Here is a 142,527-nt window from a genome sequence, read left to right on the forward strand (position 1 = left end):
CTACATGAGTCGAATCAAAGCCTAGGCTATTAGCCTACACGTTAAGATGACCTATTGATCACGGTCAAGTATGTTCATGTAGACTCGTTGCAGCATAAAACGGTGTTCTTTGTGTCTTCAAAAGACAAAGACAGGTGTTAGGAGAACGTAAGGGTGCAGCTGGGAGGGCGTGAGCTGCGGAAAGACGTCACATATAAAGTTCACAGGGGGCGTTGCTTCGCTTATGTATTGGCCAAAAATGGGAGTGGGCGTGTCTGAAACTCCCTAATATAAATATATATATCCCCCCCTCCCTCCCTCCTGTAAGATATTTCGAAGGAGTATTCAAGACACCTGTCAAGAAGGACCTGGAGTGTAGCCCGTACGTTGGTCGCCCTGCTTCGATATAACTCAAAGCATGGAATAAATAAGTATTTTTTGCATCGATACAGCCCGGACGAATCAAGCCTGATTGCGCGTTTAAAAACCAAACCATTGCGCATTTAAATCTTCCATCTCTCCAGCACCAGTTGTGTTGTTTAGAACTTTGATATACCGCCTGTGACTGTTTATATTGTGTGTTTTTTTCCCCCATAGACGGTTTAGTTTTTCCATTCGGACGCAGCCGGACAAATGCTTTTCCATCAATTTGTTAACGGAGGTCTGGAGACAATGCATCCCACTATTCAGAATGACACTACTTTCACTAAGATTTTTGTCGGTGGTTTACCTTATCATACCAACAATGCATCCCTTCGAAAATACTTCGAGACGTTCGGGGATATTGACGAGGCCGTTGTGATAACGGACAGACAAACCGGGAAATCCCGAGGATACGGCTTTGTAAGTGAATCCTACTTCATCTAACACGCTGTGCAATACCCCCTTCCAAATCCTCCATAACCTTCCTTTGGCGGGACACGACGCATGTCAGGCTGACTGTCTGCTGTTATTTTCTGCCCGTGTTCTTTGTTTAGAAACCATTTCATTTGACTGTAAATGAAACGTATTGTAGGCTACAGGAAGTGGACTACTGTAACGTGTGAGAAATTGTGTGAGTAGTGCGCTACAGAGCGCGTTCTAAAGTGTCAGTTATTGAGCGCACAATATTTTGTTCCCCTTGGTGTCAAACTCAGTGGTATCATGTAGCTTCACTGATATTTATTTTGATTACACTTTATATTACAAAAGGCTTATAACAAAGTTACTACATTGTAACCAATGATGAAAGTGCCTTGTGACAGATAAGAAGGACCCAGATTAGATTTTCTATCACAGGATACTTTCACAAACTGTTCCCCTGTTCCCACCTCGAATTAGGCCATTGTAATGCTTACCCAACCACCTTGAATTGAGAACATATTGAAAGTGAGGCTAAAGTTTCAGTTGTGTTTTACTGGGTAGGTTGGGCCCACTGCACGTTTCCCACACCCAACTGTAAAACCATTACGTTTCCTTTACATTTTCTGTATGGATCTGTACATGTGCTGCTGACATTCCCTTATGTATTGGGCTGAAGGTGCTTGTGTAATCTGCAAAGCAAAGAGCACTGGTTCTTAACTTGGTGTTGCACACTTTGTTTCGGCCAACAAGGATGTGCAGTGTTTGTGGCGTTGCAGTCACATGTTTTATCATGAGTAGATTATCTCTTACAAAGTGTAACATCAATTATCTCAGAGTCCTGAATAACAACCCGCTCCCTCTCCAATCACACACACACACACACTTCCTCTCATACACAGACAAATACACACACACACACAATGATGAACAACATCAAATATATGTGTATAATGTGAACGTGATGGTTTTATTTGCTCTGAAATATATCACACTAATTTGCACGCAAGTTTATTTACACAGTTCAGAACAGTGTTTTTAACCGTGTGTAAAAGATAGTTGTAGTACGAATAGTAGGGGAAGATAAGTAAACAGAAAAATATTGGTTGTATTTACAATGTTGTTTGTGTTCCACTGATTACCCTGTTTTCATCGCAACGGGTCACATGTTGCTGCTATGATTGCACATTGCAATTGCGGTATTTCACCTAACAGATAAGGGAGTTTATCAATGTTTGATTTGTTTTCAAATTCTTTGTGGGTCTGTGTGATCTGTGGGGAATATGTGTCTCTAATATGGGCCTACCTTTGGTAGGAGTTAAGGAAGTGCAGCTCAGTTTCCACCTCACCTCATTTTGTGGCAGTGGGCACATAGGCAGACCTGGCTCTCGAGAGAAGAAAGGCTATGGCAGCCTCTCTCAATAGCAAGGTTATACTCACTATGCTTTTTTACATTTTGGGTCAGTCACAGTGGTCAGGTTTTCTGCTACTGTGTATTCTCTGTTTAGGGTCAGATAGCATCCAGTTTGGTATGTTTTTTTTAGTTGATTCTTTCCAGTGTGTCAAATAGTAATCTTTTTGTTTTCTCATAATTTGGTTGGGTCGAATTGTGTTGCTGTCCTTGGCTTCTGTGGAATCTGTTTGAGTTTATGAATAGAGCCCCAGTGTAATGTATACGCTGGGAGTCGGAAAGCAAGTTCAGGGAGTGAATCATTTAATAAATAAACAAACATGGACAAAACAAGAAACAGGAGTAGCATGCAGACATGAAACAACGGAATAGAAACAATAACTCCTAGTGAAAGAACCAAAGGGAGTGACATGTATAGGGAGGTAATCAGGCCGGTGATTGAATCCAGGTGAGTCTGGTGATGCGCTTAATGATGGTGACAGGTGTGCGTAATAATGAGCAGCCTGGTGACCTTAAGCGCCGGAGAGGGAATATACGGGACAGTACCCCCTCCCTAACACGTGGCTCCAACCGCAGGACGCCGACCAGAGGGACGGTCCCAAGGACCAGTCTCTTCTGCTGAGACGCGGGAGCCGGCTGAGGCGCGGGAGCCTGACGAGCCGACCGGGCCATTGGAGCCTGACGAAGCAGCCGAGGCATTGCAGCCTGCCGAGCCAACCAAGTCTTGCGAACCTGATGAGCCAGCTGAGGCATGGGAGCCTGACAAGCTAGCTGAGGCTTCCTCGGTAGATTCGGCAACGGATGCTTGACTGGACAACCGGGTCTTGTTACTTGACGAACCTGCTCAGGCATGGAAGCCTGGCGAGCCAGCTGAGGCATCCCCGGTTGCGGCACCCAGACCCGACGTCACCTAGACTCACAAAAAAACTCCCTGATGCTCCGCTTTGGTGAGGCGTTATTCTGTAACGGACCCCAAACCTCACAACAATGGAGAGCAATGGGTTCTATAACTGATTTCAAGTATTTTTAAACAGATCCTAATGCTTGGGATGTCGAGTTTTATGTTCCTTTTGATGGCATAGAAAGCCCTTCTTGCCTTGTCTCTTAGATCGTTCACAGCCTTGTGATTTAGGCCGAGGTAGGTATAATTCTTTGTGTGCTCTGGGGCAACGGTGTCTAGATAGAATTTGTATTTGTTGTGCTGGCAACTGGACCTTTTTTTGGAATGCCATCATTTTTGTCTTACTGATTTACCGTCATGGCCCAAGTCAACCAATCTGTGCAGAAGATATCGGTGCTGTTGTAGGCCCTCCTTGGTTTGGGACAGAACCACCAGATCATCAGCAAACAGTAGACATTTGACTTCAGAGTCTAGTAGGGTGTGGCCGGGTGCTGCAGACTGTTCTAGTGCCCTCACCAATTCATTGATATAAGACTCTGGCCAGTTTATTAGGTAAACCCATCTAGTACCGGGTTGGACCCTTAACAGACAGAATTATTTGGGGCTTGGTGTTCAATCTTGCTCAATTGGTATCATGGGGCATCACTTGTGCCAGGAAAACATTCCCCACACCAGTCACCACTGCCACAAGCATGCACCATTGACACCAGGCAGGAAAGGTCCATGGACTCCTGCTGCTTATGCCAAATCCTGACTCAGCCGTCAGCATGACGCAACAGGAACTGGGATTCGTTTTTCTACTTCTCAATGGTCCAGTGTTGGTGATTGTGTGCCCACCAGAGCCCCTTCTTGTTTTTAGCTGATAGTAGTGGAACCCGGTGTGGTCGCTTGCTGCAATAGCCCATCCTTGACAAGGATCCACGCGTTGTGTTCTCCGAGATGCCGTTCTGCACACCACAGTTGTACTGCGCCGTTATTTTTCTGTATGTGGCCCGCCTTTTAGCTTGCAAGAATCTTACCATTCTCCTTCGACCTCTATCAACGTGCTGTTTTCACCCACAGGACTGCCGCTGACGGGATGTTTTTTGTTTGTCGTTCCATTCTCGGTAAACCCTAGACACCGTCGTGCGTGAAAAGCCCAGGTAGACAGCTGTTTCTGAGATACTGGATCTGGCGCACCTGGCACTGACGATCATGTCACGCTCAAAGATGCATTGGTCACTAGTTTTGCCCATTCCTAACGTTCAATCGTACGTACACTAACTGAATGCCTCATTGCCTGCCTGCTTTATATTCTGTAGCTATTTGTGTTGTTTGTTTAATGTGTTCCAATTTCCCCAGAAGTGATTTGGTTCTATACATTCACATTGAGCTGTTTTCTGACATGCTGTTCCTTCTTTTTTCTTAGCGTATTTTTGTTCTGTCTTAGTGAAAATGTAGATTCTGGTTTTCTGGGTCTGTTAGTTTTTGGTTGGATAGGTATCTTAATTCTGGATTTGCATTCTTCATCAAATCATTTCTCATTGTTAGTTTTCTTAGGTTTTTTCACTGGACTTTTTAGAATTTGATATGTTAGCTAATACTGTAGGTCAAATATACTGTTCTGTGTCTATTCCCTGTTTCACACCTGGTAGTTTGGTGGATGTGAATACCAGCTCTCTGTAACCTATAGGGCAACCAGTGGGTCCGTCTCCTCTATACCATATTTTTTGCAGTGTGACAATGTCTGTATTTCTGATTTCTTTGGTGAGGTCTGGGTTCCTTCTCTTTAGGCCAAAAGCCTACTCATGGGGTTGCTCGTCTGTGGGGCGTGTGGACCTACTCACTTTGGGTGGAGGAGTCGTCACCAACAGAGCTTCTCCTGCTGTGCTCTCTCTTTGATTCTGTGAAAGTCCTGTCGGAAGTGTTTGATGTTGCCCTGCATGGCCACTGTTCCAGGCTGTCTCAGTTTCAGGGTCCTCCTTTTTCACTATTCAGATTTTCCACCCTCTGCCTCTGATAGAGGGGTAGTGTGCTTATGTTCCCAGTCTTGTAATCGTCCACAAATAGGGTCTCTGGATTGTCCCTGAGGAGCTTCTGTTTGTACTGTTTTTCGTGCAGTCTCTCTCCCTTTGTTCCCCTCCTACTCCCTTTCTCTCTCTCCCCCTCCCCATTTATAGCTCAATGCTCTCTTTCCCTCCCTCCCTCCCTCCCTCCCTCTCTGGGGTAGGCTGTGTGTTGTGTGTTAGCAGAAGGTAATCCCCTGGTCACAGAGGTGTGACGTGTTGGCGCTCTGAGATAAGGCTGCAGTTTCTTTTTGACTTCCTTCCACACAGACAGACACCACCCCCCTTTGTCAAGCTGTGTGTGGTTATGAGAAAAGGGGGGGGAAGAGTGTCAGCGAGAGAGATGGATAAAAAGACAAGAGAGAGATGAGGGGAGCTGAGTTAAAGCAATGCATATTTTCCCTACATGCCTGTTCATACTCATGTTGATGAGTTTAGCAAGCCAACCAGTGCGCGTTCTGTCTCTGGCCCAGGCCGGACAGTCTTCCCGTTTTCAACCCTGACTTACCATAGCAGTCTAATTCCCCCGGCAGCCTTCAGAAACACAGCAATCAACCCGTCCAGAGCACAGACAATGTTCGCATAGGACTCCAGAGTATGACGCTTTGAAATAAAAGCAGAAAAAGAACGCAGTCCCATTAGTGCCCTGTACTGTTACTAATTTCATGTTTCGGTTCACTTCGCCTCATTTATTAGCAGAGTTTGGGACTACTCTTACTGTAATGCCTTAATCTATACTGTAACAGATGCAGTCACAGCTGTGTGTGTGTGTGTGTGTGAGAGAGAGAGAGAGAGAGAGAGAGAGACAATGAATGTGTGTTTCAATGTACCATGTTACTGATTGCTCTTATTTAGCATCCCCTTGTTAGTAAAATAATGATAGAATTGAAAGATACCCTTCCCCCCTCCCTGCACACAAAGACGCCCACCATTCCCTGTGATAGGTCAGGATGCCGGTGCCCCCTAACCTGAGAGACTTACTCCCCCACAGCAGCAGACGGCTCAGCCCTGAAATCCTCTGTTTCATACTTTACCATCACACACTATGTTATAACCACACAGGATCTTACTATCTACTAGAGCTCAAAGAGTACAGTATGAACACTGATACGCTTTACTGGGATTACAGGGATTTATTGGTGAGATACAAGTTACCGGATTGATCACTTCCTGACACCCAAACCTGTGTGTTCTTTCCTCTTCCTGTCAGGTGACTATGATGGACAGAGGGGCAGCAGAGCGGGCATGTAAAGACCCCAACCCCATCATCGACGGTAGGAAGGCTAACATCAACCTGGCCTACCTGGGAGCCAAGCCACGCAGCCCACAGACAGGTGTTACACACACACACACACACACACACACTCTTTCTCTCATACACAGACATACAGGTGAGCGCAGCAGATGACACACTCTGTTGGCTACTATTATAGCTACATTCCTCTAGATTATATGGTACACAGACAACACACTTGGTGACACACACAGCTTCTCCCTGAGGGGGCCGTGTAGTCAGGCCCGTACAGTGTTAAGGCCCGTACAGTGTTACTAGCCTACCACCAGCCTGTTAACCACCAGCCTACCACCAGCCTACCACCAGCCTGTTATCCACCAGCCTACCACCAGCCTGTTAACCACCAGCCTACCACCAGCCTGTTAACCACCAGCCTACCACCAGCCTGTTAACCACCAGCCTACCACCAGCCTGTTAACCACCAGCCTACCACCAGCCTGTTAACCACCAGCCTACCACCAGCCTGTTAACCACCAGTCTACCACCAGCCTGTTAACCACCAGTCTACCACCAACCTGTTAACCACCAGTCTACCACCAACCTGTTTTCCACCAACCTGTTTTCCACCAACCTGTTTTCCACCAACCTGTTTTCCACCAACCTGTTAACCACCAGTTAGCCACCAGCCTGTTAACCACGCAGCCCACAGCCTGTTAACCACCAGCCTGTTAAGCACCAGCCTGTTTATATTTCATTTGCTGTATTGGACATGTTAATAACCTCTTAAGGTATAGGGGGCAGCATTTTCACTTTTGGATAAATAGCATGCCCAATTTCAACTTCCTGCTACTCATGCCAGGAATATAAGATATGCATATTATTAGTAGATGTGGATAGAAAAAACTCTGAAGTTTCTAAAACTGTTTGAATCATGTCTGAGTATAACAGAACTTATGTAGCAGGCAAAACCCAGAGGACTAACTGTTCAAAAATTATTATGTTTTGCCTCTGACTGTTCCCTGACTTGTCTTTGCCAAGGGACATTTCATTGGAACCTGTTTTCAGTTCCTACCACTTCCACTGGATGTCACCAGTCTTTGTAATTTGGTTGAGGTTATTCATTTGTGCAATGAAGAAGAAGCACATCCTGGACCAACGTTACACTATTGAGAGTTACGCAAGACGTAAAAAGGAGCATGGTTTGTTTACTTGCTGTATTGAACACAGATAGCCCCGTCGACAATTTGATCGATTATTAACTTTTTAAAATACCTGAAGTTGTATTACAAAAGTAGTTTGAAATATTTTGGCAAAGTTTATAGGCAACTTTTGAAATGTTTTGTAGTGACGTTGCGTTTTTTGGCAGCTGTTTTTTTCTGGATCAAACGCGTCAAATAAATGTACATTTGGATATATATGGACGGAATTAATCGAACAAAAGGACCAATTGTGACGTTTATGGGACATATTGGAGTGCCAACAAAAGAGGCTTGTCAAAGGTAATGCATGTTTTATATTTTATTTCATTGTTTTGTGTAGCGCCTGCAGGGTTGAAATATGCTACCCTCTTTGTTGACATTGTGCTATCATCAGATAATAGCTTCTTATGCTTTTGCCGAAAAGTTTTTTTAAATCTGACATGTTGGCTGGAGTGTAGCTTTAATTGAGTATCTATCTTACATGTGTGATTTAATGAATGTTTGATTTTATATCATTATTTGAATTTGCCGCGCTGCATTTTTCCTGTTTTTTTCCCCAAGTGGGACGCATGCGTCCCCTATACCATAGGAAGTTAATGTGTGAAAGTTACATATTTCTAAAAAATATTATTGAATTTCGCGCGCTTCCTTTTCAGCGGAATGTTGTCCTGTGGTTCCGCTAGCGGAATGCCTACCCTAGAAAGGTTAATGCAACCGCTGTGTCAGATTTCAAAAAGCCACAAAAACCATACAACCATTTTCCAACCAAGAGAGGTGTCACAAAAGTCAGAAATAGCGTTAAAATTAATCACTTACCTTTGATCTTCATCTGGTGGCACTCCCAGGTCTCCATGTTTAGACAATAAATGTTCTTTTTGTTCGATAATGTCCCTCTTTATGTCCAAAAACCTTGTTTCGTTGGTGCGTTAGTTCAGAAATCCAAAGGCACAATGCGCGCTCTCAACATCAAGACGAAAAGTCAAAAAAGTACAATAAAGGTTAGTAGAAACATGTCAAACGATGTTTAAAATCAAGCCTCAGGTTGTTTTTGTCATAAATAATCAATAATATTTCAACCGGACAAAAGCTTCGTCAATAGAAAAGGAGAAACAAGAAAGGCGCGTTCCCGATCACGCCGCAGGACTCATGGCTGGAAATTTCCACTGTCCACTCATTGAAAGTGCTGGATCTCCCTCATTTTTCAGAGTAAAAGCCTGAAACAATGCCTAAAGACTGGGCACATGTAGAGGAAGCCATAGATATCGTGAACTGGGTCCTAAGTCTTTGTATGGTGGATAGGCTTTCAATGGAAAAACAGCCTTTCAAAATAATAGTACTTCCTGGTTGGTTGGTTTTCGCCTGCCATATAATTTCTGTTATACTCACAGACCTTATTTTAACAGTTTTGGAAACTTTAGTGTTTTCTATCCAAATGTATATGCATATCCTAGCTTCAGGGCCTGAGTAGCAGGCAGTTTAATTTGGGCACGCTTTTCATCCAAAATTCCGAATGCTGCCACCTACCCTAGAGAAGTTAACCACCAGCCTGTTGATCACCAGCCTGTTACCTACCAGCCTGTTACCTACCAGCCTGTTACCTACCAGCCTGTTACCTACCAGCCTGTTAACCACCAGCCTGTTAACCACCAACCTGTTACCTACCAGCTTGTTAACCACCAGCTTGTTAACCACCAGCTTGTTAACCACCAGCCTGTTAACCACCAGCTTGTTAACCACCAGCTTGTTAACCACCAGCTTGTTAACCACCAGCCTGTTGATCACCAGGCTGTTAACCACCAGCTTGTTAACCACCAGCTTGTTAACCACCAGCCTGTTAACCACCAGCTTGTTAACCACCAGCCTGTTAACCACCAGCCTGTTAACCACCAGCCTGTTAACCACCAGCCTGTTAACCACCAGCCTGTTAACCACCAGCCTGTTAACCACCAGCCTGTTAACCACCAGCCTGTTAACCACCAGCCTGTTAACCACCAGTCTGTTAACCACCAGGCTGTTAACCACCAGCCTACCAACCACCAGCCTGTTAATCACCAGCCTGTTAACCACCAGCCTCTTTTTCCCATTGACTCCACACACTCACTCTCCTCTCAGCCTGTGGAGAAAATACAGGGATGAAATCTAGTACACCACTATATAGATGACAGGATGTCATTTTTAGATGTAGCATATGTGTGAATGACGCACAGCAGTATACTGTACCTCTGTTGGGGTGTTGTTGCTATGTTACACTCCAAACATGCAGTTGATGAGATGTCAGAGCATGGTATTTTGGTATTTTGTGTGAGATGAGAGAGTCTGTGTGTGGGTGTGTGTGGTGGTGGGGGTGATCATGAGAGGGGGGAGAAATAACAGCAGATCTGACTCTTCCTTGTCCTGTGTGACTCAACTCACCCAGGGAGTCATGATAAACAAAACATTACCATGGGGGGGGTTAAAGGCACATGAAGAGTTTGTGAGAGACAAAAAGGAGTTTGAAGGTAGTGAGATATTGAGAGGGAGGGAGAGTGCAATACAAGGAAGGAAGGAAGGAGAGATGAGTCTCCTATCTTCACATTCATGGTGAACTCAGGAGTCAACGAGGTCAGAGCTGTGTGTGTGTGTGGTTTCTCGTCAGTGTCCCCGTAGATTCTCGGTTTCGCTTATTTAAACAGTGCCAGAGTCTGTTCAGCTCACCAAGGGAGAGAAAGACGGAGGGACAGAGAGATGAAAAGTAAATGAGTGGTAGGATCTCTTCCTCCAGGCACCCTGTCCCTTATGCAAGCTCTGTATGTCTGTCTGTCTTGGTCTGATTTCCGTCTTGTCCTCTCAGATGATGTCCCTCACTGCTGTTTTTATATAGTATCTGATGGTCTCTGACCCTGCTGGGTTCTCTCTGCCACACAGGTTTCTCCATCGGTGTGCAGCAGGTCCATCCCGCCCTGATCCAGAGGCAGTATGGGTAAGAAGGAACCACTCTCCCCGTCTCTTTCGGCCTCTTCCCCTGATCTCTTCCTTTCATCTTTTCCTCTTGCCAATCTGTCTGTCTAGTTGTGTGTTCGGCACATGTTGTAACTGACAGTCCCAGTGGTCTCATAGAGTCTGAGAATGACCCCTCAGCCAGCTGTGCTACCATCAGTTACAAGAGAACACAACTCAGTGAGAATATCCAGACACTGACTTGCTTCACTTAACTGGCGGGCCTGCTGCTGTTTCCTAACATGGATACATTTGGACATGGGGATATTCTTAGCCTGCTTATGGCTCTCCCTCCCCCTCTATCTTTCTTTCCTTCATCTCGCTCTCCCTCTATCTTTCCTGCATCTCTCTTGCTCTCTCTCTCTCTTTCCTCCCCCTCTGTATCTTTCCTTCTCTCTCTCTCTCTCTTTTCCCAACCCTCTATCTTTCCTTCTCTCTCTTTCTTTCCTCCCCCTCTGTATCTTTCCTTCTCTCTCTCTCTCTCTTTCCTTCTCTTTCCTCCCCCTCTGTATCTCCTCTCTCTCTTTCCTTAACCCTCTGTATCTCTCCTTCATCTCGCTCTCCCTCTATCTTTCCTGCATCTCTACTTCTCTCTCTCTCTTTCCTTCTCTCTCTCTCTTTCCTCCCCCCTCTATCTTTCCTTCTCTCTCTCTCCCCTCCCCCTCTGTATCTTTCCTTCTCTCTCCCCACTCTCCTTTCCTCCCCTTCTCTGTATCTTTCCTGCTCTCTCTCTCTCTTTCCTTCTCTCTCTCTCCTTTCCCCCCTCTGTATCTTTCCTTCTCTCTCTCTCTCTCTTTCCTCCCCACTCTGTATCTGTCCTTCTTTCTCTCTCTCTCTCTTTCCTCCCCACTCTGTATCTGTCCTTCATCTCTCTCGCTCTCTTTCTCCTCACTTATTTCTCTCTCTCTCTCCCCCCTCTATCTTTCCTTCATCTCACTCTCTCTCAGCCATGGTTGACCTACACAGGTCGATGAGCTACTAGTCAAACCATTACAACACCTCCTTACACACACACTTCCAGGCTGAGTAGAGAAGTGAGGGGTTGGCCTGTGAGTCAGGGTGTGATAGATGGGTGAACAGTCTCAGTGGCATGGGATGTGCGTGTGCTTGTTTGTGTGTCTGTGGGAAAGAGCACTGTTGACACTTAAAACAGTTTCAGTCAACTCACTCATACTGGTAAGTGGCAGGCTAGTTCTGAATATTCGGTACCAAAGTTATTACTGTGATCTACAATGAGTGGAAAAAACATTAGGAGCACTTTACTAATGTTTTGTTGCACACCCTTTTGCCCTCAGAACAGCCTGAATTCATCGGGGCATGGACTCTACAAGGTGTCGAAAGCGTTCCACAGGGATGTTGGCCCATGTTGACTCCAATGCTTCCTTACACTTCTGTCAAGTTGGCTGGTGTCCTTTGAGTGGTCGACCATTCTTCATACACATGGAAAACTGTTGAGTGTGAAAAACTCAGCAGCGTTGCAGTTCTTGGCACAAACCGGTGCGCCTGGCACCTACTACCATACCCCTTTCAAAGGCACTTACATCTTTTGTCTTGCTTAAAAATCCCTCTTTAACTTGCCTCCTCCCCTTCGTCTACACTGATTGAATTGGATTTAACAGGTGACATCAATAAGGGATCATAGCTTTCACCTGGTCAGTCGATGTCATGGAAAGAGCTTTTGTGCATGTTTTGTACACTCCGTGTACTCACAACTAACTTCGTTTGACCCAGAAATAAAACATCTCGCTGGCATTTGTTTGGTCAGAAGGGAGACGACCAGAGCTGTCCATGGTTTCTGATGAGTGCTCTACTATATTAGGCTAAATGATCCTTTCCTATTCTGTGAGGCCAGTCTGATTGGGGTGTGTGTTCTGTGGGAGCAGGGATTGTGATAGGCCCTTCAAACCCCCATGGCTCGCAGGGCTATTAATATTGCAGCCGCTGGCTTTCAATTATTGAATGATATATTGAGTGGTAAGGGAATTGAGGCTGACCCAAATGAGCCTGTGAATGAATTATGGTGGGCTGATTGAATGTCTCCTTCAGAGAACCAATGGACAATTAAAGCACAAGTGCACCCTCTGTTCTACTGGGTTTGATCATGATAAAGTCGCTGTCTGTCTGCCACAACAATGAAAAGGACTTCCTTTTTTCTTAATCTTTTGCGGAAGTCACTTGGTATGGGGTGGATTGATCTATCTTCATGAAGTCTTGACTACTCTGTCAAAACACACATGGACCCCCCCAAACAACCCACCCAAACTCAGCATTTTGGCAGTAAGTAAGCACCATTGTCTCAGAGCTAATAGAGTCGGGCTCCTTCTGTGGGGAGCTCCGCCTCTACTCTCTGGTCCGGGGTTCAAATATTTCTGTCTGTCTGTCCTGTCTGTCTGAGCTTATGTCCCCAGCCTTGGTCTGTCTGTCTGTCTGTATGTCTGTCTGAGCTTATGTCCCCAGCCTTGGTCTGTCTGTCTGTCTGAGCTTATGTCCCCAGCCTTGGTCTGTCTGTCTGTATGTCTGTCTGAGCTTATGTCCCCAGCCTTGGTCTGTCTGTCTGCCTGAGCTTATGTCTCCAGCCTTGGTCTGTCTGTCTGTCTGAGCTTATGTCCCCAGCCTTGGTCTGTCTGTCTGTCTGAGCTTATGTCACCAGCCTTGGTCTGTCTGTCTGTCTGTCTGTCTGTCTGCTTATTTCCCCTGCCTTGGTCTGTCTGTCTGTCTGTCTGTCTGTCTGTCTGTCTGTCTGTCTGTCTGTCTGTCTGTCTGAGCTTATGTCCCCAGCCTTGGTCTGTCTGTCTGTCTGAGCTTATGTCCCCAGCCTTGGTCTGTCTGTCTGTCTGAGCTTATGTCCCCAGCCTTGGTCTGTCTGTTTGTCTGAGCTTATGTCCCCAGCCTTGGTCTGTCTGTCTGTCTGAGCTTATGTCCCCAGCCTTGGTCTGTCTGTTTGTCTGAGCTTGTCCCCAGCCTGTCCCCAGCCTTGGTCTGTCTGTCTGTCTGAGCTTATGTCCCCAGCCTTGGTCTGTCTGTCTGTCTGAGCTTATGTCCCCAGCCTTGGTCTGTCTGTCTGTCTGTCTGAGCTTATGTCCCCAGCCTTGGTCTGTCTGTCTGTCTGTCTGTCTGTCTGTCTGAGCTTATGTCCCCAGCCTCGGTCTGTCTGTCTGTCTGTCTGTCTGTCTGAGCTTATGTCCCCAGCCTTGGTCTGTCTGAGCTTATGTCCCCAGCCTTGGTTTGTCTGTCTGTCTGTCTGAGCTTATGTCCCTAGCCTTGGTCTGTCTGAGCTTATGTCCCCAGCCTTGGTCTGTCTGTCTGTCTGTCTGAGCTTATGTCCCTAGCCTTGGTCTGTCTGTCTGTCTGTCTGTCTGTCTGTCTGTCTGTCTGTCTGTCTGTCTGAGCTTATGTCCCCAGCCTTGGTCTGTCTGTCTGTCTGTCTGTCTGTCTGTCTGTCTGTCTGTCTGAGCTTATGTCCCCAGCCTTGGTCTGTCTGTCTGTCTGTCTGAGCTTATGTCCCCAGCCTTGGTCTGTCTGTCTGTCTGTCTGTCTGAGCTTATGTCCCCAGCCTTGGTCTGTCTGTCTGTCTGTCTGTCTGAGCTTATGTCCCCAGCCTTGGTCTGTCTGTCTGTCTGTCTGTCTGTCTGAGCTTATGTCCCCAGCCTTGGTCTGTCTGTCTGTCTGTCTGTCTGTCTGTCTGTCTGTCTGTCTGTCTGTCTGTCTGTCTGTCTGTCTGTCTGTCTGTCTGTCTGTCTGTCTGTCTGTCTGTCTGTCTGTCTGTCTGTCTGTCTGTTTGAGCTTATATCCCCAGCCTTGGTCTGTCTGTCTGTCTGTCCGTCCGTCCTTCCTTCCGTCCGTCCGTCCGTCCGTCCGTCCAGGGCAAATAACAAAGATGAACAGAGCTTATGTCCCCAGCCTTGGTGTATTTACATGAATGTTTAAGAGGAGGGGGGACTCATGACTAATGGTAGGAGTGGCTGTGAAGAGGTGTGTGTGAATGCAAGTGTGGGGGGTGTCAGAATGTGGTCCAGTGGCTGCCTGTAGGACCCAGAGTTGGCAAGGCAGCTGCTGAGGCACCATCTGGTCCAGCTAGCTGGCAGGGCAGACGCCAGGCAGGGCGCTGACAGAGAAGTGAGATTTGGCACTTTATTCAAATTCTGTTCTTTTTTTGAAGGAGGAGAGGAAGGAGGAGGCCGGGCGGGTGGGGTGTGTTTCCTGTTGAAACACAGAGACAGGGTGGGGTTTGAGGGGAGGAGTGGGGGATTATAGGGCTCAGTCACTGCAAACACACATCTGGGAAGGCAGGCAGGATTTGAGGGCTGGTGTGTGTGTGTCCATGTGTGAAGTTGTGTTGTCCTTTGCTGAAGTGGCAGTGTTACGGTGTCAGCACGCTTCAGTTCAGCTGGCAGCTAGCCAAAGTCGACTAGGCGAACCGAACGAGTGTGCCCGCATACTCCCTTAAAATGCATTCGCTTGAAAAATGAGAAAAAGCAGAAATAGTGCTGTTTGTCCGCTTCGAGACAATGGAGCAGTATGCACTTCCTCAAAATAGCCAGAATGAATCTAAGATAACTCAAGACATCTGTCATTAATTTTGACCTTTTTGCAGAAGAGATCTTAGTCACACAATTTGACATCTAATGTTTGGTGAAGTATTACCCCCCCCTCAAGAAAATTACATCAGAACGAGTTGCCTGTCTTGTTGAACGACAGCAAAGTCTTCATGGAAGAATCCCTACTGTTAACCAATCACCGACGAAGGGGTGTAGACTTCGGCTACCGACTTTGGCTTGCCTCTAGAAAAAGTTTTGTGTGCCCGAACAACAGGAAAAACCCTCACCGAAGGTGATAATATATGCACAACACCTTCCGAACTGTCTCGGCTGGGAAGCATGCGGTCGCCTTTAGAATGGCTCAAACCGAGCCTCTCTTGTAAAACAGCATACCATCCAAACTGAGCCTCTCTTGTAAAACAGCATACCATCCAAACTGAGCCTCTCTTGTAAAACAGCATACCATCCAAACTGAGCCTCTCTTGTAAAACAGCATACCATCCAAACTGAGCCTCTCTCTCTCCCTTCCTCCCTCCTTTATTATTGGCAGTCTCCTCATTCCCCTACATTTCCCTCCTTTACGTTCTCTTTGTTGCCTGTATTCTACCCTCTATATCCTCTGGACATGGAGATAGTCTCGCCTCTCCCGAGTCGTTGTCCCCCCCGGTCTCTTCTCTCTACCTATTGAGCATTGGGGTGAAGTCCTTTTCCCTCAGGTGTTATTTTCTGCTTCCCAGGGACGTAATTAGACAAAGCTCTCCACTAAAATAGGCAATTATAAAAACCCAGTTGTTACAATCCCCCCGATGAAAGGGATTGACATTCAGAGACATTTGATCACGTGCCCATCTCACATTCTACGGTATTATTTTACAAGGATCCTGATCTACACATTGTGTGTGCTTGACGTAAATCTTTACATACAGTATTCGGGTAATACTATGCTAAAGCTAGCACTATTCGAAAGCTGAGTGTTCCATGCCATATGTCAGTCATTCACTGGGCATACTGGGTACTGTGTGTCCCCTGTAATTACAGTGGTGTGGTACATCATCTATAGATACTCTAGTGTACGTGCCTCTTTCTCCACGATGGCTGAGCCGTATGCATGTCCTCAGGCCTGTGTATACATTCCTAATGTATAACCGCATGCTGTACAATTGTATCTATAATGTTCTCTGTCTCTTCAGATTGGCCCAGCAGTATGTGTACCCCCAGGCCTTCCTCCAGCCCAGCCTGTTGCTCCAGTCCCACCTCAGCCCCTCTCAGGCCTTGCTCTCCTCCCCGTATCTGGACTATAGCTCAGCCTATGCCCCCTACACCTCCACCCCCTCCACTGGCCTGGAGCACTACCCCTACGCCCCCTCGCCCTCCGCTAGCTACCTCCGCTACAGCTACTCCCCCGCCACACCAGGCCCTACCATGTCTGCCCCCCACCCCTCCCACACCCATCCACCTCTCCCTCAACCCCCTCGCTGGCCTCTCTGCCCCCCCCGCAGCCTACCTCCAATATCCCCTCCACCACCCCGACCGTATGCAGTGAGGGGGGCCTGGGCTATGGAGGTGAGTGAGGGAAATCGGAGGGGGACACATGACAACAACGTATGCAGACTTGGAACAAAGAGGATTATTGCACTATGACCTGTGACATCATCAGGACGAGACTCCCGACAACCAAGGAGAGAGTGGGGTCAGAATCCAAAGGGCTTTGTGAAAACAAAGAAAAACAAAACACACTGAGATTTCTTCCTGTTTTTCTATTAGGGTTATTATCCATTATTTTTATCGTAGTTGTTACTATACTACTATTGCTGTTGTCGCCAATGTTTATATGAATGTTTGACGAGCACTCCTTGTGTCCGATGCCAAACGTGATGGAGTCAATGGAACATGAGAACACAAGAAGAGGAGAATTAATCATTCGAGAACCTACCACCTTCCACTCCTTACCCGCAGAGACCACCCACCCTTGTACACAAATAGCTAAGGCTTTTCTGAGCAGCCCTTTAATGCAGTGGATGGGGTTTGAAGGTTGGGCGAAGATGGGTTGGATAGCCATTATATTTCACCAGATTCTCTGCCTCACTCTTCCAGAAGTACTGCTGAACATTTCATTAGCGAGGTGAGACAGACGCAGGATGATAGAATTAGAATACTAGAATGGACATGAACCTTCTTATGATGGTCCAAAGGTCAGCCATGTTGGTCAGGGAGATGGTCAACCATGGTTTGCCAGTGCTGTGATAAGGTATTGTGTAAAGCAATGAATGTGAAGAATTTATCAGCACTGTGTTAGCTAGCTAGCCAGCCAGGTTTAGAGAAATGATTCTATAAATTTGTCAAATTAGCTGCAAATATGCCAACATTCCATTCAAAAAATTCTGTGAATTCACAGCCATACACTGGCACATATCAGTTAATGGGACTTAGACACATTGTAAATGCAACAAGTACTGATATTGAATCACATAATAGCTTTCTGTTTACATATATTTCAGAGGCTATTTTATCGCCCCTTCTAGTAATTTAGTAGGATTTACAGTACCTCCAGAAAGTACTCATACCCCTGCTCTTATTCCACATTTTGTTGTGTTACAGCCTGAATTAAAAAATGATTCAATATTTTTTCTTTCTCACCCATCTACACACAACTCCTCATAATGACAAAGTGAAAACATGTTTTTAGAAAGTTAAGCACATTTTTTGAAAAGAAAAGAAAATATCTAATTTACATAAGTATTCACATCCCTGAGTCAATACTTTGTAGAAACACCTTTGGCAGGGACTACAGCTGTGAGTCTTTCTGGGTAAGTCTCTAAGAGCTTTGTACACCTGGATTGGACAATATTTGACCATTTTATTATTTTCAAAAGTCTTCATGCTCTGTCAAATTGGTTGTTGATCATTGCTGGACATCCATTTTCAGGTCTTGCCATATCTTTTCAAGTAGATTGAAGTCAAAACTGTAACTCAGCCACTCAGGAACATTCGCTGTCTTTTTGGTTAGCAACTCCAGTTTAGATGTGGCCTTGTGTCTTAAGTTATTGTCCTGCTGAAAGGTGAATTAATCTCCCAATGTCTGGTGGAAAGCAGACTGAACCAGGATTTTGCCTATGCTTAGCTCCATTTTTTTTTATCCTGAAAAACTCCCCAGTCCTTAATGATTACAAGCATACCCATAACATGATGCAGCCACCACTATGCTTGAAAAGATGTAGAGTGGTACTTAGCAATGTGTTGTATTTGATTTGCCCCAAACGTAATACTTTGTATTCAGGACATAAAATGAATTGCTTTGACACATGTTTTGCAGTATTACTTTAGTGCCTTGTTGGCAAACAGGATGCATGTTTTGGAATATTTTTTATTCTGTACAGGCTTCCTTCTTTTGACTCTGTCAATTGGGTACTATTGTGGAGTAACTGTAATGTTGTTGATCCATCCTCAGTTTTCTCCGATCACAAACTCTATAATCACAAACTCACCCTTGGCCTCATGGTGAAATCCCTGAGCGGTTTTCTTCTTCTCCGGCAACTGAGTTATCTTTGTAATGACTGGATGTATTGATACATCTTCCAAAGTGTGATTAATAACTTAACCATACTAAAAGGGATATTCAAAAAATACCTCCCTGGTGTTTGTGGTTGAATCTGTGTTTGAACTTCACTACTCAACTGAGAAATTTAAAAAAAAAAACACAAGTTTGACATTATCCCCATATGGTGTGTAAGCCAGTGACAAATTCCCAATTGAATCCTTTTTTAAATTCAGGCTGTAACGCAACAAAATGTGGGGAAAAGTCCAAGGGAATACTTTCTGAAGGCACTGTATATGGGCAGCATCCTCTTCTGGACATTCTTCAGGAATACCTTTCTGTACGTGGCCTTATCACCTCTGTACATTCTATTCTCTACTTCAGAATTTTGTTCTATGTCCATTTTTACAAGATTCATACCTCCAGTGGAAAATGTTTATGCACTCTCTGTCTCTGCTTGTCCGTCTATCTGCTCTATTCCCATTTTCCATGTCCTCCATATTTGTGAGTAAATTATTGCAGATTGAGATAATCACAATTTCACTGAATATGCCATTATTATTATTCTAATGGAGTATGGGATGAATATGTATAAGGTAGACAACACTGTAACATATGCTTTTTATATAATTGTTACCCTAAGATATTCACGTCAAAGCAGATTTTAGTAAAGTATCTATTTCCATATTCATCATCATTAGAGACCTGCAGCAGCTGGGGTAACTGACTATCTCAGTATTTTTTAACATGAGCAGATGCAGAAAACAATACAGGCGAATGTAGGCTGTACTATTTGGTATTGGAATAGTAACGTGATGTTATAACGATATAATAGTTGTCTATCAGGGAAGGTGAAATTATCTCTGCTAGAACCTTCGTGTCCATACTTGACTGATTGATGCTATATGGGGGGGGGATTCAGTAGTTGTCTGTGTGTGTGAGGCAGTGAGTACGCGTGAGTGTGCCAGTGTATGAATGTGTTTTTGTTAGCTTCAGTGTCAGTCCCCATTGTGAGAGTCAGCGTTGTGCCATTGTCTCTGGGCGGGCTGCAGTTTAGGGTACAGAGCTGCTCCAGGAGTCTCTGTCTACATAACCACCTTATTCACATGTATGATGAAGCCATACAACCACAAGAAAATATGCATAATAAAAATAATTTGTAATTAAACAAAATGACATGACTTTTTTTTTTTTTTAAACCAAGATGTCATGATGGGTGCATTAAGTGTTGGTCTACATGCTCTGGTTAATTCACAGATGATGTTTTTGCTCGTGTGTGGACACTGGAGGTCTGGAGTGTTTGGGTGGCTTACCATTACCATCTGTGCTGGACATCTGTGTTGAGTGTGTGTGTGGTGGTGGTGGGAGTATCAGTTTTGAAGAAGACATTTCGAGAAAATATTCAAAGTGAAGAAAGACATACACTTGGATTACACACAGACTTCATTTCTACATCAACTCCTTCGATTCTTCCCTTTATTCAACCAGAGAATAATTCTGTTGTATCTGGGGTAAAACGCTGCTGTCTTATCGTATGTGGGAAACACCCACAGCCTTAACCCTCCATACTCCAGCACAGAGACAGTATTGCTCAAACACCGGAGGCTGGTGAGAGCTGGAACAAAGTCAACTGGAGGAGTCTCATGGCCATACTTAGTCATCATCACACACACACATACAGACTTATTGGGACACAGAAACTGGCTAAAATAAACACACACCATCTGTTTTTGATCAGTGCTGAATACCGAGAGACAGAGAGGAAGCCAGTTCAGACTAACAAGATGCACCTACTGTTGGTGCCCTGGTTGGTACAGCACCAACAGCATCGAACAAATGTACTCTTTCAGATCCAGAGAAACACTCGAGGGACACAGAGAAGCTGTAGCCGGCAGGCGCTAAAAACAATCGCTCACTCCTCTCTGTCCCCATGGGGGAAACTATGTTGCTATTGTTGTATTCTCATAATGGTCTGGACATGTTTATAGTTAGCTCCTTCCCACACGGCACACACTGGTTGAATCAACGTTGTTTCCCACGTCCTTTCAAGGAAATGACATGAACAGAATTAAGGAAAGAAAGATAGAGAAAAAAAAGGAACACAGCTTTGATATAACTTGACTAAACGAGCGCCGTTGCGCGAAGTGATAATCTTCCATTTGTAATAATAATACGTGATGAGTAGGACTATTAAGGTGTATAGGCAGCATATCTTTATGAGTGTTATTTTCAATGATTTGAGTGCTTCTAAACGTAAGCTGGTTACAATAGCACATGGTTACAATATACCCTGTTACAGAATAAAAGAAAACAGAGGTGTGAACTATTCATTCATCTAATTTATTTGCATAGATTTAATCATCAAATAAATTGACCAGGTGGTGAACGTAAATCATTAGTACATAGAATTGCAGGAAATTCGTTTTAAAACAGCCGTCAAAATCAAGCTTTTGGTGCGATGCATTCATGCGTCTCAATAAGCTAGAACCTAAATGCATTACTAACTTCAACTCGGCCCAATTTACAGGTTCAATTTCCCACCCTGATATGGCCTATCAAGCTAGAACGGGCCCTGCGTCTCACCCAATAGCCAATATAGGCTAAATATCCCAAGCAGGGCTACAGCAACTTCCAGATCGGCTCAGGCTCTTGGGCTTTGCGGTGGCCACTTTGGTATGGGTGACCTTGGCAGAACGGTGTCGCTTTAACCAAGTGGTCACATATAGTTCTTGGTTCAACTACGCAACAGCAGGTCGGTGGAGTTCTAATGAACATCAAGGCAGACAAGGTTAAACACTTTTTTTGTTGTTTTCAACGTTCTCAAATTTGGGGGGAAGGGGAGCCAGAAACATGTGGGGAGCATCATCTTGTGGTCATTCCCACTTACTGCAAGCCAACGCAACACAGGGCATTGAATGCCATACTGGTATAATGGAGTTAACAAAACACGATGAGACACATTTTGTATCAAGTTTTTTTGGTTTATTTTAATTTAAATATGGTTTAAACTGCCTTATGCTGACATTAAAGATCAAATCATAAAAGGAGACTTCATGAAAAGCTTACGCAGCCATTCTGTAGTGAAAGGAATCAGTCCGGTTTGGGATACAACATTTCCTTTAAAATTCTTTTTTTTTCTTTTTCTGAACAAAAAAGCAGATGGTTTGTGTAAAAATGAATATCATAGCAAATACCACAGTGAGGGGAGGATAAGTTATATGTCTTAAAAATTGATAACGTAATGAAAGATAATCATGATACGAACAGGAGAGTGGTCATGAAAAGAAAACAAAATGAAAAGCACTGTTTCTGCGAACTCGATTCAACACGAATTCACATACGGACACACACTCACTGGCAAACACACTCACGCACAAACAGCCACACACGCACTCACTCTCACTCACACACTCTCACACACACATACTGTAGAAGCACCCACACACACGCACACGCACACACACACACACACACACACACACACACACACACACGCACGCACGCACGCACGCACGCACGCACACAGAGATAAATTGAAGTGATTTGAAAAATGAAACCCTGGTAAAAATCGAATGGTATCATACATCCACGTCTTGTGTCTGAAGTGCAGAAAACAACTGGGAAAAAATTGAGAGCGATTAATCGGATGTATAATAAAAAAGCATGCCCATCTTCACTGATCTAACACAACCCTATCCGACTAAAAACCTGTTGCCCCTCTATCCTCACCCCAACCCCTTTACCCCATCTACACCCCTACCCTATACCCTTACCTGCCCAAAGCCCACCCATGCCCTTACCTCTTACCCCACCCATACCTTACATCCCCACTGGGCAAACACTGGTCGAATCAACGTTGTTTCCACGTCATTTCAATGAAATGACGTGGAACCAATGTGGGAATTGACGTCTGTGCCCAGTGGGTGCCCACCTACACCTCACCCACATGCTTCTGTTGTGACAGGTCTGGTCCTTGTGTCTATGTGAAGGGAAGACCTGGTGCGGCTGAGGAGGAGGGGGGTTAGTGGGACTGTTGGAGCAGGCCCTCCCTGTTCGCCTCTATCAAACACAATGTCCAATTCAGTATACAGAGTGAGGTTGGAGGGAGAGAAGTCTCGTTGCATGTTGAGGTTGAAGGTTGTGAACCTGTCTGTGTATGTGTGTGTACAGTTTGTGTATAAATACACGTCTGAATCTGCATGTTTAGTCAGTGTGTCTCAATGTGAGTGTGTGTGTCTGTGTGTTAGTTAGTGAGTCTGTGTGAGTGAGTGTGTGTGTGTGTTGACGGGTTGGGGGTAGCATGGGGGTTGGTCGAAACAGGGCCTGTCCCTCATTCCCATCCCCAGATAGGGACAGGCTTATAGGGCTTGTGTCTTGAGCTCGATGGGCTCCCCGCGGGTGTCCTGCTGGGTCTCCGTCTCGGGGGGTCGGCTGCCCTTCAGTGTGGCCAGGCGCTCAGACAGACCACGCATGCGGGGAAACAGCATGAAATCGTACAGAAGAGCGCCCATAGCACCTCCTATCATGGGGCCCACCCAGTACACCTGACACAACACAACACAACACACAAGGTTAGCATGAAGATATGGCACGAGCGACTTGTATTGTTGTCGCTGATATAGTTTTGGTATTAACTATACTCTTAAATACCATAAGACCATAGAATCCACCATTGTCATGGTGGATGATTTAATCTATTATACGAATATTTCAGATGCTGCATTATGGTGTATGACTGTGCGTTTCTCACCCAGTGGTTGACAAAGTTCCTGAAGAGCACAGCAGGGGCGAAAGATCTAGCAGGGTTCATTCCAGCACCAGTGTAGTACATCTACAGCAGAGAAGGACAACCGGGCGCTCAGAATGAAATACGCGTTTCTGTTGTACACAATGCTGTTTTGTGTGTGTGTATTCCACTATGAGTACCTTTTGGTAATCACGTGTGTGTTCCCCTATCCGTGTGTGTGTGTGTGTGTGTGTTGCTCACCCCCATGAGGTGTCCGACTGTGACAGCGAAGCCGATGGACAGGGCAGCAGAGCCCATGCGTCCGTTCCTCCTCTCATCCGTCACAGCAAAGATACAAATCACCAGCTGCATGGTCAGAAACACCTCCACTGTGGTGCCCATGCCCAGGCTGATGCCAGGCTGCAGCTGTAGATGGCCAGAGGATAAAAATATGCATCAGACTTGAGGTCCTATGTGGACAAGTCATTTTGTAAAATAAGTCTGTCCTCTTTCTAACAAAGTGTATATTGTTTGCCCAATTAGATGTGGTCTTCAAGTTAGGTTTGTAAACTGGACATGTCAGGAATGACTCAATCAAAGATGCAACACAAATCAACCCATACTGTTTAAAACAAAAACTATTTTATCAATGCTTTCAGTGGCCTCACCGCTATAGCCTCAGTTTTACATAACACTGATGGCTTGGATTGTGCTCATTGTACAGTAGCAATAGTAGTTACCAGAAGGTTCCGTGATGATTCCCTAATCCCTGTTCATCTCTACCCTTTCTAAATCCCCAATTACATTCAAGAAGCCTACCGAAACGAAACCAAACAATTATCAAACCCTATCAACATTGTTGACTGTTGTTGATATATATATATATATATATAATTATTATTTTTTGCTTATTTGAGCTGACAAGGGTCCACAATGGCACCCTATTCCCTATATAGTGCAGGTATTTTGCAGTGCACCATGAAGGGAATAAAGGGAACAGGCCCAGTGCTTTTTGAGATGTGGGTGAGTGGTGTCTTACCATGTTGAGAGCCATGTTGCCCCTCATGTTTTTTGGGGTGACCCCATAGAGCACGGCGGCCCCGGCCACGGCCCCCAGAAATTGGGCAGCCCAGTAGAAAAAAGCGCGGAACAGGGACATCTGGGAGCCTACCAGATAGGCGAAGGTGACGGCCGGGTTAATGTGGCCGCCGCTGATGTGGCCGATGGACTGGATGATGGTGGCAGCCGCCAAGCCGAAGCACAGAGCTACGTGCAGGATGTGGTGAGGCCCAGTGGTCCAGCGCAGCGCAGCGCCTATGCCGAAAAACACAAAGAACATGGTACCGAAGAACTCAGCGAAGACCGCCCGCCAAAACGCCATGGACCGGAACTCCCACATGCTGGCCGTTCACTGGACGATCCTCGGAACGGAAAATGTTCTTGGGAAAAAAGTTGTTGGGGTGAATCTGGAAAAAGCTTGTACCTTTTAAAAGTCTAAGTGATCTTTTTGCACTGTTTCAGATGCAAAAAAAAAAAAAAGTGATTTCCCTTTGGCAGTCAGCTAGCTGGGCTGACCTAAACGTTGTCTCACTGAGCCAATCAGTTGGAAGACAAACAGTTTAAAAAGTCGACAGAGGAATCCACCGATAGATCTGTTTCTAATCTACGAGCGATCTGGAGTTGGCTCGCAGGCAGTCAAACATAAACTCGGCTTTGCTTGCCTCCACTAGCCGCCTGTCGTAGAGACATAGGGGTGTGTGTGTGTGGGGGGGAGTGTGTGTCTCAGAATAGTTGTCAAGAGGTGTGCATTGATGCTAGAAGAGTGGTTCTAGAATAGAGACAGGGATAGACGGAGTGTCCTGTGGACGTTTTAGCCTCTCTGACGGAGGGGAGAGGGCCCGCCGGGGGCTTTATAAAACCCCCCCAGGGGCCCCGAGTGACGCCATAATCCCCCCCCCTCTGGGCCGGGGGCGGGGGGGCGGACATACAGGACGGCCCGAAATCAAACAAACTTAACCCCGCTGTCGCCCCCCACAATAGACAGAGCGGGAAGAGAGGGGGAGTATCAGGAGAGAGGGTGATTGTGAGGAGAGAAGGGAGGGGGGTGAGAGAGTAAGAGAGGAAGAAAAAATAGAGTGAGAGTGACATGAGGGAGGAGGGAATCAAGAGAGAGCAAGTGACTGGGTGAGTATAAGAACTAGTTATGGACATCAACCCCACAGAAGTGATGAGGGGAGTTTGTCTAGTTGACATAGTGGTACAGTACATCATCTGTTGACATGTTATAACCATGATAACCATGGGGACTAGTGCTGATGGCGGAGAACGGACACACACACAAATAATACAGTGATCCGGGGGGCAGACGGAAGAGCCTAATGCCAACAGTGTGCGGAATTAACATGTAGACTGAAATGCCTGACCTTGTGAAACCGTTGTCTTAGCATCGAGCATGTACGCCGCATATGAACAGCAGAGCTGCTTGGATGTTAGAAATGTGTTCATTCATAACTGATAAGATGTCAGGAAACGCGTGTTGTGCACAGAAGGGGAGGGAAAACAAATGAATAGTCGACGTGATCAGCTGTAAATTAGTATCATGTCTGTATTTCAGTCTGGCCTATAACATCTACTGTGTAGAGGTGAATGCACTCACACAAAGCAGTGCATTTAATCACTGACCTCAAATCCAAACGGCGTTGTTAACAGAGGTAATAACCATACGTTAGTAGTTATAAGAAATACTTAGGGGCTATGAGCTTAACATTGGGGTTGGGAGCACGACATTGGGACCTTAAATGTCTGCGTATAATGAACAATAATAGGGTACTTCTTAGAGGCAATGAACTTGACATTGACACCCAGAGCACAGGACAGAGGCATGCATATGAACATATAAACGTTGACTACTGCTGCAAAGTGGTTGGAAACAAATACGTTTAAAAAGCGAACAAAATTAGTCTAACTATAAATATCAGCCCTTCCAAAACAGTCAGGTAAATTTTAGACAGATGTAGCTGTTTTCTCTCTCTCTCTCACTCGCTCTTCCTCGCTCTCCCGCTCTCTAGGAGGTGCTGGGATGTTCAGTGGAGAATTGATTAGGCAGAGGTTTGTATTGTGTATGAGGGTGTGTGCCAGGCAGGAGGGGGGAGAGGCAGGGTGGCCCGCTAGCAGCCAAAGCCCTGAAAAATCCCTGAATGGGGCTGTGGAAAGGGGAGGGACAGGGCAGGACAGGACAGGAGCGGGGGACAGGGGAAAACAGGGGTTATTGGGCTCCAACACTGGAGCATCGAGCTGACCAGTCCAGAGCCATCACTGGGCAGAGTGGGCTTTAAATGGAGAACGCTGAGCTCAGCATTTCAACTCTAAAAACACACACAATGCAAAATGCTGGCGGCACGAGGCAGTTATTTCCTATTGTTTGTTATGGCGAGTGAGAGTGTATGTGTGTAGATTAGAAAGCAGATCCGTGTGTGTTAGAAACTGAAGGTGCATTCGTATGAAGTGTGCATGTTAGACGATGTCTGCGCGCACACATTTTGAGTGAGAGTGTCTGTGTGCTTGCGCAACTCTTATGTGTGTGCAAAGAAATATCATTATGGTTTCAATAACGATTGCCCAGCTTTTAATTCTTAAACATCCATAGCTTTATACAGTTAACAAAAACAATTCAAAAAGTTGAACATTTGCAACGAGACATCCATAGCAATTCAGGTAACAAAAAAACTAAACATATTCAAAAAGGTACATCATCTCCCCAAAATGTTTTCCGCCTACAATTGCTAATTACAAACCCCAGAATCTTGAAGAAGGGGGTAGGGAGCATGTCTGTGAAAAGCTGATCCCACAACCTGTTTAGACCTGGGCCATTAGAGGGCTCTTGTCTGAGGACTGATTTGACAGTGAATAGCAGAATAACAAGAGCTTTGAGATGAGAGAGCCTTAGGAAGAGAGGACAGAGATGGTGGCCTATGTTAGCGTGTCAGTGATCAGAGTACAGAACGCTAGCCTCTTTAGCATTTCAAAGCAGTCACAGATGACACGGTGAGTAATGCTAAAATAAAAGGATTCTGTGTTACAAAACGGACATTTCTTTGAGTGGTTGTTGGGTTATACATCACATTTCTCCATAATTTAGAATAACATCACTGATAACACTGAATATTGATCAAATTGTGTAATATATATATATATATATAATGTATGTACAATTTTACATGTTGTGGCTAAGTGTGAAGGCTACACATTCATATGTAATTAGAAACTACAACTGTGTTGTCTTCATCATTATATGTATTTAAGCAATAAGGCCGGGGGGGTGTGTGGTATATGGCCATTATACCACGGCTAAGGGCTGTTGTTATGCACGACGCAACGTGGGATGCCTGGATACAGTCCTTAGCCGTGGTATATTGGCCATATACCACAAACCCACGAGGTGCCTAATTGCTATTATAAACTGGTTACCAACGTAAAAATAAATGTTTTGTCATACCCGTGGTATACAGTCTGATATACCACAACTGTCAGCCAATCAGCATTCAGGGCTCGAACCACCCAGTTCAGAATATCGCATTTATCTTATGCTAATGTACACAGAAAATTCTCCAGTGTTAAATGAAACACTGGTCCAGTGTCTATACAGGTCAACACTTTTCAGTGTTAAATTAATACACTGCTTAGTGTAAAGTGTTATTTGCATATTTCCCAGAGTGCCTCGTCTTTCTGGTGAATTGTAGAATAACGATGAGTGATAAAGTTACATAGGGTCAAAGATCATACCTCACAAGGAATGCTAACATCCCCTGTTATCGGTAAAGGTGAGAGGTTAGCGTGTCTTGGGGGTATGATCTATGACCCTATGTAACTTTATCACTCATCATTATTCACAATTCATTCAGGATTATCCGTGATCATGGTAGCATCCACATTAATGTAGAAGTGAATGGAAACATATTCTCTTCTTATTTACAATAAAAGTGACTCCAAAACGACACAAAACATTATTTACCATGAATTTCTATAGGACACAAATAATCTTAAACACAACCAAAACAAAATGCAAATGCATCCAGCAAGTTTGTAAAGTCACACGCTTGATGTAATCATTGCGTGGTAGGAATATGGGACAAAATATAAAACTTTTGAGTACTTCATTTCTAAGAGTCATTAGAGGAGTCAATAACTTTTACCCCTACCTTTTTAAAGGGAAAACAATATTACTTGCTAAACTAAATCTCTTTCTCTGTGCAATTGTGTTAGTATAAAATAATATCATTTTCCCGTACTTCAGAAAGTATTCATACCCCTGGACTTATTCCACATTTTGTTGTGTGACAGTCTGAATTCAAAATGGATGAAATAGGTTTTTTTTCTAACCGATCTGCACACAACGCTCCATAACGACAGAGTAAAACACGTGTTTTTATACATTTTTTGCAAATGTATTGAAAATGAAATACAGAAATGTCTCATTTACATAACTATCCACACCCCTGAGTCAATACTTTGTAGAAGCACCTTTGGCGGTGATTACAGCTTGGGTATGTTGGTATCAGCTTTGCACATCTCAATTTGTGGATTTTCACCCATTATTGTTTTTCAAGCTTTGTTCAATTGGAAGGGGAGTGGCGGTGAACAGATTTCCACAGATTTTCAATAAGATTCAAGTCTAGGCTTTGGCAGGGCCACTCATGGACTTTCAACATTCTTGTTCTGAAGCCATTCCAGCGTTGCCCCAGTATTAGGTCGTTTGCACTCTGAAGCAGGTGCTCATTAAGGATTTGCCTGTATTTGGCTTCATTCATTGTTCCCTCTATCCTTACCAGTCTCCCCAGTCCATGCCGCTGGACGGCATCCCCATAGCGTGATGCTGCCACCACCATGCTTCACCGTAGGGATGATGTTAGATGGGTGATGAGCTGTGCTTGGTTCTCTCCGGACACAGCGCTTTGCATTCAGGCCAAAGAGTAACATTGTCTCTTCAGCCGACAGATTCTTTGGCTTTTTCGCAAACTTTTTTGTGTGCTGTCATTTACATTTTTGTCAGGAGCAGCTTCTGTCTGGCCACTCTCCCGTAAAGCCCAACTTGATGAAGTGCTGTAGAGACTTAGCCATCTGGCAGGTTCTCCCATCTCAGCCAAGGAACTCTGTAGTTCTGTCAGAGTGGTCATTGGGTTCTTGGTCACCTCCCTGACCAAGGTCCTTCTTGCCCGGTTGCTCAGATTGGTCAGACAGCCAGCTCTAGTCAGAGTCTAGGTAGTTCCTTTTGGAAACTTTCAACACTATAGAAATGGTTTTATACCCTTCCACAAATATACGCCTCGACACAATTCTATCTCGGTGATCTACTGGCAGTTCCTTGGACTTCGTGGTATAGTTTCTGCTCTGAAATGCACTGCCATCTGTGGGACCTTATATAGACAGGTGTGTTTCTTTCTAAACCATGTCCAGACAATTGAATTGACCACAGTTGGACTCCAGTCAAGTTGTAGCGACATCTCAAGGATGATCAAAAGGAAAGTGAATGCACCTGAGCTCAATTTGGAGTGTCATAGCAAAGAGGTGTGAATACTTATGTAAATGAGGAAGGGGGACCCCACTATATATTGTTGTGTAGAGATTGGTTAGGACTGGAAGGGGGGGAGAGATTGGTTAGTCCTTACAGGTCACTGATGGAGACATAGAAGAAAGAGGGAAAGAGAGGGAAAGAGCTGAAGGGAGGGAGTGAGAGAGGGGGAGAGCAAGAGAGAGTGAGAGAGAGCAAGAGAGAGAGAGAGAATTTAATAGAGAGAGCAAGAGAGAATTTGTTCGGTATGCAGTTCAAGGTGTTTTACCCAGTGGTTTTCCCAGAAGCCAGTGATGATGGCTGGACCCAGGGAACGTGCCGGGTTCATACTGCCTCCAGAGAACCGACCCTAAGAGGACCACAACACACACACATACATACCCAATGATGAAAACATAGTACAGTAAAGTAAGTAAAGTAAACTGAACTAAACTAAACTACACAAAACAACACTAATGAGCTAAACAATTCAACTAAACTACCCTCAACTACACTAAACTATTAAACTAAATTAGAGATAAGAGGAATCAGACGTGAACAGTTCTGACCCCGATGAGCACGCCTGCGCTGAGAGAGAAGCCGATGGCCAGGTTCCCTGGTTCTGTGTACTCCCTCCGACGGTGGTCCTCCACGGAGAACACAGTGAAGACCAGCTGGAACGTTGACAGAAGCTCCATCCCTAGAGCCTGGGCCGCGTTCACCTCGAGAGGAACCTAGAATTGGAGGGGGGGGGGCAGAGTTCCAAATGAAACAAAAAATCTATAAGAGTAATAGTACAGGTCTACGATTAGATTAGATTAGATTTAGACCCCCCCTCGCTCTTTCACACAGACTGACCCTGCTGACGAAGCAGTCTGCGGTGGTTTTGAGGGGCAGGGCGAAGTAGAGAGCCCCGGCCCCCAGGGAGGCCCCCAGACACTGGGCTCCCACGTACACCAGGGCCCTCACCAGGTCCAGCTTCCGCGTGGCCAACAGAGACAGGGTAACTGCTGGGTTCACCTGCACCATGATAGAGAGGCATAGAGTTCAAATTGACAATCAATCATAGTGATCAATTTACAGTCATTCTGTGGAGAAAGGTTAGAGACATACACATGCATACAGACACACAACCATAAGTCCAGAAAGGCAGGTTCACCTGTGCTCCGCTGATCTCTCCAAAACAGTGTCCCAGGGCAACAGCCACCATGCCTGCAGCCAGGGCTGGGTAGAGGGGCCCCGTGGAGGCCTCTCCAGGGCCCGGCACAGAGGCCCCCAGAACAGCACTCACAAACACCAGGGAACCCAGCAGCTCGGCCAGCATGGCACGCCAGAACTCACGACTACGCAACTCCTCAGGGAGAGGGAACAGGTGGCACATGTTTTAATCCTCCTGAGACAAAGCTATTCATTTTTGTACTCTCTAGTGGACATTAGTTCTTTGTGCATTTCTCTGAGGCCATACATATCTCTGAGGCCATACAATCATATCACATATGTGGGGGTGTGACCTTGACAACTTTATCTTCCTGGGGCCGGACTCACAAAACTTTTTTTAAGAAGACTTTCTTCTTAAATGCCATTTTATCCTTAACTATAGACTTAAGAAGAAAGTTAAGCAAAGTTGCTATTCCTTCAAAAGGTTATTGGAAATGTTCTTAGGCAGAAAGTCAAGAAGAAATTAGATTCTTCAAAATAAAGGACATGTTGATATTGGACATGTTCTTAATTCCAAGACAGCTAAACCCGTGTCTTAAATTCAGGGCAGTGAGAGAAAAAGCTCATGAAAGCAATTGAACATTTTCAATTCACTCACAAACATCATCTGAAAGTTTCAGTATTGATTATTTTAAACCCAAGAACAGGTTTTAAAAACGTAATCTCAGCAAGAAATATGCTAATTGCTAGCTAGATAGCTAGCTAAATTGGTTGCCTAGCAAGAAACATCTTAAAGAAGATTCGTAAGAAGATATTTGAGAAGTTCATAAGAAAATCATTAAATCTTAAGACATTGAGGAATTGCACTTACGAACTATCTTATGAAGTTCTTTAGCTTACATATTTTTTTGCGTAAGAAGTTTTGTGAATCTGAGCTCTAAGTTCTTTAAAAAATGTCTTCTTGTCAAAATGGACACATTTTATGGAAATTTGAAAAGAAGTGTGTGTAATTATTAATGTTCATTTTTGTGAGTTTGATATTCAAATTGTTTCTAGTAAGTAAATATATCAGGAATAGTTAAGTGAGTTGTCAGGACTGTGTAATAATTTGTTCACATTAAATAAGAGGAAATGTAGTGGATACCCGGATGCTGCAACTATGTTTTTTTAAAGCACTATACCCCCACAGAAAAATAAAAATCCCAAACCTTTTTTTTCTCCAGGTCTCAGGAGGATATAGCATTAACCTACCATTGTAAATACCATATCAAACCCAGTGTCTTGAATATACAAATATGAGTTTTATTAGCATGCTAACCAACCCACGCCACTCTGATACTTCCATTCCGGCTTATCCTGAACACTTATCATTAGATTATGGTAAATGTGGGCCCTATCCAAATCAAATGGCCTAGCAAGTTATGAAGTTATGGAACTAACCTGTGGATTGATCATTATCAATGTCTGAAGAGGCCTTACCGCCACGTTGATCAAAGGCTCATGTTATTAAAATAACTTGACTAAAAATGTCCAATCACTTCTTGCCAACCGGTGGTAAAACCAAGCTTTTTTTTTTTTAATACACACACACACACAGCCACACTCACAAGGCTGTCATTGTAAATCGTCATTTGTTGTCTTGGACCAACATTAGTTAATTACATGTGAAGTAAGATATAGGAAAGGTAAGCATCTGCATTGGGCTCATGGAAACTTTATTTATGAATGTTCGACAAAGCCTTTCTAAGTTGTGTAGGAACTAAAAAAAAAAAAGTGTTTTTTTAAACTCACCTCACGCAGTGTCATGTTTATCAGCTTGAGTTATCTGTCTTGTTTTTCTCTCCGTCCGTTTCTGTGCTTCTGTCCTGTCGATCTGCAGGATACTCTTCTCTGTCTGTCTGTCTCGCCTTCTGTTCGTGTGTTTCGTCTGTGTGACTGGCCTTTCCCTGGAGGAGCGTCTGAGTGGCCCAACCACAACACAAGAGGACTCTGTCCCCCCCTCTCTCACCCCTCCTTTTACTAAACCCCCTTCCTCCCCGTTTCTCCTCCTCCCCCTCCTACCTGTGTGTTATGAATTAGGTGGAGTGATTGTCCAAGTGCGTTTGGTCACCATTCCCCCTCCCCCAGTATGAGGCTGTTTCCCAAGCGAGGGCTTCTCCTCCTGGGCTGAGCTCAGCTGGAGTGTCCTGAGCACCTGGCACACATCATAGCTCCTCGGACTCATTTTCATATCAATGACACTGAGGAGAGGCCCATTACTGAGGAGAGACGGCGAGAGCTAGAGGAGCCATATCATGAACAGGCCAAATCATTATCAAACACAATTACAGCGTCCACATTATGGGATGGACTGATCAGCAACTGTGTATGGGTACAGCTTGACTGGATCCAACCACAAGGTCAACCTATACCACATATTGTAATAAATACTTTTTTGAATGATTGATAGCTGTAACAACGTTATCATGTTGGCATAGAGAAACAGAGGCAGAGAAAAAGATGGAGGCTGCAGTGACAGCGGGATGAGCGCAGGGTTGTCTGAAGGACAGTGAAAGGTTGACCTTAACGTCATGATCCTTCCACACGGAAAAGAACTGAACACTTTACCGGGATTAAAAAGGGCCAAAGGTTTCTATCTAATCTAAAGTTTATCTTCAATGATCTAATATGTAACTGTTCATCTCCCACGCACCATGGCATCTCCTCCAGCCCCTCCTCCTTTTTCTCTCTTTCATCAACCTACTTGTGAGGTACCATTCAAATTGCCATGGAGACAGTCTCTTTCATGATGCAGTTGCCATGGCGCCTATTGTGATGCTGGCTCAATGGATGCTTTTTCTCATCATCTTTGATAGGAAACAAATACCCCTGTGAAGATCCACCCTAAAAAAAACAGAGTTGCTGTGTTTTAACACTCCCAATGTATTTGCTTTTTTTGAGGTATTTGATAACCATTTTACAGACATTATCCTTGCAATAAAGTCAAGATATGAGCCAAATTGCATGTCCATAAGTCTCAAGTTGTGACGTGTTGTGCGACAGGCTGTGTGATAGTTTTGATTAGAACTGATAAATCCAACAGATCAGGCTTAAAAAAAATGTCAAGATGATTACATAACACCTCGACCTAGTGGAGTGGTGGGGACCTGGCTGATAAAGTAGTGTTTTGGGGACAAGAGGGGACCAGACGAGGTCAATGGCCAAGAGAAGCCCCCTAGGCATCAGGGGCCCCCTCCGTACAAGACCCGGTCCAGAATTAACTGGTTGGGGGGTTGGGGGGGTAGCGTGCCCATTATGGGGTGGATTACCCCCCTCCATGGGCGTTGTTATGCCCCTTTTGTGGAGTTAAGCCCCCGTGTGGGGCAGGATGGGTGGGGTCGAGCAGTGGAACCCGCTGGCTGGGGAGTTTTCAGTCCCCTCTACCCAGAGTGCTGACACTGACACAACCATGTGCACACACACACACACACAAAACCCCTCACACCTCCAACTGGTTGCCACTAAAACCCCTGGAAAAGTGCCAGCTAAGGGATACAAGGGAGATAGAGACCATCCATCAATCCCAGAATAGAGAGAGTGCATGGATAGTGTCAGAAGAAAGTATTTGAAGGGTTACGCCGTTATCTCCCTCTTCCATAGCACCAACTTCTAAACGATCAGCACACTCACCCTTTTTGGTTTCTGTGTGAAAGGTGTAAATGAGACCTCTTCCCCCTCGGTCCCATTTAAGAAGAGGAAGTCCAGCTGGCGCCGACTGGAGGGCCTTCCCTGCAGCATGTGCTCCAGACAGGGCTCACCAGGGTACTGAGGTGTACATAGGGTTGTCTGCGAGTGTGCACCGCGCCTCTCTTACACCTCCATTCAAGCGGAGGCTACTGTACGAGACTGCTGCTGTGATTTAATAAAACACAAAACAGGAGTGAAATGAGGACCCAGGGACATTTGGAGTGTCGTCTCTCAACTAGATGTTTTTTTATTCAACTCACAGTACATTCTACAGATGCACACGTGTTACATCACCTCGATACAACATGGTCTCGTAATACGTCCTCTTAAAAATGATAGATTGGTCCTAAAAATATAGAAAGGAACAAATTTAAAGTCACAAAAACTGTACATTATTAAAAATTCACTTAACACCACATTTGCTTTTATTTTCATGTCTTTTCTTTTTAAATATAGAAAAAAGAATGTCCCTTTTGTGTAGCAAGGAACACAACAATGCATTTCCTATCGACTGGTTTCAGTTCAGTGTACGAAGCTTTAAATAAAACCTGGATTGTGGAGTATCGCCCTGTCGTCTTCCTACCTTTCCCATAACCCACCAACCACGCCAAGCTATGGAGCGCAGTGGCCCCTTTTCAACAGAGAAAAAAATGTATTCATAATAAGAACGTGGGGTTAGCTAAATGTGCACATATTTGTATAGAAGCCTTTTTTCAGCACGAGTCAAGATCAAAAAGTTTCTCCTAACACACAAGCTATGCCTGTTCTCTTACTGCCAAGCTGCAGAAACCTACACACAAAAACCTCTCAACGCACATTTCCTGTTATTCCGCTGTACTTTTTTTTTTTTGGGGTTATGATTTTCTTATTTTAGAAGCACAGGCCTATGTTTCTACGTTAGTATCAAATTGACGATTGAACATTTTCAGTGTTTCCCAAATACCTGTTCAGATCCTTTAAACTTAGAATGCAGATATATCTTTTTTTTTATCACTAGGAAACATTGAGTGACATTTTTCCATAATATCAAAACAATTCTTCCAACGAAAGGATGTCGGTCAAAACATGACATATTGCTACAGAACAGTCAACCGATAATATTTCAGCAGCTTGCTAGTTTTCCGCACAATTTGACCAACATGGTAAGCTGCAACACAAAGCGAACAGTGTTTTAAACAGAGGTTCAAAATGGCGGTAGCGCCTTATTAGTCCTATTCACACAGTCTATGGGCACACCTCACCTGAAAATTCCCATTGCTGTGACTACCGGTCTTCGTTGTGATTACGAAGCAGTGAAAACACAAAACGAAAAAAAAAAAAAGCCTCCAGTTTCTGAAACCAGTGTCCTTCACACAGCAGCAGGGTAGTTGTGTGTATGTGTGTCTGTAGCTGTGTGGGTGAGTTAGGGGTTGGTTACGTGTGATGTGACAGTCTTTAGAGAGAAAAAAACGATCCTGTCCACTTTGTTTTACTGGCCTTTTCATAAATCGTCTAAACATCTCAACTAAGGAGTCTGTACATATTCACTACAAGCTATTGCTATTAAATAATCCCAGCTATTGTACTCTTTATATATATATGTATATATATATATATATATATAGAATATATAATAAAAATATATTGAGAAAAATTGATTCTAGGCATAAGACCACACATTACATTTCCATTGAACAGTTAAGAGAGGATCCAATCCCAAAGTGTTTGAGTTTAGAGCGAACCGTAGGGTGTTCATCCACTTGTGGTCGAAACGAGGTCAGAGCATGTCCGGTCTGAAGCGAAGCAGTCGCATTGGTCTGGCAGACCTCCTGACCGGGACCATGACACAGGGTAAAATTTGAGAACCAATCAACTCAGGGCCTCAGACCCCCCCCACTCAGAGCAAGGGATGGACCAATATCGTGGCATTGTTATGAGACGAGGGGTGAGGCTTAGGAGAGAACGTGACGACAGCAGAATTCCAAGCAGGTGGTCAGGTGCAGAAGTGAGGGTGCAATGGGAGGGCGGGAGGGAAGAGAGGTGGAGAGCTCAAACATCCCCCTCTCTGTCATCCAGAGAATTTCAACCCAACAGAGTCGAGGTTTTAAAAAGGAAAAACAAGAACGACAGACAAATAACCAAATCTATACATATCTATACAGGGCTGGAGGAGACTCCAGCCCAGACAGTCTTAGTAGCAATGGAGAGCATAAGCGTCAGGCAATGGGGTTAGGGCACTGTCCTTGGCCCCACCCCCAGCGCCCTGGGCTCCTATTTGTCCTTGCTCTCGTAGAACTCCGCCCAGCGGTTCTCGAAGAAGCGCTTCATGGAGTGTCCAGCCATGCCCACCTCGGACGTGTCCTCGTTGAACTGCTCGCAGTTGTTGAACACCAGATGGGCGTCCGCTGCAAACTCCTCACAGCTGCAGTACCTGGGAGCAGGGGAGGAGAGGGGAGAAAGACAGGTCAAATATAAAAAGGTGACAGGTTTTCAGTGACATGATGGGAAACGAGAGAAACCGGCCTCCTTAAAAGGAAGTTTGGGTCATGTTGTAGACGGACACAGACAGAGAGTGAAGTAGTGCCCTGTACCCTCCCTGTAGCAGCCTCTCCCTCATGGTGAGGAAGTCCATGGGGTTCTTGATGATGCGTCGGTAGCCAGGCACCATGCGGGGGTTGACTGGCTCCAGGAAGGGCCAGGCGTCAGCGTGAGACTCCATCTCCATAAGGATGATTCTACACACACACACACACACACACACACACGTTAGAAGTGGTCCAACAGAAACCAGTGTAACAAGAAGTGATCCTAAGTCAGTAAATGGAAGTTCGTGGTCCATTAACGACTAACAGTGAGGAGATAACTGCTCTAAGTTCAGACTCACTCGCAGTAGGTGAGGTCGGGCTGGTTGCGGGTGGTCATGCGGCGGCGCTTGGCGGGCGAGAAGCCCGTCGTGCATCCCCCATCTCCCGAGTAACGGGAGGAGGAGGCGAGGCCGCCGTCCTTATGTCGCATTGCCATGCCATCACCACTACGTCTGCTGGGCACTGTCTCCTCGTCAGAACTGTCGTCTTCGTACCTCCTCTTCTTCACCCGGGTCCTCTGCTTGGAGGAGCGCTGGTTACTATGTGGTGACTCACAGTCACTCGCCTTACAAACAACAGGACACAGTGAGACAGAGTTAAAAAAAGGCCCTGGGGAAAGGTTAAGGAGGACTCAGTGCCACTTTACAGAGTAGCAGGTTTGGAAGGAGAGGAGGGTGTACGGTAGCCTGGGTGACGCGTGACTACACAGCGAGCTGTGGGTAGAGAGGCTGGTATTAGCATGACTAGGCCTAAGGGCCTCACTGCTACTGACAGTATCACGGTTTAATAACGGTTCAGTTTCAAATTAAATTTGCCAAAACGACAGGGCAGATAATTGTAATCACATTGCATTAATGTGACTTTTTGGTTGAATTTTCAAAAAGTAAATCAGTTTCTCAATCTAACCCAGGTTGAAAAGGCAGGTCATTTCATCTGCGATGTCATGAACCCCTGCCCTCTGGTTAGAGGCTCGGCAGACTATGTATTGCTGAGCGGCAGGGTAGCCTAGTGGTTAGAGCGTTGGGCTAGTAACTGGAAGGTTCAAATCCCCGAGCTGACAAGGTACAAATCTGTCGTTCTGCCCCTGAACAGGCAGTTAACCCACTAGGCCGTCATTGTAATTAAGAATTTGTTCTTAACTGACTTGCCTAGTTAAATAAAGGTAAAATAAATAAATAAAATTGAAACTCATCGCAGTACATGACTGTCATTTTTTGTCACAAAATAAGGAGGCTCCTTGTAGTTCGTAGGCCTGCCTACCTCACTTTCAACTCAGTATTGCTCCTCTCAAATTTTGAATAAAAAAACTTTTTCAAATCTCTGAAGCAGCCGATATCTACCTTTCAGAATAAAAATTAAAAAATGCTTCAAATAAACCACTCTGAAGGTGGTTCAGCTTAGCCTAATTTCATATTCTATTACTGGGCTGCTAACATTCAGAAACTCACATTTTGGCTTCATACCCCTGGGACAGACAGGCGCCAGCTAGAAGCTTGGTCCTTTCCTTTCTCACTTCCCTTGTTAGCTCCACTAGCCCCATTACTGCATCCAAATTCACTTCTAATCTGGTTGTTGTTTCTTCTCTTAAAATCTGGACAACCATTTGGGAACCATTTTTGGTTTAAAAAAAAACACAAAAAAAACAAAGCCTTGATAAACTTCAAAAGACCTTTATGAAAATGAGGTCCTCTGCAGTTAACAATCATCTCTCTACCCTTCCCACTGAACGAACAATGACCACACTTAAGTAAACACAATTACATTTAGCTTTAACCTTTATGATTTGACTCCCGACACAGTTAAGACATTGAACTAAAATGCCTCTACCACAATATATACACTATTACCTCTAATATGACCAGATTAACTGAAACATTTATTCTCACTCATCTCCTCTTATTTTTTTCTCCTTAAAAACAAAGCTATTTATATTACATATATCCAGTTGAAGTTGGAAGTTTACATACACCTTAACCAAATATATTTAAACTCAGTTTTTACACAATTCCTGACATTTAATCCCATTTAATCCATTTTCCAAGCTGTTTAAAAGGCACAGTCAATTTAGTGTATGTAAACTTCTGACCCACTGGAATTGCGATACAGTGGATTATAAGTTAAATAATCTGTCTGCAAACAATTATTGGAAAAATTACTTGTGTCATGCACAAAGTAGATGTCCTAAACGACTTGCCAAAACTATAGCTGGTTAACAAGAAATTTGTGGAGTGGTTGAAAAACGAGTTTAATGACTCCAACCTAAGTGTATGTAAACTTCAAACTGTATAATTGGCTATATAGTTATGTTTATGATACAGATCTACCAGGGCCAAGACATCTTGTGGCCTGCCACAGGGTATAACAATTGGACCTTTATTATTCCTATTCTATATCAATGACCTTGCTGCTGTGTCTATCGTACTTCCCATTCTCTTTGCTGATGATACCAATTTGATTTTATCACACAAGAATTTTGATTCACAAATTAATGAAGCCAACTCAGACATGGCCACATTTTCTGAATAGTTCCAGAAAAACAAATGATCTTTAAATGATAAAAAACAAATACAACTTTATTGTATTCACTAGTAAGAATAAAAAATATTGTTTAAAAAAAAAAAGAGCCAGAATCTCAATTGGTGGGAATGAAAAGGAACATGCTACAGCCACTAGATTGCTCTGAGTTTTAATTGATTAAAAGTATTCCTGGAAAGATCATACTCAATTTGTCTGCAGCAAAGGGATGAAATCTGTTGATATGATCAGAAAGATTAATGGTTTGATTCATCAGGCTTGCTTCCTAACTCTATAATATAGCTTAATTTACCCATATCTCATTTCCTGGCCAGTACATATGCCTCATACCTACACATAATTACTCATACAAAATACATTGCAAGACTAGACACCCCCTCTAATTACCTGGCTCCATCTATACCTTTGTTTAAGAAACTCAAAATCTTGTCTATTTACGACAATGTACGCCAGTTATGCACCTCCCCGAAAGTTCACCTAACTCTTCAATGGATTCTTCCTGGTTAATACTGATAATACATCTATACAATTATCTTCACATAACATCATCCCTCAATAATGTCAAGCGAAGACTGGGGGTCAGCCTGATGAACCAAACTACTCAGTCATCTCCTCCATATAGCCTAACTCTCTCACACTCACATGCACACACATTTAAACAAAACATTTTTTTTTTTTTGTGTGTGTGATTACTGATCAATTAATTTGAATTAGGTTTTGTTATCGGTTTTAATTTGTGTACTTATGTATTGAATATAGTTTTTTGTGGTGTGGTTTTCCAATAAGCCCTTGGACTTCCAACCACACCTGCATGTTGTTTTTTAAATTATTATTTTGTCTGTATTGTTGTCTATCACTTGTTTTCTTTGGTGCAAATAAATACAACTAAAACTATGCGATTCCAGTCTACTTTAAAAAGGTAAAAACAGGTGTTAGCCATGTGCTTTTACTACATGAGCTAAAATGATTACATTCTATTTTTTAGCCGATATGGGAGTGAATGCATTCAAGCAGCATATCAAAATGGTATACTGTTGTAGGTTACAATATTGTAGGGTAGCCAAGGCATCATTTTTTATTATAAATCAGATTATTTCACATGGACATGTGGGAAGCTAAAAAGCTAGTGTCATGAAGTTGGCCTGGGGTTAGGTTTATCACAGTCATAAATACCTCTTCCCCCCTTTTTCCTCTCTACCCTACTGATGTGAAATTTGAAAACCCCTTGGTTAACATAGAGATTCTGGGAGCATCAGAAGGTGAGGGGAAATTAACTATATTCTGGTAATCTGACCAATTGAACATATGCGGTGGTACTTAATGAATATGATGTCAGTTTGGTTGTCATCTGGGACATTTTCATCAATGATAGGATGACAAACTCTACAGTGGAAAGTCTGCACATTGTAGTTATCGGAGTCACATGGAATTGTTGTTCAATTTAAATGTTTGAATATAAAATTATTGGTGAAGAGAAGAAGTGTAATTTTAGCTTCCAAATGAGAGATTTGGGTTTTCATAAAGTTAGGGCTCTGCTCAATCAGTGGCCCACCCCTGTGAAGAGACATGGGTTATAAAACTTTTCAAACACACACACTTCTCGCTCCACTATATTAAGCCTTGACGAAAATGTAACCTCCTGTTCCAAGTACGTGAGGTCTGCAGCCTCTGTGTTAAAAGGACTAACATGTCAACTACAGAACTAAGCCAACCTCAGCGTGAGCTTTGTTTGCGAATGGTATGAACTTTGAACTCCTATTCACTACAGAGCCGTTGAGTTAGCAACAGCAGCTGCAAACGTGGTCTAGGAAAGAACAGACAGAGTATCACATCTACCACACAACAACGTTACTACAACATATCCAATTGACCGCCAGAGACATTCTTCAAAGGACAAAGGACTCGGTTTGGCAACACAGCCTTCCTTCTACCACCAACCTACCGAAGCGCAGCTCAGAATAAATAGTTATTGCATTTTCCTTTTTCAAATGGGCGGTAATTTAGAATGCATAAGATACTGTATTTACGACAGCACAGCTTCTCCCTTTGTCCCTCAGTCTTCTCGCTCTTTCACTCAAACCCAGACCCTTTTCTTTTGTGTAACCAGCTGTCATATCCGTTCTGCCCGCTAGGGACGTTTTCCTTTCTGACGTAATTTGTAATCAAGGTATGATTCATTCTTTGTATATCTAATTTTGTGTGATTAGTTAGGTGTTTAGTAAATAAATAATGAAACCCAATTTTGTATTGCTGATTCAACTTGTTAGACAGGGTTCGTGAAGATAACCAGGAATTTACAACTTTCAGATGAGACTGAAATAAGGTGAAGATTAATATTGACTGCTATTGATGTAAAATATTACAAAGGTCTTTAAGAGTTTATTCGGAAGATAACAGCTCTATAAATATTTCTTGGTGCACCGACTCTCTAGTTAATTACATTTACATGATTAGTTCAATCAGGTAATATTAATTACAGAGAAAGGATTTTATAGAATAGCATGTCATATCACTTAATCCGGCATAGCCAAAGACACATTATTGGTGCTCCCGTACGAGGAATCTAAAATAGAAGGACGCTTTCATTTCGATTCTGCCTGTATAAAATTGAAAAGCAGATCACATAATATACCAAGTTTATTATACACATTATGGTGAGACAAGCATTATTGGGTGTGTGTGTGCTGAGGATTCCCCGCTTCCGTTTTGTTCTCTGACGTAGTCAGTGGGTAACGTAAGCAAATACATTTCTGTATGAGGGCTGATGAAGCTAATTATAGAAATCTGAGAAATAGAGCGTTTGGCCAAACATAGGGCTATTTCTGCCTCCTGCATTTCAGACGCGGGTAGGCTCGGTCATTATTCATTTCTCGAGCGAGGACAAAGAGCCAGCCGATTGAAATTCAGGAGAAATAAGCTTGACCAGTGATATATTTTTCGCGAGTAGACCCCGGTGCATTCCGTTGTAGGCCGCGTGTTCTGGTTAAAACAAGAATTTACAACTTTCAGATGAGACTGAATTAAGATGACGATTAATATTGACTGCTACGGATGTAAAATATTACTAGGTCTTTAAGAGTTTATTTGGAAGATAACAGCTCTATAAATATTATTTCGTGGTGCCCCGCCTCTCTAGTTAATTACATTTAGATGATTAGCTCAATCTGGTAATATTAATTACGGAGGAAGGATTTTATAGAATAGCATGTCATATCACTTAATCCGGCATAGCCAAAGACACGACACTAGCTAGCTTGTTGTTTTAGCCAGCTAGCTAGCTAACTAGCAAGCTAGCAAGGGAAGACAAGAAAATCACTGCTATCGCCCGTCTGAATGTTGCTATTTGGGAGTCTAGGAACGCAAGGATTGGCAAAGTATCATGCTACCAAAAGGTACACATTGATCCCCCCCAAAAAAATCAGACTCCGGGAAACGCACGCCCTTTAAATGACTGAGTAAGCTGTGGATCGACCTTTAGGGGAACAGTGACCACTGCTGTAATCCATAAGGCTAGCCGAGCAGAACCCCAGTCAGTCCTCACCTTGGAGAAACAGGTGGGGCAGAACCAGTCCCCCTCTGGCACCTGGGTGACCTTTGGCCTCAGGCAGTACATGTGGCAGCCGCGGTCACAGCAGTCACACAGCAGCAGGTACTCATCATTATCCCCCTTCCTGCACACTTGACATGTCTACAACAGACACACAGGTAGAGTCTTGAAGACAAAATTTCTGTTGCTGTCTTTGAGACTGTGATAATATACTGCATGTGTTTACTGGAAGCTGCTTTGGATGTTTAATTTTTAAAAACATTTTATTTCACCTTTACTTAGCCAGGTAGGCAAGTTGAGAACAAATTCAAATTTACAACTGCGACATGGCCAAGACTAAAGCAAAGCAGTTCGACACATACAACACCACACACATGGAATAAACAAAACATACAGTCAATAATACAGTTGAAGAAAATCTATATACAGTGTGTGCAAATGAGGTAAAAAAAGGGGAGGTAAGGCAATAAATAGGCCATGGAGGCAAAGTAATTACAATATACCAATTACACACTAGAGTGATTGATGTGCAGAAGATGAATGTGCAAGTAGAGATACAGGGGTGCAAAGGAGCAAGATAAACAAAATAAATAAATACAGTATGGGGATGAGGTAGTTGGATGGGCTATTTACAGATGGGCTATGTACAGGTGCAGTGATCTGTGAGTTGCTCAGACAGTGAGGGAGGTAAGAGTCTCCAGCTTCAGTGATTTTTGCAATTCATTACAGTCATTGGCAACAGAGAACTGGAAGGAAAGGCAGCCAAAGTAGGAATTGGCTTTGGGGGTGACCAGTGATATATACCTGCTGGAGCACGTGCTACGGGTGGGTGCTGCTATGGTGACCAGTGAGCTGAGTTAAGGTGGGGCCTTACCTATCAGAGAATTGAAGATGACCTGAAGCCAGTGGGTTTGGCGACGAGTATGAAGCGAGGGCCAGCCAACAAGAGCGTACAGGTCACAGTGGTGGGTAGTATATGGGGCTTTGGTGACAAAACGGATGGCACTGTGATAGACTGCATCCAATTTGTTGAGGGCTATTTTGTAAATGACATCGCCGAAGTCGAGGATCGGTAGGATGGTCAGTTTTCTGAGGGTATGTTTGGCAGCATGAGTGAAGGATGCTTTGTTGCGAAATAGGAAGCCGATTCTAGATTTAATTTTGGATTGGAGATGCTTAATGTGAGTCTGGAAGGAGAGTTTACAGTCTAACCAGACACCTAGGTATTAGTAGGTGTCCAAATATTCTAAGTCAGAACCGTCCAGAGTAGTGATGCTGGGTGGGCAGGCAGGTGTGGGCAGCGATCAGTTGAAGAGCATGCATTCAGTTTTACTTGAATTTAAGAGCAGTTGGAGGCCACGGAAGGAGAATTGTATGGCATTGAAGTTCGTCTGGAGGTTAGTTAAACAGTGTCCAAAGGGCCAGAAGTATACAGAATGGTGTCATCAGCGTAGAGGTGGATCAGAGAATCACCAGCAGCAAGAGCGACATCATTGATGTATACACAGAAGAGAGTCGGCCCGAGAATTGAACCCTGTGGCACCCCCATAGACTGCCAGAGGTCCGGACAACAGGCCCTCCGATTTGACACACTGAACTCTGTCAGAGAAGTATTTGGTGAACCAGGCGAGGTAGTCATTTGAGAAACCAAGGCTGTTTAGTCTGTCGATGAGAATGTGGTGATTGACAGAGTCGAAAGCCTTGGATCAAAGTGTCTGCTATCTCTACTAATGTTCTATACTACTAATTTCGCCAACATCCATCCTCCTCCCTCCCTTTATAACAATGCCTTCTATTCTCAGTGTAGATATTGAATATTACTAGTGGATTTGTCCTCACCACTTTGACCACAGATCTTTCCCAGGCGATGGCCTTCTCCAGCTGCAGCAGACACAGACACAGCTGGGGGGCGCTCCGACAACGATCCAGGGCCTGACGCCATGTCCGCAACCTGGAGGTTATCTCACTCTCCAGGCTGGGGGGGGTGGGGCAGGAGAGAGAGAGGGGAAGGAAGAGATTACGGAAACAGTTAAGAGCTTAAGTGAGAAAAAAGCTTAAATCACTCTGAAGTGTTTTAAGCAAATTGACCAAATGCTACACAAATCCAATCCCTCCTACTACGATTAAATCACGCTCCCATCCACTCCATCCTTTCCAACCTCTTAACCCCCTAGCCTGACTTTGACCCTGTCCCTTCCTCTCACCTCATGACGTCCATCTGGCCCATCTGGCTCTCCTCGGGGGTGAGCGGGGCGAGACGCACCACCTCAGCCAGGTTCCAGAGGGGCTCCTTCAGGTAGCGCCGGTCGATGTTCCTCTCCAGGTTGGCCAGGCGCAGCACTGCCAGGTCCAGCGGGTGACTGGCCACGCGGGGCAGGTCCGACCACTCCTTCTTGGTCCGCACGATCCAGTCGTCCCGGGGGTCCGTGTCATGCTCATAGTACCGCAGGTCGTCACGTGTGGAGTCTGCCTCTGGGACCGTGTAGGGCTGAGGGGAGGGGAGGAGGGAGAATGACAGAAAAGAGAATATTATAGTTCGACAACCAAAAAGCAGTTAGCAAAAGGACTTTGAAGCTAGAGAAAGACTCAAAAAGGGTTGTGAGGAAAGGTAAGCGACATCAAGTGAAGACATCAAACAATACATTTGTATAACGACGTTTACTAATTAACAACATAGCAGCAGGCCCCTAAAAAAGGACAGAGGCAGGGTGAATAGAATGAGCAGAGAGACAAACAGCTCGTATTTCTAACAGTAAGGAGCAGGTGTGTTAAAGTGAGAATTCTACACATTCTGATATTTGGGACAACTCCATGTCATTTTAAGAGGTGTAGGAAAAGAGGAATTGTAACAGATACAATTAAAGGAAAATAAAGGAAAGGGGGAAACATGAAGACGTGTGAACGAGTGTAGATCTTAAAACAGGGTGATGACGAGCGAACATTAGATCTGAAACCTGGTTTGTACCTGGAATCCTGCGCCTGGCGTTTCCGTGCTATTGTCAGTGTCACTCCTTCCATTCTGGGGAGCCATCTTGAAATATAAGTCATGGACATGTGATGTGATGAGTGTGACCTCTTTTTGCATGACACTACGACATGGGGGGGGGGGGACACAGTCACTCTGTACAAACTGCAGCAGCACAGGCCAAATACTCCACCCTCTGGACATTCAGTGCAACTGCAGCCATAGTAAAACTGACAAAACTATTAAGCTCTAGCATATCTAACAACCACCCACGCAGCCCTGGGTGCATCTCCACAGTCTAAAGTGTCTTCCTCGCCTTTGTCCGCCCAGATCTGAAAACGCTGTAAACGTGGGGGGTGGCTTATTTGGGAATCTCCTCTCCCCCAATTCAACTTCCAGGTCCAGGTGTAGGGAAAGGCATTGAACCAAACACAGGAATCCACTTTAGACTACTGCAACACAGCCCCACTGTCCCCCTGGCGCCTCACCTTGAGGTGCAGGTCAGCGGCGATGACCCTCCGCTCCAGATCCTCCACCCAGCGGAGGGCGCTGACGTCTGTCTCCAGGGCCCGCTCCTGGACCTGCCACGGCTGCTGCAGAGCCTCCAGCAGGGCCTCGCCGACCTCCACCTTCACCTGGAATATAGTGTCTGGTGAGAGGACAGGGTGGAGAAGAGGGGAAGAGGCAAGGGGATAGAGAGGGAGAGAAGGAGAGATGGTCAAGAGAGAAAGGGAACGGAAAGACGTGTCATCATCCAGTTTCCATTCATTACAAAACCATCCTTATTTAAACTTATTTAAGTCCCATTGATGTCAAATGCAGCTTCAATATAAAACACAAGCAATCCGAAACACAGTACACCTTTTATTATCACATCTTCCCCTATAGCTGACTGAGTGACCAGTGTTCATTGCCTCACCGTTGATGGATCGTGTGCAGACCTCTGCCAGGTACTCCATGTGTTTGGCCAGGTGTTTGTGGAGCACCTTCTCCCGTATGCCTCGCGGGTGCAGGGCCTGCAGGGTAGCTGTCAGCTCCTCAGGCTCCTTGATCCACCACCAGCCACGCACCATCGCTAAGGCAACAGCAGCAGAACACACATTAGACACCCGCATCGCCGCCTAGCATATCAACGTTAGCTAACCATGTTAGTCATATCGGCTAACCACACCACAAACATGTCAACCACTACTGATCTGGTTGAACATGCTAGTATTTTCGGCTAACCATGCATTTATCATGGAAGCCAAATCAACAGCTCAAATTGCAGCATGTTTAAATTGCTGACAAGTCTCATCAGAAACCGCAGTGAGGAAATTTGATACACGTAACCACAGTGGTATTGGAATGGGCTTGAACTGAATGGATTGAATTGAAGGCTTACATGCTGGAATGGGCTTGACCACGAGCTGAGTGAAGTACTGCTGCTCTATCTCCTGGAAGAGCGTGGAAGGAGGGCGGCCACGACGCTTAGCTGCAGCCCCTCTAGCCCCAACCCTACGGGCGGGACTGCTGCCCCTGCTGCCCCTCCGCCGCCTGCGCCCCGGTTTGGCTGGGGTGGGGGTCTGGGTAGGGGCCACCTGGGGTGGGGAGTCCGAGGGGGCTGGGACAGACTGGAGAGGGAAAGGGAGAAAGAGATCATATGAAAATGCATGTAGAGTGTTCTCTCCCATGAGGGGTCCTGGAGAGTGTGCAGGGGGCTGAGGTTGGGACTCACCTGCAGCAGTGGAGCGGCGAGGGCGGGCAGGGTGCTGGGGGTCAGAGGGAGGCGTTTGGGGGGTGTGCTGGGGGGGGTCTGGGGTTCTGTCAGAGAGGTTTTGTCACACGGCTGTTTGGGCAGCAAGTTGAACCACTGCCCCTGTTTCTCCGCCATCTCCTTCACACTGTCCTCTGGTTGGCTGCCTGTTGCTGGCTCCGTCCCGTTAGTTATGGCGCCCTGCAAGTGGCTGAGCCAGTTGTGGAAGGCGGACTGCGTGAGGTCTTGTGAGCCGTTGGTGGTGGCCTCTGGGGCAACGCTTGGCCCAGTCTCCTCCCCGCCGGACTTGCTGCTACGGCGACGGCGGCGACACTTGGCAGTGCGGAGGTGTAGCTCCACCTCTGGTTTGATCTTGCGGGGGCGACCACGGGCCCTGGGGCTGCTCATGAGAGAGGCGGTGCCAGGGAGGGGGTCCTCCTCAGGGGGGAAGGAAGTCTGAGACTTGGGAGGGAGAGGGGATGGGAGGGGGGCAGGAGGGGTTGTAGGAGTGAGCGTCTCCTCCACTTTAGGTTCCCTCTTCAGAAGAGTGATAGGCACCTCCTTCACCAGGATATCCTCTGACGCTACCAGACAGAGGAGAGATATGTTTAGAGTCAATAAAAATATGCTAAAGATCTTTTTTTGTCGGCTAGCAGAGGGTTGAGGGCAGGTTCTCTGTGACTCACCTAGGATCTCCTCAGGCCCCTCCACCAGCACCCCTCCCAGGTGGGGCAGGACCCAGTATCTCCGGCGGAACCGGTCCTGGCCCAGAGAGACCGCACGCAGGGAGTGGGACGACTGGAGCAGCTTCTTACGGAAAAACACCTGCCGCTGTGGAGGAGAGGAAATACTTAGGGCGACATTTTGCAAATATAAAAAACAACCCAGACATGCGCACACAATGTAGTTAGAATAGACACGACATAAAAAAACGAATGTGGAGGATGAACTGCAGAGTATGTTAGCCTTACCTTCGTTAGCTTATCGATCTGCCTCTCCAACTCTGGAACGCTGTCATTGGTGGGGCTGTCAGTCTGTGGAAAGGGCATTTGGTGAGTACAATATATAGTACATCTTCACCGCCACATTGAATATGACACACGCGCGTGCGCGTACGTACGTCGCCGAGTTTGGGCTCCTCCTTGGGTGTGCGGCGGCCCCTCTGCATGGAGCTGCTCCCTTGTAGAATGAGGTTCTCCTCCTCTGCCACCCTGGCACTGCACCTCCTCTCCTCGAGACACAGCTCCTCCTCAGAGCGCCCTGTACGCCGTGCTAGAGCTGCCTTCAGTCTGGGGGGAGCACATGCACGTCAGATCACACACATCAGATATCAAAACACACACAACATCAGTGGTATCACACACTCTCCTTCCACCAACTAAGACAAACGCTAAATTAAAAGGAGCCGTGACTGGCCTTACTTGCGCAATTTCCCCTCGATGATCCACTTGTTCTTTCTGTAAGTAGCCATGTTTTCCAGTGTGTTGTCAATCTCACTGCAATGCAAAAACATTCAAACAGGCATCACTTAAATGTGGGAAATTCTTTCCAGAAGGGGCTTCTTTTGACACATTTCCATTGTGGAAGATGTCTGCATCACACTTAGGATACTTCATTAAACAAATATCAGCAGTAATAGTAGCAAGGGCGTGAAGGTTGATAGGTAGCTCCTTAGTTTATCTGTATTGTCACCCTGACCTAATGACGATGTTGCTACCGTTGAGGACCTCCACCAGGAAGCCCAGGATGGCAGCCTTTGTGTCGGGGCCGAGGGCATGGAAGGTCTTGGTCCGCAGCACGTTGCACACCTCCATGTCAAAGCCGTGGGACTCCAGGAAGATTCGCAGGCCCTCAGACACTGTGCTGCGAGTCAGCTCCAGATCCACCAGCTTCTCCCCTAGGATCTTCACTGACTGGAGGGAGAAGGGAACTGGTTAATCTGTTGAACTAGGGTTTAACATGCAACTACATTTTTAAAATGGTAAACTATTGCTAACAGTGAAATGTCAACATGAAGACAGAACTTTTTTTGTTTCTTTTTTTTGTTGTAATTTTACCCCATTTTCTCCCCAATTTCGTGGTATCCAATTGTTGTAGTAGCTACTATCTTGTGTCATCGCTACAACTCCCATACGGGCTCGGGAGAGACGAAGGTTGAAAGTCATGTGTCCTCCGATACACAACCCAACCAAGCCGCACTGCTTCTTAACACAGCGCGCATCCAACCCGGAAGCCAACCGCACCAATGTGTCGGATGAAACACGGTGCACCTGGCAACCTTGGTTAGCGTGCACTGCGCCCGGCCCGCCACAGGAGTCACTGGTGCACGATGAGACAAGGATATCCCTACCGGCCAAACCCTTCCTAACCCGGACGACGCTAGGCCAATTGTGCGTCGTCCCACGGACCTCCCGGTCGCGGCCGGTTACGAGTCTCTGGTGGCACAGCTGGCGCTGCAGTGCAGGGCCCTTAACCACTGCGCCACCCGGGAGGCCCAGAACTTTAAATAAAGAAAATAAAAACAGGAACACCCATCAGCAAAACTAGCTCCATAGAGTCCACAACACACACCTGGTAGTATGGTGGCAGGCCTGGGTCATGTAGTGCAGCCTCCACCAGCTTGATGAGCAGATCCTGGACCTCGCCTTGGCTGTCTCCCAGGCCCAGGAGGCTCTCCTGCAGTGTGCTGAGGCTAGGCACGTCCATGGGGATGTGGAGGCCCAGCACCTTGCCATAGCTGTGTAGGAACTCCACCACAGTCAGGCAGTGGGAGAAGGCCACGCCAGAGAGAACCACGCCAGGGATCCGAGACAGCTCCGGAAGGGGCTGGTGGTCTGTGAGACACATGTCCTCAGTGGGCTTCTTCAGCTGCTCCAAGATCAACTGCTGTCTCTTCCTCTCCTCCAGCCGTCTCTGGGATTGGGCTCTCCTTTCCACCTGCTTCTTAGCTGCCAGGGCCGCCTGGGCTGCAGCCTCCGCCTCTGCCTGGGCCTTAGCCAGGGCCTTGGCCTTACTCCTGGCCCCCAACACTCTCTTCCCCTGGGCTACCCTCTCCTGGTCCGTCTCCACGGCCGGTAAAGGCACCTCAGCTTTCTTCTTCCTAGGGCCACGCTTTTTGGGCTCTGGGGCGGGCGGTTGTGGGGGGGCAGGCTGTGGGGGCTCTTGGTTGGCTGGTTCAGCCTTCACCTCCTCCTGGTCCTTGGTCTCCTTGGCTTTGTCAAGCTGAGCACAGGAAACACAGAAGGCGAGGGATTTATTAGATAAAGAGGAGACCGATTTGTGTTTTGGTCTTAAAAAGAAAGTAAATCCTTACCTTCGCTTGCTTTTTCTCCTGTCGGATCTTCTTGTTCTTGTTATTCTCCTTTCTTTTCATCCTTGCCTAGAGGAGAGTAACCATTTTACTTAGTGTGTTGGAAGCAACCTGGAAACACCACAAAGATGCAATTTTAGTCTTCAGATTTTGAATCTTGGTATACCATACCTTTCTCTTCATTTTCTTCTTGATTTTGACAAGTTTCTCCTTGTCCTCCTCAGTCAGGGCTTCTAAAAATAGAGATCCGACAGCTACATTCAAGACGTCAAAACCACAACCTAATACAAGCTTTTTGATGCAGACATATTCTACAATATTACGTTTCTGATCCCGTCTTGCCATTGAATCAGTCTGTATAGTGGCCTACATTCCAACCAGTGAACAGGCTCATTTCAGCAGGCTATGTCCACTCACCCTTGGCCTCCAGCCTCTCCAGCATTCTGGCGTCAACCTTGCTAAGCAGGTCCACCATCTTTGGTTTGGGCGGCCTGCCAGGCTTTCGGACTAGCCCACCCTTGGTGCGCCGAGCTCGGGGGCGGGGCTTCTCTTTGTTAGGGTTCGGAGGTCGGCCGCGTCGGCCCGTGATGGCCATGATCATGGAAGGCACCTCCTCATTGGCCAAGAGGCACCATTTCACTCCCTGGAGGAGATCATATGAAAAGATTTATGGGAAATGTGTCTTCTTTATGATATTACACCACAGCCCTATTCACATGGGACTTGTACAACTAGATAAAGTTGGCTATGTATACTATTCCACAGGATTTGTTTTTTCCTAATTGTATTTTTATTTTTTATTGACAGTTATGCCTGGAGTTTTTTTTCTTCTAAGCGTGAAGATATTTCATCAAGTCTGATATCTCGAGACTGGTTCACAAGTTTCTAAACCATCTTCGGTAGAGTGTCGCCATAATATTTGAATTGCGGAAGTGTGATCATAATCATTAGGATATTTCAGCGATCCGAGGTAGATGACGTCCTAAATGCCCCCCTGCCTTCAGATGTCAGCTAAACAGCGCACTTGATACGTGTTTTTAGGCTATGGATGAGAAAGTGAACTGTCATTTCCAAACGTTGGAGGTGACTTGTATGCTGCTTTGCGATTTATTAACCGCACAGGTTGCATTAAATAGGCACAATATCTTTTAATGATGCATTTGGCGATGTTCAATTCAATCGCAAAAAGCTGATAAACAAAAGTTGGAGTTGTTACTCTCCTGCCATGTAAAAATGACTGACATGGCAGATTCAGACTTAAAATACAGATTTGTTTTGTGCTCGTGCACACAACTACATTACCCAACCTCCCCCGGTAAAACTAATCCCGTCTGAATAGGGCTAATCCCGTCCGAATATGGCTTTTTTTTAACCTTTATTTTACTAGGCAAGTCAGTTAAGAACAAATTCTTATTTACAAAAAGCCAGGAACAGTGGGTTAACTGCCTGTTCAGGGGCAGAACGACAGATTTGTACCTTGTCAGCTCAGGGGTTTGAACTTGCAACCTTCCGGTTACTATTCCAACGCTCTAACCCCTAGGCTACGCTGCCGCCCCTGCATTGAGTTATTACTACAGCTATTTATGATGACAGATCTCTCAGCACAGACAACAGATCCATACATCCATACACACCTCAGCGGAGTCCATCTCCTCGTAGAAATCTCCTACGGGCATGCGGGGGCTGAAGCTGAAGTGTTCCCTGGTCACAGTGGTGTCCTTGTGCCTGTTCAGGTACTGAGGGAGAACAAGACCATGGGTCAGTGACAGAGCCGGGGAACATGGGAGAAAGCCAGGTCATAGGTCACCAAGTCACATGTTATCCACGCACCGTATGAGCAACTGACGGTTTAATGAAATAAGATCAAATGCAACTGCTGTTTGTATACTAAAAACATGTCCTCTTATAATTTCTGTGTGACGTGGTAAATGCCCTGCAGGAAAGATATCCCACTGTATCAAGAGATATTTGTAGCTGCTAAACTTCTGTGACAAAAATGTTTTACTCTAACTGCCAGTTACCTTGATGACTTCTGGAAACTGCTTAATCCTTCTCCCACAGGGGCTGTAGTACCAGGTCTCCCCCTTCAGCCGGTCCTCAGTCTTCCTGACTCGGACTTCCCTCCTCCAGCTAAAGCACCGATCAATAAAAAGTCACGTTAAGAGCCACATTCAACTCACAGTAGAAGGATCATAGTATCCCTGCAGTCGGATGAAACCGAGGAGTATTGTATTTATGGGTGAACACTAACCTGCACTTTCCACACATTTGAAATATTCGGCACAGAGACACACTAATTAGGGGAGCTTTTCACAAGGATATGTATCATTACCCATGGAGCAGAGGGAAGTGGACCTGCTCCTCTGTTGCTATCCTCCTCCTGGGGGTGTCACCTGTACAAGGAACAAAGAGAGGAGAATTAGATTTGTACAGAATTACTCTCATCCATCAACATCGGTTTAGAGCATGGTTCCCCACACACACACACACACACACACACCAAGTGAGCAAGCAACACCTGTCACACCAAGTGAGTTTAATTTTGGAAATCTGTTCCAAAAAAGTATTCCCATGCATAATAGGGAGATACTGTATATGTGGTCACATACAAATCAAATCAAAATGTTTTGTCACATGCTTCGTAAACAGGTGTAGGCTGAGAATGAAATGCTTACTTTACAGGTCCTTCACAACAATGCAGAGAGAAAAACCTAAGCAAGGTATGAAATTATTTTTTCTCTCGAATATCTGTTTGGGCTTCTTGTGTTCAATTTTGCAGTCTACAAATGATTTGTAATTATGTTCCAGCCACATGACGATCTAAAAAAAAAATTGTCCTGCAGATGAATCTAGTTGATTATCCCTGGTTTTGAGTTTATAATCATTGGGTCATAACTACACTGAACAAAAAATATAAATGCAACAATTTAAAATATTTGACTGAGTTACAATTCACATAAGGAAATTGGTAAATTTAAATGAATTCATTAGGCCCTAATCTATGGATTTTACATGATTGGGAATACAGATATGCATCGGTTGGTTACAGATACCTTTTAAAAAAAGGTAACGGCGTGGATCAGAAAACCAGTATCTGGCATGTGACCACCATTTGCCTAATGTAGCATGACATCTCCTTTGCATAGAGTAGATCAGGCTGTTGATTGTAGCCTGTGGAAGGTTGTCCCACTCCTCTTCAATGGTTGTGCGAAGTTACTGGATCTTGGCGGGAACTGGAACATGCTGTCATACACGTCGGTCCAGAGCATCCCAAACATGCTCAATGGGTGACATGTCTGGTAAGTATGTAGGCCATGTCAAAACTGGGCCATTTTCAGTTTCCAGGAATTGTGTACAGATCCTTGCGATATGAGGCTGCACATTATCATGCTGAAACATGAGGGGATGGCGGCAGATGAATGGCCCGACAATGGGCCTCAGGATCTCGTCAAGATATCTCTGTGCATTCAATCCTATTGCGTTCGTTGTCCATAGCTTAGGCCTGCCCATACTGTAACCCCATCACCACCATGGGGCACTCTATTCACAACGTTGACATCAGCAAATAGCTCACCCACACATACGCTGTTTGTGCCAGCGGCCATCAAAGGTGAGCATTTGCCCACTGAAGTCGGTTACGACGCCAAACTGCAGTCAGGTCAAGACCCTGGTGAGGACGACAAGCATGCAGATGAGCTTACCTGAGACGGTCTCAGACAGATTTGGCAGAAGTTCTTTGGTTGTGCAAACCCACAGTTTCATCAGCGGTCTGGGTGGCTGGTCTCAGAAGATCCCGCAGGTGAAGAAGCCGGATGTTGGGGTCAAGGGTTGGTAATGGTTAGACGTGGCCTGCAGTTGTTAGGCGAGTTGGACGTACTGTCAAATTCTCTAAAACGATGTTGGAGGCGGCTTGTGGTAGAGAAATTAACATTAAATTCTCTGGCAACAGCTCTGGGACATTGCAGTCAGCAAGTCAATTGCACGCTCCCTCAACTTGAGACATCTGTGGCATTGTGTTGTGAGAAAACTGCACATTTTAGAGTAGCCATATTGCCCCCCAGCACAAGGTGCACCTGTGTCATGCTGTTTAATCAGCTTCTTAATATGCCACACCTGTCAGGTGGATGGATTATCTTGGCAAATGAGAAATGCTTACTGACAGGGTTGTAGCATTTGTGCACAACATTTTAGAGAAATAAGCTTTTTGTGCATATGAAACATTTATGGGATATTTTATTTCAGCTCATGAAACATGGGACCAACACTTTACATGTTGCGTTTATATTTTTGTTCAGTATACATCTAGAGAAACAACAAGAACAAAAAAATATATACAATCATTTCTATTATTTCCAGAATCAAAATAGTTAGCGTGTTCATTACCAGCAGTGGAACTGTCATCTCCGTCATTGTCGTTATTGCCATCATTGGGTTTAGTGTTAACATCAATTTTCGCTATTTTGGGTGGCATCGGTTCCAGATTCTTGACCCTAACCTTCTTGGGTTTGATGGCCGGCGGGGTCTCACCACTGGTCAGACATGGTTCATTGATGGTAGTGACTGGTCCACTTTGACCAGAAAGTAAGCCTTCAGCAGAACGTTCAGCCTCTACTGTGACTGCTACTGATTCTGTCTTCTTTCTCTTTCTTGGTGGTCCCTTCTCCTTTTTCTCTACGACCTCTCCTTTCTCAAGCTTCTTCTTCTTCTTCCTCTCCACCTTTATCTTATCCACCTTTGGAGTTTTAACAGCGGACCTCCGCTGTGCTTGACCGGGGACCTGAGGAACTGGAGAGAATGATAACAGAAAGTCAGAAATCCTTGCTTGGCTATTGTACACAACTTTGTTGGCTCAAAATGAACTGGAGATGCACAGAAATATCATAAAGGAAAAAAGGGACAAAGAAGTTGGTTTACCAGGAGTGGAGGCTGCTGGAGTGCGTGGCTTCCTGGGTTTCCTTGGTGTCTTTTGGCTGGTGGTGGGTACGGCTGGGGCGGCTAAGGGCAGGAGTGGGGCTGCAACCAGGTTCCCCACCAGGGCACTGAGCGCCGCTGTGTGCTTGCCTTTGTCCATAACAGGGGGAGCCATGATACTAACGGCATTGGCCTTGGTGGTGCCAGCACAGTCAGGTATATCCTGGCCCTCCGACTCCCATTCCCCTTCAAACCCTGTCAAGAGGGCATAAGATTAAGGGTTAATGGTTAACAACCTCAAATTAACTGACAGTCACTGTATGTTGACAAAATAAGTGCTCCCATAGCTGGCTGTGATAAATAAGAGTTGATAATTAATCAACTCTAATTTCCAAGTCCCAACCAACAACTCTTCAACCATCTACCCACACACTATCTTACATAAAGATGCTACACAGGATTGAAAAAATATTTACGTTGTAATTTTAGAAAATGACCGTAACATACTGTATCTGCAGTAATAGTGTAATGATAGTGTTTCACAGTGTTACTTAACCACCAGCGTTGTGATTGGCTGTGATTTTGCATCCTGATTTCTCCTGCTGGAGAGGCATCTGTTGTCAAAATGGGAAAGCTGTTCTGACTATGTGGCTGTATCTAGTGGAAATCGCTCTGTCATTTCCTGGTTGCAAGAATTCTACACTCAAATTCAGTTTAAGTGAGAAAACAAGCACTTGGTTTAGGGAATCAATGTACCATCTAAATCACTGTGAAATTATATTGTCAATAACAAAGCATATGATTTGTACAGCTGTTTGAAGCTGGTGGACCAAAACCGAAAGTAAAAGGCTCCAACACAAGCATTTTTCACACATGTTCAAAACATCTAGAAGTGACTATGTTGGGATTCACAATACATTTCAGATCATTTGGGAAATTATTTTTTTTAAATCTAATTTTAAATCAATTTTAAATTATTATTATTTTTTTTTTTTTTTATAAAATCGGTCCCATAACTTGATTCAGATTTGTGCCACAGCTTACAGAGTAAGGAAACCAATGTGTCATTTTGTAATTTGGGTGAAATAACCCTTTAAGCTAATTAAATACAAACACAGGTTGTCATATCAACTATGGCAAGGATCTTACCTTTGTAGGCTGGGGGTGGTTTGGCAGGGCCATTTGAGCTTGACTGGGAGACGTCATTCTGGGAGGATTCAACACAGGAGTCCTCCATCTGAGAGGTGTTGTTCAGAGAGGAATCCAGCATGGACACCCCGGTGCTCAGGCAGCTGTCAATGGTCTCCTCTGCCTGGGAAGAGTCCTCCGTTTGGGTATCATCCAGCGTCAAGTCCCTGGAATCCTCCACAGAGGAGAAGCTGCTATCTATATCATGTGATATTTCATCCTCACGAGAGGGGTGATCTATGCGAGAGCTGTCATCCAATTGAGAGGTGACATCCAATCGAGAGCAGTCTTCATCCATGCGAGAGGTATCATCAAACCGAGAGGTTTCACCATCTACACGGAAGCTGTCATCCAATCGAGACGTGTCATCCATTCGAGAGTTAGCGCCAAGTCTAGAAGTGTCACCAAACTGAGATGTGTCGTTGAGTGACGAGTCGTTACAGGCGTCATCCTCTTCAGTAAAGCTGGTTTTCTCCATCCTGGTGCTGTCGAGGCACGTGGACACCTGCGACGACTCGTCCGCAGACTCCTCAAACGCTGACTCGTCCGTCTCACAGGTGTCATCCAGACCTCTTCTCTCCAGGGGAGAGTATGAGTGTCTCAGGGGGGCGGTGTCCATTCTCTCCGCACGCATTTTGTCGCCAAAGGAGTTCTCTTGGTCCTTGGGAGGCGGAGGAGTCCCAGGAATATCTGTGAGGGGTTTGTGTGAGTGTTTTTCAGATTGACGAGTAAGAGACTTGGTGGCATCCATCTTTGATAGTGTTCTAACTGGGTCGACTTTAGGCTGTGGAGAACTCGCCTCTAGTTTTCCAGGTGGTTCTACAGAGGGTTCCTTCTTGTTGCCCATGGCCTTCTTATTCCCCATGTCTCGCTCCTTTGGCTCAGCGGAAAACATGCATTTAGGGGCTTGTGGAGGAGCAGGAATGGATAGGGAAGGCGCAGAGACAGCAGGAGGGGTTGAGGGGACCATATGAAGAGCAGTCATCACTGCACGAGGCACAAACACCAAGGCAGGAGGTTCAGACATTGAAGAAACTCCGGGGGCTTGAGCTTTAGGGCCTTGACTTGTTAAAGGAGGCATAGATACCTCCTTTGGAGATGAGGATACTGCAGACGCAGACTCTGTGGAGGGAGCAGAAACTGCTGGGGGAGGAGTAGACACAGATCGAGGAGGTGAGGACACTGATATAGAAGGTGCACTGACTGCCCAAGGAGGACTGGGCACTGCTGAGGAATTTTGCCTTCCTGCCACCAAGGTAGTAGACAACACTGGGGGGGGGACAGAAACCCTTGAGGGAGGTGCAACTGCAGATATTGATGGAGTCCAAAACTTTTCTCGAGGAGCTCCAGATAAAGCTGTGGGAGAGGAAGTCAAAGGCGGTGGTCTGGATCCTTGAACCATCTGCTGAAGTGCAGAGATGGGCGCAGACATGGAGCGCGAGGGAGCACCCACCATAGTAGGAGTAGAGACCATCGCAGGAGGGGCAGATGTCATGGGAGCAGTCTGATGTGCCACAGACACTGGGGGAGGAGCACTGACTGGATGGGGAGCAGACACAGCTGGAGGTATAGAGGATTTGTCCAGGAGAAGAGGTGGTGCAGGTGGCTTGGGAAGAGTTACAGACACTGACGAGGGTGGAGATGCCACTGATGGAGGTGTGGACAAAGACACTGGAGAAGGTCTTGTGCTCATCAGAGGAGGCGAAGACAGCCCGGGAGGAGGTCCAAGCACAGGGAGAGAAGGAGAAGAGGACATGGGAGCCGCTGAGTTTCGGGGAGGCGCAGGACTAACAGAGAAGGATGAAACGACAGGAGGTCCTAATGTACCCATTGGAGGAGTAGACATTGCAGGAGGTGCAGAGAGCCTAGAATGGGTGGAAGGCACAGACACAGCCGGAGGATGGGACGACATCGAGTGTGGAGGCGCAGACTCCCTCGCTGAGGTTGCCATTTCATGATGCTGGGCCATTGGCTGCTCAGAGCGCTGGCAGTAGTCAATGGTAGGCCCCATCGGGGGTCCAGGGGGCTTGGGATGGTAGCTGTCGCTTTTAGGCAGCAGCTGGGTGACAGACGCCCTCTCCATCCCATTATAGCCTTTATCCACATCCTTAAACACTTCACTCATCCGCCCTAAGGAACAGGAACACAAACAGTGAGACCATTAGAAACGACAGAAAGACAACACAGCAGCCACAAGGTAACTCTAAGAGGGAATCTGGAGAGCAGATGGCGCTTTTAAAAAACACCTTGGGGACAATCTGCTGCATGCCAGCGTGCCACCTCAGTAATACAGCAAAGGCGGTAATATAAATAGTGGTTGTATCATTGCAAGGGGCAAGGAGTTTTTTTTATTATGCATTGTGGTGCACATTAGATTTGAGGTATGCCACACCCTATGGGTGGCAGTGGAGAATAAGGATGTGTAGGTGAGATATACAATTTTGGATGACAGTACATTTGACACTCTTCTCCTCCGCTCCTTACTGCATGTGCTGCCATAGAAATAAAATGAATAGAACAGGTGTCACCCACTCAAGTTAACGATGGCATAATAGGTGGAAGTCGGAAGTTTACATACACCATAGCCAAATACTCAAACATAACGATGATCATTATGGCCAAAGAGTTCTATTTTTGTTTCATCGGACCAGAGGACATTTCTCCAAAAAGTACGATCTTCGTCCCGATGTGCAGTTGCAAACCGTAGTCTGGCTTTTTTTTTATGGCGGTTTTGGAGCAGTGGCTTCTTCCATGCTGAGCGGCCATGATGTCAAGCAAAGGTAGGCCTTGAAATACATCCACAAGTATACCTCAAATTGACTCAAATGATGTCAATTAGCCTATCAGAAGATTCTACAGCCATGACATGATTTTCTGGAATTTTCCAAGCTGTTTAAAGGCACAGTCAACTTAGTGTATGTAAACTTCTGACCCACTGGAATTGTGATACAGTGAATTTTAAGTGAAATAATCGGTTTATAGATAATTGTTGGAAAAATTACTTATGGTATACACAAAGTAGATGTCCTAACCAACTTGCCAAAACTATAGCTTAACAAGACATTTGTGGCGGTTGTAAAACGAGTTTTAATGACTCCAACCTAAGTTGATGTAAACTTCTGACTTCAACTGTAGATGTTTTTTTTTGCATTGGATATATTTACCATATTATACAGAGACAGAAACATAAACCCTTTACCTTATCATAAGTAGACATGATTGCAAATGATTAAATCCTGCCGTACAGAAAAAAAACTGTTTAGTTACGAATTGAACTTTAAATTAATTGACTCTTCACAGGGAATATTGAATGATCTCCAATGATCCATCACATCTCCCAAAAACATTTAACATATCTCAGGCTTCCATGTCTTCTCCCTAGACCTCCTCTATGTCGGCGGCAGGTAGCCTAGTGGTTAGAGCGTTGGGCCAGTAACTGAAAGGTTGCTAGATCGAATCCCTGAGCTGACAAGGTAAAAATATGTTGTTCTGCCCCTGAACAAGGCAGTTAACCCACTGTTCCTAGGCTGTCATTGTAAATAAGAATTTATTCATAACTGACTTGCCTAGTTAAATAAAGGTTAAACATGTCCACCTCTTGAACATCAGACTCTAGGCCTCATCTTCACGGTCACTTTCCAACCTTGTTGAGGATGGCTTGTTGTCAGGCTCAAATTTGCTCAGATGGCCACCAATTCTTCAACCCTTGTATTGATCAGCCTGTTGCGTGCTTTGGTGTGTGTGTTCCCAAACAAGGACCATTTGCGCTCTGAGGTGGCTGATGTTGGTGGGATTTGGAGGATGATAGAGGCAACAGGGGAAAGAGCCTCAGATCCACAAAGTCCCTTCCACCGGGTGGTTGATGACATATGTTGGCGCAACTGCCATATTGCATCTCCATCCCAAAGCCCTTGCCTGGAAGTGTACTTCACCAGACTACCAAGAACCTTGCCCTCATCCAGGCCAAGGTGGCAAGACACGGTATTGATGACACCATAGGACTTGTTGATCTCTGCACCAGACAGGATGCTCTTGCCAGCATACTTGGGGTCCAAGATGTAAGCTGCGGCGTGTATGGGCTTCAGGCAGTATTCTTCACGCTTTTTGATGTATTTCAGAACTCCAGCATCCTCTGCTTGTAACAGTGAAGTGGGCAGAACAGTACGGATTTCTTCTCTTACATCTGCAAGCAGAGTCTGAATAACAGACAGGATGGCATTGTCTCCCTCAATCCGTGCAACGGTTGCTGCTATAGGTTTCAGGAGATTCAGGCTGCTCTCTCCCAAAATACATCATCCAGGAGGATCCGCTTGATGGGGCTGTCCATATCGGCAGACTGTGATATGGCCATTTCTTGGAGAGACTCCTTCCCTCCAGGAGACTGTCAAACACGACGACAATACCACCCCAATCGGTGTTGCTGGGCAGCTTCATCAAGCAGATCCTCCTGGATGATGTATTTGACAGCGGTTTGACAGCTGCACCATAGAGAGCATCCTGACTGTTTGTCACCTCCTGATATGACCGTAAGGCTCTACAGAGAGTAATGCGTACGGCCCAGTACATGGGGCCAAGCTTCCTGACATCCAGGACCTATAGACTAGGCGGTGTCACAGGAAGGCCCACATTTTTTTCGAAGACTCCATTCACTCAAGCCAGACTATTCGTTCTACTACAATATACAGTATTCTACTACAGTATACAGTATATACTATTCATTCTACTGCGGTACCGCAGTGCCAAGTCTAGGACCAAAAGGTTCCATAACAGCTTCTACCCCTAAGCCATAAGACTGCTGAACAATTAATCAAAATGGCAACAAGGACTATTTAAATTGAACCCTCCCCCCTTGTTTTTATACTGCTGCTACTCGCTGTTTATTATCTATATATAGTCACTTAACAAATTACCGACTAACCTGCACATTGCCTCGGTATCAGTACCCCCTGTATATAACCTCGGTATTGTTATGTCATTTTCCTTGCAGACCCTTTACTCACTACTTTGTTGAAGAACCTTGGGCAGCAATTGCAGCCTCGGGTCTTCATTGGTATGACGCTACATGATGGCACACCTGTATTTGGAGAGTTTCTCCCATTCTTCTCTGCAGATCCTCTCAAGTTCTGTCAAGTTGGATTGGGAGCGTCGCTACACAGCTATTTTCAGCTCTCTCCAGAGTTAGGACTCTGGCTAGGCCACTCAAGGACATTCAGAGACTTGTCCCGAAGCCACTCCTGCGTTGTCTTCTCTGTATGCTTCGGGTCATTGTCCTGTTGGAAGGTGAACCTTCGCCCCAAATCAAATCAAACTATTTGCCACACGCGCCGAATACAACAAGTGTAGACTTGATCGTGAAATGCTTACTCCAAGCCCTTAACCAAAAATGCAGTTCAAGAAGAAGAAAATATGTACCAAGTAGGCTAAATTAAAGTAATAATAAAAAGTAACACAATAAGAATAACGAGGCTATACTTTTTATTTTATCTAACCTGTATTTAACTATGCAAGTCAGTTAAGAACAAATTCTTATTTACAATGACGGCCTAGGAACAGTGGGTTAACCTGCCTTGTTCAGGAGCAGAACAGATTTTTACCTTGTCAGCATGGGGATTCGATCTAGCAACCATACGGTTACTGGCCCAACACTCTAACCACTAGGCTACCTGCCACCCCTATGTACAGGGGGCACCGGTACCGAGTCAGTGTGCAGGGATACAGGCTAGTTGAGGTCATCTGTACATGTAGGTTGGGGTGAAGTGACGATGCATAGGTAACAAACAGCGAGTAGCAGCAGTGTACGAGGGGGGGGGGGTCAATGTAAATTGTCTGGTGGCGATTTTTATGAATTGTTCAGCAGTCAAATGGCTTGGGGGTAGAAGCTGTTGAGGAGCCTTTTGGTCCTAGACTTGGCGCTCTGGTTCCACTTGCCGTGTGGTAGCAGAGAGAACAGTCTATTACTTGGGTGACTTTAGTCTCTGAAAATTTTATGGGCTTTCCTCTGACACCGCCTAATATATAGGTCCTGGATGGTAGGAAGCTTGGCCCCAGTGATGTACTGGGCCATTCGCACTACCCTCTGTAGCGCCTTACGGTCAGATGCCGAGCAGTTGCCATACTGAGGTCCTGAGCAGGTTTTTATCAAGGATCTCTGTACTTTTCTACATTCATCTTTCCCTCGATCCTGACTAGTCTCCCAGTCCCTGCCACTGAAAAACATCCCCACGGCATGATGCTACCACCACCATGCTTCACCGTAGGGATGGTGCCAGGTTTCCTCCAGACGTGACACGTGGCATTCAGGCCAAAGAGTTCAATATCTTGGTTTCATTCGACCAGAGAATCTGGTTTCTAATGGTCTGAGTCCTTTAGATGGCTTTTTGCAAATTGCAAGTGGGCTTACATGTGCTTTTTACGGAGGAGTGGCTTCCATTTGGCCACTACCATAAAGGCCTGATTGGAGTGATGCAGAGATGGTTGTCCTTCTCCAAGGTTTCCCCTCTCCACAGAGGAACTCTGGAGCTCTGTCAGAGTGAGCATCAGGTTCTTGGTCACCTCCCTGACCAAGGCCGTTATCCCCCGATTGCTCAGTTTGGCCGGGCAGCCAGCTCTAGGAAGAATCTTGGTGGATCCAAACTACGTCCATTTAAAAGAATGCCCAAAGTAAACTGCCTGTTATTCGGGAGCAGAAGCTAGAATATGCATATAATTTGTAGATTTGGATAGAAAACACTCTAAAGTTTCCAAAACTGTTAAAATAATGTCCTGAGTATAACAGAACTCATATGGCAGGCGAAAACCTGAGAAAAATCCAACCAGGAAGTGGGAAATCTGAGGTTTGTAGTTTTTCAAGTGATTGCCTATCCAATATTCATTGCACTTCCTAAGGCTTCCACTAGATGTCAACAGTCTTTAGAAAGTTGTTTCAGGCTTCTATTGTGAAAGGGGAGAGAATAAGAGCTGTTTCAACAATTGGTCAGGTTGAAAGCCTTTAGTTTAGTTTCGCACGCGGCCGTGAGCACGAGCTCCGTTCCCGTTCCAATGACAAAGGAATTGTCCGGTTGGAATATTATTTAAGAATTATGATAAAAAGATCCTAAAGATTGATTATATACATCGTTTGACATGTTAATACGAACTGTAATGGAACTTTGACTTTTCATCTGGACTTAAGTGCCCACGGTTTGTGCATTTGGATTAGTGAACTAAACGTGCGAACAAATGGAGGTATTTGGACATAAATTATGGACTTTATTGAACAAAACTAACATTTATTGTGGAACTGGGATTCCTGGGAGTGCATTCTGATGAAGATCAAAGGTAAGTGAATATTTATAACGCTATTTCTGACTTTTGTTGACTCCACAACATGGTGGGTATCTGTATGGCTTGTTTTGGTGGTTGAGCGCTGTTCTCAGATTATCGCATGGTGTGCTTTCGGCGTTAAGCTTTTTTGAAATCTGACAACGGTTGCATTAAGGAGTAGTTTATCTCTAAGGAAAAATGAAACGGTTTCCAAAGTGTTAATACATGCAGTCAGGAAGAACTATTGGATATCAGAGCGACGTCAACTTACCAGCACTACGACCAGGAATACGACTTTCCCGAAGCGGATCTTTTGTCTGAACCACCCAGGGCATTTGAACTGATTCCAGAGGCTGACCCAAAACAATGTCGCCACAGAAGAGGAAGACTGAGCGGTCTTCTGGTCAGACTTCGGCGGCCCGCACACCACCCACCGCTTCCGATTATATTACTCGCTAATGTCCAGTCTCTAGATTACAAGGTAGACGAAATTAGGACAGGGGTTGCTTTCCAGAGCAACATCAGCGATTGTAACATACTCTGATTCACAGAAACATGGCTCTCTCGGGATATGCTTTTGGAGTTGATACAGTCACCGTGTCACACCAACAGAAATAAACATGTCTCTGGGAAGAAGAAGGGCGGGGGTGTATGTTTCATGATTAACGACTCATGGTGCAATTCTAATAGCATACAGGAACTCAAGTCCCTTGGTTCACCTGACCTAGAATTCCTCACAATGAAATGCCGACCGCATTATCTCCCAAGAGAATTCTTTTTGGTTATTTTCATAGCCGTGTATATCCCCCCTCAAGCCGATACCACGACAGCCCTTAGGGAACTTCACATCTCCACTTCGCTGATCCTCAACACTGGGGCCCCACAAGGGTGCGTGCTCAGCCCCCTCCTGTACTCCCTGTCGACCCATGACTGCGTGGCCATGCACACCTCCAACTCAATCATCAAGTTTGCAGATGTCACAACAGTAGTGGGCTTGATTACAAACAATGACCAGACAGCCATATAGGGAGGAGGTGAGAGCCCTCGGAGTGTGGTGTCACAAAAACAACCTCTCACTCAACATCAACAAAACAAAAGGAGATGATTTTGGACTTCAGGAAACAGCAGAGGGAGCACCCCCCTATCCACATCGATGGGACAGCAGTGGAGAGGGTAGTAAGTTAAGTTCCTCGGCGTACACATCACGGACAAACTGAATTGGTCCACCCACACAGACAACGTCGTGAAGAAGGTGCAGCAGCGCCTCTTCAACCTCAGGAGGCTGAAGAAATCCGGCTTGTCACCAAAAGCACTCAACTTCTACAACCGTAAGGCTCTCCAGAGGGTAGTGAAGTCTGCACAACGCATCACCGGGGGCAAACTTCCTGCCCTCCAGGACACCTACACCTCCCGATGTCACAGGAAGGCCATAAAGATCATCAAGGACAACAACCACCCAAGCCACTGCCTGTTCACCCCGCTATCATCCAGAAGGTGAGGGCAGTACAGGTGTTTCAAAGCAGGGACCGAGAGACTGAAAAACAGCTTCTATCTCAAGGCCATCAGACTGTTAAACAGCCACCACTAACATGGAATGGCTGCTGCCAAAACACTGACTCAACTCCAGCCACTTTAATAATGGGAATTGATGGAAAATATATCACTAGCCACTTTAAACAATGCTACTTAATATCATGTTTACATACCCTACATTACTCATCTCATATGTATATACTGTACTAGATACCATCTACTGCATCTTGCCTATGCCGTTCTGTACCATCACTCATTCAGATATCTTTATGTACATATTATTTATCCCTTTACACTTGTGTGTATACGATTGTAGTTGTGAAATTGTTAGGTTAGATTACTCGTTGTTTATTACTGCATTGTCGGAACTAGAAGCACAAGCATTTTGCTACACTCGCATTAACATCTGCTGACCATGAGTATGTGACAAATCAATTTGATTTGATTTTGAGGGTGGTGCGGTCTGCACAACGCATCACCGGGGTCAAACTACCTGCATTCCAGTACACATCACAGACAAACTGAATTGGTCCACCCACACAGACAGCATCGTGAAGAAGGCGCAGCAGCGCCTCTTCAACCTCAGGAGGCTGAAGAAATTTGGCTTGTCACCAAAAGCACTCACAAACTTCTACAGATGCACAATCGAGAGCATCCTGTCGGGCTGTATCACCGCCTGGAACGGCAACTGCTCCGCCCACAACCGTAAGGCTCTCCAGAGGGTAGTGAGGTCTGCACAACGCATCACCGGGGGCAAACTTCCTGCCCTCCAGGACACCTACACCACCCGATGTCACAGGAAGGCCATAAAGATCATCAAGGACAACAACCACCCAAGCCTCTGCCTGTTCACCCCACTACCATCCAGAAGGCGAGGTCAGTACAGGTGCATCAAAGCTGTGACCGAGAGAAAGAAAAAAAGCTTCTATCTCAAGGCCATCAGGCTGTTAAACATCCATCACTAACACAGAGAGGCTTCTGCCCACAAACTTGAGTTCCTAGGCCACTTTAATGGATCACTAGTCACTTTAATAATGTTTATACTGTATTTTATACCATCTATTGAGTCTTGCCTATGCCGCTCTGTCATTGCTCATCCACACATTTATATTTTCTTATTCCAGTCCTTTACCTAGATGTGTGTATTAGGTAATTGTTGTGTAATTGTTAGATTACTTGTTAGATATTGCTGCACTGTCGGAACTAGAAGCACAAGCATTTCGCTACACTCGCAACAACATCTACTAACCATGTGTATGTGAACAATAAAATTTGATTTGATTTTGTGTGCCTTTCCAAATCATGCCCAATCAATTGAATTTACCACAGGTGGACTCCAATCAAGTTGTAGAAACATATCAAGGATGATCAATGGAAACAGGATGCACCCGAGTTCAATTTTGAGCAAACGGTCTAAATACTAATGTAAATAAGGTATTTCTGTAAACAACAATTACTTGTTTTCGCTTTGTCATTAAGGGGTATTGTGTGTAGATTGATGGGGGTATTTGATCCATTTCAGAATAAGTAACTAAAGTTACTTTGAAAAAGTATTTCACTAAAATCCAAACTGTGAAAAAAAAGTCCATATTTAAATCTAAAATGTCACAAAAATTGCAAGAACAAATCACTATGGGGTTCATATGTTAAGAATAGAGGTCGACAGATTAATCGGAATGGCCGATTAATTAGGGCCGATTTCAAGTTTTCATAACAATCGGTAATCTGCATTTTTGGGCACCGATCATGGCCGATTACATTGCACTACACGAGGAGACTGCATGGCAGGCTGACTACCTGTTATGCGAGTGCAGCAAGGAGCCACGGTAAGGTGCTAGCTAGCATTAAACGTATCTTATAAAAAACAATCAATCTTAACATAATCACTAGTTAACTACACATGGTTGATGATATTACTAGTTTACCTAGCATGTCCTGCGTTGCATATAATCGATGCAGTGCCTTTCATTTATCATTGAATCATACCCGACTTCGCCAAACAGGTGATTTAACAAGCGCATTCGCGAAAAAAACACTGTCGTTGCACCAATGTGTACCTAACCCTAAACATCAATTCCTTTCTTAAAATCAATACACAAGTATATGTTTTTAAAACTGCATGTTTAGTTAATATTGCCTGCTAACATGAATTTCTTTTAACTAGGGAAATTGTCACTTCCCTTGCGTTCTGTGCAACAGGGTCAGGGTATATGCAGCAGTTTGGGCCACCTGGCTCGTTGCGAACTGTGTGAAGACAATTTCTATCCTAACAAGACAACCAACTTCACCAAACAGGGGATGATTTAACAAAAGGTCATTTACGAAAAAAGCACAATCGATGCACGAATGTACCTAACCATAAACATCAATGCCTTTCTTAAAATCAATAGACAGAAGTATATTTTTTTAAACCTGCATATTTAGTTAATATGGTCGAATCCGGAAACTATCATCTCGAAAACAAAACATTTATTCTTTCAGTGAAATACGGAACCGTTACGTATTTTATCTAAATATTCCTGTTACATTGTACAACCTTCAATGTTATGTCATAATTATGTACAATTTGGGCAAATTAGTTCGCAACGAGCCAGGCGGCCCAAACTGTTGCATATACCCTGACTCTGCGTACAATGAACGCAAGAGAAGTGACACAATTTCCCTAGTTTAATATTGCCTGCTAACCTGGATTTCTTTTAATGACATAAGGCTCTTATTTCTGTTTGTTATTATGTTATAATTAAGTCTATGATTTGATATTTGATAGAGCAGTCTGACTGAGCGATGGTAGGCACCAGCAGGCTCGTAAGCATTCATTCAAACAGCGGGACGCGCGCTAATAGCGTTTCAAACATCACTCGCTCTGAGACTTGGTGTGGTTGTTCCCCTTGCTCTGCATGGGTAATAATGCGTCGAGGGTGGCTGTTGTCGATGTGTTCCTGGTTCAAGCCCAGGTAGGAGCGAGGAGAGGGACGGAAGCTATACTGTTACACTGGCAATACTAAAGTGCCTATAAGAACATCCAATAGTCAAAGGTATATGAAATACAAATCATATAGAGAGAAATAGTCCTATAATTCCTATAATAACTACAACCTTAAACTTCTTACCTGGGAATATTGAAGATTCATGTTAAAAGGAACCACCAGCTTTCATATGTTCTCATGTTCTGAGCAAAGAAATTAAACGTTAGCTTTGTTACATGGCACATATTGCAATTTTACACTGTGTTTTTGCATTATTTAAACCAAATTGAACATGTTTCATTATTTATTTGAGGCTAAATTGATTTTATTGATGTATTATATTAAGTTAAAATTAAAGTGTTAATTCAGTATTGTTGTAATTGTCATTATTACAAATAAATACTTTATTTTTTTTAATTGAAAAAGTCAAGGGGTCTGAATACATATGTATATGTAAACGAACTATGCCTAGTAGGCTAGGTCCAAGGCTTTCGACTCTGTCAATCACCACATTCTTATCGGCAGACTAAACAGCCTTGGTTTCTCAAATGACTGCCTCGCCTGGTTCACCAAATACTTCTCTGACAGAGTTCAGTGTGTCAAATCGGAGGGCCTGTTGTCCGGACCTCTGGCAGTCTCTATGGGGGTGCCACAGGGTTCAATTCTCTGGCCAACTCTTTTGTCTGTATACATCAATGATGTCACTCTTGCTGCTGGCGATTCTCTGATCCACCTCCACGCAGACAATACCATTCTGTATACTTCTGGCCCTTCTTTGGACACTTAACTAAACTCCAGACAAGCTTCAACGCCATACAATTCTCCTTCCGTGGCCTCCAATTGCTCTTAAATTAATGTTAAACTAAATGCATGCTCTTCAACAGATTGCTACAAGCACCTACCCGCCCGTCCAGCATCATTACTCTGGACGGTTCCGACTTAGAATATCTGGAAAACTTCCAGACTCACATTAAGCATCTCCAATGCAAAATTAAATCTAGAATCGACTTCCTATTTTGCAACAAAGCATCCTTCACTCATGCTGCCAAACATACTAGAGGTCGACCAATTATGATTTTTCAACGCCGATACAGATTTTTGGAGGACCAAAAAAAGCCGATACCGATTAGACGGCCGATTTTTATATATATATATTTGTAATAATGACAATTACAACAATACTGAATGAACACTTTAATTTTAACTTAATATAATACATCAATAAAATCAATTTAGTCTCAAATAAATAATGAAACATGTTCAATTTGGTTTAAATAATGCAAAAACACAGTGTAAAAGAGCAGAAGTGCAATATGTGCCATGTAAAAAAAGCTAACGTTTAAGTTCCTTGCTCGGAACATGAGAACATATGAAAGATGGTGGTTCCTTTCAACACAGAGTCCTCAATATTGCCAGTTTTAGGTTGTAGTTATTATAGGACTATTTCTCTCTATACCATTTGTATTTCATATACCTTTGACTATTGAATGTTCTTATAGGCACTATAGTATTGCCAGCCTAGTCTCGGGAGTTGATAGGCTTGAAGTCATAAACAGCACTTTGCTTCAAGCATTGTGATTAGCTGCTGGCAAACGCAGGAAAGTGCTGTTTGAATGAATGCTTACGAGCCTGCTGCTGCCTACCACCGCTTAGTCAGACTGCTCTATCAAATATCAAATCATAGACTTAATAATATAATAAACAAACAGAAATACAAGCCACTGGTCATTAATACGGTCAGATCTGGAAACTATCATTTCGAAAACAAAATGTTTTGTTCTTTCAGTGAAATACGGAACCGTTCCGTATTTTATCCAACGGGTGGCAACCCTAAGTCTAAATATTGCTGTTACATTGCACAATCTTCCATGTTATGTCATAATTATGTAAAATTCTGGCAAATTAATTAAGGTCTTTGTTAGGAAGAAATGGCCTTTACATAGTTCGCAACGAGCCAGGCGGCCCAAACTGCTGCATATACCCGGACTCTGCACGCAAGAGAAGTGAAAATTTCCTGAGTTAATATTGCCTGCTAACATGAATTTCTTGCAGGTTAAAAAAATATATACTTGTGTATTGATTTTAAGAAATGCATTGATGTTTATGGTTAGGTACATTGGTGCTACGACTGTGCTTTTTTCACGAATGCACTTTTGTTAAATCAGCACCCGTTTGACGAAGTAGGCTGTGTAGGTATCCAAAAATGCTGATTACTGATTGTTATGAAAACTTGAAATCTACCCCAATTAATCGGCCATGCCGATTAATCTGTCAACCTCTAAAACATATCTTTGTAAAACTGACTATCCTCCTGACTATCATCCGATCCGTGACTTTGGCGATGTCATTTACAAAATAGCCTCCAATACTCTACTCAGCAAATTGGAGGCAGTCTATCACAGTGCCATCCGTTTTGTCACCAAAGCCCCATTTACTACCCACCACTGCAACCTGTATGTTCGTTGGCTGGCCCTCGCTTCATATTCGTCGCCAAACCCACTGGCTCCAGGTCATCTATAAGTCTTTGCTAGGTAAAGCCCCACCTTATCTCAGCTCACTGGTCACCATAGGTGTATCCACCCGTAGCACGCGCTCCAGCAGGTATATTTCACTGGTCACCCCCCCAAAGCCAATTCCTCCTTTGGTCGCCTTTCCTTCCAGTTCTCTGCTGCCAATGACTGGAACGAATTGCAAAAATCACTGAAGCTGGAGACTCATATCTCCCTCACTAACTTTAAGCACCAGCTGTCAGAGCAGCTATACAGATCAGTGCACCTGTACATAGCTCATCTGTAAATAGCCCATCCAACTACCTCATCCCAACTGTTATTGTTTTGCTCCTTTGCACCCCAGTATCTCTACTTGCACATTCATCTACTGCACATCTATCACTCCAGTGTTCGTTGCTAAATTGTAATTATATTGCCACCATGGAAAATGTATTGCCTTACCTCCCTTATCTTACCTAATTTGCACACGCTGCATATAGACTTTCTATTGTGTCATTGACTGGATGTTTGTATATTCAATGTGTAACTCTGTTGTTGTTGTTTGTGTCGCACACCTTTGCTTTATCTTGGCCAGGTCGCAGTTGTAAACGAGAACTTGTTCTCAACTAGCCTACCTGGTTAAATAAAGGTTAAATAAATAAAACATTTAATGCTGTGTAGGCTAGGTCTACTGTGCAGCCTGTTTGTTAATTTTTTTTTAGCATTTATTTAAGAGGATCAAAATGGAAATAAGTTTAACTTTGTGTAATCCCCAATAATTTTACATTATTCTTTTAATTGAACCTTTATTTAACTAGGCAAGTCAGTTAAGAACAAATTCTTATTTACAATGACGGCCTACCCCCGGCCAAACCCTCCCCTAACCCGGACGACCCGTTGCCCCCGCTATGGGACTCCCGATCACGGCCGTTTGTGACACAGCCTGGGAACGAACCAGGGTATGTAGTGACGCCTCTAGCACTGCAATGCAGTGCCTTAGACCACTGTGTCACTCAGGAGGCAAATGTATTGTCTAATTGTGTTTTAAAAATTGTCAAATAAATAGAACATGTGTTTTCCGTGTGTTTTTTTCCTTCACAGACCATGAAATGATGATTGCTTCCGAGATATTTAGATGCATTATTAATTTTTGTGTATGGTTTCCTAGAAACAAGGAGCGGTTCAACTTACCCCACTCTCCTCTAAATGAAAATGTGCTTAGTTAACTTATGAAGTGGAAAAAGTAGACGCTTTGAGAAAACACTGAAATATATGTTTTCTGTCATGGAAACAGTGTTTTAATTAAATCTGCTTAGCAAATTAAATTACTGACAGCTGAGACACTGATTAGGCCTAATTGAATGTAATTGAGTCATCGTTTGGAAAGAAAAATCACTTTGAAATAGGTATTGCGAACTCCAGTGATATATGGTGCCGTTTCCACAGACACTGGCTCTAGTGACCATATGAAAATGAAACAGATACTTACTTCCGTAGTGCCATAAAAAAAAAGGGACTAGGTTACTCTGAAAACTTGCCACCTGTGTAAATATTTAAATCTTACCTTGCATGACAGCAGGCATCCCCACAGTACCTCCAAGGGGACTCCTCTCCCTGGTCTGGCTCTGGGGCGATCCACTATCCGCCATTGTCGAGGGTGACATCATTGGGACAGAGGACACCCCCAGAGGGAGAGGGCTGCCAGTGCCTCCCCGGCCAATGTGGTGGTGCTGTGGGCTGCCCCGTGGAGGGGTGAAATTTTGGGAGGTAGGGGGCATCATCTGAGCCTGGGACTGAGATTGGGATGGGGGCTGGGGTTGTGGAGTGGGAAGAGGTGGGTGCTGGGGCTGGTAGTAGGGAATCCCATTGGGTACCATGCTGTAGTGCTGAGGTTGCTGCTGGTGTTGCTGCTGGTGGTGTGGGTGGTGGTGCGGGTGAAGGTGCTGCTGTGTCTGTTGGTGAGGGGATGACTGTGGAGGCTGCTGCTGGTGATGCTGTGAGGGCGCAATCCCAGGGTGCACCTGGCTCTGGTAGGACCCATACACACCTTGTGAGTTATACCCCATTGCCATGGCTGTGCTGCTCTGCTGTTGCCCCGGGTTACCCCTGTTCCAGTACTGGCCCCCTGTAAGAGTCACGTTTGGTGGGGCAGCCACGGGTGGCTGATGGGACCCAGGCATGCCCCCGTTCAGTTGGTACTGTCCATGACCCTGGAAGTGGTGCTGGCTCTGTTGCTGCATCCCCCCAGGTGGAGGCTGCTTCTGGTGCATGCCATGCCCAGGAGACGAGCCCATGGCTGGGCTGTACTGTGGCTGTCCTCCCCACATGTAGTCGTAGCCCATGCTACTCTGGTGGTGGTTGCTCATGTGGGGGTATGAGGCTGTTGGAAGTTGGGAGCCAGGCACACTAGGCCCAATTACAGTAGTGACGCCATTCACATTCATTTCGCCATTCATATCTGCAAAGGTGGTCAGGGGTGAATCAGATTATTAATTGTTCAGTGTGTTCAAAACACACAGCATCCACAGGTCATGCATCCTGTAATCATAAAATGTCCAGTGAATTTAAGATGAGGTTACATCAATTTGTTGTGGTATGATCAAGATATTGATTGCTTTTGCACTGAACACCTGGTCTTGAGTTACATACAATATTTTGCTGATTATAAGGGTCACGAGACTAGGGCAGAGAGAGATGAAATATAAATCAGTTATTGATATAGAAATAGTGAGGCAGAAAGTAAACACAGCAAATGTGGTTAGAGGGGTACTCACTCTTCCCCTGTGGAGGGAAACTCATGGAGGACCTGTTAGAATAGAGAGAATCCCCTGAGGAGAGTTTCAGTCCTGAGTTAGCAGACACGGAGGAGTGGCTGCCATAGTTGAAATGGTTGTTTGACTCCATCTGAGAAAGACAAGTAGCACAGACCACAAGTCATGAAGAGAAACAAAGAAACCAGAAAAAAATATTTTACCTTGCATATCAAAAAAATGTATTTTTAAATCACACAACAGATTCCATGCAGCTGTCTCATAAATAGGCTATTCTTGCAAGCAGAATACACACGCAATGGATGGTTTTCATAAATAAAATGTGTGTAGTATAAAATAAATAAAAAAAATGGTATGTTATTTTAAAAACAAAGTAGCTAGCTAGATCCATACACTAATATTACTTGGGTTAATACTGCAGGCGTTGGCAAGCCTGAGATGGACTACTATGGATGACACGGTGTGGAATTAATTATCAAACATTGCCCTCCCATAGCTCCCTAAAAATGTCGCAGTTAGAGCAGCGAAGGGGATGCCCTGGCCAACAAAATAATGGACAATGAACGCCACGGATTGATCCACCGTAGCTAAAGCACAACGGACCCGTTTTGATAACGGGAAAACAACAATATTTTGGTCTGAGAAATATGTTTTCAAGATAACCACAAGTTGAAAAAAAAGGCATGTCGTAGATTACAAGTACATATTGTATGAAACGTCAAACCATTCGTAAACCCAAATGTTTAACTGCGTTTTTCAACATCCATCCCACGATAAACAGTAACATTAGCACGAAGAGCTAACTAACACTAGTAGCTAGCTGAAAACATTGGCGTTCTATACTACCGTAGCTCACTGCAACCAACATGCTTGGGCCATATCACAAATATGTGGGTAATGCAATAACCAAAACAGCAGTTAGTCATGTATTAGTTACTTTCGAATGACATAAAAATGTCATTCGATTGTACATCATTCTGCTTACCATCTCACACTGGCTAGGCTAACTGCCACACGTGACCATGCGCTCGCGGATATCACCCCCTTGGATGGACCTGAATTTCTCTCATCCACAGATCAACTAGCTACCTAGATTATCTGTGTAGCTAGCTAAATGTTCGTCGACGTAAATCGAAATGTAGCCCTCTGATTTAAAAAATAAATAAATAAACATTGGTTTCTCACTATGGCTGTTTAATTTTTTTAAAACTATTGTTGTACATTTATTTCGTGATAACATTAGCTACTTTGACGTGTCCAGTTGAAGTTGATTCATGTAAATGTTCGCTTATTAGTTTAGCTAGATCAATGTAGCTAAACCATCTAGCTACAGTGGCTAACGTTATCCAGTTGCTTATCAAAACGAACAACAACGAAAACAAAAAAGGGCTTAACAGGGCTTGTAATGTTCGTGAAATTCAATAACAAAATTGCTCGAGCAGTTGCATTAAGCACGTTTCGTTTTCGTATTGTCGATATATTGACTAGCTAACGTTTGTTCATGTGTGTACAACAGTATCTACATATTTTCAAATGAACTTTAATTCAAAACTCGCTAGTAGATAAGTGGCTAAAGCTCATTAAATAACGTCATTTCCAACCAGCGAGATAGGCCTATCTGGTTAGCAACACCGGGCGCAGTTAACATCTGATTTCATGTCCTTCTCTGCAACAAAAACAATCCTCCAAGGATGCCGTGAGGTGAGATATAGCTAGCTAGTTACATTTAATGCAATCGGGTTTACATTCTAGAATTTGCTGGTTGTTTCAACAATCGACACCCTATAAGATACCGCTAAATTCAAGGTTATTTACAATAAATCAGCAACTGAAGTTATACCGTAGTGTAAAACTAGTTAGCTAATAACAGTCACAGCGGGTAGCTAGCTACATTAGCTAATAAAACTTATGGAGAATCGAAACATAGTAGGTCGTCTTGGAGTCTCATTCTTGTTTGCGTTACTGAACATTTTGGATGCTCTTTTGTTAGCAAGGTAATAAACTCATTGTTTTTGCTGTAACGTTAACGTTAGTTGCCTTAGAAATTGTGAGACAGCATTATCCTCACAAACAAAAGTTTTCGCCATAAAATGTAATTAAAACTGCCTAACCTTGTAATCCTTGGATTTCAAAGGCACCGGTGCCTTTGATCCTCCGATTGAACAAATATGGTTCGAGACGGTACAGGCGATGTAAATAATAAACAGGTTTTCGCTAACCTTTGGGTTTCAAATTAGCAAACATGGCTGGTGTTTGAGCGCAGCCATGATTACAGAAGAGAAAGAAATCGAGCCGCAAGAGGAAGTGAATGGAGGGTACACAACCTGGTGAGCTCTGGGTCCTACCGCCGAACTATCATAAAATTACACTTGTCATCTGATGTACTTAGGCTACACACAAAAATGAAGGTATGGATCAATACAATGTAATTAAAAGTAGTATGAATTTGAGTATAAACACAAATGAGTATGGGAAACCGAGTTAGATAAGTATATTTGGTATAATACTAGACACAGAGTATATACATAACCTACTGGTACTGAAAATAGTTATCACAGTGTTATTTCAGATTACAAATGTATTTGGCCTGTCATCTCACACATTTCCCCACATTTCACTGTCATCAGGGACCATATTGAGCATTTTCCAAGCTAAAAGTGCATGACCTGAAATGTTCAGCTACATGCAAAACAAATTTCAGCAGCACTCAAATCATCTACATTTTAAGTTTTTGTCTGGAGAAACATGTTACTCCTACAACTGGATTGAAGCTTCCTTCGCATGAAATTAAGGGGTGGACCGCTGTGACATCTTCATTTTACCCTCATTCAGATCCATGTGGATTTTATGTTTTTATTGTCTAGTACTCATCTGCATCAAAAATAAATTGTCCTCTGGGAGAAATAAAGTTGAAACTTGACTGTCTCGAGTATAGACATCATGAGATTAGTTTGTGCCATTTTTTTTATAAAGATAGCCCACTACAAAGTAGGGATGTGGTCTCTCACACCATATGGTTCTTGTGTTGAAGGTCTGCAAATTCAGTGTAGTGCATATGTGTGCTGCTCTGCTACTTTTAATATACTTATACACTGCCACAATTTTAACCTATTAATTTCCTGTTACATTGTTATAAAGTCGAACATTTCATTGTAAATGATTCTGTTAAAGGATTACTTAGGGATTTTGGCAATGAAGCCCATTATCTACTTCACCAGGATCAGATGAACTCATGAATAAAAAAATGTATGTATCTTCGTGCAGTTTGAAGGAAGTTGCTAACGAGAGTTAGTGCAATTGCTAACTAGCATTAGCACAATGCCCAGAGGTCTATGGTATCAGCTAGCATGCTAGTAGATGCCATAGACTTCAATGGTTGCACTAACGCTAGTTAGCATTGGCTCACGAAAGTACCTCTAACTTCCTTCATACTGGATGCAGAGACATAATGGTATCCATGAGTTCATCTGACTATTGGGAAGTAGATACAGGGCTTCATTGCCAAAATCCCGAAGCAAATCCCTTTTAATTAAATTCATGTTTTAATTTTGCAATATTGTGGTATAGGCTACTACATCTCCAATAATGAATTAGGCAAATTTCCAGAATGAGAACATAGATTATATTAAAGGAATGGAACAACCTACATTCTAGGCTTTCATGAATTTATTTTAGTGCATTAAAATTCATGGTAACATAACTGCGTGCAGGTGTTTCTATTAATTTCATATGACATTTGTTGAACCCTGCACCTGTCTAATTCTTGGAAGTGTGTTCTACAGTGGCCTACATTTGAATAGACACACACACTTTATCATTGTGCAAAACATCATTGAACTTTTATAAAGACTATCCAATCCTGCAGCAAAAACCTGCTCTGTAGGACACAACTATCTATCCTATTTCCATTGATCATCCTTGATGTTTCTACGACTTGATTGGAGTTCATCTGTGGTAAATTCAATTGATTGAACATGATTTGGAAAGGCACACACCTGTCTATATAAGGTCCCACAGTTGACAGTGCATTTTAGAGCAAACACCAAGCCATGAGGTAGAAGGAATTGTTCTTATAGCTCCGTGACAGGATTGTGTTGAGGCACAGATCTGGGGAAGGGTACCAAAACATTTCTGCAGCATCGAAAGTCCTCAAGAACACATTGGCCTCCATCATTCTTAAATAGAAGAAGTTTGGAACCACCAAGACTCTTCCTAGAGCTAGCCACCTGGCCAAACTGTGCAATCGGGGGAGAAGGGCCTTGGTCAGGGAGGTCGCAAAGAACCCAATGGTCACTCTGACAGAGCTCCAGAGGTCCTCTACGGAGATGGGAGTACCTTCCAGAAGGACAACCATCTCTGCAGCACTCCACCAATCAGGCCTGTACGGTAGAGTGGCCAGACGGAAGCCACTCCTCAGTAAAGGCACATGACAGCCCGCTTGTAATTTGCAAAAAGGGACCTGAAGGACTCTCAGACCATGTGATACAAGATTCCCTGGTCGGATGAAACAAAGATATTGAACTCTTTGGCCTGAATGCCACGCGTTATGTCTGGAGGAAACCTGGCACATCCCTACGGTGAAGCATGGTGGTGGCAGCAGCATGCTGTGGGGATGTTTTCCAGTGGCAGGGACTGGGAGATTAATCAGGATCGAGGAAAAGATGAACGGTGCAAAGCACAGAGAGATCCTTGATGAAAACCTGCACCAGAGCGCTCAGGAACTCAGACTGGGGCGAAGGTTCAGCTTCCAACAGGACAATGATCCTAAGCACACAGACAATGCAGTAGTGGATCCGGGGCAAGTCTGAATGTCATTGAGTCGCCCAGCCAGAGCCTGGACTTGAACCCGATCGAACATCTCTGTAGAGACCTGAAAACAGCTGTGCAGCGACGCTCCTCATCCAACCTGACAGAGCTTGAGAGGATCTGCAGAGAAGAATGGGAGAAACTCCCCAAATACAGGTGTCCCAAACTTGTAGTGTCATACCCAAGAAGACTCAAGGCTGTTATCGCTGCCAAATATGATTCAACAAAGTACTGAGTAAAGGGCCTGAAAACATGTGAAAATGTGATATTTCATTTTTAATACATTTGCAGAGATGTCAAATAACCTGTTTGATTTTGTCATTGTAGGGTATTGTGTGTAGATTGAGGGATACAATTTTTTTTTTTACATTTAGAACTAGGCTGTAATGTAACAATGTGGAAAAAGTCAAGGGGTCTGAATACTTTCCAAATGCACTGTATTTAATCTTCAGTTTTGCCAGAGTTTCATTTCACAAAATGGGCACATTCAAGAAAAGCATAAAACAAATACCATACATACATACATACATACATAACTCATCTCATATGTATATACTGTACTCGATACCATCTACTGCATCTTGCCTATGCCGTTCTGTACCATCACTCATTCATATATCTTTATGTACATATTGTTCATCCCTTTACACTTGTGTGTATAAGGTAGCTGTTGTGAAATTGTTAGGTTAGATTACTCGTTGGTTAAAGCTGCATTGTTGGAACTAGAAACACAAGCATTTCGCTACACTCGCATTAACATCTGCTAACCATGTGTATGTGACAAATAAAATTTGATTTGATAATATTGTTTACTCAAAAGAAACTGATTTTTAATCGATAACTATTGCTTTCTCATTAAGCCATTTCACATTATCCCCTTTATTGTTGAACCCTTTTCAACGCACTACCTCCTCTCGTCTCACACTTCCTAATCGTCTTCCACAGCTTTCATGGCATAACTATTTAATTACTCTCATTCAATACCGAATACAAATAGCGGCTCTAGGACCCGACCGGATGTCTCCCTCGGAATCATGAGAGCGTAAAGTGTGTCTGGTCAGAATGCAACAGGAAGTGATGATGAGATAGTATTGAGATGGGAGGTTGTCGTTTAAAGATGCTCTATGTAGAAATCAATCCGCCATTTCCTGGTTGCTAAAATTCTAATAGTTCGCCTAATTTCCGTTAATGTCACAAAACAAGGAAGTATAGTGTAGAGAATCATTGTACCATCTAAACCGCAGTGAAATATATTTTCCATAACCAAAAAAGTATTGTATTTTCAGCTGGTGTACAAAACCGAAAGTAAAAGAAGCTGAGACGGAACGTAAGCAAGGGAGGCATAAAAATAGCTCACATTGAACACATCAATCGCTTCTTAGGGTGTGTTTGTATATTCACTGTGGAGTGCAAGTGTGCTCTGGGCGTTCGTAAATTCAGAGTGCTGTCAGATTGTCCGTTGGTAAATTCAGAGAGTTGTCACATTGTCCATTCGTAAATTCAGTGTCTTTCGCTCTCAGAGCGTTCAGATCACAATCTCGTTTGTCTGAGGAGTAGGGTTGTAGGTTTGATTCGAGCATTCTGACCTCACAACAGCAGTCAAGCACCCAAGCAAAGTTGGATAGCTAATTCCAGATACAAATGAGAGAACACCTCACTATGACCATTTTGCCTGCCCTAGCAGAGCTGGTTAGGCTGTTTTCATGTTATCTAGAGCAACTGTGCTGCTGGCAACAATTCAATTACGTTTTCTTGCCGACTATTACTGACACCTGTCATATTCGACGGGTGTTGCGTGTTCGCAAATCAAATCACATTTTTATTGGTCACGGACACATGGTTGGCAGATGTTAATGAGAGTGTAGCGAAATGCTTGTGCTTCTAGTTTCGACACTGCAGTAATATCTAACAAGTAATCTAACAATTCCCCAACAACTACCTAATATACACATATTTAAAGGCGTGAATGAGAATATGAACATATAAGTATATAGATGAGTGGCATAGGCAAGGTGCAATAGATGGTATAAAATACATTACGTACATATGATATGAGTAATGTAAGATATGTAAACATTAAAGTGGCATTATTTAAAAGTGACTAGTGATCCATTTATTAAAGTGGCCAGTGATTGGGTCTCAATGTAGGCAGCAGCCTCTCTGAGTTAGGGATTGCTGTTTAGCAGTCTGATGGCGTTGAGATAGAAGCTGTTTTTTAGTCTCTCAGTCCCGGCTTTGATGCACCTGTACTGACCTCGCCTTCTGGATGGTAGCGGTGTGAACAGGCAGTGGCTCAGGTGGTTGTTCTTGATAGGGTTGCACATTTTGGGGAATATTCAGAGGTGGAAACTTTCCGTGGGAATTAACGGGAATATATGCAAATTAATATTAATATCATTTAAATTTAATGTTTTTTTGCATTGGATATATTTACCATATTGTATGGAGACAGAAACATAAACCTTTTACCTTATCATAAGTAGACATAATTGCAAATGATTAAATCCGTCCAATAGAAATAAAAACAACAATTTTGTTACGAATTGAACTTTAATTAAATGAGTTGACTCTTCACATAGGATGATTTCACTGAACAACAAAAGGGAATATTGAATGATCCCCAATGATCCTCTACCCAAAACTTTTTCAACATACATCTGTAAAATGATAGTCTGGAAACTAAAACTTTGGTTGTGTTCCTCTCAGGCTTCCATGTCTTCTCCCTAGACCTCTATGTCCACTTCTTGAACATCAGACTCTGAGGCCTCATCTTCACGGTCACTTTCCAACCTTGTTGAGGTTGGCTTGATGTCAGGCTCAAATTTGTCCGGGTGGCCACCAATTCTTGTATTGGTCAGCCTGTTGCATGCTTTGGTGTGTGTGTGTGTTCCCAAACAAGGACCATTTGCGCTCTGAGGTGGCTGATGTTGGTGGGATTTGGAGGATGATAGAGGCAACAGGGGAAAGAGCCTCAGATCCACAAAGTCCCTTCCACCGGGTGGTTGATGACATATGTTGGCACGACTGCCATATTGCATCTCCATCCCAAAGGCCTTGCTTGGACCAAGAACCTTGCCCTCATCCAGGCCAAGGTGGCAAGACACGGTAGTGATGACACCATAGGCCTTGTTGATCTCTGCACCAGACAGGATGCTCTTGCCAGCATACTTGGGGTCCAACATGTAAGCTGCAGTGTGTATGGGCTTCAGGCAGTATTCTTCACACTTTTTGATGTATTTCAGAACTGCAGTTTCCTCTGATTGAAACAACAATGAAGTGGGCAGGACAGTACGGATTTCTTCTCTTACATCTGCAAGCAGAGTCTGAATAACAGACAGGATGGCATTGTCTCCCTCAATCCGTGCAATGGCTACTGCTATAGGTTTCAGGAGTTTCAGGCTGTTTACCACTCTCTCCCAAAATACATAATCCAGGAGGATCCTCTTCATGGGGCTGTCCATATCGGCAGACTGTGATATGGCCATTTCTTGGAGAGACTCCTTCCCCTCCAGGAGACTGTCAAACATGACAACAACACCACCCCAATGGGTGTTGCTGGGCAGCTTCAAACTGGTGCTCTTATTCTTCTCACTTTGCTTGGTGAGGTAGATTGCTGCAATAACTTGATGGCCCTTCACATACCTAACCATTTCCTTGGCTCTCTTGTAGAGTGTATCCATTGTTTTCAGTGCCATGATGTCCTTGAAGAGCAGATTCAACGCATGAGCAGCACAGCCAATGGGTGTGATGTGAGGGTAGGACTCCTCCACTTTAGACCAAGCAGCCTTCATGTTCTCAGCATTGTCTGTCACCAGTGCAAATACCTTCTGTGGTCCAAGGTCATTGATGACTGCCTTCAGCTCATCTGCAATGTAGAGACCAGTGTGTCTGTTGTCCCTTGTGTCTGTGCACTTGTAGAATACTGGTTGTGTGGTGGAGATGATGTAGTTAATTATTCCTTGACCACAAACATTCGACCACCCATCAGAGATGATCGCAATAGTCTGCTATCTCTATGATTTGCTTGAACTTCACTTGAACTCTGCATCCAGCAAATGAGTAGATAAAGCATGTCTGGTTGGAGGGGTGTATCCTGGGCGAAGAACTTTCAGAAATCTCTTCCAATGCACATTGCCTGTGAGCATCAGAGGTGAACCATTTGCATACACAGCCCGAGCAAGACATTCATCAGCATTTCTCTGACTACGTTCCTCCATTGAGGCAAAAAAACGTATGATTTCAGGAGGACCATGAGCTGTTGCTATCGGTAAGGTGTCTGATTCATCATTTACACCTCGAATAGAAGCAGAGGGACTTTTGTCAGAGGTTGCTTGTTGTGAGCGCTGAGGGAACATTATGCACTTGGCCAGATGATTCTGCATTTTTGTTGCATTCTTCACATATGATTTGGCACAGTATTTTCAAATGTACACAGCCTTTCCTTCTACATTAGCTGCAGCGAAATGTCTCCACACATCAGATAGTGCCCGTGGCAATTTCCTGTAAAGATTAGGGGGGGGGGAATTAGAGAGAAAAAAAACAGATACAATTCCATGTACAAATAGTTAAGCAGTTAGATTAAACAACTCCTTTGTAAGATACATTTTTTATGAAACATTAACACTCCTCAGTTAGCAGGCCCAAGCAAGCTAAAACCCACATGGTAGCAAAAACTAACTTGCAGAAATTGTTAAGTTAGAAAGGATTGAAACACACGTTGCTGTAGGCTACTATTTACTAGTTAACAAAAAAGTCATGTCAAATAAAATATATTCACCCCACCCAGTATTGTAATCACAATTTACCAGAAAGCATGTTGTCCTTGGCTCAGACAGTGTAGTAGTGTGGGCTCAATAGCATCTCATTAGTGTGCAAGATCTTGAGAATCAGCTGGACATGTGATGGAAGAGTGCACTGCACATGATGGAAGAATTCACTGTGCATGCAGAGGGTTTCAATTCCATTGAATTTGGGATAGTTTATCCAAAATATGCCACAAGACCTAGAATTGCCTTATGTGTATCCCACAAAAAAAAGGTTCACTGTTATAAGCTAACATTTTTGATGAATTTCAGCAAAATTCCTCATTCTCTGGCTTTACTTCCCATTTTCCCTGAAAGATTCCAATCCTCTGCAACCCTACTTGATGATCTTTTTGGCATTCCTGTTACATCGGGTGCTGTAGGTGTCATGGAGAGCCTTGCGGTTGAGTGCGGTGCAGTTGCCGTACCAGGCTGTGATACAGCCCGACAGGATGCTCTTGATTGTGCATCTGTAAAAGTTTGTCAGGGTTTTGGGTGACAAGCCACATTTCTTCAGCCTCCTGAGGTTGAGGCGCCGTTGCTCCTTCTTCACCACACTCTGTGGTTGGACCATTTCAGTTTGTCTGTGATGTGTTCGCCGAGGAACTTTCCACCTTCTCCACTGCTGTCCCTTCGATGTGGATAGGGGGTTGCTCCCTCTGCTGTTTCCTGAAGTCCACGATCATCTCCTTTGTTTTGTTGATGTTGAGTGAGAGGTTGTTTACCTGCAACCACACTCAGAGTGCCCTCACCTCCTCCCTGTAGGCTGTCTTGTCGTTGTTTGGTAATCAAGCCAACTACTTTTGTGTAGTCTGCAAACTTGGTGATTGATTGCATCAAGTATTCTGCGAGGTAGATGATTGGACATCTGAAATCTGATAAGATAGCCAGAGTGAATTTACTAACACACACTTAGACTTGTTTTCAATTAGAATTACATCTATACAACTCACATGAATGTAGTCATCCCTAAAGTTACAATTACAAAAATACCTACAGAAATAGAAAATTATTGTATGTACAACATTTATATTTTTAGTGACACTTTTCACCCATCACACTGGAATTTAACGCAGTATGCTTTCTTTTTTTAAATGTTTATATATAGCCCTATTCTCATTTTAGTGTAATTAGACAGATACTGATTCTATATGTACTTTGACATTTAATGCTTGGTGTAGATAACCATAGTTCTCAGTGGCCATCTTTCACAGTGGCCTCCCCATCCCCTATACCTGGTGGTCATCCGCTGCTCAGACATGTGCTTCTACACCTGCATTGCTTGCTGTTTGGGGTTTTAGGCTGGGTTTCTGTACAGCACTTTGAGATATCAGCTGATGTATGAAGGGCTATATAAATAAATTTGATTTGATGTCACTCTCCTCTCCATTTCACCCCGAAAGAACAGATGATACAATATACAATACAAATGTTGATTATAAACTGGGTGTTTCGAGCCCCGAGTGCTGATTGGCTGACAAAACATTTGTTACTGCTCCAATTACATTGGTAAGTAGTTTATACCAGCAATAAGGCACCTCACCTGTTTGTGGTATATGGCCAATATACCATGGCTCAGGGCCATTTCCAGGCACTCTGCGTTGTGCATAATAACAGCCCATAGCCATGGTATAATACCAATGTACCACACTCCCTTGTACCTTTTTTGCTTAATTAGTATAGGCTATTGTAGCCTATTTAAAAGTGCAAGGTTGGGGGGGAAACAAGCGTGCACCCAAGCGCTCATAACGTTATTGGTGATAGATATTGAACACAGAGCAGAATTATTTCTAGGATATTTATTTTCCTTCTTCAGCGAGCAGCTGTCCAGATATGTCTGGAGGCTGAGGCATGTAGCTTTATACAGTAGCCTGTTCTTGGTAAATGGTTTTGGAAAAACAGTGATTCATGTATTTCAGTAGCCATGTCGCACCCTAAAACTGCTTTGACACGCATAGACAGTCTTCAAACACACACCGTGTGAAACACGAGTCTTAGTTTATTAAAAAGACGTAGACAATAAAAAATAAAAAAATCCACTGCAATTCAACATCAATTTAAGTTCTTCAGCCTGTGATAACCTGACAAGTTGACATACACACCAATAACGACGCTTCTATTCAACTCCCCGGACTTACATTGTCTTGACAGTGCAAATATAATTTGGTCATTATACAAGTTTACCATCTCATATCAACAACCCACTCCCCACACAAGGGATATTTTAACTGCCATAACTCTAAACAGATGGAATATTCTTTAGGGTACAAGACAAATCCAGATGTTTACAAAGGCCTAAACAGATAGGAATGTGTATGCTCTATTCCTGCGTAAATGTGTGATGAATAACTCAACTGCTGTTGGATCGCAAATTGTAATACAGGATTAGTCAAATAATAAAAAGTGGGAAGCAACATATCAAGTCCGATGCCTGTAATGAATTCCAGAACATTTAAAATCTAAATGAACATAGCATTGAAAAACTGTTTGCGACATAACAGGTGAGGAAGAAAGGGAAACATGTAAGCGTAAAGGCTAAGCTACTGAAACACGGAACCGTTTCTCTGATCACTATCTATATGCCACAGGGGAGGGAGGCTCACAAGTGGGAACCAAACAGAAAATGTTACACTGTTCTGGTACACTGCTCAACTAACTTAACACAGAACCTTGTGGGGGAGGATAAAACAGATGTTTAATTACTTTTCATTACACTTGACAATCTCTTCACATGTATTGCTTTCTAGGTTGAGGATGACTATACAGTACATCCGTAACAAATCATGAATGCTTAATCTAATAATAGTAAAAACAGGACACGCCAAGAGTGCAGCACTGCAAATGGAAGTGGAGACTGCTACTCTGTACAACACTATGCATATCAACCTTAAGTGGACTGATTGGAAATTAGCTCTGGAGCAGAGGCTATGGATTTAAACATGGCTACCGACTCATATCTGTACAGATTCTTTTCCCCCAGTCTTCAATTTCAAGATAGTTTGATTCTTCCTTCCATCCCTCTTCCAGGTTTGAGGTTTTTCATTCCAAATCAGGCATTTCTGGGAGAGAAAAATTATTAATAATGGAAAGTAAATAAATGGCCGTGAGATAAAAACAACAATATACTTCGGATAGCACTTAACATTTCTGGGTTAAGGGATGTCAGAGTATAAAAATTATTAGAAATCTGTGTGATGAGAAAACATTTCACTTACTTTCATCGTCACTATCTGCAGACTCATCCTAAACAGGAATAGAAATAAGCATGAGAAGTTGCATATGAAAGGGCTCCTGACTGGCAATTTAGTCGCATTTTGCGACCCGTTTACTTGGCTGTGGAAGTTCAATTTGTAATTGGTCGTATGGATGCGAGCTGCACATTCTACATGCAAAACTTCCTATTTTTCTAAGGGGTTAGGTTAAAACCATGATTTGCTCAAAAACAGTTAAGAGCATTATCTTCATGATTCCTGCAATGAAAGTATCTGCCATGGCCCAGTGCCTGTTTGGCTGGGGACTTCTGCGGTGACAAGTGGGCCACTCACTGCCCTTCCCGGGGGGGAAAATAATGCTCTGGGAGAATCTCTTCAGATTGTAGAACATTTCAAAATCCAATTACGGTGAAAACAGCTATCCTGTGTTATACGGTTGTCACTATTGAAGAGGCATTTCACAGCTCTCTCAATATTGAGCTCAATAGCACCCTTTTAAAACAAAGATATTTTAAAGGCCTATGGCTTTTGAGATATAGAGCACGCGAAATGCACATCCGCCATTGTGATTGCATAAGTCTCACTGGGAAGTAGGCTACAACTGCAAAGTTTTTTAGGAGATTACATTTACTGTTAGATTAATACATGGATACTAGCATTGGGCATTAGTTAGCAATCTAGCATTTGAGTTTGTACTTACTCAGGTGGTGAATTGAACCTAAATAAGCCTAGATTAGTGCGTAAAGATTTGTTCAATAGAGATTTTTGCCAAAAAAATCTGAAAACTGGGTTCTACTAAGCTAACATGTGGACATACAGAGACTTGTTCCGAAGCAACTCCTGCGTTGCTTGGCTGTGTGCTTAGGGTCATTGTCCTGTAGGATGGTGAACCTTCGCCCCAGTCTGCGGTCCTGAGCAGGTTTTCACCAAAGAGCTCTCTGTACTTTGCTTTGTTCATCTTCGCCTCAATCCTGACTCGTCTCTCAGTCCCCGCCGCTGAAAAACATGCTCACAGCATAATGCTGCCACCACAACGCTTCACCGTAGGGATGGTGCCAGTTTCCTCCAGACGTGAGACTTGGCATTCAGGCCAAACAGTTCAATCTTGGTTTCAGCAGACCAGAGAGTCTTGTTTCTCATGGTCTGAGAGTCTAAGGTACCGTCTGGCAAACTCCAAGCGGGCTGTCATGTACCTTTTACTGAGGAGTGGCTTCCGTCTGGCCACTACCATAAAGGCCTGATTGGTGGTGTGCTACAGAGATGGTGTCCTTCTGGAAGGTTCTCCCATCTCCACATAGGAACTTTAGAGCTCTGTCAGAGTGAACATCAGGTTCTTGGCAACCTCGCTGACCAAGGCCCTTCTCCGATTGCTCAGTTTGGCCCGGCGGCCAGCTCTAGGATGAGTCTTGGTGGGTTCCAAACTTCTTCCATTTAAGAATGATGGAGGCCACTGTGTTCTTGGGGACCTTCAATGCGGCAGAATTTTTTTGGTACCCTTCCCCAGATCTGTGCCTCGACACAATCATGTCTCAGAGCTCTATGGACAATTCCTTCAACCTCATGGCTTTGTTTTTGCTCTGACATGGACTGTCAACTGTGAGACCTTATATAGACAGGTGTGTGCCGTTCCAAATCACATCAAATCAATTGAATTTACCCCAGGTGGACTCCAATCAAGTTGTAGAAACATCAAAGATGATCAATGGAAACAGGATGCACCTGTGCTTAATTTCAAGTCTCATAGCTAAGGGTCTGAATTCTTAGAAATAAAAACAGTAATACCCGTTTTCACTTTTTCCATTATGGGGGGGGTAGTGTGTAGATTGCTGAGGATTTTTATTTATTTAATCCATTTTAAAATAAGACTGTAACGTAACAAAATCTGGAAAAAGCCAAAGGGTCCGAAAACTTTCCGAAGGTACTGTACTTCCATACATTTCTTAAACTGGTACTAGGGACGTTCAGACGAGTCTTATGAGCCTTATGGTTGTCCTGGAGCAAAACAACCACATGTACGTGTTCGTAGTGTGTCGGCCAAATTGTTTGGACGATACATACAGAAATTGTCATCAGTAGTTGTACTGACCTCAGACAAGTCCCGTGACTCCGTGAGAGTCTCATCTTTCCACAGAGGGGTCATAATAGTTTGGCCAAACTGAACGATTTGTGATAAGGGCGATTTTCGCAGTGTCACCATGGCAGATGCCGAAGACCGATATTGGCGGATTGAGACGCAACCCACTCAAAAAACATATCTTAAACAGGGATTATGATGGATTTTCTTCTTCGTTAATTTGATTTCCACAGGGCCGCGGAAATTGTAGGAGAAGGGTTAATAAAGCACTGAATATCTTTATAAAGACGATTACTCATTTTCTCTATTGCATGCCGCCGCAGGAAACTGGTGCAACCAACTGGAGAAACCTAGTGGCAACAGTGCCACCAGGGGAAATTTGTGTGACTCGCTGATATGACCGTCGCAATTAAGATTTGAACATATTGTGCCCCACACATTCTTCTAAAGGGACTGATCAGTCATTAGCAAGCTCATACACAAGAGGCACATGACATTGTGTTTTTGTAAAAAGTCAAGTAAAGTGAAACGGAGAAAAAGAGAATGAACTCCACAGAGTAGCTCTTACATCATCAGCACCATCTAGATCAGGTAGGTCATCTTCCCCTCCCATGTTGTTCATCATCTGCAATCAGAATCACAAAGAACAGTCTGAGCCAAATATCATCATGCTGCCATGTACTCATTTGTACAGTCTTGGCCCAACCGTCCATACAGCAATCAAGAGCAAGTTCACCAGTTGCCCTAGAGCCCTTACTTTAGCCATTGCTTCTTGTGTGTTGAACGCCATATCCCCATCTCCTACCTCTGAGAAACGATCGAAGTTGCCTAGCTCCTCATCCGAATCGTCCTCCCAGTCTTTCCAGTTGTTAAAGTCGACACTGAGCCAAGTTAGCTGTTGAGGGATAACACGCATGACAAAAAGCTTGCAGATGCTCGTTTGGAGGTCATCTTCCTGGCTCCTTACATGCATTTAGAATTCAGCGTGTTCCGAAATCAATTATCAACCAATACTTAAGCACAGAACTTTTATTTAACTATATATGGCAAATACATTAGACACTAGAACTGACCTTAGCCTTCTCTTTTGTTAGCCTCAGCCACGGCTTCCCAGGTTCTGCTTTTCGCAAACAACACAACACTGACCGATCTGTGCGTTTGTGCATGGATTCCTGTGTGTGTGTGTACAAGAGATACATGAACACTTTCATTCCGCAAAATTAAGTTCCATTACTTATACCTCATGCAATCTGTACCTCGTCCCGAGGACAGGGTGACAATGTAATGAAGTGATTGAGTGCCTCACATTTTGATCAATGGCTTCGAAAAGGTCTACTTCATTCTCGTGTTTGACTTGGTCAGTTCCTCCAAGACAACTGGTAAAGGGAGGGGTGAAAAGAATTCAGCATAAATTTGACTTAAAATGGATTCTCCGGAACTTATGTATACTTTTTAACCAGTAGTTCTGAAGGTAGCACTCACAAGCCAAAGTGAGCCCCGACACATCCAGCCCAAAGTGGGAGGGTTAAAATATACTTAGTAGTTGCTAAAGTCCCGGAGCACATATTTAAAATGAATTAGAAGGATTTTCAAATGCCTAGAGCAGTTCGGCAAACCTTTTCTTTAAAACTCCATTGACAGATGTCATAACTCACCTGAAAGCAAACTTTGCTTTCTCGAAATTGATCTTGACATCCTTGCTGTCCGCTACGCAGAACTCGATGTAGACGGAGTCCCGTCTGTCATACCACTTAGCAGTCGCTGGATGCCTGGAAACACAGATCAAGAAACTCAAAGAATGCCAATGTACTACATAATATTTTGTGAATTGAGAAAAGCACCGCAGGACAGAATGGTTGGCTTCAGGAGAATCAGAATAGCAAAAGTTACTGTATCTATCATCACTGGAGAGGGAGAATCTCCTGCTGGTATTTACCAGCAATGTTGTCTTGGATCGCAAACTGCATGCAAATCACCCTAAATCATTACTAATAGTGGGAGGCGGGGACAAACGGCTGTGAAGCACCTGCATGGAGCAGGGGGGACACAGTTGCGAGTTGTGACACAAAGGCTCACCGTCAAAGACAGGTGTATCAGGTTGCCAATAAGGCATCAATTTGCTGCGAGTACAGTAAAGGCAAGATGGTTCCAAAATGGAAAACGGCTGAGCATTTATTAAAAAGCAACCCGGCTGTCAACAAATTCACAGTGATCATATCAAAAGAGGATGGAAAATACTGATGCTATGTCAAAGCTGATTGAAACATCTATAGCTCTTCAAAGCTGGCATTATGTCATGCCAATCACATATGCAAACTCAACTGTGATCATTTAAAAACATTAGATTTTTTTCATTAATTTAACTACTTCCTGCTCTCATGTGATTCTGTTACAGTTGGATTAGAAAAGCCCCAATGCAAATGTAATTTCTCTTACCATACAGCTGATCTTACAGTGCATTCGGAAAGAATTCAGACCCCTTGAATTCCCCCCCCACTTTGTTATGTTACAGCCTTATTGGAATGGATTAAATTGTTTTTGTCCCCCCTTCAATCTATACAAAATACCCCATAATGATAAAGCACTCAGTACTTTGAAGAACTTTAGGCAGCGATTACAGCCTCGAGTCACAAGCTTGGCACACTTGTATTTGAGTTTCTCCCATTCTTCCCTGCAGATCCTCTCAAGCTCTGTCAGGTTGGAGGAGGAGCATCGCCGCACAGCCATTTTCACGTCTATCCAAAGATGTTCGACCGGTCAGGGCTCTGGCTGGGCCACTCAAGGACATTGGAGACTTGTCGCACAGCCACTCCTGCTGGAAGCTGAACCTTCACCCTCAGCCTGAGGTCCTGAGAGTACTGTAGCAGGTTTTCATCAAGGACCTCTCTGTACATTGCTTAGTTCATCTTTGCCTCGATCCTGACTAGTCTCCCAGTCCCTGCTGTTGAAAAACACCACCATAGCATGATGCTGCCACCACGCTTCACCTTACGGATGGTGCCAGATTACCTCCAGATGTGACACTTAGCATTCAGGCCAAAGAGTTCAATCTTGGTTTCACCCAACCAGAGTAACTTGTTCCTCATGGTCTAAGAGTCATTTGGTGCCTTTTGGCAAACTACAAGCGGGCTGTCATGTGCCTTTTACTGAGGAGTGGCTTCTGTCTGGACAGTAACATAAAGACCTGATTGGTGGAGTGCTGCAGAGATGGTTGTCCTTCTGAAAGGTTCTTTGGAGCTCTGTCAGAGTGATCATCGGGTTCTTGGTCACCTCCCTGACCAAAGTCCTTCTCCAGATTGCTCAGTTTGGCTGGGCGGCCAGCTCTAGGAAGCGTCTTGGTGGTTCCAAACTTCTTTCATTTAAGAATGATGGGGACCATCGATGGTTCTTGGGGACCATCAATGCTGCAGACATTTTTGGGGACCCTCCTACAGATCTGTGCCTTGACACAATCTTGTCTCTGAGTTCTATGGACAACTCCTTCGGCCTCGTGACTGGGTTTTTGCTCTGACAGACATTGTCAACTGTGAGACCTTTCATTTTGTTGACAGGTTTGTGCTTTTCCAAATCATGTCCATTCAATTGAATTTACCACAGGAGAATGCCAATGAAGTTGTAGAATCAGCTCAAGAATGATCAATAGAAACAGGATACAGCTGAACTCAATTTTGAGTCTCATAGCAAAGGTTCGGGATACTTATGTAAATGTGGTATTTCTGTTTTTATTTTAAATACATTTGCTAACATTTCTACAGACAAGTTATAGATTTGTCATTAAGGAGTAGTGTGTGTACAGGTGAGGGGGATTTTTTTCCGCCCTCCATTTTAGAATAAGGCTTTAACATAAAATGTGGCAAAATTGCAAAAATCGCTGAAGTTGGAGACTTATCTCCCTCACCAACTGCAGCTGTACATAGTCTATCGGTAAATAGCCCACCCATTTTCACCTACCTCATCCCCATACTGTTTTTATTTATTTACTTTTCTGCTCTTTTGCACACCAATATCTCTACCTGTACATGACCATCTGATCATTTATCACTCCAGTGTTAATCTGCAAAATTGTAATTATTCGCCTACCTCCTCATGCCTTTGCACACAATGTATATAGACTCACCTTTTTTTTCTACTGTGTTATTGACTTGTTAATTGTTTACTCCATGTGTAACTCTTGTCTGTTCACACTGCTATGCTTTATCTTGGCCAGGTCGCAGTTGCAAATGAGAACTTGTTCTCAAACTAGCCTACCTGATTAAATAAAGGTGAAATAAAAAATAAAATAAAAAGTGGGAAAAGTCAACGTGCCTGAATACTTTCCGAAATCACGTAACGTTAGCTACTATTAAGGACAGTCAACAATGAGCATGCTGTATCATTAGCAATCTCGCTTGGCTTCCTTACAGCTACAGTCAGCAGTAGGATAAACAGTCTTTCATTTTGTTGAGAGCAACTGGACATTATCTAACCATTTCATTATTTCTATAAATCCTCTTAAGCTGGCTAGCTACTTAGGCTAGATAGAGCTCTTTGAACGCTAACGTTACATCTCGTGAATGGATTTCCGTTCTGTGGTTAACGTAAGCTAACTAGCTAGGTAGGTAAGGCCAACCCATGGTGATTGATATATATGCTAACTAATCTAGCTAGTTAATAAAGTTAATCAGTTGTAGAATATGTTTTGCTACCTGGCTAGCGTTAGCTCACTGGAACATGGACAGGAAAACACGCCATGCGGAGCCATGCACTTGACCACACTAACGCGTTAGCTAGCCAGCCAACTTCCGTTACTGTAAGCTAGATAGTTAGCCAGTTAACTAGTTAGTTTCTACTAATGGGCAAAATTCCCATTAGCCAAAAGGGACTGAGTAAACAGAAAACGAGTAAATATTAAGTTGGCTAACGTTAGTAGCTAGCGCTAGTTATCAAATGATGGTTATTGGCATTCTCATGAACTTGCATTGTAAATGAGCTTGGTAGTTAACAGATAGCTATGAAAGAAGGCCCATCATCGCTAGGTGTTCATCCCGTCTTTCGCGAAAGCATGTTGGTATGCTAGGTAGCTAGCAGCATAACGAACCCAACGACGTTAGCTAGCTACTGGCGCTAGCGTCCTTTTGCTGTCTAAAATTGTACAGGAGCACGCGCTCGCCATTCCTCAAACTTACATGTCTTGTTGTATGTCAAATGCCGTTGTGATCGCCGTCTCCTTGGGGATACACAATTCAATTTAGAATACTGTCCTTGTGGGGATTTCGTTTCAATGGGCTGTAGAAAAGTGTGCGAGAACTACAGAACTGTGTATTGTATTCTACACACTGCAAGGCCACCCTGTCTTACACCTCGAGGACTCCGAATCGGACCTGACGCTGTGACGCAGCTACCGCGCCTTCGACGTTTCTAGAGCCTTCACGAGCAGGGTTGCCAGGTCTAGTCACATTTTCTTACGCCCAGTGAACTACTCAACATCTACGGCAAGGCCTGAACACTAGCCCGAATGTTTGTTTTCAGCAGCAAGAGGGGAGTTGCCACAATTAGCCCCACAATTTTTTTTTTCTTTTTTTTTTTTTACATAACGTTATCGAGCGAATTAAGGACTATTGACGTAATTTATAATGACTGGGGGTGAAATCAGTTTTACATCAAAATAATAATTGTGAGCTAACGTGACTATAATTCGCCTTTATTAAACTCGCCAGATCATTTTCCATCAATGGATGTTAACTCGTTTGACTGCCATGATTGTCAATAAATCCCTTAAATGCATAACGATAGACAAATCCAACAGAGTTTGTGGGGTGAAAATTCGACAGAGGATCTCGAAATCTCTGTGCAAGAAATTTGTACGAATTTAAAAAATAACAAATGTTAGGCTATTTTTTTGTCAATTGTGCCAGATGTTAAAACTACAAACCGTTATAGATGGCATATTTGCGAGATTGACTTGTCATTTCAATAGGCATAGGCTAATTACATTTCCCCGATAGCCTACAGTAGCCTATGCAAGATGTAAAGTGGACGATTTAGCAGCTTGCTTAGTTCAAATTGAGTCTCATTTAACGTAAATAACGAGGTAAGAAGTGCTCCTGTTGCCCAAACGCCTGCTGGAATAGGCTACTGAGGATGGGGTTGTAATTTCAATCACCGAATCATATATTAATAATATGTGGCACACGTTTATTTGCAATGCCGCCAGTGATTTCAACATATTTATTGAATTAAATGGTTGGATACAGTAACCTACATAGGCATAGAAATTACTAGGCTACTTAATGGCCAACATATGTAACCTTCTCAACATGTAATGTCAGTTTCATTGTGGACTTCTCCCCATAACAGAAGTTCCATAACTTCAATTTGAAATGTCCCTCGCTCGATAACCAATGACTGACTGCATGTTTTGCTTGATATGGTTTTCCATAAACAAAGTCGACATTAGAAGGCAGTTTCAACCAATTTATCTCATGCGCTCTATGGCGCCTAAAGTCGTTTTCCTGTGCTTTGTCGCGGTATTTCTTGACGCACATCAGCGCGTTAATATTTTATGGAAAAAGTTAAGGAAATCGGTGTCTCCATAATGACAACCTAAATAGCATACCTACAACTGCTAAGACGTTGTCATGACGTGCTTCTGTCTTGGGGATCCTGAGTGGCAATGCAGTGCTAGAGGCGTCACTACAGACCTGGGTTCGATCCTGGGTTGTATCACAACCGGCCTTGATCGGGAGTCCCATAGGGTAGCGTCCGGGTCAGGTAAGGGTTTGGCCAGAGTAGGCAGTCATTGTAAATAAGAATTTGTTCTTAACCTTTATTTAACTAGGCAAGTTAAATAAAATGCCTCTTCACTCATGTGACTCAGCTACCATATGTTTTGCCAAAGCAAGTGAAATAGGTAAACGAATGCTCAGTAAACATTACACACACACAGAAGTTCCAAAGGAAGACATTTCAAATGTCATATTATGGCTATATAACGATGTGCAAATAGTTAAAGCACAAAAGGGAACATAAATATGGGTTCTTCACTGTTGCCCATCTCTTGTGGCAACAGGTCACACATACTGCTGCTGTGACGGCACACTGTGGTATTTCACCCAGTATATGAGAGTTTATCAAAATTGGATGTGTTCGAATTCTTTGTGTCTGAAATCTCACTCAATCTGCCTGATAATCAGCAGCAGGTCACAGTGAAATATATACACTGCTCAAAAAAATAAAGGGAACACTTAAACAACACAATGTAACTCCAAATCAATCACACTTCTGTGAAATCAAACTGTCCACTTAGGTAGCAACACTGATTGACAAATTTCACATGCTGTTGTGCAAATGGAATAGACAACAGGTGGAAATTATAGGCAATTAGCAAGACACCTCCAATAAAGGAGTGGTTCTGCAGGTGGTGACCACAGACCACTTCTCAGTTCCTATGCTTCCTGGCTGATGTTTTGGTCACTTTTGAATGCTGGTGGTGCTTTCACTCTAGTGGTAGCATGAGACAGAGTCTACAACCCACACAAGTGGCTCAGGTAGTGCAGCTCATCCAGGATGGCACATCAATGCGAGCTGTGGCAAGAAGGTTTGCTGTGTCTGTCAGCGTAGTGTCCAGAGCATGGAGGCGCTACCAGGAGACAGGCCAGTACATCAGGAGACGTGGAGGAGACCGTAGGAGGGCAACAACCCAGCAGCAGGACCGCTACCTCCACCTTTGTGCAAGGAGGAGCACTGCCAGAGCCCTGCAAAATGACCTCCAGCAGGCCACAAATGTGCATGTGTCTGCTCAAATGGTCAGAAACAGACTCCATGAGGGTGGTATGAGGGCCCGACGTCCACAGGTGGGGGTTGTGCTTACAGCCCAACACCGTGCAGGACGTTTGGCATTTGCCAGAGAACACCAAGATTGGCAAATTCGCCACTGGCGCCCTGTGCTCTTCACAGATGAAAGCAGGTTCACACTGAGCACATGTGACAGACGTGACAGAGTGGAGACACTGTGGAGAACGTTCTGCTGCCTGCAACATCCTCCGGTTTGGCGGTGGGTCAGTCATGGTGTGGGTTAGCCGCACAGCCCTCCATGTGCTCGCCAGAGGTAGCATGACTGCCATTATGTACCGAGATGAGATCCTCAGACCCCTTGTGAGACCATATGCTGGTGTGGTGGGCCCTGGGTTCCTCCTAATGCAAGACAATGCTAGACCTCATGTGGCTGGAGTGTGTCAGCAGTTCCTGCAAGAGGAAGGCATTGATGCTATGGACTGGCCCGCGCGTTCCCCAGACCTGAATCCAATTGAGGACATGTCTCGCTCCATCCACCAACGCCACGTTGCACCACACTGTCCAAGAGTTGGCGGATACTTTAGTCCCGGTCTGGGAGGAGATCCCTCAGGAGACCATCCGCCACCTCATCAGGAGCATGCCCAGGCGTTGTAGGGAGGTCATACACACTGAGCCTCATTTGGACTTGTTTTAAGGACATTACATCAACGTTGGATCAGCCTGTGTGGTTTTCCACTTTAATTTTGTGTGACTCCAAATCCAGACCTCCATGGGTTGATAAATTTGATTTCCATTGATAATTGTGTGATTTGTTGTCAGCACATTCAACTATGAAAAAGAAAAAAGTATTTAAGAATATGTCATTCATTCAGATCTAGGATGTTATTTCAGTGTTCCCTTTTTTTTTGAGCAGTGTATATTAAGAAAAATGCCAAACCCTAGATAGCAGCATACTTGACCCCAGGTAGCTTAGTGGTTGGGCCAGTAACCGAAAGGTTGCTAGCTCAAATCCCAGAGCTGACAAGGTAGACATCTGTCACTCTGCCCCCGAACAAGGCAGTTAACCCACTGTTCCTAGGCCGTCATTATAAGAATTTGTTCATAACTGACCTGCCTAGTTTTTAAAAAGTGGTTGACCTGGCCTGACCACATCTACGGTTACTCTATTCCTAGCCTTTATCATTAGGGGGGGATGGGGAAACACCCTGTATCAGGGGTTAACATACCTACTCTTCGAAACACTCTGGGTCGATGCCTGGTATATTATCATAAGCATCAGTCAGGTATTTCTAGGATATCATACTAATGCTTGAAATGGTTTGGGGCCCAAAATATCAGACACTACTCTTTGTATTCCCATTTACCAACCTTCCCCGAGTGCATGCCACAGCTTCCTTGATCCATCAGTAACTCAAGAGGGGCAGTTTTCACTTGACGTCTTCTGATGAGTCATAGTAACAGTAGATAGATTTCCAGTACCAGCTCATGAAAACTCCACCCTTCCGACTTAAATCTGTGGTGCACTCCTCTGTGTAGAATGTATATTGAACTGCCGAAATAAGATATCCAGTCCTACAATATTATTTAAGACAAGGGACTTCTGAAAGTTCAGTAAAACAGAGCAGAGTTTACACCTATAAAGGACTCAACTGTATTCAATATCCCTGTTCAGACAAATCCCTTGGAGACAAGTGTTCCTTAGAGACGACGTGTCAGATGCATAATTTCACAAAATGAAAGACAAGTGGGAAACCGCATCGATTTACCAAGCCACATCTTTATTTCTACCTTGGGTATAAATTGTACCAACGATAGATTAAAATCAGCAACCTTTCAGAACCCCGTCGACTCCAGCAGCCTACATCGTCAACTCCTGTGAATATAAGAACACAATGTGTTGATGCATGTACAAACTAAGCCCCATCATAGTTAACACTGCTTTGCTCTTAAGACAGAAAGGTTGGCTTCAGTAGTCTCAGAAGAACGAAAGTCACTATCAGTCATCAATGAAGAGAAATTATCTCCTGCTGGTAGATCCCATGGTAACTTGGTCACAATTCAAATCTACAAATATTTGGAGTGAAGGGAACCCTGTGCCAGATATGATTTTGTCTGGCGACAAGGGGAATTGTGTGCTAAAAATGACTTACCATAATTGCGTTGACAATGTCGTTGTTGTTGTTTTTCAGGGCACGTACAGCCTTCGCTCGCGACACGTTCGCTTGTGACATCACAAGTTCAATGTCCTTCACCTCGACCCCGGTCTCGTCAACCTATGCATTGAGACAAAACCTTAGTATATATACATTTGACAGTCAACTCGCACTGCAATTCACTATCATCTCCAGGGGATATTGGGCTTTTGGATTGGGCCCATAAATTACCCCATTAAGCATGGGAGACTACTACAATCAAACTACATGGAAATTATGTTTACCTTTATTTAACTAGGAAAGTCAGTTAAGAACAAATTCTTATTTTCAATGACGGCCTAGGAACAGTGGGTGAACTGCCTTGTTCAGAGGCAGAACGACAGATTTTTACCTTGTCAGCTCAGGGATTCGAACTTGCAACCTTTCGGTTACTTGTCCAACGCTCTAACCACTAGACTCAGAGCTATACAATTGAATGTACAACAAAACATATGGTGCCCGATTTTTGATAATGTACAAACTAAACCCTATCATTAGTTAAGTGCTCTTCTCAGGACAGAGGGTTTGGCTTCAGTAGACTCAGAAGAACGAAAGTCACTGTATCAATCATCACTGAAGAGAAATTAACTCCTGCCTATTACATAGTAACTTTTTCACCCCTCAATGCCCTCACCTCTTCCTCTTCGCTCTCCTCCTGTACGGTGGGCGTCTGTGTGTTTTCCTGGATGTTCGACACAGCTTCTCCCTGTACCTTGAACTTCTCTGCCGCTGCCAACTGGGCCTGCTGTGAGAGATCCTCGATCTGAGACACAAAGGGAGAGAAACGGGCAGATATATCAGTGCGGTATCCTTTAGCAAGAACACCAACACCTTGGTTGAAGGATATTACACTGCATATTTGACTGATAACCAGAATCGCATACTATCGTGAAAGAACAGTCTAAACTAGATGGAACAATGCCAATAGCATTTCAGATTTAAAAGGGGACCAGAAAATACAATTATAACGGTATCCTGGATCTATCTTACCTTAGCCTCACCAAAGACAATGTAAGTGTCTGATGCAGGGCTCTTGTAGACATCTGGTTTGGTGATGACGAATAGGATGTTCTTAGACTTGCGAATGGTAACCCTGGTGACCCCCGTCACCTGCCTGAGGCCAAGCTTTGACATTGCCTGAAGAAAAGCAAATCAAGGGTTATATTTTGACTGGAACCGTACTCCTGAACTATCCATTGTTTATACGGATAGTTAAAGGTGGCATAGTCATTTACATTTTTCAACGTACACTTTTAAGATGGGAATGTCTAATGAAAATATGATGGAGTCCAGACAGTTTTTAAAAAGCTAGTTACCTTTCGTGCCTTCTTTTCACTACGGCTCTGTTTGGCTTTGCTAACGGGTTCCTCATCTATTTCTGCAGCAGCTGCAAGCTGCGGGGGGGGGGGGGAAAGACATTTATCCTCCTTTAATGGCAGTCAAGGTTTCAGAGTGCGAGCAAAAAAACTCTACCCATATGTAAGAATATGGCATGAATGGTGAAAACAAAAGAAATGAAAGTATCCCTAAACCGTTGCTCTTCTCAGGACAGAGGGGTTGGCTTCAGTAGACTCAGAAGAACGAAAGTCACTGTTATCAATCATCACTGAAGAGTCAAGGATCTATTCTTAAACAGATACTCAGGGGTTCTAATCATGTTGAGTGCAGTTCAAGTGTTTACTCAGTCCCTCCAGGATGTCGCTGGGATTTCTTTGTGATATTTGCATGGCAATATGTAATGAGTGTCCACTGTGGCGAAAATGAGCTGACGAGGGAAAAGTATTGTTGACGTCTGGTTTCATTTGTTGGAATGTGCTAAACTTTGATAATTGACGTCGTAAATAAAACATAGGAAATTAAAGAGACTGGGTTATGTTAGAAGTTAATGGTTCTCAGAAGAAAGGCTTTGGAGTGTGTATTAGATGAGGGGTTGAGGTCAGGTGGTGAGGAAACATTCTCTTTAAGAGTAATAAATGTTTGGAATCCTGTTACCCTCTTTATTAGCATCCTGTAGAGCCTTAAAATTAAGGATTGGAGAGAAAGGGGAGTGTTTTAAGTAGGATGCATATAAACTGTGAAGTCAAATCTTTTGCTGTCTGTTTTCAGCTGTACAGAACCTTTGGGGAATGATTAAACTTGGTTAAAGCTTCTCTAGTGTCCTTGAGTTATTTACTCTGAAAAATAAGAATTTAACAGATTGAACCATATGTGGTAAACGTGCAATGATTAGGGATGGCCTATATAGTCGGTAAGCATATCGGAAACAGCCAATATTAGCTAAAAATGGCAACATCGGCCCGATGTCTAGTTCAACGCCGATGTGGAAAACCGATGTCAAAGCTGACGTGCCACACCTATATTACGTAGGTACATGACGTAATGACGCCACGACACATACTGCACTACGCGTGCAACACAGCATTCCTAACCTAGCCCACAACGTCTGCCGGGTGGATCTATTTTTGAAGTTTCAAAGGAAGATAACAGAAAGGCCATATGCAACATTTGTGCCGCTATTATTTCCAGAGGGGAGAAAGTGAAACCTTTCAATACCACAAACCTAATTACTCATTTGAACGTGCATCACCCCCAGACGTTCAGCGGCTACCTAGAATAAAAGCAAGGGGGAAAAAAGAAGCTTCCAACAACTAAACAAGTTCAAGTCGACCAGTCATTTGAAAGAGTAAGAACATTAAAGCGAGACAACTCAAAAGGTGAAATCCATCAAACGCCAAGATAATGAAATTCATTACCCATGACAAACAATCAACCGTTCTCTGTTGTGGATGATGTTGGCTTTCGCCGACTGGTACACACTACCGGAGTTACACAGTATTGTTGAAAAGCATATCCATTAACTACTTGCTATGGGCGTCACTGCTATTAGCTTCACGACTGACATTTGGACCAGCGATGTCAGCCCTATGAACATGCTGAGTCTGACAGCACAGTGGGTGGATGAGGATTTCGTACTGAGGAAAGCCGTATTGCACGCCCAATTTTGTGCTTGTTCTCATCCCGCAGCTGCCATTTCAATGGCATTTGAGAACATGTTTGAAACATAAACACACTCCTAGCTCCATTCAAACAACTGACTGGAGAAATAAGCTCATCAACTGCGTCTGCAGCAGACGTGATACCCTCTGTCATGGCATTGAAACACCTGCTCAACAAAACCGCCAACAGACCGTGGAGTTAAAACTTGTAAAAGTACTCTACTAGAAGCTGTGAACAAGTGATTCGGTGGCATTCTCTCTGAGCCTCTTTACTGTGTCGCCACCATGCTCGATTCTAGGTACAAGGGCCGCTACTTCGATGCAGGCAAGAAACAGGGTTTACGTGAAATGTTAGACAGCTGGACAAGATGGAAACAGACAGTGCGCACCGATGAAGAGAACCCACGATAGAAGAGGCTACGGGCCAACTGAGCAGAAAATTCACTGCTTGACATGCATGATGAAATCCTCTGAGAACGAAACGACTGAACAACGAAACAGCACAGCAAGTGAAATAAATAAGTTTTGATTATCTTTTTTTTTTTTACTGGTTTGGGGACATACATAAATGCCAACAAAATAACTTATTGGTCAGTGTGTGTGTGTGTTTCAACTATTTAACTGTACTAGAACGCTTAAAATGCTGCTAAATTTTTTTTATAAATCCGTATCAGGTTTTTGGCAATGAAAGTACCAGATATTGGTATTGCCCAAACATTTCATATCGGTGCATCCTTAGCAGTGATTGGTTGAAATTGCAAGTCCTCTTTTTGTATTGAAGTTTTATGCAATAATATTGCGACAATTTGACTCTTAATGCAGAAATATTGTGGCAATTGGTCCAATTTGAAAGCCCCCAAAATATGCGTTGGGAAGTTGATTTTGCTAAATAAAATTGTGATTGCAGAATCCTGGAGGGACTGTTTCTGTATATACAATATATAAGCAGTTAATCCAATCTGTGCCCTACCAGACCCTTGTTCAGGCAGTCTTACCTGGGCACTTGATCACTCAGGTGGTCTTACCTGTGCTTGCTGTGTCTGTGCGGAGTCCTGTTCCTCCAGATCTGGTACAGACTCATCGCTGTCCGATTCAGTGCCAGACCCTATAAGCACCCCACAGAGAAACAAGCATTAGTCACATTATACAGGCTGTCACAGGCAGATGCCTGAGCAGCAGATAACCAGTTCTCTTACAGTAGCGCCTGTGTAAGACCGGAGAATTGTAATTGTATGGGTCATTTAACTGAGCAAAGTCGGTTTAAGGCACCGAGACCAATACAAATTGATATGTAAAATGAGCCCAACATTTGTTGGTGGTAAGTGAATTTAACACAGTAATTTGAGGCACTGAAAGAATAATGGTTAAATGTGGATGAGGTAAAAAAAATATTTAAAAAATGTCAGTGTACAAACTAACAGACCTGCTTATAATTAAAGGTTAAAATAATCTTATGGTAAAATGTTGCCCTAGTCATACAGATTTAAGATGGCTCTCCGAACTTATGACATGACCCCCCCAAGGATATTTTATAGAGTTCCATACTATGGCTCAATTAAATCATCAATCATTGTGGGGAAAAACAGCCACCAAACAGTGTCTAAAAATAGTAGGGAATTTGAGAACATTTACATGATTTGAACTTTTAACATGCATCTTGATGGGAGGCAAAACATGCCAACTGGAACCTTCGGTTGGTTTGAAAGTACAGTTCAAGGGGAAATCAGCAGTTGCTACATCAATTTGACTTATAAATGCTTCATGAGCTTAGTTCAACTGTCGTACCCCATCAGAACCCAAATTAAGCTTGTTTTACTCCAATATTTGTAAACAAGAAAATGTAAATAAACACTATTTGGCCTCAAAACATGGTTAAAACTATAATTTTGATATCATGGACTGTCAAATCCTTGCATCCATAGCACAGTCTATTAATTTGAGAGTGATTACATTTCTCCTGCCCCACCCCTCAGCTTTTTACCAAACCAGGGGTGGGGAGGCCACTGTTGATTGTCGCTTAAATTATAATCCAAAATAACAAAAATGGCACTAAAGTGGGAGCACTGATTTCACCAATCAATAGCTCCAATTACATATAATCTTTGAAACAGGCCAGTTGAGGTTACATTTGAAGCAAATCTAATACACCGACTACTACAATCTCTACTTTCTTCAACTCAAACCTGAAGAAAAAGGGAGGAGACACTTGAGCAAGCCAGTGAATGGGCCACAGAACTCAACATTGGCAGGCAAACAGAGGGGACACAGGAGACAGAGAGAGGAGGAAGAAGAAATACCCTCATTCTTGGTCACAGGCTCCGGTTTGGTTGGGATTTTAGCAGGGGTGGGGGCAGGTTTTGAAACTGGAGGTGGTACAATGGCTACTTCAACAGGCTTAGGGGAAGCTACAACAGGATCAATTGGCGCAGGCTTGGGCGGAGCTGGTGCAGCTACATCAGGCTCAACTGGGAAAGGCTTGGGCAGAGCTGGTGCAGCTACAACGGGCTTATTTGGCGCAGGCTTGGGCGGAGCTGGTGCAGCTACAACGGGCTTATTTGGCGCAGGCTTGGGCGGAGCTGGTGCAGCTACAACGGGCTTATTTGGCGCAGGCTTGGGCGGAGCTGGTGCAGCTACAACGGGCTTATTTGGCGCAGGCTTGGGCGGAGCTGGTGCAGCTACAACGGGCTTATTTGGCGCAGGCTTGGGCGGAGCTGGTGCAGCTACAACGGCCTCAACTGGGCAAGGCTTGGGCGGAGCTGGTGCAGCTACAACGGGCTTAATTGGCGCAGGCTTGGGCGGAGCTGGTGCAGCTACAATGGGCTTAATTGGCGCAGGCTTGGGCAGAGCTGGTGCAGCTACAACGGGCTTAATGGGCGCAGGCTCGGGCGGAGCTGGTGCAGTTACAATGGGCTTAATTGGCGCAGGCTTGGGCGGAGCTGGTGCAGCTACAACGGGCTTAATTGGCGCAGGCTCGGGCGGAGCTGGTGCAGTTACAACGGGCTTAATTGGCGCAGGCTCGGGCGGAGCTGGTGCAGTTACAACGGGCTTAATTGGCGCAGGCTTGGGCGGAGCTGGTGCAGCTACAACGGGCTTAATTGGCGCAGGCTTGGGCGGAGCTGGTGCAGCTACAACAGGCTCAACTGGAGCTGGTTTAGGGGGAGCTGGAGAAGCAACTAGGGCAGGCTTAGGAGCCTCTACTACTGTAGGGGGTGAATAGACTGGCATCTTTACTGGCTCCTCTGGTGGAATGAGAGGTGGAAGGTCATCATCCTCCAGAGCAGGCTTAGCTGGTGCAGGGGCTGCCTTGACCTCTTTCACCTCAGCTTTGGGCACAGGCTTAGGCTTGGCCTTGGGCATTTCAGGGGCAGCTTTAAGTGGGCTAGAGGCAACAGCATCAGCAAATGACATAGGGGCTGATGCAGCAGGCTTTGAGGTCACTTTGAAAGCCACAGGGGAAGCCTCAGGCTTGGGACAGATGGGTGAGGCAGGTGCAGGATCTGCAGCAACAGGTGCTGGCATGGCCACTACTGGTGCAGGAGCAGCTTTAAGCTCAATAGGAACAGGTTTGGCCTCTGTGGGGGCAGGAGCCTTGGCTGGGGCTGGCAGGTCAACAGAAGGCTTGAAAGCCTCTCCTTTCTTAGCCTTTCCTTGTTTGCCAGCCTTTACAACCTTTGCAACGGCACGGTTGCCCTGGCTGGGAAATCCAGATGCCCCAGGTGAGGTAGCTAAGGGGGAACGGGGTGTTGAGGTTTGCTTTGGGGAGGTAGGAGAAGAGGAGGAGGCAGATATCGAGGTCTTTTTTCTTCTGCCAGGGACAGCCTTTGGGGTCGAGCCACCCTTGGACTCTTTGCCTTTGGGCTTGGCAGGGCCAGAAGCAGCCTGGGGTTCCTGGGAGGTAGCCACACTTGCAGGGGCAGAGGGTGCGGCTGAATGAAACAAATATGTTTGTTAAAAATTTGGAAGGAAGTCAAAGCCTGAACCATGCGGGTTAAAAGATCAGAACACACAAGACAATGTTACCTCAGAACTCCAGGGTTAGGAAAATGACCACACCAACCTTATTTCCAAAATGGAAGGATTTGTTGCAGGGCAGCAAACTCAGTGCACACTACAATTCAAGTATTCAGGCAAAACCACAACTGACAACCTAAAGTTAAAACACCAACATCTACTTGGTCCAAGCACAGACCCACACACAAAATATTTTCTACAGCGTTAGTCCAATTTCATAACCAGAGAGCAAAAGTGAGGACCCACTCAGTGCAGAGGAAAGCGTGGCACTATTTACACTAAAATACACGTGACAGTGGTATGACAGGTCAAATTCTAAGGAACTGTAGCGGGTATAAACAATGCTATGCATTGTTTGACCTAAGCTCCCTAATGGGTTCACACTTAAAGGCAAATTCAGCCCACTAACATCCATAACCTGAAATGGTTCAAATCGACTGAATGAGATTGTAATAGGTGCAATGCTGTTCATTTTAGAGGTAAAAATATAAATTGTGGTTTACGACCAAGTTTAAAAGTCGGGCTATAGTATAGACAAATAAATGCAATTGTTATTTAATAGAAACATGACCAATTTCATGTTAAATAAATAATTAAAAAAACACAATGGATTAAAATGTGGCTAGTGAGTAGTAAAAAGGTGTACCGCAATGACCAAAAAGCCATAACTGGAACTATTACCACCCCCTAACCACCCCCATTGGCTACAAATACCAGTGTTAAAACAGATACTGCAGTTAGAGCACATTAACACAGTTGCCTAGGTGGCATTCTTCCTGATAAACACCAATAAGCCCAGAGAAAGTTAGAGAGACTGAAATAGTACAGTCAAAGGACAGTCCACATCTGACGACAAAAGAGAAAGAAGTTGCTGGAAGTCAGTTCTTCACATTAAGTGCCTAAATGGACTGGCCTGTTTCAAGGTGAAACGCTGGGTTTAAACAGTGACGCAAGAGAAAATTGAGAGCCAATGGATACTCATGAGATAATAACAAGCCCTAAAAAAGATAATGTAATATTGAAAATCTCTTAATTTCGAAACATAAGCCCTTTTCATCAAGCATAATAACATTTTACTATTTTTTGGGGCAAAACATAACATTTGAAAGGGCAAATATAGGCCCGGCATTGGCGCAGAAGTTTGCAAGTATAAAAAAGAGACGAAATGTCTGAAAAGGGGGAGCTGCTGTAAGAGGGGGAAATCAACTAACTTTGCACACAAAATGACCCACCTGACAGGAGACAGGTGGAGACGGTCGGGCCTGCGCGATTTGACATCACCTTCGTCTGGACGGCCTCAGAGAAGGCCGCAATTGGTTCTTTCTCAACCGAAGTTTCATTTAGCGTGTCAATGGTCATATCAGCAGGCAGTGCTTCAGGTTCTGGGGCCCCAGTGTCCGAGCTGGCCACTTCAGTGCATAGTACGGCATCATCAAGAGCTGGATCCAGACTCACAGTCTCCAACTCTTCAGTGATCATCTCGACTGCAGGCTCGGGGGTGACTTCTGGAGTTACACGTGCCATCCCATCAATAGTGTCTGCGATTGGCTCTTTAGCAGCAGGAGCTGGTTCTTGGACCGGAGTCTCTTCAGCCACTGCCACGGGTTCGGCACCCACTGCCACGGGTTCGGCACCCACTGCATCTTGAGTGGCTGCCACAGTAGCCTCTATAACTTCAGCTGAATCTTGAATGATGTCACCCAAGAAGAGGTCCTGTTGTTCAGCTGTTTCTTTACGTTCTTCAACAATGGTTGCTTCAACTTCAGGTGTTGCTTCTACACCATTAAGTTGTCCACTAGATGCCTCTCCTAAAGCCATTTCTGACACCGGTTGGGATTCGATCTCTGGAAGAACAGTGGCGGATCCTAGAGGCACAGGACTCTCCAAAGCGGCTGCCTTGGTCACGTCAGACACAGCCATCTCAGGGGGAGCAGAGGAACTCAACACCCCTGGAGTTGATAGGAAGGAAAGGAGGAGCGGAAGGAGCGGCAGGGGGTAGTCACAGCAAGTGTGAGGAGCGGTTGAAAAGCTTACAATAACGTTTTTTTGAAGCATATGATCAAAATGATTTAACCCCTCGTTTAATAAAATCTAACTACAGTAACGGTATTCTCCTATACCAGGTACTTTTACCAACATGAGGAAGTTGGGGTACAAATGTTTTGATTATATGACACAAAATATTAAGAGGAAACAATTGAATGAGCACATTTTTAGAATTGGGGTTGTGATCTAGATCTACACTATATATACAAAGGTATGTGGACACCCCTTCAAATGAGTGGATTCGGCTATTTCAGCCACACCCGTTGCTGAGAAGGTGTATAAAAGCGAGCACACAGCCATACAATCTCAATACACAAAATTCTGCCCTGCTAGAGCGGCCTGGTCAACTGTAAGCTCTGTTATTGTGAAGTGGAAACGTCTAGGAGCAACAACGGCTCAGCCACAAAGTGGTACGCCACACAAGCTCACCTGTCCTCAGTTGCAACACTCACTACCGAGTTACAAACTGTCTGTATGAAAGCAACATCAGCATAAGAACGGTTTAGCGGGAGCTTCATGAAATGGATTTTCCTTGGCCGAGCAGCAGCACACAAGCCTAAGACCACCATGCAAAATACCAAGTGTCGACTGGAGTGGTGTTAAGCTTGCCGCCAATGTACTCTGGAGCAGTGGCTGTGTGTTCTCTGGAGTGATGAATCACGCTTCATCTGGCAGTCCGACGAACGAATCTGGGTTTGGCGGATGCCAGGTGAATGCTACCTGCCCCAATGCATAGTGCCAACGGTAAAGTTTGGTGGAGGAGGAATAATGGTCTGGGTGTTTTTTTTATGGTTTGGGCTAGGCCAGTGAAGGGAAATCTTAATGCTACAGCATACAATGACATTCTAGACGATTCTGTGTTTCCAACTTTGTCGCAACAGTTTGGGAAAGGCCATTTCCTGTTTCAACATGACAACGCCCCCGTGCAAAAAGCGAGGTCCATACAGAAATAGTCGGTCAAGATCGGTGTGGAAGGACTTGACTGGCCTGCACAGAGCACTGACCTCAACTCCATTGAACACCTTTGGGATGAATTGGAATGCCAACTGCGAGCAAGGCCTAATCGCCCAACATCAGTGCTCGACCTCACTAATGCTTTTGTGCCTGAATGGAAGCAAGTCCACGCAGCAATATTCCAACATCTAGTGGAAATCCTTCCCAGAAGTGCAGGGACCAACTCCATATTAATGCCCATGATTTTGGGACGAGATGTTCGACAATCAGGTGTCCACATACTTTTGGTCATGTAGTGTATCAATTCAGTTGAACCAAGGTGTTTGTGAGGTTGTTCAAGGATGCAGACATCAGCCTTCCATTTGCTACAAGTGAACCAAGAATGGGTGAATGTTGTGTGTACCCACAAAACCAAACTTGAGCCCATGTCCCATGCAGTGCCTAAATGCACAAGATTGTGACTGGAAAAACCTTGAGACCGAAAGTGGGTAGAAACCGTCTGAAGAGCGAGCAGCATTCAATACATCTACAAAACGTAATGACACAATATTTCAGAGTGAAAAGAATCTTACCACAGAGAACCATGCACACTGAACCACTAGTGAAAACGGTTGAATTAGAACATTTAGATTTAACAGGTTGCTATTCTGTTTGATGTGATGAGGCAATTTGATAACCTTACCTGAATTACAGTCAAATAACTAGAACTGAAAAGCAAAATGTAAACATTTTCTCATCCACTTCATGCAATTTAACCCAAATCCCCAAGTGGATTTTCAACACTTTTCTGGAACAACGCAGTCTTCCTTGCTGAACAAAAACAATTTACCGCTTTTCCAACAGTCTAACTTTAATTCCGAAAGTCATCTCCTGTGGTCATAGCTAACAAGCTAACAGTTCCCATTTATCAGCCAACACCTATGGTGTTTCCACTAGCAACACTAAGTAATTACCTGCAAAACTATATGGACTCGCTCCATAAACCCTGTACTGTAGTTTCCCATCAACTTCATTAACAGGCACCTGTGGTACTGAACATCCAGAATCTTCTCCAATCATTATTAGTAGTCTTCACTTGTTCAGCACCTTCTTCGGCTGCCATCATGACCAGTGGTCTTCAAAAGCAAATCTGTGGCCTTCACCAGCTCCAACTCATTGTCTCTTCAGGAAACATGGCGATTCATCTGCTTATAACAGTCATGGTTTTCAACACTTCACTCTTCCGGTTCAGGGCTTGGTAGTGAGGAAATCCATAAGTGTCAACAATTATCTCCACTTGCATATTGACGCATCTTTGTTATACTAATCAGAATTTTGTTTGCTGCAGCATGTAAATGAAATGAGAAAATGCTTTAAGAAAACCATCAATACTAATTGCATTTAAAACCAATGTTTCTTACATGACTTGAAAATAATGCGCCATTAGATACTTCACAGAAGCAGCTTACTTTTGCCATTAAACATTTAGTCAAATCAATGCCATAAAAAGGCCCGCAATTGTGAGCATAACATTACCAACCATATCACTAACATGGTCAAAGAGAATGTAGGTGTGAATATAAAAAATAAAAGCTGGTCCAAAAACTAAATATATATTTCCAGAGGCATAAGGAATTCCTAATGCTCTAAGATAAGTCAGTGACACTTTTTAATGCTGAGGTTGCTAATAAAATAGTATCACATATACTGAACAAAAATATAAAATGAAACATGTAAAGTGCTGGTCTCACATTTCATGAGCTGAAATAAAAGATCCCTGAAATGTTCCATGTGCACAAAAAGCTTATTCCTCTCAAATTGTGTGCAAAATTGTGTTTACATCCCTGGTAGTGAGCATTTCTCCTTCACCAAGATAATCCATCAACCTGACAGGTGTGGAACATCAAGAAGCAGATTAAACAGCATGATCATTACATATGTGCACCTTGTGCTGGGGACAAAAAGCCACTAAAAATGTGCAGTTGAGACAACACAACGCCAGAGATTTCTCAAGTTCAGGGAGCGTGCATTTGGAATGCTGACTGCAGGAATGTCCTCCAGAGCTATTGCCAGAGAATTTAATGTTCATCTCTCTACCACCTCCAACGTAATTTTAGAGAATTTGGCAGTACATCCAACAGGTCTCACAACCGCAGGCCTTGTGTAACCACACCAGCCCAGGACCTCCACATCTGGCTTCTTCACCTGCGGAATTATCTGAAACCAGCCACCCGGACAGCTGATGAAACTGAGGACTATTTCTGTCTGTAATAAAGCCCTTTTGTTGGGAAAAACTCTTGATTGGCTGGGCCCTGGCTCACCAGTGGGTGGGCTTATGCCCTCCCAGGCCCACCCAGGGCTGCACCCATGCCAAGTAATGTGAAATCCATGGATTAGGGCCTATTGAATTGATTTCAATTGACTGAACTGTAACTCAGTAAAATGGTTGAAATTGTTGCATGTTGCGTTTATATTTTTGTTCAGTTATAATTAATGCGTGCAGGGTGTTTCTTTAAAAAATGTCCATGCACATGCCACTACATCAATACCCGTGCATTAGAAAGTGTTTTACAACACAGTTGTCGGTACAGTAACATTCAACACATGCGGTTGTGAGTGGGTTTCAGTAAATAAGAGGTCCTGGATAACCCATTTGACCTGCAGTGAAATTCAAGACGACCACAATTTTTTAAGCCATCTCAAATCCCTACAATTTTTCCCACACCCTTTTTTCAACATTGATGCAAAGTGAGTCGATGACTGGCCAAACATAATCCTTGAGGGCTACTCACTTCAAAGTAAAAAAAGAAAAGAAAAGAGAGCGCCCCCCCCCCCAGGATTATAATCTACAGGCCATGGTTTATACAGGGAGGTCCAAAAGTATTTGGACAGTGACACATTTTGTTGTTTTGGCCCAGTACTTGAAATTATACCAAGAATACAAGGTTAAAGTGCAGGCTATCAACTTTAATGAGGGTATTTTCCTCCATATTGGTTGAACTGTTTAGAAATTACAGCACTTTGTACATAGTCCCCGCAATTTTAGGGAACCAAAAGTATTCACTAATACATGTATTATAGTCAAAAGTTTAGTATTTGGTCCCATATTCCTAGCGCGCAATGACTACATCAAGCTTGTGACACTGCATTTGCAGTTTGGTTGTATTTCAGATTACTTTGTGCCCAATAGAAATGGTAAATAATGTAGTGTCATTTGAGTCACTTTTACTGTAAATGTTTCCTAAACACTTCTATATTAATGTGGATGCTACCATTATTACAGATAATCATGACTGAATTGTGAATAATGTTGAGAGAGAAAGTTAGAGGCATAAATATCACCCCCCAAAAGGCTAACCTCCCCTGTTATTGGTAAGAGGTAAGCATGTTTTGGGGTTATGATCTTTGTACCTCTATCTCACTCGTCAGGATTAATTCAGGATGATCTGTAACCATGGTACCATCCAGACGAATGTAGACCTTTTTTTGGGGGGGGGGCAGCAACAACTTAGCAGCAGAGTCGCACCGCTGCTAAATGAATACAGGGACAACACTTATTGCGTGCTAGGAATATGGGACCAAATCTTCAACTTTTGACTACTTCAATATAAGTGAATTTGTCCAAATTCTTTTGGTTCCCTAAAATGGGGGGGGAATGTGTGTAAAGCTGTACTTGACCTAGAGAAAACTGTTCCAAGTGAGCGTCCCCTACAGTGTGTCATTCTACAGCAGTGTCACCTGCTTGCATTATCTAAGTGTCAACTGATGGGTGCTACACTTCCTGAAGGAGTTCAATTAATATAGAGCTCTCAAATAACAGCCACCACACCACTGGGGGAATATGACTTCAGTCACTACATCCAACAAGCACTGTTGAATTAGCTACAGCAGTGTTTGAGTTCCAGGACCCCATTAGCCTTGCAGTTTAGTATCTTAGCATGCAAGTGTGATGTAATAATGCTATACAAACCAGTCTCAACTTGTGGCTGCTGCATCTCCTGCTCAGTGACCGGGACCGTCTCTGTGGCTTCACCAGGCATGCTTGTGTCTGAAATGAGAAATCAAGGAATGACTCAACGGGAATAACTGACATGGCATGAATAAAACACAGACTAACTTACTAGATACTTTTACACGTCTCCCATTGACTAGGTAAATCCATAGAGAGCAGATGACAAAAAAAATTTAGTAGTAGGAATTGGATTCAATGAGTACATTAACCAGCACAGTAGTAATTCGATATTAAACTGATTATGGCAGTAGGCAGATTATGCAATCATGTAAACACCTTACTCTGTTCATCGTAAAATTGGCATTAGGTCAAAATCAAAGTAAGCATACACCGATTAATGCACCGGGTTTTCTGTGCAATCTTTCTAATTATATGCACATGTACACACCTTAATTGGCATTCCCAGTGCTGTATTTGTTAACACCAGCTGAGCTAGCCTCCCTCTTCAGTGCTGAGTGAAGTGCGTTCAGAACAATCGAATAAATGCATAGAAGTAGTTCAAACTTTATGTCCGATCAAATATGCTTCCAAAAAAAATCATGCTTGCTGTGGTAGAACGTTTATTTTGATTGGGGATTCTCTGCATTTATCAGAGTGCCATCAGGTAGCCCGATTTCAGACGTGTCTATGTAAAACATTAAGGGAATCGTTCTTCTTGCAAAGCATGTAAACGTTTTAATCGAACTATTATATTAATCTATCCACAATAATCGCATTAGTGTGTGCATGTAATCGTACTCAATGTCTCAGTGAAATCACCTGCACACTTCTGAGTCCTCTCTCCTCACTTCCTTTAAACACCATTGAAGGAAGTCAGATGGTAGGGACCTCTGCCTCTCATCCAATTGGTTTTGAGAAAGAGGACGCGAAAAGTATGAAATTGAGGTTCTCCCACTGTGTTCAAATCCAAATCATTCCCAGCTAAATACTAAGTCAAATATAATTTTATTGCGGATGTAGCGAAATTCTAGGACAGCAGATTATACTCAATGTGACCGACTCATACTGTCAAACATTGGTTAGGTACTTACTGACAGTGAGGGTAAATGGATAAATTAGTGGTTAGCCAACAAGCCATTTTAATTTCGAACTCAAGTGTTAACTGTGTTTCACGTGTTGCTAATGTAATGATACATTCCCTAGTTAGCGAGCTAACTAGCCACTTTAAATGGATTAACGTTAGCTAGATAGTTAATACTGGCAAGCTGCAAATCAGGAGACAAATGGACACTGGACGAAAACGCTGTTTAATAGAACGTCACAGCAACCAACTTGTATAGTCAAAGAAACCCGTAAAAGATTAGGTAGATGGTTAGCTAACGGTACTCTCACTTTCGAACAAGCTTCGCTTGAATCTTGCTAGCTGGATGTGCGCTGTCAAAGATATGTTCATAGGTTGGCTCACTGACAACTTCCACTGAACACTACACAAGTTGCCCCATCCGTAAAACTTATAATTCGTCCTGTGTTCTCAACTGTCGTGTCACATGAAACCAAGCCAATACCCGTTAGCAAATGTGGGCAAAGTCGTGTTACCCCATTTTGTACCAGAGATCGATAACATAAACAGTGAATATTTCTGTGTACAGATAATGATACGGATAAATATCCACATAAGGGGTATGCCACACTTCTCATGTACTTTCAGAGCCCTGTTTTAAATAATTTAAACTGCGATAAATGGTTAGATGAAGTTAGATTCGCGGCAGACACACTCACCGAGTTAGGATTCTATATCCAAGATGGTTGTGAGAGAGAATTTCTGACCTCGGTCTCCCGATATCACATTTTGCACTAACTTCTTCCGGGTCGTTAAAAAAAAAAAAAAAAAAAAACATCTCTGGTGTATCCTTGCATTAGTTTCTTGTTAGATAGTTATTTATGCATTTTCAAACCAATAATTGGAAAAGTGAAGACCCTATGATGGGACATTTTTACATTGATACCCTGGCATGTACTGTTATGTGACTTGATTGTACCTGCTCTATCCTTGACTCTCATGACACACAACATAGATTGATACAAACTGTAGTATAAAGTCATTTTAATTAGAAAACAATAGGCTATATATGGGGTGGCAGGGTAGCCTAGTGGTTAAAGCGTTGTACTAGTAACCGAAAGGTTGCAAGTTCAAATCCCTGAGCTGACAAGGTACAAATCTGTCGTTCTGCCCCTAACAACCTAACACTTCCGGCGCCGACAGAGATGGCCGCCTCGCTTCGCGTTCCTAGGAAACTATGCAGTTTTTTGTTTTTTTACGTGTTATTTCTTACACTAGTACCCCAGGTCATCTTAGGTTTCATTACATACAGCCGAGAAGAACTACTGAATATAAGATCAGCGTCAACTCACCATCAGTACGACCAAGAATATGTTTTTCGCGATGCGGATCCTGTGTTCTGCCTTACAACCAGTGTAACGGAGCGGATTCCATGCAGCGACCCAAAAAAACGACTCAGAAAAAGAGGGAAACGAAGCGGTCTTCTGGTAAAACTCCGGAGACGGGCACATCGTGCACCACTCCCTAGCATTCTTGTTGCCAATGTCCAGTCTCTTGACAACAAGGTTGATGAAATCCGAGCAAGGGTAGCATTCCAGAGGGACATCAGAGACTGTAACGTTCTCTGCTTCACGGAAACATGGCTAACTGGAGAGACGCAATCCGAAGCGGTGCAGCCAGCGGGTTTCTCCACGCATCGCGCCGACAGAAACGAACATCTTTCTGGTATGAAGAGGGGCGGGGGCGTATGCCTTATGGCCAACGTGACATGGTGTGATGAAAGAAACATACAGGAACTCAAATCCTTCTGTTCACCTGATTTAGAATTCCTCACAATCAAATGTAGACCGCATTATCTACCAAGAGAATTCTCTTCGATTATAATCACAGCCGTATATATCCCCCCCAAGCAGACACATCGATGGCTCTGAACAAACTTTATTTAACTCTCTGCAAACTGGAAACGATTTATCCGGAGGCTGCATTCATTGTAGCTGGGGATTTTAACAAGGCTAATCTGAAAACAAGACTCCCTAAATTTTATCAGCATATCGATTGCGCAACCAGGGGTGGCAAGACCCTGGATCATTGTTACTCTAACTTCCGCGACGCATATAAGGCCCTGCCCCGCCCCCCTTTCGGAAAAGCTGACCACGACTCCATTTTGTTGATCCCTGCCTACAGACAGAAACTAAAACAAGAAGCTCCCACGCTGAGGTCTGTCCAACGCTGGTCCGACCAAGCTGACTCCACACTCCAAGACTGCTTCCATCACGTGGACTGGGAGATGTTTCGTATTGCGTCAGACAACAACATTGACGAATACGCTGATTCGGTGTGCGAGTTCATTAGAACGTGCGTTGAAGATGTCGTTCCCATAGCAACGATTAAAACATTCCCTAACCAGAAACCCTGGATTGATGGCAGCATTCGTGTGGAACTGAAGGCGCGAACCACTGCTTTTAATCAGGGCAAGGTGTCTGGTGACATGACTGAATACAAACAGTGCAGCTATTCCCTCCGCAAGGCTATCAAACAAGCTAAGCGCCAGTACAGAGACAAAGTAGAATCTCAATTCAACGGCTCAGACACAAGAGGCATGTGGCAGGGTCTACAGTCAATCACGGACTACAGGAAGAAACCCAGCCCAGTCACGGACCAGGATGTCTTGCTCCCAGGCAGACTAAATAACTTTTTTGCCCGCTTTGAGGACAATACAGTGCCACTGACACGGCCTGCAACGAAAACATGCGGTCTCTCCTTCACTGCAGCCGAAGTGAGTAAGACATTTAGACATGTTAACCCTCGCAAGGCTGCAGGCCCAGACGGCATCCCCAGCCGCGCCCTCAGAGCATGCGCAGACCAGCTGGCCGGTGTGTTTACGGACATATTCAATCAATCCCTATACCAGTCTGCTGTTCCCACATGCTTCAAGAGGGCCACCATTGTTCCTGTTCCCAAGAAAGCTAAGGTAACTGAGCTAAACGACTACCGCCCCGTAGCACTCACATCCGTCATCATGAAGTGCTTTGAGAGACTAGTCAAGGACCATATCACCTCCACCCTACCTGACACCCTTGACCCACTCCAATTTGCTTACCGCCCAAATAGGTCCACAGACGATGCAATCTCAACCACACTGCACACTGCCCTAACCCATCTGGACAAGAGGAATACCTATGTGAGAATGCTGTTCATCGACTACAGCTCGGCATTCAACACCATAGTACCCTCCAAGCTCGTCATCAAGCTCGAGAACCTGGGTCTCGACCCTGCCCTGTGCAACTGGGTACTGGACTTCCTGACGGGCCGCCCCCAGGTGGTGAGGGTAGGCAACAACATCTCCTCCCCGCTGATCCTCAACACTGGGGCCCCACAAGGGTGCGTTCTGAGCCCTCTCCTGTACTCCCTGTTCACCCACGACTGCGTGGCCATGCACGCCTCCAACTCCATCATCAAGTTTGCGGACGACACAACAGTGGTAGGCTTGATTACCAATAACGACGAGACGGCCTACAGGGAGGAGGTGAGGGCCCTCGGAGTGTGGTGTCAGGAAAATAACCTCACACTCAACGTCAACAAAACTAAGGAGATGATTGTGGACTTCAGGAAACAGCAGAGGGAACACCCCCCCATCCACATCGATGGAACAGTAGTGGAGAGGGTAGCAAGTTTTAAGTTCCTCGGCATACACATCACAGACAAACTGAATTGGTCCACTCACACAGACAGCATCGTGAGGAAGGCGCAGCAGCGCCTCTTCAACCTCAGGAGGCTGAAGAAATTCGGCTTGTCACCAAAAGCACTCACAAACTTCTACAGATGCACAATCGAGAGCATCCTGGCGGGCTGTATCACCGCCTGGTATGGCAACTGCACCGCCCTCAACCGTAAGGCTCTCCAGAGGGTAGTGAGGTCTGCACAACGCATCACCGGGGGCAAACTACCTGCCCTCCAGGACACCTACACCACCCGATGCTACAGGAAGGCCATAAAGATCATCAAGGACATCAACCACCCGAGCCACTGCCTGTTCACCCCGCTGTCATCCAGAAGGCGAGGTCAGTACAGGTGCATCAAAGCTGGGACCGAGAGACTGAAAAACAGCTTCTATCTCAAGGCCATCAGACTGTTAAACAGCCACCACTAACATTGAGTGGCTACTGCCAACACACTGTCAATGACACTGACTCTACTCCAGCCACTTTAATCATGGGAATTGATGGGAAATGATGTAAATATATCACTAGCCACTTTAAACAATGCTACCTTATATAATGTTACTTACCCTACATTATTCATCTCATATGCATACGTAGATACTGTACTCTATATCATCGACTGCATCCTTATGTAATACATGTATCACTAGCCACTTTAACTACGCCACTTGGTTTACATACTCATCTCATATGTATATACTGTACTCGATATCATCTACTGTATCTTGCCTATGCTGCTCTGTACCATCACTCATTCATATATCCTTATGTACATATTCTTTATCCCCTTACACTGTGTATAAGACAGTAGTTTTTTTGGAATTGTTAGTTAGATTACTTGTTCGTTATTACTGCATTGTCGGAACTAGAAGCACAAGCATTTCGCTACACTCGCATTAACATCTGCTAACCATGTGTATGTGACATAAAATTTGATTCGATTTGATTTGAACAGGCAGCTAACCCACTGTTCCTAGGCCGTCATTGAAAATAAGAATTTGTTTTTAACTGACTTGCCTAGTAAAATAAAGGTAAAATAAAATACAAATATAAAAGTTTTGCACAACTGATTTTTCAATTGTTGATTTCAAATATTTGCATGACAATTCTCAAACAAACCATTTATTTACAGTGTATCTAATGTGTGTTCTCCATCTTTACCTGTCATATTATAAACAACTGATATGATGGGATGGTTTAAGATTAGCCAACCAATGTAGGTACCAATCCCAGCATCAGACAGTATTCCGTTGGACACCGCTAAGGGCTAGAAGTCCTTTTGAAGATCTCTGAAAATAAATTGAGAAAAAAATCCATGATCATCAACTCGTTTAGATCTAAATGTTCATACTAACAATTGTATTCTTTCACGAAGGACTTTAAATTACACCCACCACTCTTTTTAAGATGCTCCCCTTTCCTTGAGCGAGCCATCCCTTCCAGGAATTGATCTAACAGTTTCACATACTTCCAAGCTTGTTCGTTTGTAGTCTATGGAACCAGAACGTTTTTGTTAGTCAAATCAACATGCAATGAACAAAACAATATTAGATCCCTTGGTTCTTAGTGATTAATTGCACTTGTCTTTTTTGAATACCTCTCTTCCGTCACTCTCCTGCTTCTCGCTCATTCTCCTTGGGTTCTTCCTTCTCTTCCTCCTGCTGTCTTGGGCCGATCCAGCTCCTCATAGATCAGACTACAGGGAGAAACGATAACAGGACCGGTGAGTGTACCAACTGAGAAGAACCCTAGGGACGCCACACATAAACAAAGTTTGTAAGGCTTTGGGAATAGATTTGGAATTTTTCTCTTTACAAAGTTCTTATTATGACAAATTGACTGAGGGCTTACCTAATAGTGGGCACATCACAGGGGTCAAAGCGATCCAGTTCTCTCAGGTCAATAGGAACAGAGATCCGCCCTTTGGGGAAGTAAGGATAATTGAGAAAAGGTGTTGTTGAGCTAATGACATCCTCAGAGTATCTCCTTCAGTTGGATGAGAGCGTCTTTTGACCGTTTCTCTCAGGCAACATTTGAGCTAAACGTTGGTCACGTTTCATCCATTACTCATGCACTTCATTAGTTTTTCCCTTACCCGTTTTGGGATGGACGCTGAAGGGACTCTTCAGCAAGTGGTTGTTGACTCCTTTACTGACGTTCACATCAACCCGAGGGTAACAGTACTGCCACATGATCTCCTTCTCAAAGTAATGGACCTTGGCAGTCGTCTGGTGGTAGAAAGTAGAGTTGTTAATGGCAGCCAAGCATGCGCTTATGACATCACCACATTGTTGTATTGTGTTATAACGAGGCTTATGTCAGTCTTCACTGTTGTGTGGGCATGGCGACCTACACGTTTGTTTTGGACCAGAGTCTTAAGTATATACCAGCGCTTCTCAGGGTTTTTTCAGTCTGGAAGCACTGCAGCAGCTCCTTTCTGACATGTGGTTTACGTTAAGGATAGGCATTTTATCGCAAAAACCTGCTAATCGTTAACATCGGAATGCTGTGTGTGTGTGTAGCCATACATGTACTGTAGATTTGTCACATTTCATACCGTGTCATGTAATAAAAAAAATCGGCAGAGGAAAAGGATATCTTCAGGCACTTTGTCCGCAGCCTCTTTGCTGCCCAGTATGTCCTGTCCCACTAGAGCATATGGGGAAAGTTGGATCACCCATACATAAAATAAATGTATGCATTCGTGACTGGCTTTGGATAAAAGTGTCTGCTAAATGGCAATTAAATCACCTTTTTTTCTTTTGACTCACCTCGAAGTGCCCTGTCCAGGATACAGAGAGCATAGTCAGAGTCCAGTACTTTGGGCAGATGTCTGCAGCACTGCAAAACAAGACAACAGTCCCACACCCCCAACAAAACGTCAAAAGGCACCGTCCCTGAATTAGTCTGTTGTACATTCAAACATACTTTACATCTGTATAATAGTAAAGATGTTGGAACTACAAATAGACTTTCTGTGATCCAAGTACGTGCAACAGCTTCTGACATCATTATAGTCTGTCATATCAATATCAAATACCAGCTCCTTCTCAAGAGCCTGGAAGGATCCAGTCTTGACTGTGTTATGCTGATTGGGCTGAGGGTGACAGAAGGAGGAATGGAAAATATATATATAAATAAAAATGGACACTTGAGGGACAACAGATGCATGTGATCGAGTTAGGCAGATGGTCAGACAAACACGGTGAGTAACGGTGCCCCACTCAGTGACAGTAGACTGCTCCAATGTCAATCTTGTAAGGGTTCATCTTTTGCATCGCCTTCTCCAGCTTGCTCTGCGTGCTGAACGACTGATACCGTACGTAGATGTCATCCTTCAACATGAAGGAGAACCTTTGTCACTGGGGGGGTTGCAAAATAAGTCGTCATCATTAAAACTTGACTAGCCAACTAGCCTTGTAAACACGAACCTCTGCGGTAGAGCTAAAACTTGAGTCCGAGGTCGTGTACAGGCTGCTGTTCAGCTGTAAGCAGCAGATTTGACCAACCTTTACTAGCCGATACTTTTTTCATTCTCGATTCGGAAGTCACCTGTGTATTCTAAAACGCCCATGGCCAGTTGCAGGGAGAAAGTTTGAATTTAGAACATGATTCAATTAAATCATGTTTTGCTCCATTAAGTAATCCAACTATGTATACGTTGCCATCTTGTCCGCTTCTGATCTTCTCTCATTGAACGAGACAGGTGGGTGTCCACTAAAGTAGAGGTCGACCGATTAAATCAGAATGGCCGATTAATTAGGGCCAATTTCACGTTTTCATAATAATCGGTAATCTGTATTTTTGGACACCGATTTGACAGATTTTTTTTACACCTTTATTTAACTAAGAAAGTCAGTTAAGAACACATTCTTATTTTCAATGACGGCCTAGGAACAGTGGGTTAACTGCCTTGTTCAGGGGCAGAATGACAGATTTGTACCTTGTCAGCTCAGGGATTCGTTTTTGCAACCTTCTGGTTACTAGTCCAACCCACAACCACCTGCCTTACATTGCACTCCACGAGGAGCCTGCATGGCAGGCTGACTACCTGTTACGCGAGGGCCGCAAGAAGCCAAGGTAAGTTGCTAGCTAGCATTAAAAACTTATCTTATAAAAAACATCTTAACATAATCACAAGTTAACTACACATGGTTGACGATATACTAGTTTATCTAGTGTGTCCTGCGTTGCATATAATCGATGCGTTGCCTGTTAATTTCTCATCGAATCACAGCCTACTTCGACAAACAGGTGATGATTTAACAAGCGCCTTTGCGAAAAAAAACACTGTTGTTGCACCAATGTACCTAACCATAAACATCAATGCCTTTCCTTAAAATCAATAGATAAGTATATATTTTTAAACCTGCATATTTAGTTAATATTGCCTAAGAACATGAATTTCTTATAACTAGGGAAATTGTGTCACTTCTCGTGCTCCGTGCAAGCAGTCAGGGTATATGCAAGCAGTTTGGGCCGCCTGGCTCATTGCGAACTGTGTGAAGTCCATTTATTCCTAACAAAGGCCTAATTAATTTGCCAGAATTGTACATAATTATGACATAACATTGAAGGTTGTGCAATGTAACAGAAATATTTAGATAAAATACGGAACAGTTCCGTATTTCACTGAAAGAATAAACGTTTTGTTTTCGAAATGATAGTTTCCGGATTCGACCATATCAATGACCAAAGGCTTGTATTTCTGTGTGTTATTATGTTATAATTAAGTCTATGATTTGATATTTGATAGAGCAGTCTGACTGAGCGATGGTAGGCATTCATTCAAAAAGCCCTTTCCTGCATTTGGCAGCAGCTCTTCGCAATTCTTCAAGCATTGCGCTGTTTATGACTTTAAGCATATCAACTCCCGAGATTAGGCTGGTGTAACCGATGTGAAATGGCTAGCTAGTTAGCGGGGTGCGCGCTAATAGCGTTTAAAATATCACTCGCTCTAAGGCTTGGCGTGGTTGTCCCCTTGCTCTGCATGGGTAACGATGCTTCGAGGGTGGCTGTTGTCGATGTGTTCCTGGTTCAAGCCCAGGAGCGAGGAGATTGACGGAAGCTATACTGTTACACTGGCAATACTAAAGTGCCTATAAGAACATCCAATAGTCAAAATCGTAGAGAGAGAAATAGTCCTATAATTCCTATAACTACAACCTAAATCTTCTTACCCGGGAATATTGAAGATTCATGTTAAAAGGAACCACCAGCTTTCATATGTTCTCATGTTCTGAGCAAGGAACTTAAACGTTAGCTTTTTTACATGGCACATATTGCACTTTTACTTTCTTCTCCAACACTTTGTTTTTGCATTATTTAAACCAAAATGAACATGTTCCATTATTTATTTGAGGCTAAATTGTTATTATTGATGTATTATATTTAGTTAAAATAAGTGTTCATTCAGTATTGTTGTAATTGCCATTATTACAAATAAATTAAAAACAATTTTTATTTTTTACAAATCATCCGATATCGGTATCGGCTTTTATTGGTCCTCCAATAGTTGGTATCGGCGTTCAAAAATCATAATCGGTCGACCTCTACACTAACGTTGTCAAAATACGTTCTGAAAACATTTGTCCGGTTCGGCTTAGCTCGAGCCAAACTTCCATTCAAGTCCAATGTCACAGAAATGTAATGAGCCTGAACCCGAAAGAAAGCCTGATTTCTAGAAAATGGTTGCACCTTTACCCAGTCCATGTTACCATTGTGCATAACATTTCACCAGTGGGCTACATTGACCTTTGAGAAGTATATTTTAGAAGAAAAGTGAGTAGAGGAAAACCTACCTTAGTTATGATCAACAATTGTTGAATGTGTCGGGCTTTATAAAACATCCATATCTTCAGAAATAAGACAGATCGCACTGCTATAGCCCATTTCTTTGTGTTTGTTAAAAACTGATTCCGTAATCCCATCCGATTTCAATTGAGCTCCAAGCCTCATGCAAGGGTTAAGAAGACACAGGTAACTTTGAATCGAGAACAAAGAAAGTATTGGCAAGTAAAGGTGGGCCGGAAATCTGCTGCTTACAGCAGTCTGTACCCGACCTCGGACACAAGCTTTAGCTCTGTCGCCGAGGTTCGTGTTTAAAAGGTTAGCTAGTAACTAGCCCAATATTTAATTAATGAGAAAAATTTGCCCAATATTTAATTAATGAGAAAAAGTAGGAGGGGCATTCCAAAGAGACTGCGTTTGAGATAACACATGGTCCAATCACTGTACCTGTTAGCAGCACGTGTTCCGCGTCTGAAACTACATCTATGATCGGTTGACGATTCCGATTGGAGAATCGCAGTTTACCCCCCCAAAATCTAAATGTAATATGGCTGGCAATGTCTTGTTCTGACTTTGCGGGCACATTTCCTCTACATTCCCGTCTGGGGCAGCATTGTGCCCATACTGCAAGGCGGATTAGCTAGACAAAAAGGTTTGAAACACAGACAGGTGTGCGCGCAAAGTGAGGACATGGAATCTGTTTGGTTTTGATTTGGGGAGACAGGATTAACATCTAAAAACTGGATTTAATAGTTTGGTTTACTGCTCGGTGACGCAAACAGCGATTCTCCAATCGGAGCCGTCTACCAATTATGGCTGTAGCTTTGGACACGGTCATAAACGGCACAAACGGAGTAGAAATCAGAAAATTGGGTGTGGCTCTACGCCTTTCTACAGCCGAGGCCTTGCAAGGAATCCTGTCGAAGAATGTTCTGCCCTCACACGCCTGAACCTGTAGGGATTTGATTTGGACTATGACTGAATGTGTGGGATGGGCTTTCTAAATGTGTCTATTTTTGTATAGAGCATGATGTTTTTCCCCAACCTTTTATTTAGAGTAGGATATAGGGGCAATGTTATGGGCGGGCCTTAGTTGGCCTGGCACGCCCTACCGTACCTCATTGCCCATCCAAATAAAACATTTAAATATTGATAATTTATTTGACCAAGATGCACACCGACAGAAAAATGCATCAATCGCAGATAAAGCAGCACAACGAGCAAAATAGCACTCCACTGCCTCAGTATGTGTGCCCATGTTTCTGATGCTGTCTGGGCTAAAAGAGTATGGCTCGGATGCTTTCTCCGGTGAGAGAGTTTCAGCCATGCGAATTGGCAGGTGCATAGCGCAATGCTCGGACGTTGGAATTATTTTGGACGAACATGCGAAGGTAACCCACTTTTTTTTCAATAGGTGGCACATCCAATAGGCTTAAAGTAAATTGAAATACATTTGGGGAAATGCCTATGGGGAATTTAATGGATTTAAAAAAAAATAAAACACAGAAAATAAGGTCTGTGGTAAACAGGCTTACGACATTTTATACGTTTTGTTCTGAGAATCTTCATCAGCTAATGTCACTGAATTTTTTAACATTTATGTAATAAAAAAAAAAACACAAAAGCTTCATAATTCATCAGTATACCACCCTGCATCCCTCTACTGCCTTGCCTCTGAAGGGAAGCAGGTTTGGTCCTGGTCAGTCCCTGGATGGGAGACCAGATGCAGCTGGAAGTGTTGTTGGAGGGCCAGGAGAAGACACTCTTTCCTCCAGTCTAAAAAAATATATATTCCAATGCCCCAGGACAGTGATGGGGGACATTGCCCTGTGTAGGGTCCTGTCTTTTGGATGGGACGTTAAACAGGTATTCTGACTCTGTGGTCAATAAAGATCGCATGGCACTTATCGTAAGAGTTGGGGTGTTAACCCTTGTGTCCTGGCTAAATTCCCAATCTGGCCCTCATACCATCATGGTCACCTAATCATCCCCAGCTTCCAATTAGCTCATTCATCCCTCCTCTTCTCTCCTGTAACTATGTTTTTTTTTTTAGTAATAGAACCAAACATATAAAATCTTCAAAGCCTATGTTAACCTCAAACCTTCTTTTTGGCATTTAATCCAAAACCCTATTCTTTCTTCATAGGAATGGCTGAACGAACCAGGTAACTCATTTTGGGTTTAGGACTACAAGCTGGCAAGCTCTATTTGGGCAGAGCACGTGGCAATAGGCCTAGCTGATTGAGTTGCGGCTGTCAGTGAAAAGCATCCAAAATGTGTTTCGATAGTGTCTTGAGTATAAATTTTCAACGTTGAGACAAGAAGGGAAGCGGTGTGGCACGAAGACATTGGGCATTTCTCTCCAGAATGCATTTGCTCAGCTCTCCAGAATGTGCTCAGCGTTCTCCCACCAATTCTTGCACATTCATTACTTACTTGTGTGAAATGTTTGCAATTTGTTTCTTTTTTTAAAAATCAATTCCCCATTACATTTGTCCCCAGTAGTAAATGTACCGTTAATCCTCATAATTTGGTTACATACATTTCTGTTAATGCATGTATTAATTACAGCCATTTACTGTTCTCATTCTCAGAGTGGAAATGTTGTTTTCAGAGTTCAACCTGCTACACTCGTGAGAAACAAGTTTTGGTTTATTTCATAACCATCATTTACAAGTTTTGGCCATTTTTTCATTGCCTTATGTTTGGAGTGCCCCTAGCCAGCAAATCCGACTGATTAATAGTGTCAAGTTATTTTTCAAAGTATTCCCGAAAAACCTGAAGTTGCCATTGATCATTTATTTTACAGTGACTCAGTTGCTAAGGATTCATACTCTTCAGAGGCATAATGGACTTTACAGTGTCCTGGTAAACAAAACCAAAGCATGGGTTACTGTCATATCTGGTCGGTATCGGCATATCTTGGAACACCACCATCTAGTGGTCAGAACATGGTAATATCTGGATGTAGGACAGGACATAAACCTAACAACTTCAATTAATAATTTATCTGTACAGGGGAGGGGGAGAAACCACCAAATTCACTGGGACTACATTACATAGGATGAAGAAAACAATACTCGGCTCCATACTACTTGTCAGACAGAGAACTGATACTATATACTCGTTGTTGGGGAGAGATTGCCGTGGGTGGCTCATGTCTAACTCACTGTTAGAAAGAAGTTGTCCATATCGTTTGTTGGGTACTATATTTATTGAATCCTATAAATTAAACTGGCCAATTAGCTTAATTTCTCAGATCAAATTATATTAAAATAAAGGAATGGTGCAGGAATGCTAATCTTATGTTTCTAACTACATAAATTGTTTTAGAACAAGCTGAGATGGGGAGTGTGTCAAAACCCTCTTTCTTGTGTTTTTTTGTAAGTGGAGCGACCCCCCCCAAAAAAAGATTATTGAATTGGATACGGTCTTAGTGTGTTGTGTGAAGAATACAACACTTTTTGGTGAATCTAAGTAACGTTATAGTTTATTTTACCAAGTGCAGCCGACCCGTGCATGGCAGTCATGATTAATTGCAGAAGATGCATGCTCACTTGGTCAAAAACAATACTTTGATTGTTTCCATTTTTAGACCTTTTTTGGAAATACAGTTCACTAACTCAGTAGTGACGATAGTTGCTGAGCGAAACACCATTCTTCGGTAAGTATCGAACGAATTTTGACATTATTAAGCTTGAAAAAGCTGGTGATTGATAAATTGAATGGCTGCTTCCTGGGCTTGGAGAATCGTCGTACTCAACTTCTTCTATAAACCCAGACTCAAGTTAAATAGCAGGCTAACGTTAGCTAGCTAACTACTCACCTCCTCCATGGTTCAGCCACCGGTAATATTGAGAGAAAGGGGAAAAGTCGGCAGTAGTAGAGGGGCAATTAGGTCCGGTAGAGAGGCCTGGTCATAATCAGCAGCTAACATTTCTTACGCTATTATGATAAATATATTTTTTAAATTTGATAACCGACTGTACCACAGATAGATGAGACTGTACAACCACAGTTGTTTCACTGACGTTTGAGCGCGCGTTAAACTCTGAAATTAGACCGGAAATTCCGGAAACAATCACCGAGCAGGCTGATGGGATATGTTAGCTAAGCATAGACCACTACACCACACATATGGTGCAAAGGGACTTCAATCTCATTGAACTCTGCGTGGATTGACAGATTCACAATTCACTTTAATATGCTCTGGATTGATACACTACTTTCTGTTTATAAAATGCTGCTGTGCATTGGCATTGACACAGGCTAAGTGGTGCTGGATTGCATTTTTCCTCTATGACCATGAGATGGCGATGCAACATCAGATAATCTCTCCCTGCAGGATTTCCCTCTGTACACCCCCCTCCTCCATGCCCACCACACTGCAGTTTCTCAGCAGAGGAGATCGAATGGGTAGATGTGCTCCTGTTACCGGAATGACTGGTGTTTCTCAGGGGTTCCTCAGAACCCAACAGGCATCTGCATTCTGAGCCAAGCCAAGTAACTTTTACTCCCTTATCTATAGCCCCCCATGCACTGTTGATGTTCTCGTGCGTGTGAGCGTGGCTCATGTTTGTTTTCTATACCCTGAGTATGTTGTCCTTCAGGTGTACATGTCGTAGACTGCACCTGACTGAAGTGGTGCTGATGTGCTGAAGGTTGAGAGCAGCTGAGTGAGAGTTGAGTTTTCACATCACAACACAGACTTGTTCCACTCACTGTCCATCCCTCTCTGCTCTGCAGCGTTGAGTGCTCTCTCCTCTACTGTGAGTGTGCTTCTGTTCGAGCACTGCTGCTCTGGAACAGCCATTCTACCTAGGCTGTCTTTGAAGTGGACCTTGGTTGATTTCCCATTACTGCACCTTTCCCACCTTTGATGCGTCAAAGCTGTGCAGGTCTATGGAATCCATGTGAGAAGTGAGAAAGTGAACTTGTGTTGAAGGTTATCTTCTAGAACATCTAGGAGGATCTTTACAACCAGATGGAATCAGACAGAGATACCCATTTCAGACAGAAGATGTGGTATATTACCTGCAAAAAAAAGATATGAGGCAATGTTTATATAACCCCTTTAAAACAGAACCTTATTTACCACTTTCTTGCAGGTATACCCCTTTTACACAGTGAGTAGAAACGGGCTAATTGGGAGGGGTGGGAGTTGGGGGGTGTTGTAAAACCATGGGGTCTGTTTGCATTTCAAATTAGGGAGGTGTTAAACAATATAAGTGTTAATGGGTTTACCTGCAAAAAAGCAGAGAACCATTCACACAGACCTGATTCCTGTATTTTGCTTACAGGGTCTGTGAAAATGCAGGAATCATGGCTAGCTCTTTAGGTGGCTTTTATTTTTACTTGTTTTTTAACCCCCTACCCCTTTCAGATATACCAAAAAGCTGGTATAAAAAAGCAGGCATGGTAAAATAGTGGTATTTTTATCTGCGTATGAAAGGGATAAGAGAGTGGGAAAAAGAGAGAGAGAGGGAAAGAGAGAGAGAGGGCACATGTCACATAGTGTATAGTACACGATGTTACCACAGCAAACTATTTCATGGCTCCAGTCATTCAGAAAGCTGCTTTCAGCCAGGATACATAACATAATAACAGTGTCTAGTAGAGAATAACAGTGTTTATGTCTCCACAACATGACTACCAACCTGTAGCACTCACGTCTATAGCCATGAAGTGCTTTGAAAGGCTGGTCATGGCTCACATCAACATCATCATCCCAGAAACCCTAGACCCACTCCAATTTGCATACTGCCCCAACAGATCCACAGATGACACAATCTCTATTGCACTCAACACTGCCCTTTCCCACCTGGACAAAAGGAACACCTACGTGAGAATGTTTTTCATTGACTACAGCTCAGCATTCAACACCATAGTGCCCTCAAGGCTCATCAATAAGCTAAGGACCCTTAGACTAAACACCTCTCTCTGCAACTGGATCCTGGACTTCCTGATGGGCCGCCCCCAGGTTGTAAGGGTAGGCAACAACACATCTGCCATGCTGATTCTCAACACAGGGGCCTTTCGGGGGGGTGTGCTTAGTCCCCTCCTGTACTCCCTGTTCACCCATGACTGCGTGGCCAAGCATGACTCCAACACCATCATTATGTTTGCCGACGACACAACGGTGGTAGGCCTGATCACCGACAACTATGAGACAGCCTATAGGGAGGAGGTCAGAGACCTGGAAGTGTGGTTCCAGGACAACAACCTCTCCCTCAACGTGATCAAGACAAAGGAACTGATCGTGGACTACAGAAAAAGAAGGGGCGAGCACGCCCCTGTTCTCATCAATGGGGCTGTAGTGCAGCAGGTTGAGAGCTTCAAGTTCCTTGGTGTCCACATCACCAACAAACTATCATGGTCCAAATACACCAAGACAGTCGTGAAGAAGGCATGGCAATGCCTATTGCCTCTCAAGAGACTAAAAATATTTGGCATGGGTCTTCAGATCCAAAGTTTTACAGCTGCACCATCGAGAGCATCCTGACTGGTTGCATCACCGCCTGGTATGACAACCTCTATACCAGGCGGTGTCAGAGGAAGGCCCTAAATATTGCCAAAGACTCCAGCCACCCTAGTCATAGACTGTTCGCTCTGCTACCGCATGGCAAGCGGTACCCGGAGCGCCAAGTCTAGGTCCAAGAGGCTTCTTAACAGCTGCTACCCCCAAGCCATAAGACTCCTTTCACGGTAAGGTTGTTGTATTCGGCGCATGTGACAAATAAAATGTGATTTGATTTGACTGCAATTGAATTGTCTACAATGGGAAATCATAGTAATCAGAAACCACAGCTGCAATAGAGCACAGTACAGTAGACCACAGTAGAGTACAGTAGACCACAGTACAGTAGACCACAGTAGAGCACAATACAGTACAGTAGAGCACAGTAGACCACAGTAGAGTACAGTACAGTAGAGCACAGTACAGTAGAGCACAGTAAATTATAGTAAAGAAATTAGAGTAGAATATAGTTCAGTGCAATGGAGTAGAGTTCAGTACAGTACAGTAGATGACACATGAGTAGAGTACAGTATAATGTAATATACTCTACAACTGTGCTGTACTTGACTGTGTTGTATTGTAGTGTACTGAACTATACTCTACTTTCCTTTACCTTACTGTACTATACTCTTCTGTACTAATCTAACGTCATGCTAATAGACTTGTTGTTTTATTCATAACAGGTTTTAATTGCTTTAATTGCTTCTGCACTCTACTGTAATGAACTATCCTCTGCTCTAATTTACTTGACTGTACTATGCTCTACTGTACTGTACTGAATTATACTGCTCTGTACTGTACTGTGGTCTACGGTGCTGTACTGTGATGTTTAAACTTGTGAAATATAGATGTCTATGATTGGTACAGATTTGGTCCAATCTGGACCAACCAAATGTGGTCTTGTTTGGAGGCAGAGCTCATTAGAATAATAGCCCGTTTTTTTAATACTACCCAAACATGCAAAGGAGGATATTACATATTTCTACTTTTGTGTACTTATTCAGGATACATCACCATGAAGAGAATGACATTCATAATTATGCATTTCTGTATAGTGCAGTTCAAGGTCCCATGATGTAATTCTTTTATCATCCACTTCACTTACTGTAGTTCAATAACCAAAAGAGATTTATTTTCAAACTCAAGGTGTCGTATCATAGCTGACACCCCATTCTTTCTTCAGTCATCTTTGAATCTTAATTCGGAGTGGATGTTTAATGTGGTCACAAAAAACTGAGGGAGCATTTACTGTCATTCTGTTAACAAACTTTGCATCTGCATTGTTCCTCATACAAATGTGTTTTAGTAAAAAAAAAATGGTGGCAATTGTTAAAAGTAGACTTCTGCATAAAAAAAGAAGGAAACAAATATGTTTGATTGTCATGTACACCGGATAGGTGCAGTGTAATGTGTTGTTTTACAGGGTCAGCCATAATAGTACGCGCCCCTGGAAGAAATGAGGTTTACGTGCCATGCTCAAGGGCACATAGACCGATTTCTTTCAGCTTGTCTGTTCGGGTATTCAAACCAGCAACCTTGCTGTTGCTGGACCAACGCTCTAACAGCTAGGCTACCTGCCGCCCATAAAGGTCTGGGGTGGGGAAAGTTATTATTTTTTTTTTTTTTGGGGGGTTTATGGGTTAAAAGAACACACACAGTATGTATAAATTATGAATGTGTTGGGCCAATACCCGAAAGGTTGCTGGTTTAAATCCTTGAGCGAATTAGGATAAAAATATTTTGATGTGCCCTTGAGCAAATGCACTTAACCCTAATTGCTCCTGTAAATCATTTTGGAAAAGAGCATCTGCTCAATGACTAAAATGTAAATGTTAGAATTGCCACAGCCTGTTTACTTGACAGGACCTCCCAAAAAAATAGGCATGCTCTGTTTTGCCAAAAACAATGGTTTATAGTTTTGAAAGGAGGATGGAGGGGGTGGCATTGTGAGGAAATGGGAGTGGTGTTTTAAAGAGGTGATGTGGGACTTTCCCCCCCTCAGACAGAGAGACAGACAGCACAGAGCCTAACACCAGCAAGTGCAACTCCATTGTTTGGACGACTTCCTGCCGCTGCCCTTGGCACTAGTGTGCGCAGAAAGCTTCCTTCCTCCCTGGGATTATAAAAGTGATCCATAATGACTTCCGCATAACCCCAGTCATCACTAACAACCTACCCAACCCCTAAAAAGCAGGGGTGTATTCATTAGACGGACAATAGAAACCGTTAACTACAAACAAACAAAACATTTGCAGCGAAAACGTAGGTTTCTATTGGACAAAGTCAGGTCCCTCCCCGTATCGTTCCGTTTGCTCTGTTTGCTTCCAATTGGTTTCCATCGCAAAATGTTTCGCAACGGACAAAACATTTTGCAACGGAATCCGACTAATGAATACAACCCAGGTGTTGGGTACGCAACAGCCTAGTTTGATGTTCATACTCCAATATTGTGGTTTACAGCCCTGCTCTTGGAGAGCCATGTATTTATTTGGGAAACACACCCACATAGTAGTATACACTAAACTGATTAGTATTTGCTAATGTGAACAATTGTGACTTGTTTGTTGAACAAGTGACAATTTTCACGAGGTCTGAGTCTGGAAAGTGATAAAGATTCCACTTCACATCAAATAGGTAGTGCACAGTCCATCCTATTTACAATATTTGAAGTAATCTAACATAATGCGAATAGACTTGTTTTATTCATAACAGGTTTTAATTACTGTAAAAACTGTAGCATGTTCAAAGGCAATTAATAAATGCTAAACATTTCCTCTGAATTTCCTTTTTATGATTACATTTGTGTATAGAATATCATTTAATCAATACCTTATTTGCATAATGCAACCCCCTCAACCACGTCTTGTTTAAATTATGCAAATTCCGTGGCTGCAAGGCATGCTGGATGTGATTTCTTCTGCTTATTGGTCGTGCCCATCCTACTGCGCGACTTATGGAATATAATTTTCTTGCGACACAGTTTATTGTGGTGGTGGTGGCTATTTTGAAAAAAATAAGCACTTACCAATGTTAGAAACAACTGGGTTTTTTGTAGATTCAGGAAAACCTCAACTTTGCTTATTTCTTTGGCGTCTTGATATACAGTATCAGTATCTACAGCCCTTCATGTACGGTGTCATATAAAGCATACTACATTTCTCACATATTAACTCTCAATTCATACATGTTCGCTCCCTGAGTATACTAGTCTATCTCTCTCAAACACCCACTCCCACACACACAACAGTGGAGTCTGATAAGTAAGATAGCCCAGTGGGTGAACATGTCACTGCTGTGTATACAGCCCCTTCACTTTATGTTATCTAAAGGGACATTCCAGGTCAAAGAGCTGTAGGGGTTCCAGAGAATGGGTTGACCATAGTGTAAGCCTTACCGCAGAGGTGCACCCCACTATTACTATAGCATTAGAGGTATAGTACTACTGGCTGCAAAAATGACTATGGTAAATTTAATCCATTTAATGGGAAAAGAAGAAAGAAGAAATCTTCTCTGATATTGATTCATAAAACAGTCTCAGGAGGAGGGACAGTGAAGATCTTCTCCACATCATGCCTGGAACAGACTAGGTTGTGCAACACATCATTATGAAACAAACACACAGAGGTGCCCAAGCCGATGACGAGACAGGGAAAGAGACATTGTGTGTGTGTGTGTGTGTGTGTGTGTGTGTGTGTGTGTGTGTGTGTGTGTGTGTGTGTGTGTGTGTGTGTTAGAGGTGGCACCAAAGGCCCCCAAGTGGTGTGGCGAAAGAAAAAGAAATCTGGGGCCTGTAGTTTTTCCTGACCTGGTAACTTAACCAGGAAAAACTCTGGACATTATAAGGTGATGACATGACTAATGTGTTGTAAAAAGGGTTATTATGGGCTATGATGGGACCCGAGCTTTTTTAATCAGGTCACATGCTTTAAAAAAAACATGGAAAAACGCCTGGCCTTGGGGAGGATGAAAACGCTGTCAAACTGCAGCAACCTTATACTTGTTCATCTGAATTATGTTTTAAAGTACTAGGGGGGTTCCTATACACAGACAGAGAGAAAGAAACATGATTGGACAATAAAATTCACAGGGCTGAGATTGCTATATACAGGTTTGCATCTTGTAGTCCTGACATATGCACCTGCAAGTCTAATAAAAAATGTACTCACAGTCTATGTCCGATATCGTGTTTATTGATTAATTCCAGTTAATAATTTTGGATTGAAAAAGTCTAGATAGCCTAGCCAGCAAGTTTGAATATAAACCAAATTTGATTCCATTCACATTTTCTCACAACTAAATGGGCTATAAATACACAACGTTACCCCTTTGTTAACACTGTCCAGTGACCAGAGGGACAGGGAGCATAGTAGGCTAGACTATGCAGCTGCCGTTGTCACAGTTTTTAAAAATAATTTTGGTGATAACGTATATGATATATTTTCACAACTCTTAGTAGAAAACTCAAAACAGATCATCAAAAAGGCAGTTGTTTCAAAACGGTGAGTACATTTTACGCTGACTAAGTACAACACACAAAATCATACAGTCACTTTTTCACCACACTTAATCAGTTTCACATTGCAATGCATGTTCATATAAAGTAATTGCCTTCCACAATAATGCACTGCTCACATTACTTCAGATATAACTCTCTTTTCTTTTGTTAAAATACATTTTACTATTACTTAATCCGACTGCTCTTAATTGAGGATTTTACATGTCCACTGGTTTGTTTACTACAGATTTTGAGAACCTCGTCTGTAAAGTAGAAACATAAAAAGTATGATATATATATATATATACATTGCCTTTGGAAAGTATTCAGACCCCTTGACTTTGTCCACATTTTGTTAGGTTACAGCCTTATTCTAAAATTGATAAAATTGTTTTTTTCCCCCTCAATCTACACACAATACCCCGTAATGACAAAGCAAAAATGTTTTTTTTATAGATTTTTACACAATTCTAAACAAAGAAATACTGAAATACCACATTTAGATAAGTCTTCAGACCCTTTATTCAGTACTTTGTTGAAGCACCTATGGCAGCAATTACAGCCTCAAGTCTTCCTGGGTATGACGCTACAAGCTTGGCACACCTGTATTTGGGAAGTTTCTCCCATCTTCTCTGCAAATCCTTTCAAGCTCTGTCAGGTTGGATGGGGAGCATTGCTGCACAGCTATTTTCAGCTCTCTCCAGTGTCCGGAAGCCACTCCTGCATTGTTTTGGTTGTGTGCTTAGGGTCGTTGTCCTGTTGGAAGGTGAACCTTTGCCCCAGTCTGAGTTCCTGAGCGCTCTGGAGCAGGTTTTCATCAAGGATCTCTCTGTACTTTGCTCCGTTCATCTTTCCCTCGATCCTGACTAGTCTCTCAGTCCCTGTCACTGAAAACCATCCCCACAGCATGATGCTGCCACCACCATGCTTCACCATAGGGATGGTGCCAGGTATCCTCCAGACATGACGCTTGGAATTCAGGCCAAAGAGTTCAATCTTGGCTTCATCAGACCAGAGAATCTTGTTTCTCATGGTCTGAGTCATTAGGTGCCTTTTGACAAACTTCAAGCGGGCTGTCATGTGCATTTTACTGAGGAGTGGCTTCCGGCTGGCCACTCTACCATAAAGGCCTGATTGGTGGAGTGCTACAGAGAGGGTTGTCCTTCTGGAAGGTTCTCCCATCTCCAAAGAGGAACTCTAGAGCTCTGTCAGAGTGACCATCGGGTTCTTGGTCACCCCCTGGACCAAGGCCCTTCTACCCCGATTGCTCAGTTTGGCCAGGCGGCCAACTCTAGGAAGAGTCTTGGTGGTTCCAAACTTCTTCCATTTAAGAATGATGGAGGCCACTGTGTTCTTGTGGACCTTCAATGTTGCAGAATTGTTTTGCTACCCTTCCCCAGATCTGCGCCTCGAAACAATCATGTCTCTGAGCTCTACGGACAATTCCTTTGACCTCATGGCTGGGTTTTTGCTCTGACATGCACTGTCACCTGTTGGACCTTATATAGACAGGTGTGTGCCTTTCCAAATCATGTCCAATCAATTGAATTTACCACAGGTGGACTCCAGTCAAGATGTAGAAACATCTCAAGGATGATCAATGTAAACAGGATGCACCTGAGCTCAATTTCGAGTCTCATAGCAAAGGGTCTGAATACTTATGTAAATAAGGTATTTCTGTTTTTTAGGTTTTATAATTTTGCGAACATTTCTAAAAACCTGTTTTCACTTTGTCATTATGGGGTATGTGTGTAGATTGCTGAGGAATTTGTATTTATTTAATACATTTTAGAACAAGGCTGGAATGTAACTAAATGTGGAAAAAGTCAAGGGACCTGAATACTTTCCCGAAGGAACTGTCATTTTGGTGTATTGTGTGTAGAATGATGAGGGGGTAAATCAATTTTATCAATTTTTGAATAAGGCTGTAATGTAACAAAATGTGGAAAAAGTCAAGGGGTCTGAATACATTCCGAATGCACTGTTCCCCATGAGTGTATCACCCTCCTTCAGGCCATGTATGAGGCATGCAATGATTTCAATACAGACCGATGTCAGGCTTGGCTTTGTCATGCCAAAAGGTTTTTCTCCGGGTGCATGAACAATTATATGATATTTACGTTGATTTCTATGAGAACCTATGGCCAAATGCTCAAGACAGCTTATTTCATTTGATTATATTGTGAAAGATTTCTTCAATGATCACACCTTTGATCACACATGGGATAGAAATGATGGAAATGTGATCTGTCAATTTTAATGGGTAGTGCAAGTGTATTGCCTAATGTGAAAACAGTGTAATGTACTGTAATGTACAGTACTGTAGCATACTACATTCAAAGGGCAATTTTGAAACATGTATCTTACATTTTTTGCAATTGGTTGTTAAATAACTAAATTGAGAAGATATCATTATGTTGTGTTTTGGTGATTAAACCAATGTAGTCATTATAGTTCACAGTAAACTTATATTTTGGATGGTGAAAGATGTACAAACAAAATGAACGCACAATGAAAGTGCTCACGTTACCAGTTTTGAGTTTTGTACTAAGAGTTTTGAAAATTCACCACACAACTTGTGAAAATAGTACCAAAGCGATTAAAAAAACTGTAGTAGCCTACAATTGATCAGACTGATTTTTTAAAATAGTTTCTATGCAATACAGCATGACCGGTCGCTACTGCTTTAGGCACATAGAGTTTTTGTTTTTGTCGGTCGGGAGTGATACTTGTTATCACACTTTCTTAATACCGGAGGGAAGTGGAGAGCGCGCCTTGAGCTTTGTGCATTGTGCCCGACCTGCGATTTCCGTGAATCTGATTGGTCAAGATACGCAAAGTATCTGCAGAAACACTCCGGATGTGAAGGACAGAGAAATTGTGCACGAGTTGACAAGTCATTAGACATATCAAATAATATTTTTTTTTACCTGCACTTTGCCCCACGTTTTAACACTTTGCGTCGATATATTTTATTAAACTAAATCAAAAGGGATGTGGCAAAATGGTACCTCGCCACACGTTTTCCGGTGCCCTGGTGCGCGTGCATGCGTTGTCAACAAGCGGGTCAGGGAGGAGGACAAAGAACAATAGGGAAAATAAAAAGCAAGGGCAATAAGGCAGTTTGAAAGAGGAGGAATAGACATGCAGAATAAATAACGTACACACTATATACAAAAGTATGTGGTCACCCCTTCAAATGAGTGAACTCAGCTATTTCAGCCACACCTGTTGCTGATTTTTTTACATTATTTTGATTTAACCAGGCAAGTCAGTTAAGAACTAATTCTTATTTACAATGACAGCCTAGGAACAGTGGGTTAACTGCCTTGTTCAGGGGCAGAACAACAGATTTTTACCTTGTCAGCTCAGGGATTCAATCTAGCAACCTTTTGATTACTGGCCCAATGCTCTAACCACTAGGCTACCTTCCGCTGATAGGTGTATAAAATTGAGCTCTGTGACTTTCTATTGTCATAGGATGCCGCCTTTCCAACAAGTCAGTTCTTCATATTTTTGCCATGCTAGAGCTGCCCAAGTCAACTGTACATGCTGTTATTGTTAAATGGAAACGTCTAGGAGCAACAACAGCTCAGCCACGAAGTGGTAGGCCACATAAGCTCCCAGAACAGTACCGCTGAGTGCTGAAGCGCATAGAGCATAAAAATGGTCTGTCCTCGGTTGCATCACTCACTAAAGAGTTCCAAACTGCCTCTGGAAGAAAAGTCAGCACAATAACTGTTGTCTGGAGCTTCATGAAATGGGTTTCCATGGCAGAGCAGCCACACACAAGCCTAAGATCACCATGCGCACTGCCAAGCGTTGGCTGGAGTGGTTTAAAGCTCACCACCATTGGACTCTGGAGCAGTGGAAATGTGTTCTCTGGAGTGATGAATCACGTGGCACCATCTGGTAGTCCGACAGATGAATCTGGGTTTGGCAAATGCCAGGTGAACGCTACCTGCCCCAATGCATAGTGTCAACTGTAAAGTTTTGTGGAGGAGGTATAATGGTCTAGAGCTGTTTGTTATGGTTCGGGCTAGGCCACTTAGTTCCAGTGAAGGGAAATCTTAATGCTACAGCATACAATGGCATTCTAGATGATTCTTTGCTTCCAACTTTGTGGCAACAGTTTGGAAGGCCCTTTCCTGTTTCATCATAACAATGCCCAAAGCAAGGTCCATACAGAAATGGTTTGTCGAGATTGGTGTGGAAGAACTTGACTGGCCTGCACAAAGCCCTGACCTAAACCCCATTGGGCAAATTTGGGATGAATTGGAATGCCTACTGCGAGCCAGGCCTAATGGCACTAATGCTCTTGTGGCTGAATGGAAGCAAGTCTCCGCAGCAACGGTCCAATATCTAGTGGAAAGCCTTCCCAGAAGAGTGGAGGCTGTTATAGCAGCAAAGGGGAACCAACTCCATATTAATACCCATGATTTTGGAACAAGATGTTCAACGTGTCCCCATACGTTTGGTCATGTAGTGTATGTTCGAGGCATTGCCAACCTAAATTGATTGCCTTGGCAACACCATATATAGGCCCATTGTAAAGCTTTTTTTTTTTACATTTCACAAATGCTCTTATCCAGAGTTATTAGGTTTAAGTGCCTTGTTCAAGGGCACATCAACAGATTTGTCACCTAGTCAATTCTAGTATTCAAACCAGTGACCTTTCAGTTACTGGCCCAACGCGCTTATCCGCTATGCTACCAGCCACCGACAGGAATAATTGGGAAGAAGAGAAAAGGTGTCACTAGCTGTCAGGTTGAAAATGCCGTGTTAAAGTTGAAAAGAAACAGTCAACATGATAAGAATGTATACATCAAAACAGGGACAATTTTAAGAACGTTTGGCTATGTGTTATTCTAACACAGTCCACTATTTTCGGTGTTTCCTTTTTTCAAAGGTGTGTTTTTACCATGTAGCTCAGTTGGTAGGGCATTGTGCTTGCAATGCCAGGGTTGTGGGTTCGATTTCCACGGGGGACCAGTACAAAAAAAGTATGTACATGTATGCACTGTAAGTCGCTCTGGATAAGAGCGTCCGCTCAGTGACTAAAATGTAAATGGTTCTCTGTGCCCATTTCGAGCTGTGCTGTAAATTTCCGTGCGCACAAGACCATCTAAGTTGCTATAATGTGCTAATTTATACTATGGCATTTCATGCCATAACACTATGTGTATACCCATTCATGTTCTGTATAACTTGGCATGCTCCACTTCCCCCCCAAATGGCAGACTTTGTAGGTTATGTGGTGTTTCAGAGTCATGAAGCCATCTTTCGTCTGTTCGGGCTTGGCAGTCAGTGTGCTCTGATTGTCTGTGCTACTGTCACCACACGCTAACTCTTACATGAACATATGCTCACTCACAGGCACACTAGCATGCCACACACACACACACACACACTGATGACACACTCCCACACAAACGTGTTTTTCAGCACACTGGCTGCACCTGCACATTGCACCCAGTCAGCCATTGCATACTCCATCTCTGTTACATAGGGCACTTTCTCTGTCCATATGATTGGTTTCCTGCCAAATGTATAGAACTTGATGAGAAGACAAATAAGTGTAATTCTTCTTCATTTTAAAAATCCTGTTCAAGATCGGGGTGAAATATAAGTAGTGGAGTTGGGTCCACACATGTCTGCGAAGCCACAAGGGTAGGCAACACTTTCCAAATTTGCTTGCCACGGTTGTGATCGCTTGAATTTTGAGTTCAGATAAGCGTTTTACTGTCAGGAAACGTTGTTTCCGAAATCCACACAACAGCATTTTTCGTATAAATCTACGCAGAAAAAGCTACCGCAGGGCATGAAGGAGTGAGCAGGTACTTTCCATTGATTTATTCATGGCAGGGTTCCTTCAGATGATTTGGTGTGTGTGTGCGTGTGTGTGCGTGTGCGTGTGTGAGATAGAGAGCTAGGGTGAAATAAAGGTGTCAATCAAATCTATAAAATGGAACTGAAGCTGGTAAAGCGGTGAAGTAGCATTGTTACACATCATGCACTGGACATGGATAGACTATACGCATTTGTATACTTTAGAACAAAATTGACTGACTACCAACCCTGATCTTGCATAGCCTATGCGGTCCGAAACGCATGCTGCGCAACAATGAGCAGAACACTAATTTTCATTGGCTGACGCGACAATATAAAGTTCAGCAGCGTCATAACTCGGCGCATACCGCTGGCAGCAAGCTTCATCGAAGGTGTACTGTACAGCATCCCGGCGGAATGCACTGATAACTGACAGAGGATTTTACACGTGTTTTTCTTTCGCATATCAATTTATTGTGTTCGTCAACCAAATCGTATTCACAATGAAGGAAAGGAGACTTACCCAGCCTCTGGTGGCGAGATGTAAACTGGTGCTGGTTGGGGATGTTCAATGCGGAAAAACGGCGATGTTGCAAGTCCTTGCCAAGGATTCCTATCCTGAGGTATGCAATGTCTACAGCTGGCACGTTTGACTGGATTATAATACCCATGTCCTAAATACATGCGGAATAGGCTACATACACATACTATAAAGAGATGACAATAGCAATAGAAATGTCATTCTAATTCTACGATAACGAATAGAAGTTTAATATTGCATTGTTTTCTGGACTTGGAAAGATTGATTGAGTAAACTGGAAAGGAAATGCAAGTCAGTACAATTCCTCTGAGAACTTCAATATTGAGAGAAATTTCAAATTGTGCTTAATTGAGCTCACTCCATAGACTTGTTGGATGCATTTGCAGTTGGTTTTGGCTGTTTCAGATTATGTTGTTCCCAATAGAAATTAACGGTTATTAAATAATGTATTGTGTCATGTTGGAGTCATGAAAGCATTATTCACGATTCATTCATGATTATTCGTAATAATGGTACCATCCACATGAATGTAGAAGTGTTCAGAAACCTATTCTATTCTTATTTACAGTGAAAGTGACTCCAAAATCACAATGCATCATTTAATCACGATTAATTTCTATTGGGAAGAACATCATCTGAAACACAACCAAAACAAACTGCAAATCCATCCAAGTTTGTAGAGTCACATGCTTAACGTAGTGCTAGGAATATGGGACCAAATGCTACACTTCAGCCTACTTCAATACGCATACAAGTGAATAGGTCCAAATACAAAGGGGCAGGACTAGATGTATAAAATTATTTCCTTTCTAAACAGTACAACTGTTCAGATGCCTTATTTGGTCAGACAGGACATTAGCCACAGACTGGGATGATCATTGTGTCAATCTAATACGGCTGTACTGTAATGCGTAGCTAATGAACTCGCTCCTTTCTGCATCCACAGACCTATGTTCCAACAGTATTTGAGAACTACACAGCGTGTCTGGAGCTGGAGGAGCAGCGCGTAGAGCTCAGTCTCTGGGACACGTCAGGTGAGCATTACACTCTGCACCCCCCATGCCCACATCCAATATACCTTACAGTCATTGAGGCATGGATTTGAGCACATCCAGGTTATAATAAGCCTTAATAACGTCTTGTAC

At 43.7% G+C, this 142,527-nt stretch overlaps 8 protein-coding genes and 3 non-coding genes across 20 annotated transcripts in view; 2 read left to right on the forward strand and 9 right to left on the reverse strand.

Moving 5' to 3' along the window:
• Positions 1–308: 308 nt before the first annotated feature.
• On the forward strand, positions 309–17,774 carry LOC112215785 (RNA-binding protein 38). Its single transcript, XM_024375183.2, has 4 exons — positions 309–822; positions 6,387–6,510; positions 10,514–10,568; positions 16,314–17,774. The coding sequence occupies exons 1-4, from the start codon at positions 613–615 to the stop codon at positions 16,762–16,764; spliced, it is 840 nt and encodes a 279-aa protein (XP_024230951.2). The 5' UTR covers positions 309–612; the 3' UTR covers positions 16,765–17,774.
• A 4,899-nt stretch (positions 17,775–22,673) lies between these two features.
• On the reverse strand, positions 22,674–25,280 carry LOC112215786 (lens fiber major intrinsic protein-like). The gene is made up of 4 exons (XM_024375185.2): positions 24,424–25,280; positions 23,646–23,810; positions 23,409–23,489; positions 22,674–23,202 (listed from the first exon to the last, which is right to left on the reverse strand). The coding sequence occupies exons 1-4, from the start codon at positions 24,781–24,783 to the stop codon at positions 23,017–23,019; spliced, it is 792 nt and encodes a 263-aa protein (XP_024230953.1). The 5' UTR covers positions 24,784–25,280; the 3' UTR covers positions 22,674–23,016.
• A 4,886-nt stretch (positions 25,281–30,166) lies between these two features.
• Positions 30,167–33,079, reverse strand: LOC112215788 (aquaporin-4). Its single transcript, XM_042299912.1, has 5 exons — positions 32,881–33,079; positions 31,091–31,285; positions 30,790–30,951; positions 30,501–30,665; positions 30,167–30,301 (listed from the first exon to the last, which is right to left on the reverse strand). Exons 1-5 carry the CDS (start codon positions 32,893–32,895, stop codon positions 30,167–30,169), a joined length of 672 nt encoding a protein of 223 aa, XP_042155846.1. The 5' UTR covers positions 32,896–33,079.
• A 1,958-nt stretch (positions 33,080–35,037) lies between these two features.
• baz2a (bromodomain adjacent to zinc finger domain, 2A) lies at positions 35,038–76,938 on the reverse strand. Of its 5 annotated transcripts, none has more exons than XM_024375188.2 (29): positions 76,743–76,938; positions 74,635–74,764; positions 73,425–74,318; positions 57,532–59,700; positions 56,386–56,637; positions 55,855–56,256; positions 53,804–53,864; positions 53,493–53,601; positions 53,106–53,207; positions 51,889–52,114; positions 51,643–51,704; positions 51,475–51,540; positions 50,733–51,383; positions 49,860–50,074; positions 49,583–49,657; positions 49,282–49,450; positions 49,133–49,195; positions 48,848–48,992; positions 48,144–48,745; positions 47,811–48,039; positions 47,346–47,501; positions 46,915–47,075; positions 46,427–46,492; positions 45,666–45,949; positions 45,301–45,436; positions 43,456–43,602; positions 37,679–37,944; positions 37,386–37,529; positions 35,038–37,225 (listed from the first exon to the last, which is right to left on the reverse strand). In XM_024375188.2, the coding sequence occupies exons 2-29, from the start codon at positions 74,762–74,764 to the stop codon at positions 37,066–37,068; spliced, it is 8,142 nt and encodes a 2,713-aa protein (XP_024230956.1). In that variant the 5' UTR covers positions 76,743–76,938; the 3' UTR covers positions 35,038–37,065. The 5 variants fall into 5 exon arrangements, with proteins under 5 accessions (XP_024230956.1, XP_024230957.1, XP_024230955.1 ...); XM_024375189.2 differs by having other exon boundaries at positions 76,851–76,932; XM_024375187.2 differs by lacking the exon at positions 76,743–76,938 and adding an exon at positions 75,617–75,699.
• Positions 76,939–86,220: 9,282 nt separating this feature from the next.
• On the reverse strand, positions 86,221–95,015 carry LOC112215791 (prostaglandin E synthase 3). Of its 2 annotated transcripts, none has more exons than XM_024375197.2 (8): positions 94,691–95,015; positions 91,181–91,294; positions 90,832–90,901; positions 90,599–90,697; positions 90,331–90,420; positions 90,094–90,150; positions 87,455–87,482; positions 86,221–87,298 (listed from the first exon to the last, which is right to left on the reverse strand). In XM_024375197.2, coding segments are annotated over exons 1-8 (480 nt in total). In that variant the 5' UTR covers positions 94,693–95,015; the 3' UTR covers positions 86,221–87,278. The 2 variants fall into 2 exon arrangements, with proteins under 2 accessions (XP_024230965.1, XP_024230964.1); XM_024375196.2 differs by having other exon boundaries at positions 90,283–90,420.
• Positions 95,016–99,055: 4,040 nt separating this feature from the next.
• On the reverse strand, positions 99,056–115,303 carry LOC112215790 (nascent polypeptide-associated complex subunit alpha). Of its 3 annotated transcripts, none has more exons than XM_042299247.1 (9): positions 115,208–115,303; positions 113,447–113,524; positions 104,784–106,412; positions 103,512–103,591; positions 100,807–100,884; positions 100,481–100,627; positions 100,125–100,253; positions 99,449–99,571; positions 99,056–99,171 (listed from the first exon to the last, which is right to left on the reverse strand). In XM_042299247.1, exons 2-9 carry the CDS (start codon positions 113,514–113,516, stop codon positions 99,157–99,159), a joined length of 2,271 nt encoding a protein of 756 aa, XP_042155181.1. In that variant the 5' UTR covers positions 113,517–113,524; positions 115,208–115,303; the 3' UTR covers positions 99,056–99,156. The 3 variants fall into 3 exon arrangements, with proteins under 3 accessions (XP_042155181.1, XP_024230960.1, XP_024230963.1); XM_024375192.2 differs by lacking the exon at positions 104,784–106,412 and adding an exon at positions 107,730–108,446; XM_024375195.2 differs by lacking the exon at positions 104,784–106,412.
• LOC112216649 lies at positions 99,240–99,311 on the reverse strand. Its single transcript, XR_002948376.1, has one exon. It is a non-coding gene; the product is annotated as a small nucleolar RNA SNORD59 (small nucleolar RNA).
• Positions 99,997–100,070, reverse strand: LOC112216647. The gene has a single exon (XR_002948374.1). It is a non-coding gene; the product is annotated as a small nucleolar RNA SNORD59 (small nucleolar RNA).
• LOC112216648 lies at positions 101,029–101,103 on the reverse strand. Its single transcript, XR_002948375.1, has one exon. It is a non-coding gene; the product is annotated as a small nucleolar RNA SNORD59 (small nucleolar RNA).
• Positions 115,304–119,316: 4,013 nt separating the features above from the next.
• Positions 119,317–128,062, reverse strand: LOC112215793 (DNA primase small subunit). Of its 3 annotated transcripts, XM_024375199.1 has the most exons (8): positions 127,827–128,062; positions 120,982–121,051; positions 120,768–120,859; positions 120,306–120,438; positions 120,062–120,131; positions 119,808–119,906; positions 119,605–119,701; positions 119,317–119,499 (listed from the first exon to the last, which is right to left on the reverse strand). In XM_024375199.1, exons 1-6 carry the CDS (start codon positions 127,833–127,835, stop codon positions 119,837–119,839), a joined length of 444 nt encoding a protein of 147 aa, XP_024230967.1. In that variant the 5' UTR covers positions 127,836–128,062; the 3' UTR covers positions 119,317–119,499; positions 119,605–119,701; positions 119,808–119,836. The 3 variants fall into 3 exon arrangements, with proteins under 3 accessions (XP_024230967.1, XP_024230966.1, XP_042155182.1); XM_024375198.2 differs by lacking the exon at positions 127,827–128,062 and having other exon boundaries at positions 120,982–121,984; XM_042299248.1 differs by lacking the exons at positions 119,317–119,499; positions 119,605–119,701; positions 127,827–128,062 and having other exon boundaries at positions 119,831–119,958; positions 120,982–121,984.
• Positions 128,063–141,186: 13,124 nt separating this feature from the next.
• Positions 141,187–142,527, forward strand: part of LOC112215794 (rho-related GTP-binding protein Rho6) — a 7,552-nt gene continuing 6,211 nt past the window's right edge. Inside the window, exons 1-2 of the mRNA XM_024375200.1 lie at positions 141,187–141,464; positions 142,329–142,416. Of these exons, the coding sequence (XP_024230968.1) occupies positions 141,345–141,464; positions 142,329–142,416 (208 nt within the window). The 5' untranslated portion in view covers positions 141,187–141,344. The remainder of the gene's footprint in view (positions 141,465–142,328; positions 142,417–142,527) is intronic.

This window comes from Oncorhynchus tshawytscha, linkage group LG16 (assembly GCF_018296145.1).
Source record: "Oncorhynchus tshawytscha isolate Ot180627B linkage group LG16, Otsh_v2.0, whole genome shotgun sequence".
Classification (NCBI taxonomy): Eukaryota; Metazoa; Chordata; class Actinopteri; order Salmoniformes; family Salmonidae; genus Oncorhynchus; species Oncorhynchus tshawytscha.

What these genes read in the sequence shown, in the direction of transcription:
- LOC112215791 (XM_024375196.2), bottom strand. An exon ending in TAACAAAAGAGAAGGCTAAG is followed by an intron (nt 90,421 to 90,598) that starts GTCAGTTCTAGT and finishes ATCCCTCAACAG; the next exon opens with CTAACTTGGCTCAGTGTCGA. An exon ending in CACAAGAAGCAATGGCTAAA is followed by an intron (nt 90,151 to 90,282) that starts GTAAGGGCTCTA and finishes TTCTGATTGCAG; the next exon opens with ATGATGAACAACATGGGAGG.
- baz2a (XM_024375187.2), bottom strand. An exon ending in ACCACCCCCAGCCTACAAAG is followed by an intron (nt 56,638 to 57,531) that starts GTAAGATCCTTG and finishes CCCTCTTGACAG; the next exon opens with GGTTTGAAGGGGAATGGGAG. An exon ending in CCGCTGACCTGCACCTCAAG is followed by an intron (nt 46,493 to 46,914) that starts GTGAGGCGCCAG and finishes TTATATTTCAAG; the next exon opens with ATGGCTCCCCAGAATGGAAG.
- LOC112215793 (XM_024375198.2), bottom strand. Translation starts at nt 121,222, where the DNA reads ATGATGTCAGAAGCTGTTGCACGTACTTGGATCACAGAAAGTCTATTT. An exon ending in CCTGGACAGGGCACTTCGAG is followed by an intron (nt 120,860 to 120,981) that starts GTGAGTCAAAAG and finishes CATATGCTCTAG; the next exon opens with TGGGACAGGACATACTGGGC. An exon ending in CAGCGTCCATCCCAAAACGG is followed by an intron (nt 120,132 to 120,305) that starts GTAAGGGAAAAA and finishes ACTTCCCCAAAG; the next exon opens with GGCGGATCTCTGTTCCTATT.
- LOC112215785 (XM_024375183.2), top strand. Translation starts at nt 613, where the DNA reads ATGCTTTTCCATCAATTTGTTAACGGAGGTCTGGAGACAATGCATCCC. An exon ending in AATCCCGAGGATACGGCTTT is followed by an intron (nt 823 to 6,386) that starts GTAAGTGAATCC and finishes TCTTCCTGTCAG; the next exon opens with GTGACTATGATGGACAGAGG. An exon ending in GCCACGCAGCCCACAGACAG is followed by an intron (nt 6,511 to 10,513) that starts GTGTTACACACA and finishes TCTGCCACACAG; the next exon opens with GTTTCTCCATCGGTGTGCAG.
- LOC112215790 (XM_042299247.1), bottom strand. Translation starts at nt 113,516, where the DNA reads ATGCCTGGTGAAGCCACAGAGACGGTCCCGGTCACTGAGCAGGAGATG. An exon ending in GCCTGTGACCAAGAATGAGG is followed by an intron (nt 103,592 to 104,783) that starts GTATTTCTTCTT and finishes GGGTGCTTATAG; the next exon opens with GGTCTGGCACTGAATCGGAC. An exon ending in GTGAAAAGAAGGCACGAAAG is followed by an intron (nt 100,628 to 100,806) that starts GTAACTAGCTTT and finishes GCTTTTCTTCAG; the next exon opens with GCAATGTCAAAGCTTGGCCT.
- LOC112215788 (XM_042299912.1), bottom strand. An exon ending in GAGAGATCAGCGGAGCACAG is followed by an intron (nt 30,952 to 31,090) that starts GTGAACCTGCCT and finishes ATCATGGTGCAG; the next exon opens with GTGAACCCAGCAGTTACCCT. An exon ending in CAGACTGCTTCGTCAGCAGG is followed by an intron (nt 30,666 to 30,789) that starts GTCAGTCTGTGT and finishes CTCCAATTCTAG; the next exon opens with GTTCCTCTCGAGGTGAACGC.
- LOC112215786 (XM_024375185.2), bottom strand. Translation starts at nt 24,783, where the DNA reads ATGTGGGAGTTCCGGTCCATGGCGTTTTGGCGGGCGGTCTTCGCTGAG. An exon ending in GCAACATGGCTCTCAACATG is followed by an intron (nt 23,811 to 24,423) that starts GTAAGACACCAC and finishes GGCCATCTACAG; the next exon opens with CTGCAGCCTGGCATCAGCCT. An exon ending in CAGTCGGACACCTCATGGGG is followed by an intron (nt 23,490 to 23,645) that starts GTGAGCAACACA and finishes TCTCTGCTGTAG; the next exon opens with ATGTACTACACTGGTGCTGG.